Source organism: Drosophila elegans, unplaced genomic scaffold (assembly GCF_018152505.1).
Source record: "Drosophila elegans isolate 14027-0461.03 unplaced genomic scaffold, ASM1815250v1 contig_149, whole genome shotgun sequence".
Classification (NCBI taxonomy): Eukaryota; Metazoa; Arthropoda; class Insecta; order Diptera; family Drosophilidae; genus Drosophila; species Drosophila elegans.
The window spans coordinates 20777667-20890742 of NW_024545513.1; the positions used below are offsets into that span (position 1 = coordinate 20777667).

The 113076-nt window shown below is 35.8% G+C and overlaps 3 protein-coding genes and 1 long non-coding RNA gene across 7 annotated transcripts; 2 read left to right on the top strand and 2 right to left on the bottom strand.

The window, feature by feature from the left end:
* Positions 1-5009: 5009 nt before the first annotated feature.
* On the top strand, positions 5010-14999 carry LOC108147685 (putative uncharacterized protein DDB_G0288537). The gene is made up of 5 exons (XM_017274396.2): positions 5010-5157; positions 5398-5459; positions 5523-7525; positions 8068-9071; positions 9329-14999. Exons 3-5 carry the CDS (start codon positions 5574-5576, stop codon positions 10246-10248), a joined length of 3876 nt encoding a protein of 1291 aa, XP_017129885.1. The 5' UTR covers positions 5010-5157; positions 5398-5459; positions 5523-5573; the 3' UTR covers positions 10249-14999.
* Positions 15000-17327: 2328 nt separating this feature from the next.
* Positions 17328-42112, bottom strand: LOC108147670 (transcriptional regulator ovo). Of its 3 annotated transcripts, XM_017274360.2 has the most exons (5): positions 40859-42112; positions 22339-23790; positions 21032-22182; positions 19120-19800; positions 17328-18342 (listed from the first exon to the last, which is right to left on the bottom strand). In XM_017274360.2, exons 1-5 carry the CDS (start codon positions 41250-41252, stop codon positions 18157-18159), a joined length of 3864 nt encoding a protein of 1287 aa, XP_017129849.1. In that variant the 5' UTR covers positions 41253-42112; the 3' UTR covers positions 17328-18156. The 3 variants fall into 3 exon arrangements, with proteins under 3 accessions (XP_017129849.1, XP_017129848.1, XP_041564318.1); XM_017274359.2 differs by having other exon boundaries at positions 21032-23790; XM_041708384.1 differs by lacking the exons at positions 17328-18342; positions 19120-19800 and adding an exon at positions 20437-20977 and having other exon boundaries at positions 21032-23790.
* On the top strand, positions 23824-79234 carry LOC108147671. Of its 2 annotated transcripts, none has more exons than XR_001774531.2 (3): positions 23824-23943; positions 24509-24634; positions 78682-79234. It is a non-coding gene; the product is annotated as an uncharacterized LOC108147671 (long non-coding RNA). The 2 variants fall into 2 exon arrangements; XR_001774532.2 differs by lacking the exon at positions 23824-23943 and adding an exon at positions 23971-24429.
* A 23615-nt stretch (positions 79235-102849) lies between these two features.
* LOC108147641 lies at positions 102850-103853 on the bottom strand. The gene has a single exon (XM_017274296.2). It carries the CDS (start codon positions 103680-103682, stop codon positions 103092-103094), a length of 591 nt encoding a protein of 196 aa, XP_017129785.1. The 5' UTR covers positions 103683-103853; the 3' UTR covers positions 102850-103091.
* Positions 103854-113076: the final 9223 nt, after the last annotated feature.

The following is a 113076-nucleotide window of genomic DNA, read 5'->3' on the forward strand; positions in this document are numbered from 1 at the left end:
ATGTTATGTCCAATCGGTAACAACGGTTAACATTCTGTTAATTAATTATTTTTTTAATCACATATTATGTACATTAGAATAAGTTAATATCTGTAAAATGAGCTACTTAAAACCAATTTAATCGACCCACTTGCAAGTTAATATATTTTACGCTCATAATTTTACCAATTTTAGTCCGAAGTTAGTTAGTTCTCTGTTTATCTGCATATATTGTTTTGTATTAATTTATTTTAATAATAATATCAATATAATTTTGAATACTGTTTTCAAATTATTCAATGAAGTTTTTTTTACCAGAGCTTAGCTTAGCTTACCTTAGATCTTCAAAGCTAAGATTGGAAAAGTATATAAAGTATTCCTATATTTAAACTTATTTAGTTTCGTTTAGTTTAGTTTTATATTGACGTTATAAATCGTGCATCATGAAAAAAAAACCAAAATCTCCAAAGTTTTTAAAACCCGGAATATCAAATGTTAAATTTTCTCTCGCAAATGGGAGAGAGCTCTCTCCCGACTTTCTCTTGAACAGCTGGTCGAAGGGAAATTTTTGCCGGGGCGCACGTATTACAGTTTTTCAAAAAATTAAAAGCTGTCCGAAATAAAGTGAGAAATGCAAAAATTAAAATAACAAAAGTTATACCTTGTTTTGGATTGCAAATTATTAAGTTTTATTTTTTTGTCGGAAATTAATAAACAGAACATCAAGAACAAGTGACTATTTATGGAAACAATAAATATCATTAAATCAATTTTGTTCTCTGTTTCAACTTTTGAATCGAAAAATAATGTTATTTATTCGATGTAAATGTTCGGGTGCAATTAAACACAATTTTTAAAATATTTCGATTTAAATACAAATTGGTTTATTGCATTAAAAATTAAATTGAATCAATTAAATTTTCCTGGTTCTTAAATACTATAAGTTGGTTTAAGTAGCAAAAAACACATATTTTTGTGCTATCTGTATATTTTTATAACATTATATTTAAGCTGTATTCCAATTGTTTAAAGTTATTAACTTCACTGCAAGCGTTCAACTAATATGTACATTTTTGTAAAAATTCCTATATATCCAATGTGTGAGAGTGTCCACATCCGCCTTATGTTAAAGTTTTTTTTTTAACCAAGCTAAGTTATAAGTAAAGTTCACTAAGTAAACTCATTATCAAAAAATATTTTTGAAAGTACTAAATATATAAAGTATAAAGTTTAATTTATATATAATGCTTAATTTAAAGAGTTGGATATAGACAACCGTTGTGGACCAAACCTCTTGGTTCTAAATACTATAACTGTTACCAATTTTTGCTCGATTTTTCCGCACAGGTAAGTTAACTAAGCGATTCAAATTTAAACGGTCGAATTTCAAATTCAAATTCTATCCGAGGTCATTGAAAAGACTATCGATAAATCAAGTGATGGATAAACATCGATTATGACACACTGATTTTAGCGCACTTGCGTTTAAAATAATTGGAAAATTTATTCAGGTGAAAAACCGAATAATTAAAAAAACCTTGTTCAAAATAAGAATTTAAACGTCACCTTTAAACAAAAAATATCGAAAATATCATGCCGATAAATAAAAACTATCCAAAAAAGACCAACCATGTGTTGATTTGGTATTTTTAATGTATTCGATAACTTTAGAGGTATTTTGGTTTAATTTCTAATGGTATATTTCAACCGTTAGGCCTTGGTCACATTTCCAACCTTTAAGTTTAGTTTCGTAAAAAAAACCTCAAAACAAAACAAAAAGGCGATAAAACGCAATCAAAGCAACATTAAAAAACCGAACAGAAGGCAACCAGTGATATCTAAACCCAATTGTATTGCACACACACACGAAGAGAAACATAAATGTGATGTTTAGTGTGAGTAAAATCCAATGAAAAAGCCAAAGGAGTGTGCGTGTGCGCTTGTACGTGTGTGAGTGCGCGTGAAGTGCGAACAAAGTGTGAAGGGGAAAAGCGAAAAAGAGCGGTGCCAGTTAACAAATATAAACAATTAAAAGATTTATATATTATATGTAAATATGTAATATATATTTTTCAACTAGTTAATAATAGGAAAAGGCAAAACAAAAGAACTAGTTCTCTTCTATTTGATTGTGTGTGTGCGTTTGTGGGGGAGAGCGTTTCCAGCTGCCTTTGTGTGTGGATTTATTTTATATTATTTTATTGTTCGGATATTCTTTAACCCTTGTTAGCCCTTTTTTTGTGGAAGTGTGTGTGCGTGTGTTTTCAACCCCCAAAATATGTTACCCACCCACCGCCCACCACCCGGCAAAAAATCACTGAGCAATAAACCACCCACCGCCCCCCAAAAAAAAAAAAAAAAAAAGAAACGAAGTATTTCCCACTGAAAATTTTCTTCTTCCAAGGTGATGATGTCTTCTTCTTCCTCATATTCCTCTTATTTCCAGGAGCAGCGCACGAAAAAAGGGAGAAACAAGAGAGAGAAAGAGAGAGCAATTCAAAAACTGTCGAAATAAAACGGCTTCTCCGCCTCTCGCCCCATCCCTTTCATTTCCCCACCTCCCGCTGCGAGCGCCAACACACAGTGGGGCGTCTAAAATAATTTTCGAGACGAATTGGCCAGTTTTTAAATGTCTGCCATGATAAATTTTAGCAACAGAATATACTTCACAAAATGTAAAAGTAATTTTTTTTTTGTAAAGAAAATTCGAATTATTAATTACAAGAGGCATTCCAAATTTTGAAGCCGTTTTTGTCCCACTGTGCATCGCATGACGCTCAACCACTGAGGCGATTGCCTTCTCTGTCGCACACACGCAATGCGCCTTTGGTCCATCCTTCTCGCTCGCGCCGCCTGCCTTTCGTTGTGTTTCTTTTGTGCCTATTTCCGCTTGTTAGGTCAGCTCTCCCCTTCGCTCTCCTCCCAACCCCTTTTTGTGCTCCCTTTTTGGGCTCCAAGTTCTGGCAGTCCTTTAAGTATAGTGGCGAGCAAAATAATAGCAGATGTTCTGACTAAAACAAAATGTATTTTAAGAATATAGCATTTTGTACATTTTGTTTTTTAAGATTATAATATGTATAAATCATATGATAATTTTTTTAACTCAGTTAAATTCGTATGCAAACAACAAGTTTAAGTTGTAAAATCACGAGGTTTTGTATACTCAGGATAAATAAGAATAAAAATCACAATTTTTAGTTTGTTTGTCTGTAGATCAGATACTGATGTTCAAAAAATTGTACCTTATTAAAAATAATTTTGTTATTTTGACACTTTGAATATTTATTGTTCTTAAATTGCTTTAAAAAAAAAAGAAAACTTAGTAAACAATTTTGTTAAAAAATAAACATATTTTTTTGCGGTATAATAAATTATAATTTTTTCAAAAACCTGCTTACACTATTTTGTTGGTCACTATTGTATATATTTTGTTTTGTGTTTACATGAGAATAATGTTGTGTGCCAGTGGGTGTGTGTGTCTAAACAAGGGTAAAGCAAAGGCAAATAAAAGGCAAAAGGAAAGGAGAAGGACAAGAACTGAACTGGAAGGGGTCATCAAGAAAAGGGAAAAAAGTAAGGTTGTTTTTGTGTGACGACCCAACCAAAAACCAATTAACTTTTGAATATTGCGCAAAATTGCGCGCCTTACGCTTGTTAACCAACACTGACCGTCGAATGCAACCCTGCCTAAACTCACGCACACAGAAACGCTGAGACCCAGGGAGGCAAGAATCCCACACAAGCAAATGTTTTTTTGTTATTATTGAACAGCAAAGAACAGTGCAGAAAAAAACGAGCTTACGAATCTGAAAAGCAAAGCGAGTGTGTGGAAAACGGCAACAACAATAAGCGGAAGGGAAAGCAGTAAGAAAATTTATCGCGGGGGAGCAAAAATCGTCAAAGGAAGAAGCAGAGAAGGAAAGTAAGAAGCAGCGCAGCCGCTAATTGTCGCGTCTTTGGTTGTTGTTGCTGCCTTGCAAAAAACCGAAAATGAAATGGGAAAGAACAAGCAAATAAATAAAATACAGCAAAATTTATTTATTAACGAAAAAAAACAAAATATAGACTAAATAGTTACAACAAACTAAAGAAACGAAGAAGAAAACAGCGGTAGAGGAAAAGGCAAAAAGGAGAAAACCCGAAAAGGTCAAAAAATGTGAGCAAAAGAGAGCGAGAGAAAGAGAGGAAGAAACCTCCCCCCCCGAAAAAACCGAAAGAAAAATGGAGCAGAAGTGAAAAACCTGTGTGTGTGGGGGGGAAAAGCTAAAATTAATTTTTTGTTTTTATTTCCAAGGCGCGCGTATGTGTGTGTGTGGGTGGAAAATCCGATTTCGTAAAACGCATTTAATTGTTAATAACAAAACGTGGGTGTAATTTACATGATTTTTCTACATTATTCACAGTTAGTAAGCAAACTGCACAAAAAACGCAAAAGATGAAAGCAAATCAATAATAATAATAACAAAAAAGGAAAGGAAGAACGAGCAAACAAGAGAGGAGCAAAAGTCAATGTGTGCGTGTGAGAAAACAAAAAAAATAAATTGTTAATAAAAATGTGGAAATCAAGCAAGAAAACAACAACAAAAGCTAAAGCAACAACAAAAACAGCAAGGAGCAGTGCTGCTAGCAGCGACGTCGACGTCAGCGTCGCCGCATGGAAAGCCCAAAAAACCGCATGACAAGGAAATGGAAAATTTTTGTGCAGCCCCAAAAACCAAATGTGAACATAAAAGAAAGTCAAAAAACGAGGCGTTGAGCAAGAAAAAAACAAAACAAAACATAAAAAAAACGTTTGTGTGCGTGTGTTTTCCAATCTAAAAGAATAATAATAATAATAATAACAGCGAAGGAAGAAGCGGCATTAAAAAAAAATATATCAAACCAGGAAGCAAAAAAATAAAAGGAAGAAGCAGAATACAAGAAATAATAACTAAAGACGAAGCACAGCTAAACATTTTTTGGAAGAAGAGGCAATTATAAAAACATAAATAAATGTATTTAAAATTGCCGCAACGGGAAAGATAATATTTAAAAATATTTTTAACACAAGCAGCCGCAAAAAAATAAAAGAAAAGAAACGGCAAGCCGCCATAAAAATATTTAAAAAGGGATCAACGGATCTTGATTTTAAAGTAACACAAGAAGCAGCACCTTTGGCAGCTAAACACAAGATTAAATGTAAGTATACTTTAAAAATCTGCGAAATTTACTTTATTTTTTATACATTTGTCTTAAAAATTGTATTTTCCATATCATCTATAAGGAAAAAAAACTTATCTTTTAATAAGGTCCCATTAAAATGTAACATCTTAGAAGATTTATGTCATTAATTTTTGAAATACTTGTTCTATATAAATGACCTTTATTTAACCAATACCTGGAGAGTCGTAAAACTTATATATTTTTTCTATTTTCCAGATAACACAATATAATACATAGCCGAACGATCCGTGAACTCATTGTAAGCAGCTTTAAAGAAAGTGAGTTTGAGAACATGACTTGACCAAAAATAGGATATTTCTAACACTTTTTATGAATTGCAGATATAAAACCTGTAAAATATACATAATATAATATAATAGTATACCGCTGCCATGGCCAGCAGCGCGACAAACGTCGACGGCGGCAGCGGGACGTCGGCGGCGCTGCCATCGCTCTTCCCCGCCGTCGGCGCCGCTGCCGGCGTCAAGGATATGGACGGACTGATTGCCATTAACGATAGCGCCCTATCGCAACAGATCGAATTTATACTGCAGGATGCTCCCATGGAGCAGGACGACGATCCTCACCAGAATTCGCATTCGCATGTGCATCACCATCATCAGCACTCGCATCATCATCCCCACTCGCATTCGCATCAGCAGCAGCATCTTCATCAGCAACAGCAGCAGCAGCAGCAGCAGCAGCAGCAACAACACCATCATCCGCATCATCAACTGAAGCTGGAGAACAGCAGCAACAACCACCCACCGACAGCAGCAGCAGCAGTGGCAACAACTGCAACAGCCACTGTGGCAACAGCAGCAGCATCAACCAACAACAGCGCTTCCTTTAGCAACAACAACAGCAGCAGCAGCAGCAGCACCAACAGCAATAGCAATAACCTCGAAAACCAGCAACAGTTGCTGATCCAGCAGCAACAGCAGCAACACCATCTTTTAAATGGACGCCGCATTATTATCCAGGCTACGGGTAACTCATCCGTTTTGGCGGCCAGCGATATCAAAGAGGAGGACGACGAGGAGGAAGATCCCGAGTTAAATGATGAAAATCTACAGGATATCGAGGAGGAGGCCCAAGCAGCCGAGGCGGACGAGGAACCGGAGAGCACAACGCAGCATTTGTCCACACAGGTTAAGCTGGAACTGGAAGACGATGAGGAAATGCCCGACGAGGAGGAGGAAGAGGATGAGGATGATGACGATGAGCAGCATGCGCAACTGGAGTACCAAATAAGTGCGGCACCGCAATCGGGCGGAGCGACAAGCAGTGCCGGTGGCGGCGCAACAGCCGGTGGATCACAACAATTGGTTCAACTGCCCGCCGGTAGTATTGTGAGCACCACCACCCACCGATTGTCGGTGCCCGTGACCGAGGCGGCTCTTGTCCAACTGCAGCGACGACCTGTTTACATAAGCAACGCTGTGGGTGGCTTAACCGCCGGCACAACGTATGTGAGAATGCCAGCGGCGGCGGTCATCAGCCGAAGTCCCATGACGGTGCTGAATGTGGTGCAACAGGCCCTGCCGGCCACCCAGTTGATATTGCAAACGCAGCAACAACAAACGCCGGCGGCGGAGCAGCAATTGGCACTGGCATTGGAACAGCAAAGGCAGCAGCAAGAGCAGCAGGCCCAGCAGCAAAGGCAGCAGCAACAAGAACAGCAACGGCAACAGCAGCAGCAGCAACAACAGCAGGCGCAACAAGAACAGCAGAGACAGCAGCAGCAGCAGCAGGCACAGCAGCAGCAGCAACAACCACAGCAAACCCATTCAGTGAAGCATTCAGCATCCAGCTCTTCCGCCACTAGCAACAGCAATACAAACACAAACTCCACCAACAGCAGCAACAGCAACAACAACAACAACAACAATAACGCTCCGGCGTCTAACGTGACCACCAGTTACCAATGCGTAGAGTGTGTGGAAAAGTTCGATTCCAAGGAACTCTTCGACATCCATCGCAGTGGACATGCCAATAACATGAAATGCGCCATTTGCAACATGGTGCTAAAGTCTCTGAAGAACTACGAGAAGCACTGCCTGCGCTGCAAGCCGTACGAGTGTCAGATTTGCGGCAGAGTCGTCCGTTTCCGGCCAAACTTCATCAAGCACATGCGTGTGCATACGGGGCAGCAGTCGGAGCGACACAAGTACAAGTGCGAGGTGTGCCACAAGGAGTTCATGAGCTTCGAGTACTTCAAGGTCCACAAGAAGATCCACAACGAGAATGTGAATCTGACATGCGAGATATGCGGAAAGGTGTTCAGTGCTCTGGCATCGTTGCGAGGGCATTCGAAGCTGCATTCGGGCGTCAAGCTGCACAAGTAAGTGTTGTTAAATATATATCTATTTTACATGTTGTCAAAAATATTGGTGCGAAATTGTATGATTACCATTTGGCAAAGGGATTTTTTTTTTTGATTTCCACATTTCTTTCAATATTCAATTAAAATGGATTATTAGAAATTGCCGAATGTTTATTATTATAATTTAAAAAACAATATACTCATTGTTAAGCAATACTTTTCGGGTTTTGTTTTGATAAATTTAATAGAATTTTACTTTGTACTTTTTTACCTTTTAAGAAACTTGTAAGAATTTTACTATTAATTCTATATACATGTGCAAGACTTTTAAGCTTATTAGATTCCATGAAAAACATGTTGTTAAAACATATTTTGTTGCTTTTGAAAAATGGTTTCTAAAACAGAATAGGTATGTCCTTTTTTTAAGCGAAGCCAAACGTAATTTGTATGTTGTTAGCTTATTATTTAAAGAAATTAATTAATTTAAAACTTTTTATTATTTTTTACTAGAAAAACTACATAACAACCATACTAAATCTTATCATTTCATATCCTTTTAGATGTGACGTATGCGGCAAGGGCTTCGGGCAGAGATATAACCTTAAAATCCACGCCAGGACGCACACGGGTGACTTCCCCTTCGAGTGCAAGATCTGCAAGAAGAAGCTGCACACGCAGTCCTCACTGCAGACGCACATGCAGGTCCATCTGAGGGATCAACCGGCAGCCGCTGCAGCAGCTTCGACAGCCGGAGCAGCCTCCTCGAAGGCTAGCAATAGCAGCAATTCGAGCAACAGCAGCAACTCCAGCAGCAGCAATTCAAGCAGCAATAGCGGAACGGTGGCGACGTTGGCGTCTTCGGCGGTGGTGGCAACAACGATTGTCAAGCTGGAGCCACCGCAAGAGATGGAGAGACCCGGGACGAGCAGCAACCACCAGCTGCAGCAACTGCAGCAGCAACACCATCAGCACCAGCACCAAATGGAACTGGACGAACAGTCGGGACTGAGCGGAGATGACGAGGATGGCAGCGGCGGCGGTATGAACTCCTCCTCGCACATTGTTAATGCAACCACCAATCGCTTGACCACCGGCGAGGACTCATCGGAGTCCTCGAATGCCTCGCTACACCTGAACCAGCACTCCTCCACCTCATCCTCGCCAGCCTCGCAGCACCAAATGTCACAGCAGCAGGTGCAACAGCAATATCTCGTTTCGGCGCCCACGCGTACGATTGTCATTAAAAACTACATGCAGCAGGGATCCCATCAGCAGCAGCAGCAGCAGCAGCAGCAGCAACAGACCTCCGATCCAACGCCCGTGCTGCATGCCCAGGTCATCCAGAGCGGTGCAGGCACCAGCAACGGCAGCGGCAACAACTCCTCCACCACCAACAGCAGCAGCATAAGCAGCAACAACAACAACAGCAGCAGCAGCAGCAGCAACAACATCAGCGGCAATCTGAGCAATGGCTCGCAGTTGATACGAAAGACGCCCATCATTCATCATTCAACCAACAGCAGCGGTGGGTCAGCGCTGACCAGTGTGGTGCAGCAGACAGGTGGTGAGTGGTTTCGTGTTTTTTTTTTCAAGGGGTTCATTTTAAGTTGGGGAACCAGCTAGTCGTAAATTTATAAGTTAAAAGGGTTAATTTCTTATCAGGAGGTTGCTCTTGAGTATGTAACAGGTAGAAGGATGGTTAAATTATATATATTTTTAATCAGGTTAACTAGTTGAGTTCGTGTGAATGTCATATATAACAATTATATATATATATATATATAAATATATATTAATTAATGAATCTTATTCATCTTTCAGTTATTTCGCCCGCTCAGTCGCCATCGTCATCCTCGACCTCCTGCTCCTCATCGACGGTACTGGTGTCCAAGGCCACCGGTGTGCCCCTATCCATTGCTTCCTCGGCAGCGGCTGCTCTCGGAGGCTCCACGATTATACGCAGCACGAGGAACCACCAACAGCAGCAGCAGCAGCAGCAGCAACAGCAACAGCAAGCCCAACAACAACAACAGCAGCGGGTAACGCAGCGCAACAACCACCGAAATCACCACCGACGTCGTCATCTGGCGGACATGGATGACGATGAAGATGAGGACGATGATCAGCAACAGCAACAGCAGCAGCAGCAGCAGCAACAGCATACGCACCAAACCCAACATCAGCATCACCATCATCACAATCATCATCACAACCATCACAATCATCACTTCGATGACGATGATGACGATGAGAAATCATCACCGTCCCTGGCCACTGCGGCCATAATCAAAGTGGAACCGAATCTATATTCCTCGGGCTCCGGCGACAATTCCAACGATATGTTCATCAAGGAGGAGGTGATGTTTGAGGATTCGGCTGCCCTGCATTCACCACAGTCGCCGCCTAGCTCGAAATTCCGTATCTCGAACTTTGATAGTGATTTGGTTGATCATCATGTGGATCTGAATCATTCGCTGCCGCCGTATGGCAATCTATTTGAACCGCATTCGATACCAGATAGCATCCCAGTGCAGCTATATCCCGACGATGACGATGACTTCCGGCTGGACCATAGTTCGCTGGGTGGACTGCACAACACAACGTCATCGTCGACCACCGATGGGGACTTTATCAAGAAGGAATGGGTCTACGGCACCGGCACCAGTTCCTATGCCATGAACGGCAAGTTTGATGACGACAGCGATGCCCTGTGCGATGCGGCCAACTTCATTTACAATTGAGTGCAGGCATCCGCTGCCGTTGTGGTGGATCATCGTCATCGTCATTGTCATTTCAAACGAAAGAGGAATCCGCGTCGTCCTGTGAAGCAAGATCAGGAGCAGGAGCAAGAGGAGGAGCAAGAGGAGGAGGACGACGAGGATCAGCAGCAGCAAAAGGTGGAAAAGCGGAGCATGGATGAGGAACAGGAACAGGAACTGGATCATCAACGCAATGTCCTGCGCCGCGTCCACGATGCAGCCATGTGGAGCTGAGAATTCGGTTAACCCAGATTCATAGCTGTACCACATATATGTTTTATATATGTTCCAAACACCCCTTAGAACCCCCCTACATATACCATATAACCCGACACCACACCACACACAAAACACAACCAAGAGGGTGAATCGATTTGCGTAGGGTGCAAAAACCTATTCATGAACAATTCTAACTAATTTCGCTGTAAAAACTTTGGAGCTAATAACGTTTTTGAGCTTGAGTTGTTCGAAACCGAAAATGGTGCAAAAAGAAACAGGAAATATTTACTTTTTTGTGAAGGTATCAGTAAAATGTGTAATTTATGTTTTTAGCATATAAATTCAAACTATTTGGGCTTTAAAACCGTCGATTTTAAAGGAGTTTTAGTTTTGAGTGATTTATCAGCTGGTTTTAAAATATCTGGTATTATTCAAAAGAAAAATATGTACCTTTTTTTTTTCTAAACCCAGTTTAAAACTTTTTCACCAATTTGATTGTAAAAATTATAGAACTAAGATTACATTTTGACCCACCCAAAAGAAAGGAAAATTGGGTTTAATTTTGGTTAAGTAGAAATGTTCGATTAAGCTTAACAATAATATTAGAACTAAAGTTTCCAAGGCCAAATTATTTAGAATTATCCATACAAGACTCTTCTTAATTGTTTTTTTTTTTTATTTTGCAACGCTAACAGGTCGAGCCACCCTAATATATATATACTATAAATGTTACTAGTATATATAGTACACATACTTATCCTATATGTCCACCATATAGATAATTTGCTATCTCTGTTGCGCTCGTGATGATCTTACAACGTGATCTTAAGTCTAAATCAATGTGTAAAATGTATGTTTTGATTTAAACTCGCTTCCTTTCGAACTTTTTCTCCCAGTGTGTAATTTTTTCCGTTTCCGTTTGTTGTAGTTGTTTATCATGTCTCTCGCTCGCTCACTCTGTGTGTGTCTCTGTCCCTGTTGCTCTCGTGTTCCCACTCTCTCTCTTTCTCATTATCCCTCTCTGTCTCACCCAATCTGTTTATAAAAATTGTATACAATTTTCGCCCCACTTTTAGTGTAAAAAAGAAGAAAATCTCAAATGAACTTGTAACTTGATGTGAAACACGAATTGTTTATTATAAGTTTTTATTTTTACATATCATTGAAATTTGTATTTCATGCCACTTTTATATGAAAATCTCTGTTCTAACTTTCCGTCTGGCTCAGCACATTGTATTTGTCTATTGCGAACCCTAATTTTAGTTGTATAGTTTTGCATTTGATCTCTCGGCTTTAGTTTTTGCATTCAAAACGAAAGAAAATTAAGTTCCTGTGTAATTGCAAAGACAACTTGAGAAATTGTATTATATTTTAAAGGACTAGGCAATCGATGTGCTGTTTTTATATGGAAACCATATCTCTCTAACAGTCGAGGATCCTACAGTATTGGCTCCCAAAACTGAATCAAAAAAAAGAAAAGGAAATAAGTAAAAACTGCTTTAATTTAGCTTACTGCTTTTTTTATTTTTGATTAACACCTTGTTTTCACTTACCTTAAGCGCAGTATTTTGTTTCATTTAATTCGAGAATGCATATATATTTTTTGCTTAGTTAGTTTGTTAAGTGATAAGGATTTTTTTTAATATTTTTTAAAAGCAGTTCTAATGTGCAATCTCCCACCCCCCCATCACTGAAATTTGACCTCTCCCTCACCTTCGCTCGAACACCTTGTGGTTTCCTTAATTAGTGGCTAAGTACCCAAGATAAACACAAACACACGAATACAAAAAACACCCACACGATATATGATTATGATTTGCATTACTATATACATACTATAGATTATCTGTAGCTAATTGTAAGCCTGATTTTTGTGTAGTCTTAAAGCTGGACGAGCATGCTTTAGCTTTAGCTTTACCCTAACATACGAAACTGCATAAGCATACGAATATATAATATATATAGCCGCTGTACAATTACTTGACCTTTAGCATTAACACTTGAAAACTTTTAATTTGCATTTACACCAACGTTTGTTTGTGTATTCTTTTCGTTTTTCGAAAATTAAAATGTATCTAAAACATACATATATGCGTATATATATATATATATATATATATACATATATATATATAGCCATTAAATATATATATATCTGGAGGGGGAATCGGATACAATAAAGGAGAAAAAAGAATCCACGTAACAAAAACTTCTATCAAAAGCATTTAATGTTACCAACATAATGAATAAAAATCTATATAAATTAATTAATTAAATTATAAATGTATAACAAACAAGTTAGCCAACAATTGTAAAACGTAGCTGAAAGAGTTCACTTTTTTTTTCTGTGTATAGCATGGAAGGAAAAGCATATTTAACCGATTTTTCGTTCATTTTTTTAGGAGTTTTCGTTTTGCTTTTTTGTGCTTAATAATAATACTTGTTGTTGCTTGCCATTTTGTTTGTTACTAAAAAATATATAACAAGAGCCGTTAATCATATAAACACAAAACACTCACACATAGACACGTGGAAAAGCTCAAAGAAAAAAACGCGCAAAGAGAAAATGTTTTTGTTTTCCAAACGAAAAAAAACATTGATAACGGATTTGTCTTCCGCACGAGTTAAAAGTTCAATTTGAACGAGGTACAAATTTCCAGTTGATTAAATCGATAATCTGTTCAAGAAATCGATATATAGTAGATAAATTCGATAACCAGTTGATAAAAACTTTGGTCCACCCCGTTTCCACCCTCTTTTCGGGTAACCCCAGCAATTCAAACCAGTTTAAATTCCGATTTGAGCGGTGTACAAATTACGAGCTCTCTGAATCGATGACCCGTTGATAAATTCGATAGCCACCCTTTTCCACTCTTTTTCGGGAAATTTTAGGAAGCAATAAAAACGAGACAAAACAGGTGGGAAAAACCTCGCGGAAAACCTCTCGGAAAAACTCATCGTTCACTGCCCCACACGCCTTTTCTCACTCCCCTTTTCAGTACACTGAGAGCAAATAAGTGAAATTTGAAAAAAAAAACACCAAAATCATTTCAGTTACACCAAAAAAAAAAATCGAGGAGAAAAGCGAATTTTTGTACATTTGCAGAGAGAAAAAAAGGAAATATTGTAAGATTTAATACATCCAAAACCAAAATCCAACAAATACTATTTTATATACCAAACAACAAAAGGATAAAAAAAACGATGATTAACAAAAACCCAACAACTTTGCACCACAACAACAACAACCAACTAAATTTTTAAAAATTTAATCTCAACGACTGCGCACACAACAAACAAATTTTTTGTATTATATTGAAAAATAGAAAGAAAAAAACAAAAAAAAAAAAAACGTAACTTTAATTAAGGTCGAAAAGAACCGGGTGAAGCGAAAGATAGAAAGCAAAGTGAAATATTTTTTTAAGTGTAAACCAGGCCGGTCAAAAGGCTTGGACGCCAAATTTTCTGCAATAAAAAATATTTAATAAAGTAATATTGTAAACTTTATAGTGTACACATACAAAACAACTTGAATTAGGAACGAAAAATGGATATATACTTGTAAAGCCAAGAACAGTCCAATTAAAAACACATTCACACAAATTAAATGTGGTTTAGTTGTCGTCTTTTTTTTTAACATAAAAGTACCTAAAAATCAAATAATTGAGAAGAAAAAATTAATAAAAACTAATTTCTATGTGTCTCCCCTTGTGTGTAACTTTGCAAATTCTAAATTCTCAAAACCAAACTAAAAAAACAACATAATCATATTAACACAAGAAAAAAACAAACAAATTAAAATTAAAAAAAAAAATGTAACTAAGCAAAAGAATAATTATTTTTAAAGGGAAATCAATTTGTTATGCACAAAGTATATATGCAGAAAAGCCAACTTTTTAAGTTACGAATTTGTTAAAGGATCTAAAGATTAGAAGAAAACCCGACTTTTTAAAGCATTTTCGAGAAATATTGAGAAAAAAACCGAACAATTTCAATCTGAACAACAACATAAAGCCCACGAAAGTATATATATTATATATAAATAAAGGTAAATAAATATATTTAAATAAATTATCTATAAACAGAAACGGTAAAGTAAATTAAACAAATCGTATTTATACACTATGAATGTCTAGTCGTATTTTCAGTATTATGTAAACCGCTCCTCCCTTTTTCCTCCCCCCCAAAAAAAACACCGTAAAAATAAAAAAAAAACACTAGAAAGCTAAGCTAAATGAATGTGAAATGAAAAAAAAAAAACAAATTTTTGAAAATGCAAACTAAAATTAAAAATAAAAAAAATAAACCAGAAATTATGTGTGTAGCGTGTACAATAAAACAGAAATAACAAAATATGGTAAACAATTTTTAGAAGCATTTTTAACACATATGAAAAACCAAACTTAACGTTTACATAACGACGATGAAGTGCAAGCGCAAAAATTAAACGAAATGTGTCTGTTTTTAGTGTTAGACTTGATGTAAGCGAAACCACAATAAAAAAAAGAACATAACAAGAATTCATATATATATATATATATATATATACAGATATATATATATATATATAAACGAACAGAAGAGATTTTCAGAGGGAAAGTGTGTTTCAAAGTCCGTTCAACATTATGTTCTTCATTTGTTTTCGGTGCCCTGACATAAATCTCCCCGATTGATAGGTTTATTACGATTTTAATTGCCTAGAAAAAAGGTCCATAGCATCGGGTACGACCATATAAAATAAAAAAAAAACTATTGGATTAGGGTTCTATGTCAGGGCACTGGTCACGTGTATAAATCGCGTGTTGTATGTATCTAAAAATATCTATATTTTTTTATTACTCTTAGTTTTTGTGTATAAAAAATGCAAATGAAAAAAAAAAATAAGTATGTTTAAATGATTTAATCTTAGTGCATAATTTTATTAACCATTATAATTTCTCATTTTAAATAGTAAACATTTAATGGATCTTTATTTCTTAATTTAACACAAACAACAAATGAAAATATATATTTTGTCAGAGTAAATTTTGTGTTTTGATTTATTAACGTTTTACTTTTATTCCCGGACGGGTGGTTCATATCAGATATAAAGTATACATCTATCTGTATAGATATCTATATGCGTATAGTAATGTAAAGAGAGTTGTGGAAACGAAAATTAAAAAAATTTAAAATTGGCGCAATTTGCTCAACATATTAAAGGAAGATACAACTTACAAAAAAAATAAGCATCACATTTCAAAACCAGTTATTTTCCCTGTTTTCCCATTTTCTTTATTTAATAGTGGAAATTTTAAAGAATTTAGTTTAACTAATAAAAATGAAGTAGCCGAAGCAAAGCCATTAAAACTACTCGAAAAAATTAAATAAAGAACAACAAACACATATATTCAAATTCATGATAATAACAGAGAAAATTAAAAAAAATATACGCATAAAACCGAAAAGAAACAAAAAACAATCTAGTTTTTATTGTAATTCCGTGTCTATGTGTGTATTTCAGTAATTAATGTAAAGAAATATAAAAATAAAAACAAACAAAAAAAAATACAAAAATCTAACAATAAAATCGACAAGATCAACCGAAAAATGGAACAAAATCCAAACAAAAAAATTGTAAAAAACGAAATGAAAACCTCTGAAAAAAGAACACTGAACATAAAAGATGAAGGACAAAACATAAAGAAACTAGCGAAATAAATAAAATACAAAATATTTGAAAGTAAACTATAAAGTGCGTCACATTTCATTGAACTTTTGATATAATATTACTTGCTTTTTTAAAGTTATGTTGTCAATATATTTACTTTCCTTACACATTATTTATATAAATTTTTGTTTTTGATAAAGGAACATAATCTTATTTCTGCCTACAATTGTATTTAATCCTTGCCACCTTAAATCCTTTTATCATTTGTAATCCTTGCAAAAATAAATAATTATTCAGGTACTTACCACCTCTTTTCAATACAAAATGAAAGCTATTTTATATTATTTTGTCATATTTAATATTTATTAATTAATTCGCTTCTCATAATATTTATATATAGTATACATAAATGATAGTTTAAAAAAAAACTGTTTCATTAACAACTAAACAAATTTGCTTCCCGTTCAAATTTTGTTTTATATTAAATATATATATTTTTTATGAAATTTTGTTTTTTTTTTGTTTGTTTCATACAAAATTCGTTAAAGATAGTTGTTTCTAATAAAAAAAAATTTTGAATTTCTTTATGGAAGTCTTAGTTAGATTGTTTGTAATCAAAAGTTCCGTTTCCGTTTTTCTTTTCTCGAGTTCAAATTTTGCCTAAACTAACTAATTAAATTTAAGTAAAAATTGTATTGTGTTTTGTGTGTGTGTGCTGAACTGATATTTATATATGTGTGTAGATATGTGTGAGTGAAAGTTTTCTAGTTAAAACTAAGTGTTTTGAGGGAGGAGATTAAAACAAGTACTTTTCTTTGCCAAGTTTCGATTTGCTCCCTCGTTTTTCCACCTTATTTCATCTTATTCTTGAGGGGGCTGTGCAGCGGGCGGTGGGCGTGGCGCCACAGTGCACAGCCTCCAGATAAATCTTAAAGTACGATACTTAAATCCGATTTGTCATTTCATCCTTATTTTCCATTTAACCAACACCAAGCGATTGCACAAAAAACCCGTTGTTGCTTACAACAAATTAAAAGAAAAAAAAAGCGCTAAGCTAAAACAGAAATAATAATGCTGTTTAATGTTACGAAAGAAATCATGGTTTCTTCCAATCGTAATCAAATTCAAATTCAAACTCAAATTCGAATCCAGATTCATAATGTTTTTAACTTATACAAAAAACTAAGGCTCGTCAGATATGTATATGTATATTTATGTTTTTTTAGTGTTTGTTCATTTAAGATCAGTACAATTGGTGGTATTGCCTAAGAGCTAAGATTAATGCATGATATATATTCAAACAATGTTTGTTTCGCAATTCGAATTTTCCATAATGTGTTGGATATTGTTGGGCTTTGACTTCATTTATGAACAGCTTTAGTTTACTTTTTTTTTTATCGACCTTAGCCTAGTTTATTTGAATGTTCTGCCTCTTTGCAATGTGGTTTGTGATTAAGTAATAAATATTTATGCGTATGGTTGGTGGTGTGTAAATATGATATCCTTGCTTATTTTTTTCGCGTTCTTTTTCGTTTCTTGTTGAAGACAAATAAATGCAAACGTTTGCAGTTTGTTCGGTTGGTAGCTCCTAACATCTTACAGCTATATCTTTTATATATTTTCTTGTAATATATATACCTATATACGAGTGATAATCCATAATTTGTGTGTTGCTCAAAGCATATTCAAAACATTTCTTAATCCTAGCGATAACTTTTTGACTAAGAGGCGGTGTTCCAAAAAAAAAAAGTTTGTTATAAACGAAAATTCAAGATTAACTATAAACATAAGGGCTCAATTGTTCAAGTAAGATAGAAATTTGCACAGCAAAGTGAGTGGGGTAGCGTGATACTAAATCCTACAGTCTAAAACTAATCTTAGGGCTAGGCAAAAATATACATAATAAGCATAATCTCCAAAAATTCCGTATCCTCCGCAGGGGGGGCAGTTTTCAAAAAACTTCAAAGTCACAATATTGGTTGCTTAAGTTGTTCAAGTTCTTAAAATCTAAAATCCATCCACTAATTATGGACTGGCATGGGCAGCTGGCCGAGCAGATTGTTGGCGAACTGCGAGTTGGTGAACTTGAAGTGCCGCTTGTCGTAAAATTTCAGCAGCGCCGGCGAGAACGGATGGTTGTTCTTCAGGTGCAAATAGTGCACCTCCGGTTCGCAGGTGGTGTGACCGCACTCCTCGCACACGTACATCTGAAAAAAATAAAGGGTATTAGTAACATCTCTTAAAACTCGAATAAAAATTAATTATCTTTTTAGAAAGCTATGGTAATTGAAAATATATTACTCCTATCTGAAATAGATAAATATATTGAAACTGAGAAACGCATTTCTTGTTTTAACATTTTTTAAATTTCATTGAGTAATGTTATGTTATTAAAGAATCAAAACAAATTAAAATCTTGCTAGAAATTTTTAAAAATGTTTAATATCAAAACTGTTAACAGATTTATTTAAATAATAAAAGTAAATTTTTTTTTGTTCATTCAATGCAATAATAATTTTTAATTGTTGGCGGCAATCAAAAAAATTTTACTTCTAATTTTTGATGCACTTTTTATAAACAAAAACTGGATTTTTGATTATTAAAAAATGTCCCTTTTTTTAATTTAAAGTTAATTTACGTTACTTCAGCTACGTCAAGTTATGTATTATAGTCTTTAAAATCGTAAGACTTCTTTAGTTTAAAAAAGGGATTTAGAAAACTGAAAAGCGTCCAATTTTTTTTTAAGCTCAACTTCCATAACCTATATTTCCAAAAGTTTGTTGGCGCTCGATTTAAAGCTGTTGGAGTTAGTTTTATATATATCTGCTTTTCTGGATTGCAAAACGAATGTTTAAGTACTACCTACAAAGTAGTTATTTGTACAAAAAAAAAAAAATAATATATCCGCCTGAATTTGTTTTATGGAATTACCATTGAGCTGCTTAATTTTAATGTTATAGACCCTTTGCTCCCCGCTTTCTCACCTTGGCTCTGCGCTCCTTGTACGCGTACTGATGCTGGACGCTGTGGACCTTCTGGCAATGCGACTCCAGCGAACAGCGCTGCGTGAAGCTCTTCTCGCACAGGTTGCACTTGTACGGACGGACGCCGGTGTGGGTGCGCGTGTGCCGCTTGAGGTCGAAGGTGTCGTTGAATCCCTTGCCGCAGAAGGTGCACAGATATCGCTTGATATCCGAGTGGCACTTCATGTGCCGATTTAGCAGTCGCTGCAGCGAGAATGTCTTCATGCAAACGCGGCAGACAAACTTATTGCTGCCCGAGGACGAGTCCTCGTTCGCACCGCCGGATGAGCCCATGCAAAGGGCTTCGGCGGATCCGTGACTGCTGGCATTGCTACTTGCACTGCTGTTGCTGTGGTGCTGATGGAGTTGCTGCTGTTGCTGGAGGGATTGCTGCTGTTGTTGCACCGATTGTTGTTGCTGCTGCTGCTGCACCGATTGCTGCATACTCTGCTGCTGTTGCTGCGGTGAGCCTTGCTGCTGCTGCTGCTGTTGCGAATGGTGGCCATGCTTGCTGAGATCATCAATGCAATCGATGTTGCGTATTCGGTGATGGCCACCATGGGCATTCTCCACGGCCAGCGGGTTCTTAATGCCGTGTCCGCCGTTCACAAACTCCAGCTGCAGATCCGGCGGCAAGCCCAACTGTTGAAGAAATCGTAATGTATTTATTAAACTAAGGTTTGCATACTATTATTATTATTATTTTTTTGTTTTAAGGATTCAACAAAACTACGACAATCATAGACAATCACAAACATCAGGTTGAAGACACATAATCGGATTGGCTCCTGGGAAGATTCATTGGTAAATGTTTAGTGCAGGCCTTAAAATCCAACAAATGAACTCCAAAAACTCTTCAATGAACTGATAAAGTTATTCCAGTAACACTGGGTTGTAAACGAATTTTTAGGAAACTAAATTAAAACCCTGGTCCAAATTCACAAATAAACTTCAACTGGGTATTTTTTCTTATGTTTTTAAACTTAAATTTGATGATTAAAATTAGAAAAAAAAAGGTTTTTAAATAATAATTTTACCTTTACATTCTTCTTCACATAATTATCTGATAAATGTGTTTTCAAAACTCATTAAAAGTTTAATTTCATACAATTTAAAAAATCATTTACAAATGGAAATTTAAATAAGAATTATATTTTAAGAAATAATATTTCTGAATCATAGAAAAAAAACCTGCTCTAACTGATAATAATACAGGGTTTTCCATAAAAAAAACTTTGATTTTATACAAATATCAACTTTAAAAATCGAATACAAATAAATTTAACTGTGAAAAACATTTCCAAATCCCAGTTCATCAAAATGCATTTAAGAGTTACACTTTTGGAGACTCTCACCGTCCAATTACCAACTCCTCTTCCACACTTACGCGCCGCTGCAAGACTTTGCTCTCGTTCAAAACGGAAACGGTGGGCGATGGCGCCAGCAGTCCGGCTGCAGTGGCTGCCGCCGCCGAAGCCAAAGATCGCAAGGTGGTGCGGTGCACCGTTTTGGTGGCCGGCACTTCTGGCGAGGATTTCAGCGTGGATATAAGTGTTATCATGGTGGAGCCATATGCCACCGCCTTGGCACGACCACGCAGCTTCCTGCCCGCTGGAGCTGAAGCGGGCGGTGGCGGAACGGGAGTTCCAACTGCTGGTGCTGTCTCCGTTTCCACAGTAAATTCCTCCGTCGTTATCTCGGTTACCTCTCGCTTGGATTCGATAACGGGCTCTGGCTTGACACACACATCCAGCGACAACATCTCCACAAACTCCGTGTACCTAGTGGTCTTCATCAAAGTGATTTGCTTCTGCTGTGCCTGATTTTGCTGCTGTGATTGGATATTAGGCTGATGACCAAATGGATTACTTACGCTTTGGATAAGTGGCTTGGTGTCCAGCAAGGCGGCCGCTGCTGCGGCGGCTGCATTTGCATCCAATAGTGGACTGTTGCTGCTGCCGCCACTGCTGTTGCTGCTGTTGGTGCCGCCAGAGCTGCTGCTGCTGCTCATGGGTCGCTGCAGATGAGCAGCGGCGGCGGCGGCAGCAGCAGCTGCAGCAGCAGCCGCCGCAGCAGCTGCTGCCGTTGGCGAGGGCAGCGACATGTTGCTGTTGTCATGACTATGACCGTGGTGATGCGAATGATGCGTCTGTTGCTGCTGCTGTTGCTGTTGCTGCTGGTGGTGGAAGTGATGCTGATGCTGCTGCTGGTGATGTTGCTGCTGCTGCTGCTGGGCATACATATTGTGCTGCTGGTAGGCGGCATGTTGCTGCTGCTGTTGCTGGTGATGCGACTGTTGCTGCTGGCTGAGCAATTGCTGCTGCTGCTGCGACATCATGGCAGCCTGCTGCTGATAGCCACCGTGCTGCGGTTGCTGCTGCATCATCAGGCCACGCGTGGCATGCTGATACGACGGCGGTGGTTGCTGCTGCACATTATGTTGCTGCTGCACATTATGTTGCTGTTGCACATTGTGCTGCTGCTGCTGCTGCTGGACATTATGCTGCTGCTGCACATTGTGCTGCTGGTGATGTTGCTGCTGCTGCTGGTTGCTGCTATTCCGGGCCATATTGTGGGTTAACTGCGTCAACAGATTCTCGTGCAGGGCATCCAATTGCGCTGCGTTCCCATTGTGCTGCTCCACGGGCGTCACCGAATCCGGCGTTAGCGAGGGCGTGGACACCAGCTCAAAGTCCTGCCGCGGACTTGTGGACTCCTCGTCGTCCACACAGCTCCGCTGCAGGAATGAGCTCAGGTCCACAGCATCGGATAGTTGCTCGAGGAGATGATCGGTCTGCGAACTCAGCATCAGAGTGGCCGTAAACTGGAGCGGATCGACGGCTCCATTTGGACACTGACCCGAACTGGCCAAGTCCGACATGATAGCATCCTCATAGGCGCTGGCATTGAACTGACCGGAGCTGCCCATCGTTGCCTGGATTATGTTCTGCGCAAAGGTACCAATGTCGATCTTGGCCTCGTCGTACTCAATGTCCGGCTCATCCTTCAGTATTATGCCATAGGCTGAGGGATTGCCGCCGTAAAAGGGATGACCGATCATCGAGGATTGACCATTATTGTTGTTGTTGTTGTTGTTGTGGTGATGATGATGATGATTATGGAATTTGGAATTGGAGTCGTTATAGTTAGAAACACTGGCGAAGTTCAAAAGGTTATTACCGTCGACATTACTATTCGGAACACCAACACCGCCACAATTGATGTAGCCATTGCCGCCGCCGCCACCACCACCAGCACCACCGTTTGTTCCTGCTCCCCCACCTCCAGCTGATCCTGCAGTTCCACCGCCAGATCCCCCAGATCCGCCTGAGCCTGCCGACATTATGTAAGCCGCCGCCGCTGCGTTTTGCAGGAAATTTGCTGGATTAGCGTTGAAATGGGAGTGATTGCCGGGACTCTGGCCCGTATTACTGCTGGCAGTGCTCTGCTGGCCGCTCTTGAGGCTCTCGTAGAAGGGCGGGAGTGCGCCCGTGGGCGGTGAATTGGGTCCGTAGTTCCCTCGGCCGTCTCGACCACCGCCCATGCCACCGCCACCGCCGGCTCCGGATCCGGGTGAACCAGCACCGCTGCCCGCGTTCTGATTGCCACTGGAGCCACCACTGCCGCTGTTCTGGCTGCCAAAGCCGGAGGATTGAAAGCCCTGGCCGGCGGCACCGTTTGAACTGCTACTATTACGGCCGTGTCCGGCGGCAGCTGCCAAAATACCGGGCAGCGAACGCACTAATCTGGGGTTCAGCCTTTGTGATTGGGCCAGCAGCACACGGGCGGCCAAAATGGTGCTCCTGCGGCGTGCCTCGCGCACCTGACGCGCTCTTTCCAGCCTCCTGGCGTTCAGCTCCTCATCGGAATCGTAGGAGGGACTCCTTCGTTTCGGCACGTGATAATCAATGGGTTCCTGTTGCTCGGGACCAAGTTGATCGAGTGGTGGCAGAAGGAAACCTGTCCTGCTGGTGGGCAACTGAGATTGCGGAGCCCGTTGGATCACCGAGCAGCGAACGGCGGGCGCAGGGTCGCGAGGAGGTGGCGGACTGGGACGCTGATCCGCTGGAGGCGGTGTGCTGCGCAAGCGCAGGGATAAGGGCTTTACCGCCGGCAACGGGGGCTTCTCGTCCACAATTAGCTTACAACCGCCATCCGAGTCGGAATCCGAATCGGAGTCACTTTTTGGGGTAGCTGGCGAGGATTGGGCTAGGGATAGTGTTAAATCCTTTGGCTCCTGGGGATATTCCTTTCGTTGAGCCTGGGTTAAAACCACGCCGGTATTATAAAATCGGGAGCGTGGCGCCTCTACGCCCACATCCACTTCGTCTTCCTCCTCCTCCTCCTCTTCTACCGCCTCTTTGCTCTTCTGATCGTCGGTTTCCTCCGTTTCCTCTCTCACCTTCAATTTCTTCTGCCCTTCTTCCTCTTCCTCTTGCTGATTTTTTGGTATGCTAATTGGGGAATTTTCAATTGTGCAGTCTTTTGTGGCTAAAACGGAGGTGGCTAAATCGGCTTTGCTATTATTAACCAGAGAATCGCTTTTACCAGGCGTTATGGGGTTAACAATATTATTTTGTGCAGTGCTGGTGGTGGGTGTTAAACGCTGCAGCAATTCGGCGGCAAGGTTTTCTGCAATAAATAAAATAAAAAATTAATCAACAACAGGTCCATAAACATTTTTTATCAATGTAAAAGTAATGGAAAACTTTTCAAGACCGCGAAAAATATATAGAACTTTCGAGAAGAAACTGAGGAAACAACGGAAAATCACCGAAATTGAGAGTAAGGGTACAACTTTTTGTTCGATCTCTATGATCCGTTCGCTTTGGCAATCGCCATTTAACTGTAAAAAGGAACGGAATTTTCTACAAAACGCAATCTTCCTTTTGAACTTGTGTTCGTCTTGAGCTCAAGTGTATGTCCATGTACATATGTATGTGTGAGTGGCATTCAAATCTACATAAATATGTACATACAAATCTAACTGTTATTTAACAGAGTTGTCAAACGACTAACAAATTATAGGACTTTAACAAAGAAATATTGAAATTGTAATTTCTCAAGCACTTGCTAATCAAATGTTAAATTTGGAACTGAAACTCATCAAACCCCAATAAGAATTAATATAGACACCATCGAATAAAACGCAGTAAGAATTTTCTTAATTTTGAAAACTAAACCAAATTTGTTATTGCACAAAAAATGGAGTCAAAATAAAAATATTCAACAAAGTAAAAAACAAAAAGTGGTATTGGAGTTTCACAGCAGGTAGCTTTTTGAGCGTCATTCTTCCGTATTTTCTTTTCCCACTGAATTCTATTATTCCTTCTCGCTCTCCCATTTAAAGCTTGTGGCGAACTCGTGGACATATCAACAATTGCAAAATAAAACCATAATTAAAGGTGAAAAGAAGCCTTACATACATATGGACTTAACGAAATTAAAGGCCCATTGGAGATGGAATTAAAATGTGGTAAGCAATTAAAACTGTACGAGTGTATTTTTAGTAAATCTTCCCTCTCCACTGGTCTTACTTTTCTCCTTATTCTAATACAAGTTGATAGCGTTCGGATCTCTTAGTCTCGCTTTAAAGTTTGACGGCGTTTTTATTTTAAATAAATCAATTGAATTGGCTTTAAAATCAATTGCGATCGGTTAATTACGCCGATCCGCCAATTGCAAGTGCAAGTGCAAAGACAAAACGGGCAAAGACAAGGTTAGCCACTAAAAGCCGTCTTGGCTTTAAATCAAAACAAGTGCAGTAAAAAAAAGCAGCAAGAAAATCAACAACATTGCATAGTAACTTGTTATTGCTGTTGTTTCGATCAAGATCAAGGCTTTTTGTTAATGCAAATGTATTTGTGTGTGTTTGGTGGAGTGGGTGTTTGAGTGGTTATTTTTTTTCTTGGCCCTTTACGAGTGTGCAATTGCAAGAGTGTGTGTAATTACAAATGCCAATCACGCATTCGCTATCTCGCTCTGTTGGTCATGGCCAACATTTGCAGCCGCTGCGCAGTCGACTGCAGCGTCAGCGTTAGCGTCACATAAATTCTAACTGTCAAACGCGCACACACACAAATGCACTTTTAAGCCTTGCTTTTTTATTTTTAAAATTAAATTAATTTTTAAAATTAAATAGCTTAAAGATTTTATATGCTTTAGGGTTATTTAATAACATATTTCCCCACCCCTACTAAATGCCGGGCATGCCATTTATGTTTTTAATGGGTTAATAGACAGGCCACGCCTACATGCCCACACTCTACACGCCCACCTTTTACATCTTACATTAATTCTACATGTTACAAGCTTTATTTGATTTGGTGTGTGTGTGTTAGTTTGCACTGCCATAGTTGTAATTTATTTTATTGTGTTAAGGTCAAGGCGAATTGTAAAATGTTTATAATTACACGAGCACACACAGAAAACATGTTTGAGCTTGAGTTTTTCAAGTTGAAAATGAAACGCGAAAAAGGCGGCATGTATGTATTTGTTCAATTTTGTTGTATCATTTTTGTGTGTTGCTGCCATGAGGAAATGAATTTCAATTGAAGTTGTATTGTACAATAAAACACAAAGCACAAACATTGACCTCGAGCTAACAGCAATTAAAACAAAGTGAGAAAAAAAAATACGTTAAAACAATTAGAATTTTTTCTATCTAAACAAAGGGAGCAAATTGACGATTGCATAGAATAGATCTCGCTTTTGCTAACTTTTCAGAGTTCAATGTACGTTTTATCCTTTACCGTAAATTGATTTACATACTCGCGCCATCCCTTTCGCACCGTGTGTGTGCTTGAACTTTTCAATTTAAATTTATGCCCCACTGAAATCGGCGGCTTCCACCGATTTCGTCTAGCGCGAAATGCGTCGTAAAACCACAACAAAAATGACAAAAATAAAGAAATAAAAACTGATAAACAAAAACAAATACGCAAAACGCAGAAAAAGTGCGAGTTCAAATAAAAAGCGAAATAACTTTGCTTGTGTACTTGTACACTATAAAATTTTTAAATATTTAAGATTTTTTTTTAAATAAATTTGGGATGTTAAAATTAATAGCATACTCATTTTAATAATCACAAATATATATAATTCAAATATTGCTTATCGATTTTGTAAAAATTTTGAAATTGTTATTTTTAATAACCATTTTTAAAAAATACCAAATTAATTTGTACATGTTATTAAAGAACTATTCATTTCCTACATTAATTATTTTGAATTTTATTTCTTTTTGTGTACTATAGTATACATATGTATATATATGTATGTAAATTGTGCATGACAATGCCGACAAAGCAAAGTTTTTCGATCCGAACCGTTGAAGTTGTCGTCTAGAATTCGTAATACATTTTTTTATTTTTCGCGCCCTCTACGTACATATGGATTTTTGATTTTACGGGTTTGCCGCCTGCTAATTGGGTAGATGAACCCAGGTTTCTGTATATTTTGTTATTCTGCGGGTATTTCCAGGGGAAATTTTAATGAAGTAATCCCTTTCAGTTACTAAGTCAGAACATCAATTTCTGAATTTTGTCTGTACTTAAGCATTTATATTTATTCGGTATTTTCTGAGAAATTATTTACTTATTTATCTTGTTTTATTTTTTTAATTCTTTTGTGGGTGACACCTGCGTATCATGACAAATTACTTGTTATTCCCTTATAAAGGAATAACCCTTTTAACCATAGGCGTATAACTTGTCGTTTATGGAATATTTACAATATATATATATTTTATTAGTCTTACAACATTTATGTTTTTAGTTTTTTTTATGTTAGTACACAATACTTAAAACAAGAGAAATTATAAAATGAAGGGTTGCAGCTTTAGCTTCTAGCTTACTTATGTTTTTATATTTTTACTGAAAGAGAGGAAAAAAATATGAGAAAATGAGATGCCGATGTCAATCGAATTCCAAACGCATTCTCAGCTTATAGCATATTTAATTCCTGACATGCACGACAATTCGATGACGGCACACACCCACCCATCTGCCACCCCCTTTAAGCCAACCTTCCTTCTTGGTCTTGTGCGTCTTCATGTTTGTTTTATATTTTGTTTCTGCTTTTCGAATGGTTCTGTGCTTCTAATTGCAAATGCCAAACACGTTGACATAGGCGGCAACGTTTTCCAAGCAGCTCTGCCCATATATATATATATATAAATATATGTATACTTCTATAGCTGTATAAGCTATATAGCTGGCTGAACAATGAATAGTTCCAGACCCAACCCAATGCTTAGTGGCCCTCTTGGTTTCATGATGCTATTGATAATAACGCTGATCATGCTGCAGCATACATATATTGACCTCAATATTAATAACATGCACCAGGTGCTGTTGTCTTGATTAGCCATTGTTCAAACATTAAGTAATGATCGAATCTGCCGGATAATTGCAATTAAGAAGAGCTAACAAAACAACCTGCAACGAGCAAACAAATCTCTGATAAAAACCTGCCTAATTGGGTTTTTCAATCAAAGTTTTTGGTAGTTTTCAAAACGAACACATCAATTTGCTGTAAAAAACAAATTGTTGCCTAATCAACAATGTACTTTTGTACCACTTCTGTTAAAATGGTATGTGTCCTTTAAATAAATATGTATATACATGTTTGTAACTTAAAACATTTTTAGAACCGAAGCATTACAAATATGAAGGAATGGGGCAATGTCAGCCCTCCATTGACCCATGAACCCTTTGCCAATCTCCGGCTGGGTGACCCACTTTAAATACGCATCGATCCACCCCAGCAGCCACCCATCAAAACTTTTGCTTTCGCAAAGCTACAACAAACCGAAACGATTGCAAATGTCGAACTGAATTTAATAGAGCATGAAACCAAACCAGAAAACGTTGACAAATGCACAAACAAAAAAGAAAAGATGGCTTTAAATGAGATGGAAATAAATGCGAAAGTGGCGGAGTGTCATCGATTAGCCGACAAACAGCTAATCAATTCCCTTGGCTAACTGACAAGTGCGTGTTTTCTGTTCCTTTCAAATGTCCTGCAAAAAAAAAAGATAATAAAAATAGAATAGCAGATGCAGAACCCTTGTCAGAAGAAAGACGGCAGGAAGGAGCTTCCTGCGATCCTGCCAAATTGATGAATGCATCCGTTTGAAGGAAGGAAGTTCGAGCTTCTAACAGGTGCTTTTTGCTCAGATCCTTTCCCCGGTTCCGTTCCCTTTTCCCTTTTTTCGCTGACCAAATGACCTAATGTCTGCGCGCTTACCTTACAAATTATGTAGTGTAGTGTAAAAGCCTAAACAGCGAACCCTTTTCTTTTCCTGCCGATCCTTGCAGCATTTAGCAATTCTAATGCCACAAGGACCCAAGTGTTGTGCCAACCCATTTGCAACACGATCCGATCCGATCGGATATTGTTTTTTTTTTTTTTACTCTCCTTACTTTTTGTCTGTATCAAGATCAAGATCGGTTTTTTTTTTTTCTTTCGGCCATCAGACCCTCGGGACAGTCTATAAATTTATGGCTCCTTTTCTCGCTCCCCAAATGAATTTGTCTCTAACGCCCAATTTGGCTTTTGGCTTTTTAGCCTTTTGTATTTTTGTATTTTTGTTGTTGTTGTTTCTTAGGGGTTTTATTTTGGGTTTCTTCCGCTTCAGCTGCTGTTGATAGTTCGATTTCTAAGGGCTTCCAAGGTCTTTATTAGGCCCTTCCGTCTCGGGTTACCCACTCATTTCATTTCGTTGGCCGCAACTTAAAATGCATTAAGTGCCATGCAATTAAGTTTTATCGATCCTCGAAAATCTGCCCATCGCGATTGCCGCTTTGTTATATATTTATTTATAAACATGCCCTGTTGTTCGCTCCACATATGTATTAAGTATATGAATTATAAATTGCCGACGCGTTAACAAAATAATTTCGTTTAACTTAATTGCATTTTTTGCGCTTGCTTGGGTGATGGGTTCTTGATTTTTTTCGGGTTTTTTATTTCGTGCTTTACCAACATTTAAAAATAATACCAGTTTGGTGCCTAAGTCTTTTTTTTTTACCTCGGGCTTTTTACTTTCATTAAGGTGGTAACTAAGTTGTTATTATTTTTTGTTTGGCTTTAGGAATAATTCCTGAATTAATGTTGTTTTTTTGAAGTTTGGTGCTTAAGTCTTTTGTCTTGATAATGCAAATAACATTATTTTGTTCTAAAACTTAATACCAAAAAAAAAACAAATTATATAGTATATATATTAAAGTTTTCAAATAAATCAAAATTCCATTGATAAAAGATGGTTTTGTCAAATTAGTTTGAATTGCTTTATTTTCACATTCCTGTACATTTTCCCTCTGATTTCAAACATATATATGTTGCTGCTGCTGCTGCTACTTCGTTTTCAAGGTCGAAATTGCAACGAATTATGGCCGCTACTAAATGTTGGTTAAGCATTTAATGTTTTAGTATGTGAGATATCGCTGTTCGTCATCATCAACGTTGGCAACCATTCAGGGCCTCCGACTTGAAGCGTCTTAAATTGCAAACCACATGGATATGGTCCGAGTGTTTAGTGTCTGCGTGCGAACAGAGCAACATTTTTACACAGAACAAAAATATGCAAGAGAATGTCATTGATGTGTATTATTTTACTAGATGCAATTTCTCTAGTTTTATAATAAAGTGTGGTTTGTAAGATCAAAGATATTTTGAGTTTCATTATAAGTGATTTAATTTTGTAATGTTAAATCATTTCGAATCGAATTTAATCCAATTAATATTGTTGATATAACGTTTGACCCAGAATGGTTTAAATTATTTTTTTTGTGTGTAGCATACACAGTTACAAACAAGTTGTGCTGACATGTGCTACGTTTTGTGCAGCTGCTAATTACAGTTGCTTTTATTTATTCGCTGCCAGTGTGCATTTGTTGCTGTTGCTGTTGCTGTTCTAATGCAGCTTTTATGTGTTTTTCAATTTGTTGCTTGCTTTTTTGGTATTAATGTCAATGCTAACCTTGCTCTCTTTCATTTGACTCGTTTACATTGCAATTTGTGCTGTTATGTCGTCGCTTAGACTTGAACTAAATGTGACATTGACAAATGCCAAATATGCGGCTTAAACAGATGGTCAACATGTCATTGTCCTGGCCAAAAAGCGAAAAAGACAGGTACAAAACGCCCATTTGTCTAAAGGATATCAACAAGTAAGGTATATTTATCGAAAATATCTGAAACCAATAAATAATGAATCTAAATGCATCGCAAAATAAGTTTCTTCATAATATCAATAATAAAATCTGATAAAAACTGTAAGAACATTTCAAAGCCATTGATTTTCAAACGAAAATAAGTAACTATTTTCAAATAATTAGTATTTAATTGTTAAAGATATCGGTATCGAATTAAGTTAACATAGCAGAAACTTCATTTGAGCAAATTTATCCCAACTTTTCAAACAAATCGAGGACGCACTAAACAAAAGTGCAACAAACTGCTAAACAAAAGTAATGAAAAAGAAGGTAGACAAAATTAAACAAAAAAATGTTAGTTTGCACACGGCTAGTTATCTTCTTTTGTTTTTGTTGCTCGTATATTTGAATGGGGCAAAGTTTTAACGCAATTGCGTTAAATGATTTGTAAGCCAATGCGGCAAAAAAAACGAAAACGAAAAAAATGGAGGAGGCTGCACCCTGTTGTTTTTGTTGTCGCTGTAAAATGTTAATGAGGCAGGCACGAACTGTGAACGGAAAATCGCTTTTCGGTTCTATATATATATATATACATAATATGTTTATATATGTATGTGTATATTGTTAATAGATCTTGTGGTAGACAGAAGTCTCCTGAGTAATAAATGAGTCGCAGGGAAAATAAACAGATGCGGTCTATAAAATATTACTTAAAATGAAAGGGTTTTAATTTATGGTATTACGAAAAGAAACTAATAAATATATAATCTTAAGACACGACAATATAACCTATATAAAATCTTAAAATTTTTTTTAAGTATCCACATAAAATATCCAATAATATCTTATAATAAAAAAAAGGAAATTTTTTTACAATCTAAGTAGTAAATAATCTATTTTTTGTTTATGCCTTATAAATTATAGAATTCTGTATTAGGATATATAAACTAAACTATTCAACAAACCAAAGATATTAATATAATAGCAGAGCATAAGTCATATGTGGATCTATTGGCTGTAACAATTAGCACATGCACATGAACAGCCTTCAATGCGTTTTTTTTTTTGTTTTTTTTTCAGTTAGTCAGTCCATTTAGTCCGTCAGTTAGGCAGTCAGGCAGTCAGTCAGTCAGTCAAACTGTTGTTCAATACGCCCGACTGCAATTGTATGGTTTTACTAGCTATTTAGCATGCTTCTTTGTGCAACTGACACACAGGCACACAGACAAATGAGACACAAAATTTAGGTCAACGCATATAATATATTCATTCTAAAAACGCTTCTCAATTGGCAAGTGTTCGTGTGAGTTTTGTCTATATCAATATTTATATTTGTGTTGGTCAGTTCCACAACGGCAACAACAATTGCGAAAAACAATAGAAAAACAGCAAACATTTAGTTGACAAACTCATTTGCGGTGTATGGAGATAATAACCAGAAAAACAAAAAATTAGAAACAAAAAACGTAACGGAATTCATCAAATGCAATACAGAAAGACCAATAAAGTCGATGATATATGGTGCACTGGGAAATAAGTTAAGTAACTAGTTCTTTTAGCGGCTTATTTAGCCTTCGAAACAGGTGTTTTTAAATTAATTGCAGGCACTTGTTAATGAGACAAGTGATGAACCTTTTAAGAAACTAGTTTCGGGGATCAATTCACTTGTATATTAAGCTTAATTAAGCGATGCATTTTCTTATAAGCCTGTTTTTTTTTCAGGAGAACTTAAAGTTTATTTTTAATTTCTTGCTGGTTGACCTCATTATTTTTTTTTACTTAGTACAATTCATTTTGCATCTTATTACCCAGAAAAATGTTCAACATTTTAAATTTGTTTTAACTCTCCTGTTTTTTGTGTTTTTTTTTTTTTTTTGTTTTAAGTCACAATCTACCATTGTTCCTGGCACTTTAAGCCTTCAGTCTTTAAAAGGCTTCTGTGCATTTCCTTCTACACTTATTTTCCTTTTGTTTATTTCCCCCTCTGCTGGTTTTCTGTTTTTTGTTTTTTTTTTCAACCGCATCTGGTTGACCTTGCCATACCGTTATATAGGCCCCCGGTTACAACATAATATCATCATCTGTCAACGGCAACGACACGTTAAAATTTTAGCAAAGGCAACTAAACAAAAGCATGAACAAAAAAATCAATAATGATGATGAGCACTGACGACTTGCTTAACTCTTGCTCTCAATATCTCAATATTTATTGCTAAATGCGAACAGAGAGTGAAAAACCCGAGAGAAGCGCTCTTGGCTTGTTTTAACTGTAAACATTTAACAAAACTTTTTGTTTTTTCCAAGGAGTTGGGTGACCCACATTTGCATACAGAAAAAAACGAAGAAAACGAAAAAAAAAACGAAACCAAAACAAGATGAGGGGGAAAACAACAACGAGAGATTATGTTAAGCAAACACCCACTTACAACATCTTCTCCCCCATTTTATTATTATTTTTTTTGGTCTTATTCGGATTTTGTTACAAATATGAAATTATGCGTATAAATTTTATTTGGCTCTGAAAAATGAAATGAGCCAAAACCGCATCAAAAAAAAAAAAAAATGTGGTTGTTGTTGCTGTAAATGCCGCTCTGTTCATTATGACGTAACTGCTGCTGTGATTACGGACCCGGTGTTAATACAGTTAAAGCGGCCTAACCTTGAAAACCGGTAGATTTTTTTCTTTTTTTTTCGTTTATTTTTTTTTTTACTCAATTTCATATGTGTCCCATGGTGTGTGTGTGTGCATATCATTTATTACTTGGCTTTTATTTATAGTTTTTGTTGCTGCTGCTGCTGCTTACTGTTTGCTGCCTGTGATTATTATTATTATTCTACCACTTTTATTCGGTTTGTGTTTCTTGGTAATTTTCACTTGCAGTCCACTGCCAAACAAAAGACTTAGGCAACGAACTTGATATTGATATTGAAATATTTGACATTTGTCAATAAACACATGCGAGTGTGTGTGTGTAAGATGTCGAAAAATGTTCAATGGATTTTAGTGGCAATAAAAAAGTAAATAAAAGTACCATTTTGATATAGTACATTTTAATTTATTTATTTATTGTACAGTGCAGGCAAAATAGCTACTTCGACTTTCGACTTTTGAGTGTAAGCCATTGAATACTACATAAATTAAGGGGGAATGGAATATAAAAAACCCAAATCGATTATACTTTTTTGAATGTTCGAGAAACAATAAATATTTATTACAAATAAATAATGTAATTATGTAAAAAACACATTTCCTATATATATCACCACTATAAATTTTACTGAATTGTCATACCTATTCCTACAAACAGCAGGTACAATTTAATTTGTAGTGCTGCCCACTCCACATGCCCACAATGTGGGTGCGATAAAGATGCATTTGCAGAGAGTGGAAGAGAGAGAAAAGAGCGATCATCGCATATGGCATCTCGACAAAAAGTTGCATACGAATAAAAAAAAAAAAAAAAAAAAAAAAACAAACATCTGCATACAAGCAGACAGCCATGCATTATATATACACATACGTATGTAAAGATATATACAGATACATAAGTCTTTTCAGGTCAGGGTTGACTTGTGACTGACTAAATGAATGAATGAATGACTGCATGAAACTGCATTTAGCTGCGATTGTCTCTCTTTTTCCCGCACGACTAACTAAAGCATTGACAACTCGTACTATATAGTCTCCCCTCCCCCGACCGATATCTGCCCTCCCCCTGATCCGCGATCCGCGATATGCCATATGCGTTAAGCACATTGCATTGGAGGCTGAGGCTGCGGCTGCACCTCTGAACTGGTTTTTTCCCAGCTTTCGGCTTGACAAACGCAGCCATTGACAAACTGATCAAGCTCACACTCCGTTGCTTATATACCTTTATAATGCGGACGTACATATGTACATATATAGATCTTCTTTTTCTTTTTTTTTTTGGCAGATATGTGAAATTTCAACGCCCGTTCGATTTTGGTCGTTTAAAAGAAATTTCATCAGAGGCAAAAACCAAAAACCTTTGTCTCACTCGGAAATTGTGCAATTTACGCAGCTCATCTGCCGCAAGCCGAAAGTATCACAAAATAGCCCCCCCCATTATTCAATTATGCTTAAACCTATAGATTTGTGAAATTTCTCGGCCATTCCGTTTCGTTTTCTTTCTTTGTTGGTAGCTTTACCCGGAGAGATTAGCATAAAATTGAAATTTGTGTGTCGATTTTAATAGCCGCAAAGTTTGGTCACCGCATTTCGCATTTACGGGTTATAAGAAAATTAAGGTTATGCAAAAGGAGGATTTTACTAGATTTAAATCTGAATTGAATGTTGGCAGAACAATAGATAAAAAAAACTGTGAACATTGAATGTATTTTGAAATTTGATGGGCTTATCTCTTCTTATTTTAAAGATATTTATTTATATTTTTACCTTCACAAACTAATTTAAACATAATTTCCATTATGTTTACATTAAAACTTTATTCTTACATACATCTTACTTTTTTATGTTTAAATCCTATGAAAATAATTTGTAACTGCATTTTCCCTTCCAAATGTGTTTGGAATTTATTTTTTATAATGTTAAAATCAATTTAAATCAAGGCAAGACCCTAAGGCGGAAATTAATTTGCATACAATCAATAAATAAATCATGTTTCCTTCTATAAGTATCTGTTGTTTTCATTCAAACAACAAATCGCTTTAAGTTAACCATTAAATGCCCATTACTGCAAAATGTTAACTAGTTAAGTTTGATTTAATTTAAAGTTATGAAGTTAAGATAAATTCGCACACTTGAAAATGATTTGCCATTGGAATATATCTATACCTATCAAATTACACCCTCAACTCCTCTCATCAGTTCTTTTTTTCACATGTTTAATGTCAGTTAGAGCAAATAAAAACAGTTTCGCTGCCTCTCACGCCTTTTGTGGCTTTTGGCCGGGCCGAAACGTGTTTTTTTTTGCCGATCTTCTGCCAACAAAAACGCAAATATTTCACAAAAAAACAGTTAACTTTTTTGCTGTTTGTGCTGTTGTTAACTTTAAACGAGAATGAAAACGAGTTCTATATTAATTGTGGCCTGTGCTTTTGCTGCTTTGATTACAAATCTTATAAAAACGTGTTCAAAAAAATAATGAAAAAAATCGGCAAATACACAAAAATATATCAAACGAAACAAGTTTCCCCTTTTTTCGGATGCATAAAAGTTGATAATAATAATTTTCAAAAATTATAAGAAATTCGCAGCTAAAGCGATTTACAAGTTATTGACACTTGTGCGATTGCAGAAAAGAGAGGAGAAACAATCAGAAATTAACGAAAACCAGACACGAAAATTGCGAATATTTTTGGCAATTTATTTGTTTTGCCTGCGCCTCACTTGCCAACTGTTGAGCCGAATTATTTATGGATCTTGTGTGGGTTTAATCCAGATTTTGTTTAAAGAGGGAGAAAAGCATAGAAGCTAATAAATATAAATGGTATAAAATTATAATATTTTAAGTTTTTATGTAAATATCGTTGCCTTTAATTTAAGCATTTGAAATGTATATATTTTTTAATATTTCTAAAAAGAATAAATTATATAGAATTTGGATTACATAAGTACAAATAGAAAATTTCCTATATATATTTATAAATCGTTCTTATTGCTTATTCCTTCTTTCGGTTTTCTTCCCTTTTCTCTTTTCTGTTTTCATTGATCTTATCATTACCTATCCATATCAAAAGGTAATTCAATTAGAAATAGTTGCGACCCATGGAAAAATAATGCATTTTCATGCCAGAAGAACAAAGGGAGATGGGTATAGAGGGAGACAGAGACAAATACAAAGAAAATACACGCACCATCATCATCATCATCGCACTGATCATTGCTCATGATCACTTATATATATATATATATATCTTTCCGCTGCCTTTCCTTCTTTCTTCGTTCTTTTGTTCTTTTTCTACATCGCTCCTTCTTCTTATCCATCTTGTTCTTCTTCAACTGCATACCAAAAAAAGGCAAACGAAAAACACCCAGCAAAGGCGGACAAAAACTCGCTTCCTTTTTTTTCAAATGTATATTCTACGTTCTTTTTGATCTCTTCTTCTTTTGCTGGTGCCGCTGCTTCTTCTTCTTTTCGGTTGGCAGCACTTGAGACCTGTTTTTTTTTCGATTCTCTCTCTCCTTCTCTCTCTCTGATTCTCTCTGCCGTTTCCTTTGTGCTGTGTATTCTTGTTTGTTGATTCACTGCACAAATAAATCTCGGCTTTGAATGTTATCGAGGTTCGAGGTGTGCAGGATTCTCTGGTTGCCCTTTTTTTCTTTTTTTTTTTGCTTTTCTCTTCTTTCCGATTGTCAAATATCGTTTTTGGATGCGAGATTTACAAAAAAAAAATACCCTTGGCACAGGTAGAACCACAAACACACACCCATACATAGTGCATTGTTTTATCAGTCTTTCTACAGGTAAAACTAATGCCAAAAAAACTTATAAGGGAAAAGGGAAAAACGAAAAACAAACGAAGCGAAAAACAACGCAGTTTCATTGCCTATTGGAGAAATCAAGTTCGCTGCTTCAGTCTTTCGATTAAAAATGACTTAGACAGCGAACTTAAAGCTAACCAAAAATTTCGAGAATAAGTGCTAAAAAGAAATCTATGTTCCCCTTATTTATTATTTACCTAATTAAGACAAATTTAATGTGTTTAGGCATTGTTAGAAGCACTTGTATTCTAAATTATTATTTCTGGAGCATTCATTTACACAAGTCACTTCTTATTTATGCATGAAGATACTAGTTAAATTATTAGCCCTTGTATTCGTTAAATAATGGTATTTTCAAACTTTTTGAAAATAATTCAATTTATTTCGTTTCTTATTATTTTATAAGATAACCATAAATCCCCTTTAAATTAAGAATTTGCATGAAGACTTATTCCTACTTATTGTTTTGATAAAAGAGCTAAGCTTATCTTACTTCCAAATCCTCCTTTTCCCCTTCTTTTGTGGTAAATTATATCGTTTCTTGAAGGTATATTTTTATGTTTTTCCTTCAGGCGTTGGACATTTAGACTTTATGATATATATTTAACATCCAATAAGAAGGTAAACCAAGGCTTGATTAATCAATGCAGATAGGGGTCTCATCAGTCTATATTCCATTTACATATGTTCAATCAAGAGGAGATCCCCATCTCGGATCCAATTAGTTAGAGAACTGAATCCACTGGGCTCAAGCGCTTAATTGAAAAATACAATAGAATTGATTTGATTTCCAAAGAAAATCTCATAGCCTGAGCACTCGCACTCGCACTGGCACTATGAAGTAATGGGTTTTGGGTTTTGTTTTCTGTTAGCCCCCTCCCTCCCCTGTCTTTCTCTTTTTGCATTTACCATTTACCTCATTTGCCACTTGACTTTTGCTTTTGACTCGTCGTCTGCTTTGAGACGGTGAGTGTTGTTTGCCGAGGGTTCGCTGAACTTGTCTCTGGCCTCTGGAGAAGGGTCGCGAGGTCTTCAAGGGAACCTTTCGCTAACTTCCGCTCGAGGATTGCAACATCTGCGTGTAAGCTGCGTGTGCAATTGAACTTGCAGTTCTAATAACAGCTGCATAATTTGCATGGATCGCTCTTCTTTTCTTTTCTCTCCTTTTTTTTTTATTTTTTGGAAATTTCTTTATCGGTCGATCGGTCGATCAATGAATTTCCTTTCGGTTATTTATTGACTTTTACTAGCGGGGCCAGAGAAATTCGCGGCATAAAAGATCGCTAATTGAAGATACAGAAAAATGTAACAGGAAGTTATGCTCATAACTTCCAGCTGTGGAGGGCTAAAAAACTAGAAGGAATTCTTAGCCATATATGCATGAAGTTCAGTTCTTTGGTTTACTCGGACATCTCTCTCTCTCTCTCTCTCGTTTTTCTGCCTCGTTTTTTCTCCTTTAGCAATATTCATCCTCCAAGGCCCTTTAGCATTTCACAAGCTCTGTTCTTTTGCCATTTTGCCTCTTCTGGTGGGTTTCTTCTCCCGTCTTCATTTCGACTGGTTCTACAAGTTTTATTATGGCCAGTTGCCTTGACTTTGCTTAGGCCAAATGGCAGACGTCGTGCCTACAAAGCACCCCACCCAACATCCTCATCCTCATCCTCCTCCCTCCTCCTCCTCCTCCTCCTCCTCCTCCTCCTCCTCCTCCCTCCTCCTCCACCTCAACTGGACTTGGCTCTCATGATCATGATGATCTTAGTCATTGTGTGTAGTTGAAACTTAAGCGCAAGTCTAGGCTGCAAAAAAAAAGAGTTCTTTTTCTGCTCCACACTCTTTTCGCTTCTTTGGGGTTTGGCTTTAACTTTGGCTGGCAAAACTTGTACTTTTGCCTGGTCGAGAGAAGATTTTTTTTTTCAAACTGACTTTTAGTACCTTGTACTTTGCTAGTTATATAATTTTTTTCTTTCGTTGTCTACTGTGTGAGTGTGCGCTCAAGTGTGTGAAGTTCTTGGCCATGGGCACAGCCCGATAAAGGCAAGAAAACACGAACAGTAAGCGGTAATTGAACAAAAAGTAAACAGGCAGTGTGACCAGGCGGGTTTTCAAAATCAGAACAGTATGAAAAGGAGGATACGAGACTAAACTATAAAACCACAACTAATTAAAACATTAGGTAAAAAGATAAAAATAGAAATTTAAGAACATCAATTAATTAATAAATTTAAAAAATAAAAAACCTTGATTTCAGAGAGACCACAATTACATTTATAGCAAATTCAGACAAGATTATCAAAGAACCTTAAAGAGCTCCATACTTTTTAAAATTCCATAAAAAAAAAAACCACTAAAAATATTGATGAAGAAATCTATTAATGAAGATTGCTTCCCCTACACAGATTAGATCATAAACTTCCACATACATCTGACCAATTTAGCAATTTTTGCTTGGAGTATATAAAGTTGCGAAACGATTTCCCTTCAAATAGCTTCCATTACAGTATCCGCAGAAATCATAAAAATTATACAGCGGAAGCGTTCATAATACATTTTTAAGTGGATGGACAGGCGATAGAGAAGACGAAGGGAGCTTGGGCGGCGATAAACAGGAGGAACCGAGAACGCAACGTGTTATTTAATTTAATAAATGTATAAAACACTCTACTACGCTGCATGGAAATAATATATATAAGCTATAACCATGAAATATAATGCCCGAGTAAGGGGCAAAATTATGAGGCTGCGTGTGAGAGACGATTCTGTTGAAGTAAAGCCGAGCCATGGTTGAAAAAATATATAGATATTAATTAAGGCCAGACAAAGGGCAGTTAAAAAACTTAGAAACAAAAGACTTGAGTAAAAAACTTAAAAGAACGCAAAACGAAATTCACTTTCAAATAAAATCGAAAAGAACACAATTAATAATCCCGCCCGAAATCAAAGAAAGTTCTCGCCTAATCATTTATGAAAATTTAAAACCTTTAACCTAAGCTCACCGCCTAAATCGAAATGACTTAATAAGCATGCTGGGCGATTATATAACAGAAAAAGAACCGAAACACACACAAAAAAAAAAAGAAAACTGAAAACAGAAAACCGAACCAAGACCAGAACAGAACAGACTGGAATTCTGGTTGGGATTTTGGCCAACAAATAAATAATTCGAAATAAAAACGCTTACGAAATTCAATGAAAGTGATTGATGTCGAAGTAAACCCATAGCTCCGCTTGGAGAGTGGAAGTTAGACAGGGCAGAACAAATACAAAGATACACTGGGGACGAGTTCGTCATGGTGTGGGCGAAAAAAAAAAATAAAACAAACAACAAAAGCTGCCCAAAAGTGAAGCTTGAAATTTGAAAAGATTTCCAGGCAATAGATATGGCAGTTTGTATTGCTTGCCGATTTGCCATCGGGCAAAATACTGACTGACAGATTTGTAGCAATTATTTATCTAAGTAAATTAAAATTCTTTGCGTTGTTCTTTTGGATTTTTTTGTTGTTCAACGAATTCTTAAGCGAAACGTAGAACGCATTTATATAATGTAGAATTCTATCATGGACAATTTGTTGAAACAATCCAAATTTATTCAACTTCCTAGATTAAAATCATTTTAAACCGAAACTTTCAATATGAAGTGTAATCAAAGCTTGGGAATCATTGGGAAATCGATAATAATATCAATAAAATATTGCAATTGATAATCATTTCGGATTTACAAGACAAGATTGTAAAACTAGGAATGCTTGTCAGCCTATTTTAAAACCCTAGAAAGACCGAAAAGAACTGGCCCAAATGATGGATAAAACTATATAAATTAGACTTAGACCCTTAGACTTGTCAAGATTTTTATTTTACAGGACTATTTGGAATGAAGCTTAAAGTTATTTTTCTCTAAAGTTGCTATTATAAATTTGTTTTAAATATCTTGGAGGCTGACAAATTGAAACAAAATTAAGTAAATGGTAGAGTCTTGTGTCCTTAAAAATATTACTCTTGGCCTTTGATAAAGCTCGTATTTAAAGGGCGTTTTGGGTATGTTTTTATGTTTTTTTATTTACATGGAATCCAAACTTACCATTTTGAACTTGGCCCGTGGCGCGTTCGATTTCCGATTCCGCAGGATTTTGTGTTTGATTTGGGATTGAATTCTGATTTTGATTGAGATGTTCGAGACTGTGACGCGATTGTCCAAAATAGTGGCGACGGTGGTGGAATCGCTTGCGCGTGAGGCTCAGCGGCTGTTGATCTGCATCGGGCACCTGTCCGATCACCTGTTGCCCCTGACCTTGCGGTTCCGGTGGCGGCTGGGCGGTGGGCGTGGGCGAGGGGGCGCTGCCACTCCCACTCGGGCTGAGCGGTGGGACCAGACGCTCATCATCCTGATTTTTGTGCTGCAGCAAGTTTTGCGATTCGAGCAAACGTTGTTGCTGCTGATGCAGGCGATTTTTGATCAGGAATATCTTCGGCATGATGGATTAGCGATGATGTAGTATGCAATTTGCGATTTACGATTAACGATTAGCGATCAACGAAACGAAACGCGACGGCAACACGCGACGATTTCAAGGAGGCGGCGTTTTTTTTTTTAATGGGTGGACGAGGGACAGTCACAGTGGGTCCGAAATAAACAAAACACTAATCCAATTGTGTGTGTATGTTTGTTCGCCGCTCGTCCACTGTGTCAAAAAAAAAAAAAAATTGTTTAATTTCAGTTTTGATTTTGTCATGAGCCGAGCTCAAGTCAACTTTTGTTTGGCCCTCTTCATGTCTTTTGGAAGTTCTTCGTTTGTAAGTCAAAAAATAGTCAATTAGAAGCTTACAGATTTATTGGGTTGTTCTGTTTTTGGTTTTTGATTATTAGAGGGGAAATATTCTTTGATTTCCTCGAAACACTTGGAAAAAATGTACTTGAAAAAATTGAGTTTCTTTTTTGTTTTTCTTAGACAAAATACGTTTTCTCTTGGTTCAAAAATTCTTGTTAAAATAAACAGCGGTTTTCTCCAGTTTTAAAAAATTCAAGTTGAGAAAAATGTTATTTCTCCAGTTTTGAAAATTCATCTCTTAGGTTCTCAAACACTTTTTGGTTCTTGATTTTTATATTTCGACGCACTTGTAAAAAATATTACTTGAAAAAAATTTGTTTCTGTTTTGTTTTCATGTATTTATTTTTTGATTTTTTGATTTTATGATGCACAACACAGTGTTTTCGTATTTATGAATTGTGTATTTGATGTGAGTTTTGTAACTTTGGTTTTTTGGTTCGCCCAGGTGAGTTGAAGCGAAAACACGTGCAGTCACAACGCCGGTTCGCCACTTACTGTATTTACTGTATTCGAGGTAGTCGGTTAGGCCAAACCAAAGTCAACCGATCGATCTCGCCGCTACAACAAACTCAGTTAGACGGCGAATTTAAAACACCGTAAGACGAGAAAGAGAGAGAGAGGGAGAGCGAAACTTCGCTTTCGTACGTACGAGTGCGATCGTGTGAGTCAGAAATAACGAGATATGATATTCGCCGTCGTTACGAATCTGGCGTCGCTTTTTCGCTGCCCAGGTGAGAAAAGCGGCGAGGCGAGCGCACCAGCGCACCTGTGTGAGAGAGAGTGAGAGTGTTTTGTGTGCGTTGCCTCATTTCGCTCACATAACGTTTCTCATGCAGTTTCTCGCTCTCTCTCTGTCTCTCTTTCTCTCCTCAGAGTCAAGGTAATTTATAATGATGATCACGATCATGATCGAGATCGCTCGGTTCTTCGCCTTGGTCATTTGCCGGTTGAGATGGTTTTACTTCATTCCGGGAGCTGTACTTGTTGTACTTAGAGTTTGGGTTGGTTTAATATTTCGAAAAATTGGTCGGATTCCCAGATTTGTGATTGTTTAAACTCATGAAAAGGACACTAAAATCAGCTGAATATTTGAATTCAATCATTTTTATTTTGCTTTAAATATAGAACTTTTTGAAAATATAGTTTTTTTATTTATATTCATATTTTTAAAAAGATATTAAAACTTTCCATTAAAAACAGTAATTATTATAGATATTTACTTGAATATTTTTGGAGATATTGGATTATTAATTAATTTTTTAAAATAAAATTGGGAATAACAAATATGAAATTCAAAACAATGAATTTTAGAATAACACAGGTTTCGAAATCATACTAAGTTCTATTAAAAATTTTTAACAAGTTTGTGTCCTAAGTCTTTTGATTTTTTCGCTTTCAAATTGCGAAGAACAAAAAAAATGAAGAAGAGGAAAAGGAGGTAGGAAAAGATAAAGATTCCAATAGTTGTTTTCCGCGGCCCTTAAAAAATTTCATCATCGTTGTCCCTGTGTGAGTGTTTATCAAAGGAAAGAGAGCCGCGGTAAAAACAATAAGAAGAAATAAAGATCCGAACAAGAAGAAGCAGCAAGTAAAATGGAAAAAAGTACCCATATAAGCGAAATTAAACGGCAAAATAGTTGGCAACGCAGGCATTTCTCGCTCTCAGGTGTGCGACTCGCCCTCTCTCACCTGCTCTCTTGTAAGTGTGTGTGCGACTATGACGAAGATCGCTTAGAATGCGCTTAGAATGGCAAATAAGATTGAGAGAGAAGGAGAGAGAGAGATAGGGAGCCAATTAGAGAGGCAGGCCTGGCTCCATCTCTTTCCAACCCGCACAGGTGCGCTGCCAACGGATAACTAACGTTATTTCACACACACTTCCAGAGCAAGTGATGTAAGCGACGGCGAATTCAGAGCGTCGCACACCTGTATCACACACACACACTACAAATACATACGAATACGCTCTTCTGCGGCGACGTAACAAATTTACAGCTAACTTTGAGCTAGTGTGAGAGGTAAGAGAAAGAGAGAGCGACGTGCCGAAGGTAAAATCGAAGACGAACTCATAGCCGAAGCTGAAAACGAAGCCTCTTTTGCAGGTGAGAGAGATGCACCTAAAGAAAAAATTGCCGTCTTTTCAAATCAAAATATTAATAAAAAACGCAGCTCAAAATCAAAAAAAAATTTGAGATTTTTCCTTAAAAAGATAGTTATATATGTAGCTAAGTTTAGCATCAAATTTAAGTCTACTTTTCATTTCGTCAATTAGCTTACAAATCTAACAAGCCCATAATCAAATCCCATATGAATTTGAATCTTTAAGTTGATTATTATATCGTGCATATTTTCTTTATCTGTATCGATGTGTATCGTGAGAGAATTTGAGTTAGAGCGACTTGGAGAATCAGAGACCGAAGAGGCAGCTCAGAAAACCTGTTGGTAACTTTGGCTTTGACTGTGACTTTGCCGTTGAGGCAGCGGCAATGTTAATGTCGTGATGTTGGCGTTAGCAGAGGTTTTCCTCTGGTTCTTCTTCTTCTCGATCGGTGGAGCCTTCTGAAGAACATTTCACTGCTGTTGGTGTTGTTGTTGCTGCATTGTTCCTGCGCCAACTTCACTCTCACTCAAAAAGCCGCTTGCTGGCCAAAATGCAAGTGTTCTGGCCCAGAACTGAAATGCATACAGATTTTTTTGGCCCCTCGCAAATTTGATTAGAAGTATATATTGTTAATGAAAAGTTTGCTAAATAAATTTGAATTAAGCGGTGAAAAATGACGATTGTTTATTTTTCATTAAAAAAATATTGAAGAAAATTCCGTCCATAAAGTAGTTGTATTTACCATTTGACCAAACATTACTTACAATTTGCTTGCATTCATTGTTAGCTCCTAAAAAGTAAAACCCATATAACCTGTACATATTATTCCTTGATTTTTAATAACATATTCGATTTTTTCTTGTAGATATATAAACATGTTAGTAACTTAAGAACCATAAATATGAAAATAAATATAAGACTTTGAAATAGACTAGTGTTTGCTATATTAGCTAAGCTTACATTGAAAATGTTGTACAAAATCGTCCAAACTATATTTTATTTGAATTATTAACCGCGATCAGATCCCTTAAAACCTTAAAGAATAGATAGTCGATCAAGATCTCTAACCAAAAGCGAATCTCAAGTTCTTGATTGCAAACCCAATGAGAATCAAGCTGGTTTTAGTTGTTGGCCCAGACCTAGGCCACCAAAGGTATAGACCAAGACCAACACTACTTGCCAGATCCATATATATCTCTGCTATATGTATATATATAAAAGTGTTTGTGAAATTGCACATGGTCTTAGTGTGAGTGTGTTCACTGGGCTGTTAATGCCTTGACTTTGGCTTTGGCTTTGGCAGTTGGGTTCTTGGTTAGTTGGGTGGGGTTTGTTGGGTTGGCGGGGGGTGTTGGATGGGCGTAGAAGAGGGCCCACAGAGCCAGCAGAATTTTCTCGTTTTTACTGTCTGCATCACCTCCCCACCGACCTGCCCCTGTTCCCACCACCCCTTTTGCTTGGTAATTGCTGTGTTTAAGAATGTGTTCCTTTGGGCCTCAATGCGCTTGCATCGTTCGCTCTCCCTTGCTCTTTCTTAGCTTGTTGTTTTTGCCATTGTGTGGTGGTTTTGTACACGCAAACAAAAAATAAACACCATGTACATTTTTTCCAATAGGCTTTAATTTTGTAAAATTAATTACATTAATTAATTTATTTATGATGAAATGTAACTCAGCTTTTATAAGATCAAAACAAAATATACTTTAAATAAATATTTAAAAATACAATTGTACAACTTTATTTTTAGCACAAACTTGTAATCATTATTTTATTAAATATTTATTTTTGAATTTACATGTTTTACATAAATGCAATTTTTTTAAAATTATTTTTCTTTTGTTTATTTAGTCAACCAATTTTGCATTGTTATTGTAAAAAAAATAATTTAAACAAAATTGTACATTTTATTAAAATTCATCTTATGTAATGTTGATTAATATAATATTACAAATATGCCATCAATAATAAGATCATTAAAAAATGGTAAAGAATTTAATGTGTAAAACCAAGATTTAGATTTAAATAAATATTTCTTTACTTAGACCAGTTAATAGGCCTGAATGTAAATGTTTGTTTTCTGTGTTCCTATAATTTTTTGTTGTCCTTTTTTGTTTTTATCTTTATTTGCTCAATTGTCGTCATCGACGGCGACTCGCTAAAATAATGCTTCAAGTGAAGTAAGAAGCAGCCAGCCAGCCAGCCAGCCAGCCCATTGTGGTGGTAGAAGAGCAAAAGCAGCAAGAGCAGCAAAAGAACATGATCATCACGACGATGGTCATGATGAGCGTGGCAGAGCGGCTGGGAATACCTGTTTTACCTGTTTGTATACCTACTAACGTACTAACACTGTTATAGCGGATTCAACGCGCACCGCACACGCCTGACAACAACAACAACAACAACGACATTAATTGAAGACGCGACCAAAGCGAAGGAAGCACATGAAAAAGAGGAAGAAGCCGCTGGAGAAGAAGTTCTTGCAGTACCGATCCCAACGCCTAAAACCCCACACACATAGAAACTTGGACCCACAGCCTGTCGGCTCTTTCAATTTTTTAATTTCTTCGGTTCTTAGATACCTATTACTAAATAGTGTTCTTTTGATACAATTCAAGACAGTAATCAATAATATTATTTATTGCAAAATTACAGAAAATTGATTTTATAGATAGGATACTTGCACTTCCGGATCTACAATTTAACCTATCTCAAATAATCTAGACTGCACTTTGGAAGCCTATATCAATTTAAGCCTGATCTCAAAGGGAAACTCATTCAAGTTTGCAGGCTAATTCTTTAATAATTTGCATTCAAATGTTTTTGAACTGATTAATTCTGTGGTAAAGATGAGGTTTGGTGAACTCAAAACAATATTTTAAGCTTTGCGAAATTTCAAAGGGTATTAATAGTTCTTTAAGACCAAGGAAACGGTTTTCTTTTCGTTCCTTTTCGAATGCAGAAACCAAAGGCGAATCCAAGTTCTTCTACATGTTTTTTCTTTAAAATCTTATACATCTTCTTTCATCATTCTTTGCTCGCCAGCTTCTTTGGGTTCTTTTGCATCATAATGGTCATAATGATGATGATAATGATGATCTTGGGCCTGGACTTTGGTTACATCTTTTGCAGACTCCACTTCGTCCCTGCCACGCCCCCCTCACCAGTCTCACCGTCACGCGCCCCCTTTTAACCCGTTGTTTGTTTGCTGTGTGTTCCTTTTGTGCCGTTTTTCCAATGCCTGTTTTGTCCACGTTCCTTTCTGACGCCAGGAATTTTGCTCTTCTTGGCCTAACCAATGTCTATTTCTGGCCAAGAAGAGCGAGAAGACGCGAGCGAAATGGTAAGAAGGAGAAGAACTTGTGTTGGGGGTCACTGGGAGACGGCTAATTTATGTTGAAAATGCAAAAAATTGAAAATATGCAACGGCGATCGAAGTGAAGAGATGGAAAAGTAAAAAGAGGTAAAGAAAACGGAGCAAATAAGGGGGAGAAGGAGCAAAAGGAAGAGGAGCTGGATATGTTGGTGTGTTGCCAGGAAAAGATTTAGGCGCCCTGGAAGTATAGAAGAAGTTAGGGAACAACGAAAGGGCTTGCAAAAGAAATCTAACATCTACATCAAAAAAAAAAAAAAAATATAACAGAAACTAAACTATTGTTACATAATTTTAAAACTATTGGATAAAAACAAGTTCTCAACAAGATGATTACTAATTGAATACCTCGCAAGTATCAAAATAAAACTTATGTCGTTATCTCTTCGGTATAGAAATAAAAATAAAAAGTAGCTAATTAAATTTGTATTGAATTAATACTTAATCCTTAATAATGTCTGTAGTTTATTTTCAAAACAATTCACTAAAAATTAACTTTCAGTTTTTATTTTGTTTGTAGAAAAGTTTCTCAGATATGTAAAAGGGAGACTTATAAAAATATATATGAACTGCATAACAAACTTGTCATTTAATAATTAATATATATCCACATAACAATATAACAAACTAATTGTCGAAATGAAAGGAATTCAACCAACACTAAAAACGATGGTGTTAAAAATGTTCCTAGCTAACTGACCAATTTCCAAGTTCAACTTGATCATGTTCGCCAGTTTCCTTGCCCACTTTATAGCACAAGTTGAAGCCAACACGTAAAACGTAATACAAAATAAACTTTAGCTTACAAATTATCATTGTCATCAGTGGGGCTGTCGACACCCTTCTGTTTCTGCTGCTGCCTCTTCTTTATGGTATGTGATATATATAAAAATAAATGTATAACCATGCGCACATGAACAGAAACAAAAAAAAAAAAAACTTAATTAAAATTGTATGCAAGGTCGAAATTAGTTGCCAGCGTGGCCCTCAAGCCAGCGGCACAAAAAAAAAAAGATTACTTTATTCATAATTCATTTAAGAGAGCGCACGCATTTGCGCAGGGCGCCCCACCCCCAGAAAGATTCGCCCCCCACTGAAGCGTCATGCGCACGTTTTTTGACTAATTTTCAAAAACGCAAACAAAACGAAAAAAAAAAACAACTGAAAAACATCAAGGAAACCTGATTGCAATAATAATGAGATTGTTTCAGAATGAGCTAAAATTTATGTGCGTACATGCTGTCTATAAAATTAACAAATATACTCTTAAATTTATATTGATACTTATCTTGAATCTGTATTTTGTATACCTTATTAAAGATCGATTTTTTGCTGAAACGAATTAAAATCTTTTTTTTTGGTGCATATACCTTTTATTTATAGCGTTCTTAACCACTTCAAACTTTAATTTACTTTGATTTTAAATAAATGACCGTGATTAAATGAGGTTATCAATTGTACTGCTATTTATAATTGCTCATTGAATGTAGTAGTGCTTTCTAAAAACAATTACTTGGCACACAAAGGTTTTGTTGATTTTTAAACAAAAGACTTAGGACACAAACTAATTAATTCGATTGCTTAAGTTTTAGTCGGAAATATTTTCTGGTGCGAGTACAGTTTAAGAAATGTATTTTAATAATGAATAGACATGACAGCAAACTGAATATAAAATTTATATCAAAAAGGGATATATAGATCACAAATTTAAAAATAATTTTTTTTAAGCAAAAGACAAAAGAAAAAGAACTAAAAATTATAGGTCAAGAAATTAAAAAAGGTAATATTTTAATCAATATGTAAGAATACATTTATCATATCTTCTTATATTGCCACTTGTTTTCTGTGAAAGGATTTGGCTGAGTTTTTTTTCCGCTTCTTGCCACCACCCACAAAACAAAAACCACTAGCACAATAGTTAAGTTGTCAACAGATTTTCTCAATTTTTCGCATGTGACGCATAGATGGGCGTACTTTGGGTTTCCGTAGGCGTGGAATTTTCAAACCCTGTGGCTTAGCTGGGATTAGCTTGCCCTTTTTTTGTTTTTGATCCGCTCGGCGGGGTATCCTCAGCGTTATACAATAATACTCATGATGATGATGGTGAAGACAAACAGACAACAACGCAACAAGTGCAAGTGACAACAACAAAAGTAACGACTGCAATTGTCGGCTTTTTCTCAGCCCAAAACAAAAATCGGAGAATCGGAAAAAAAGATACCCAGACACAAAAACGAGAAATAACAAAAGCAGCGCAGCAGCAGCAACAACAATGGTAACAAGTGCTCGCAAATTGTTGCCTGCACAACAGACACCAACAACCAACAACCAACAACTACCACAATGGATTAACCATTAAACTTAAAATTCAAATTCAAGTTCATGATGAATGTATCACGTGCAAAGAGCCGGAGCCCAAGTTTTGTTGGCTGGAGTCTGGCATTTTTTTGTTTTTTATTTTTTCGGTCTTTTGACTCCAACGTTTGGCGGTTGATTGTTGTTGTTGTTTTTGTTGTTTTTTTTTCTTCTCCGATGTCTGTACTTCATTTTTTTTTTATGTGTTGCGCAGTCGAACACGATAAGTACAACAACAGCAAACAGCAGCAGCAACGAGAACAAGCTGGCTGTCTGCTTTTTACCTTGTGGTAATAAGTGGCTCGATTTTTTTTTTTTTTTGGTCACAACCAAAGTGCCATACAATTTTTGGGTATTTGGCTTTTTGCAACAACTTGCGGTTATAAATCAACATATTTTATGTTAAAGATTAATTTATATTAAAACTTCTAAAACAATGAAAACAAAAAAAAAGGTAAAACGTTTTTTAGAAGACTGAATAATAATCCCAGCCTAATCCCCATCTCTACCTAATCCCTATTAAAATACTTTATTTTGTCTGTTTTAATAAGACTTTATTAAAAAAGGAAAAAAAATTAAAAATTACAATATTTTTTTTCTTATTTTTATTTTCATTGCTAAAATTTGTCTCAAGGTCGTTAGAATCTAAAACGGATGAACGCTGCATAAAAAACAAATGTGTCAAAGTGAAAAAAAATGTCTTAATTTAGCTTATTGGAAAAAACGTAACTTTGTTTTGCTGTATTTTTTTTATGGATATAATATATTTTTAAATAATTATAATATTTAGTGGGAATTTTCGTAGCACATTAGAAGGGTTGGTATGGCTGAGCTTTTTGCACCTTTTGATTTTTCCGATTTGCGAGTCGGAATGGGCGGGTTTTTGGGTGTCTGCACGTACTCACACAGATACGCACGCACGCTGGCAAAGGAGCTTAGACTTAGACACACATAAGGTACATACTATTGCAAACACACATACATCAAGAAGCAACTTGACTTGCCAGCGTTGTTTATTTTTACCTTTATAATATTTTTTGTATCAATTTTTTTTTTTTTTTTTTTTTGGCCTTTTACCGCAGTTGAACATTTTTTGCTCGTTGTTGTTTTTGTCATTACCGTAGCTCGTCTGTTTTTCTTTTTCTTTTACTTTTTCTTTGGAACATTGTCTGATGAAGTTGTTGTTTTTCGCCGCTTTACATCATACTTCTACTGACTTTGGACAACAAACATTTCCCATTCTCTTTGTTAACCTTTTATTTTTTATGTAATTTTCGTCGACGCTGTTGGTTGCTGTTGTTCATTGGCAGCAATTATGCAATGATCAGGTAGCACTTCCAGAATATTTACCATGAGCACCACCCTTTTCTTTTTTTTTTCTTTTCTGACTTTCAAGGTGATTCGAAATTAGGTTTGACTTTGAGAGCATTACAAGAGCGATTCGGTTCGTTTTGTTTGATACCAATCGAAATCCATGTGAAACGATAGCAATTTGGATAATTGAATTTGCCACTGAACGTGAGCTGAGTCTTCCATTATCTTGTTGTGTTTGATTTGGCTTAGCTTAATTGTGCCATGCGACCGTTAATTTAACTAATCGCAAATTTCCTGCCTGCTTCCTGTTGCCTGGTGGTAAATGGGTAGCAGAATTGCAAATGGGTTCGACTAGAGTGATACTCATTTATAATATAATTTTAATAGGAAAACATATTTAATATAAAGTTTGACATCATCGTATAAATATAATATATATAAATATTTCAAATAAAACTATAGAAAATTCGTCAGATTAGCAGTCCCATTTGTTCATCTCATTTTTGAATCTTAAAATAAAGAATAGAATTCCTGGTTAGTAATGCAACTTTAGATAGAATAAGAAACTGAAAGAGCAGATCCACAATTCACCTTTGAGGGCAAACAAAGAGCAGAGTTAAGCTAAGCCCATCTCCAAAACCCCAACTTTCCGCACCCGCCTCATCCAGTATTATGACACACCCTAACACCTCGAGTCAACATCGATGTCATGCGACATTTAATAGGGCTAATACGCCATAATCATGCTGTTGTAATAAGAGAGACCTCAACACGCCGCACCGCAGGGAACTTGATTGATAAAAAGCCAAACGAAAACCTAAAACCGAAGCCCCAAAGAAATGGAGATAGGTAAACCATTCTACAACATATGCGTATATGTATGTATATATATATATATATATATATATATATATATATATATAAGTTGGCAGTGACTATTGGGCAAACAGAATAGCAAGAAAAGTCAACTGCATTTTAGCATATCAATGCCGGCTATCGATGATAAATGCGTTCGTCTTTAGCGTTGCATTGAAAACCAACTCTTGGGCTTTTGGACCTTTGGCCACTAAGCTCACGCAATACAAACAAACAAACGAATCGGACTGAAAACCAAATGAATGTTAATGCTAATTTACTGGACAAGCTCCACTCACTCTTTGACTGAGTGAAAGAAGGGTTCGAAATCAATGAATGGGCTGCTGGCCAAAAGGAATAAATAGAAATGTCCAAACGCCCCTTTAAGTTTTTTTTTTTTTTTTTTGCTTTTTGTAGGAGGTGCGTTGGAAGTTCAAAATGTGGATTGGTTTGATTCTTAGTTGTTAGAGTTAGATGTTCTTTTATGGCGATTGGTCGAATGAATGAGAAAGCTTCAAGCTCCATGTATAAGAGCATTTTTTTACTTCGTAGTATGAACAAAACATAAGTAAAAATAAAAAAAATCTTGAAGAAAACAATTATTTATCATTTTATTTTCTTCCTTTTTCTCTTTTTTATTAAAAATAAGTTTAATTATAAAAAATCGATGTTCTTTTGTAAATCAATAGTATTTCCAAAAAAAAAAAAAACGATGGCGATAAAAGTACCGTTTCCAAATTGAAGCAGAAGCCGTCATCGTTGATACATAAACTACCAAACGTCGCATCTAAAATGTATAAATGCACTCACAAAACAAATACCGCCTTGATGATAATAAAAGCAATGATAATGATGTCGCTGAGAATGTCTGTCAGTCAGCTGCCAGCCCATAAATTTATGCTAAAATTTAAATTTTCTTTCAAGTAGTTGACCGACCGGCGAAGAGAGAAAGGTCACCACGAATGGTGTCGCGGTGACAAAATGCCACATAAATATTACACGAAGCCCCACTCTGATAAGCGAATGTCACTCTTATTAAAAATAAAAGAAGGCAAATGCCCAACAAAGCGAACCGATACCCCAAAATGGAAATGAGTATGAACAAAGCGCACTAAAAGCGTATTGGGAATGAAAGAAAGAACTTCCGAAAATGCGGTGGAGTCATAAAATTGGACGTCGGTGGGAAGGGATTTTCTTTGTGCATTTTCACCTGCTTTGATAAGTTTTTGTTCTGAAATGAAAATGGTTAAAATAAAAGCTAAGTCTTAATCGAAACTTAGTAATGAAAAACTCATGTTAAAAAAATATATATAATATTTTTAAAGAAAAATAAATAATAAGTATTGAAAATGAAAGTGAAACCAAAAATACAGGCTTTAATTGTTCAGAATAATAATAATTTATCCTTAAAAAACAAATTAAGAATCAATTTTAAGAAACTATTTTGTTTAATTATAACATAACATGAACTTTGTTAACCCTAATGTAGCTTAAAATGTGGAAGCTTTTTCCTCGACCAAAAACTTTGAGATCCAAAGATAATGTAATCCCTGCATTATCCAATTGTACAAACCATTGACTCCAAAAAGCGATCTTGAGGTTCCGCAGAACGGTCAGCTAATCGGATTTCCCAATGTAATTTCTGCTTGGTGTGATTGTTGTTCGGTTGGTTCGCTGGCTGGCTTCCTCTTCGGTTAAGCTTACACTTTGTCGCTATTTTGTAGTTCTTAACGCCTTCGGGCAACAGTAGCGCAAATAGCAACAATAATAATAGCATTAACATCGGCATTAGCATTGGGCCCGCGCTTGTCATGGGCAGAAAATCTCACAAGGCAGAAGTACACATGAAAAAAATATATTTTAAAAAGCGGAATATCGAGAAATGCTTTTTTAGCTTCAACAGTTCATTATTATCAATACTATAACTTAAATTTTCAACTGAAGTTCTTTGTGATATGAATAGGAATATTAAAAATAGTTTTTTCAAGTGCAGAGACTGACTCGGAGGGACAAGTGTAATGGACACGCTCGGTTCCCATCCACATCACGATGAACTTGAAGTTTCGCACTCGCTTGATTGAGTTGTTCTTCTTCTTGCACTCTGGTCAGCTGGCATGTCTCAGCAGATCGGCCTAGCTGTACTTTATATATAACGATTCGACCATGGGAACTGGCAGCTTCTTCATCATCATCCTCATCATCCGCGCCATTGCCGGCAAATGTGACAGACAGCATCCATTACCCTAACGATAATTGGCCAGGGTATATGATCTCAAACACAATACCGTTTAAAACTTGTTTATATCATAGTTCTAGAATAATAAGTTTAAGTTTATTTAAATAATTTTAACTAACTTCCACATCATACATCATTAACTGTTTGGCAATTAGTATATTTGCGGCTTGTAATGTTATTGTTATTATGTTTTCAAGGGACTTAGCAACAAGTTGATTCTAAAAAGAAAGGTACATAAATATTTAATGCATTTTTGCCCTGCACTTTTTTCATCCACATAGAAGGATAACAATGTTCAAAACATATGAATTGAATTACTTCCGTTACTTTGCACGTTTGATATGCAAAAAATTATAGGATGTTTTACTTGTCTTTACAGTTTTCCTACTTCATTTTTGCCCTGCACTGTGACAGTGACGTAATCCCAGCAGCAAACACAAAAAAAAGAGCAAGTACAGTACTGAGCCCTGGGGGGTTCTTGTTTTTTTTTTTCTTTGTTAAGTTTCTTATTCGACTACTACTTGTTCTTTTTTCACAGAGCTATTCTGAGCTTTGTATTTGTTTTGTGTGTGTGTTTGTGTGTATGTTTTGTTAACCCGGAGACTCGGACAAATGACTTCCGTTCTGGCTGGCTACGCTCTCATCATAAACTAAAGGGTCCGAAGAGTCACACTGCGTATGCGCATTAAAAATAAATGTATACCGATCTTGTATATAAATTGATATCTGCTTTGGGTGAGCTCGCATTCCCATCATCTTTCGATGCTGCACCTGTTCTGACACCTTTTCTCGTCTTGCAGTAAAGATAAACCCTAGAATGATTTTCTAAGTACAAGCTGAACACAAGATTTTATTTCTTAGCTTTCAGGTTTTGTTATTTTTTTTATGATACTAGCGGGTTCCTGATGTCACTTTGATTGGTTCTTAAAAATCTTCCTTTTTTTATATTTTTTTTAGTTATATCTTTTATTGATTTATGTAGATTCGGCCTTGGGATGTGTGTGAAAAGTTTTAACTTCGAACTTCTTTTTGTATTCCCAAGCTGTCGTCGCGTCTCATTAGACTGTGATTTAAGCTCCACTCGGCACTTTAAACTATAAAACTGAAATATAATAATGGAGCGGCTTAAAGACGTTTCGTTCGTTTGATTTACATTCAAAAGTTTTCACTTCCTCGGGTTAAAAACCCAAATGAATGGACTGAGCTTATGTGATTGATTTCCGCCAATTGACGACAAAATGGAAAACATGTGTAAGAAAATCAGAAAATGATTTTAAAAGCATTTTTGATCGATTTGTACAACCAAAGAGGTTGTTATCCTAAATAGAGTAGAAGCTTAAATGCCTAAATAATTTTGATTTGTTAAAAAAACTTGAATTATAACTGTATTATGCCTTTAAGATGGTTAAGTTAGAGCTTTTGTATATTTTTTTTATCAAACTTCTTATAAAGTTATTAAATTTGTAGTGCCAAAAAAAAAATATAATTTTTTTTTTTAAATGCGATACAAATGCAACTTGATTTATTAATAAGTTATGTTAATTAGTTAGTTTTTATGAAATCAGAGCTGATGGAAAATATGAAAAGGAAAGGGTAGACTTTACGGTTCTCAGTTTGATAAACAAACCAAGATTAGTTGTAGTGGTCATTAAACAGAGAGAGAAGTCTGATGGAAGGCAATAATGTCCCGAAGAAATTAAGCTTATCTTACGAATTAGTTGCATTTTTAAACAAGCGGAAGATTGAGGACTGATTTTGTACTGTGTTTTCTTCCACGCTCGCATTGGTATTCTGTGGGTGGGGATGGGGGTGGTGGTTGAAAAATCCCTAGGGTTTTCCCCTAAAAAAAAAATACGATGCAAAAGTGTGGTCCGTGTGTCCGAGTTTCTGATAAGACTGTGGATGGTCAATGCATCGCTGGCTGTTCGTTGCCCGGTATGGTTGGCTTATTGCTGTTCTGATTGTTGTATAATTCTCTTTATACAGTCAAGCGGCCTGTCCATCAAACGGCACCGTCACCGGCAATTAGATGAATTGCTACCATTGCAGAAAGTGGTCAAACTCAGAGTCTCAGAGTCTCTCAGCCTAAGACTCAAACTGAAACGCGAGTGTGGAATCAGTATTATTGCTTTGGCTTACATAAAAGGCCATAAATTAGTCACTTAACCGCTCCAACTGATGCGGCTGCTGCTCCTGTTTGATATAAGTATGGCCAGAAATGGCATATGGCCGAATGCCAATACAGTTCTTCTATTCTGGCCAACTATTCTGGCCAATCTAGCAATTCTTTAACAATTCAACAATCTATCACTGCCACTCAAAATGCTTTCTATCCTTTTTGTTGCCTCTAATGATCTCTCTAGCGCGTTTGCTCTAATTGACTGACAGTCGCGGCCGCACAGGGGGCACGAGAGAGATGGCAATAAAGTGTTAAGAAGAGATAGCTGGCTGGTGGGAGGCAAAATGAGAGGGAAGCGATCTTTGGATCGTTTGCAATTTCTGCAACAATTAGTCCAAAGTCGTTTTTGGCTTCGCCAGCAATTAGTTCGGCCCGCCTCCTCCCACTCTCCATGAAAAACTTAGCGATGAGTGCGTGAGTTAATCGATTAATCGAAGACTCAATAATGAATATGAATATACAAAATAAACAAATAGCAGTTTAAGTTTTAGAGTTGCACTTTTTTTCTAACCAGGTTTTTAAAAATTGTTGAATTTCTCAACAATTATTTAAAATTTTTTAACAATCTTGCAATATTTCTTAACAATTTAAAAAAATTTCTTTGGAATTTTACGAAGTTTTTTCAAAAGTTTTACAAAAATTATATAAATTAAAATTATAATATATAAACAATTCTATATTGCCCAACAATTTCTTTTCTTTTTACAGCTTACTATTATACATTGATTAGAAATTTTATTATATAAAATTTTATTATGTTTAAATCTTTAAACCAATTTAAAACCATTTAAAAGAAAAATTCGATAGGTTATATATTGATTTTGATTGATATATTGTATTGATTTTTTTTGCCAAGATAGTTTAAATAGGGTTTAAAAATTACAGAAATAGAAAAAAAGTCCTTAAAATAATATGAATAAAATCAAGAAAAATTGCAAAATTTTAAGCTAAATAGAACTGTTAAAAAACACTGTTGATGAAAAGCCTTAGCAACAACAGTGATTACGATGTCATAAGATTAACTTAAATTTAAAACCTTCTAAGAGAGAGTGTGTCATCTCTACACCTCTTCACCCTCTTGTTTTCCTTTTTCCATACGGTATTATACCATCTGAGTGGATGATTTACTTTCTTGATTTATTTATAGATGATAGCTTCAACCACGTTAGACTGATCTATTTATAGCGTTGCTCTTTAACGAGAAAAATAGAAAGAGAGAACTGTGATTTGTGGTGAGGATTTGTATAAATTCCTCTACGTATTTATAAATATACCCATACAATTTCGAACATTTTATTTTCGCGCAAATTATTGTTATTTGATGTCTGCATTCATTCACTAAAATCGCTTAAGAGCCCCGCAACAAATGATTAGTTTGAAAGATTTCTTGGCGGTTGTTTTTGGATCGATCGATTTTGAGCAGCTTAAATGACTTGGGGATCGACCAGAGCAGGCAGTTCAAGTTATATTGATGAGCTACAACTTAAAAATTTTGCTGCTTTGTCCAAAACCGTAATATAAAATGCTTGCCATCAAAATATTTATGCATTAAACATGATGTATCCCGATAATCGTTCAACGTGTGTGAAAATGATTTAGACTTTTATTTGGTTTTGTTTTATGACATCTCAAGTTGTCTGTGAAACAAGTTTTAGAAATGATTATCAAACAAGTGAATGACATCAGGAATTTTTAAACATCTAATCAAAAATTGTATCGTTTGAATTGAGTTCATTATGTTTGTGACGGCATTTGATGTATATTTCGGTTAACATTATATTTAAATAATTTATTCTAAATCTACGATATTTCTTTATACAGTTTTATACAAATAAAATTGACAGATAAAATCAAAGAGATAAATAAAAAGTTTTGTTCCTCACAAATTATTATAAGTCCTTACAATTATGAAGATAAAAAAATGTTTTAAACCTATTTATATTTTGATATATTGAATTAAATTAAATAGTTGGAAAGAAATTGTATGTCCTAAGTGAAGGATTTGTGGTCTTTATTATGAATACAATTTTATATGCAACTTTAAACTGTCGATTAAGTGTTCAAAAACGCAATTTTTATTTTGAGCAATCTTGCTAAATTAAAAATGATAGCCCATTTTTTCGGTCTGTCTAACCGAAGCTTTTTGCACAGATTATTTGTATTTATTTTCTTTTTTCTTGGTCTGCCTGCAGATTTTTGCAGTTCATTGGACTGAGTCAACATCCAAGTCGCCAGTGTCTGCTGACTAAGTGAATGAGTCGCCGTTGTTGTTATTATTATTATTATTATTTTTTTTGTTGTTTCTGCGACCTCAGCAGCGGCGCATCAGCAGCGAGAAGAAAGAAATGTGGCCCAACAGAGCAAAAAAAATTAAAATAAAGCACAGGAAAAAAGACAAGACGAAAAACTTTACTTATAAGAGATAAATTAGCGCGATTTCCGAGATGCTTGGCTTGGCTCACACGCAACAAGCACAACAACAAGTCGAAAGTCATAATGACTAATGATTTAAATGTGGCCAGAAATTGTTTAACTCACTGATTAAAAACAAGAAAATAGTTGGCATCTATATATCTCCTGCTATGTGTGCGTATCAATTTAAGACAAACATTTATTTTTAATTCCATTTTGATTGCGAAATTCCGCCTCAATTATAGCGTTAATCAAAATGTGAAGCATATTTTATGGCAAGCGTTAAACAGTTAACTAGCCAAAGTATGCAAATCATTTGATTGCAACTTAAATCGTTTGTTAATTAAATATTTGCCACTTCCTAGACGCAGGCTGGGCTGTTCTCGTCGATTTGATCGATTGTGATTAATTTCAACATTAATTGGTTAACATAGATGGGAAAAAATGAGAAGGGGTACAGATTTAATTGAAAAGGTGAAATATAAATGGTGAGATGATTGTGAGCCTTGGAAACTAAACTTAAAAAAACACTTTATTTCAAATTTGTTTAAGATTACTGTCTGCAGGATATATATTGGACTTTATTATTTATAATATGGTCGGATAATTAGAAAAATTCGTTTACTGAAAATATCGTACAACAAATAAAATATGAATTATCAAACTTGCAATTGATACTCTCAGGTCAAAAAAAAGTAACATTTTTAGCATTAAACTTATTTAGAAAAAATTGTAACTCTTAGCTTTATCTTACTGTTACTATTAAGACTAAGTGTAGACTAACTTTATAAACAGCTTACTTATGGTTTTCACTTACAAACTGTCAATCCGAAGACTGCGATTTGAAATCAAATTTGATTTGCGGTAGCCCTAATTGAGAATGAAACCTTCCTGTGGCCGTTTCCGATGGCAATTTAAATACCGCCAAACTCTTTAGTATCTCGGGCGGCAATTAGCATCCGAAAGATTGCTCTGCGCTGATCTCGTTAGATGATATTCAATTTTAAGTTCAGTTTCGGTTCAGTTTCGGTTTCGTGCGGGACGTGAGGCACGCACAAAACGGCAACTCCAAGACAAATTGTAGGCTCAACTACATTTATTTTCCTCATTTTTAGTGTGTTGTTTTTTTTGTTTGTCCGTTTGTTTGTAGTTGGAGCAGCTTAGAAAATAACGAAGCAAACGATTGTCTGTTGCCCGGCCTTTTTGGCCTTGGCCTTGACGTCGGTTATTGGCAGCCATAAACTAAAATTAAGCGAAACGTTTTGAACAAAAAATGCCACACATAAAAAAAAAAAAAAAAACACATCTCTGCAAATTGCGTAAAGAGTTTTTTAATTGCCCCCCACTGAAAAGCGTAGATCTCCAAATTAAACAAAGCCCAAAAATTCAGGCGGGCAAAACGAACAAAAAATATATTAAGTGTGAGAGCCTCTTGTGCATATATGAATATAGATTTATAGACAGTCAAAATATATTTTCCCCGGATGTACCTGTTGCTGCAGGAAATTCACACGTGAAATGTTTAATTAATGAATAAGAAAATGAACAAAAATCAAAAATCGAAATGTCAAGACAAAATTCAAAGGAAATAATTTCGGGGGCCAAGATACTTATCTAACGGTATCTTGTTGTTCGTATTTATTCTTCTTCTTTATTTGATTGAATTGGTTTTCCAACTGTTTTTGGCCAAGTTACTTTAAGCTGATTTTATTTGATGTGATGATGTTTGTATTTACCAAAAAAAGAAGTGCAAAAAAACGGTATAGTTAAGTTACTTAACGGTTGACAACGACAATGTCAAGGCAATTAAAACAATTCGATTGGCCAAACTTACGAAATTCCACAATTCATCAGCAAATAAAGTTGTGGGGGCAATGAACAAAGATGTCAGCAATTGATGATTTAACATCGACACATGATGAAAGTAATATCTTTAAAAGAAAATTAGAAATCAAAGTAGTTCCTAAAGCCAAAATCTGATTGGCAAAACCACATCGAGAATAAACATTAATTAGCAGCATTAAAATCAACTTCCCTTCCTTTTTCAGTGATTTCTGTGATCTGTGCGATCTATCCGGAGCCAAAGTAACCGCAAGAAATGATTATGATTTGTGCGACTTGAAACAGAAAACTTTGCCAGATGGTCGTCGGTTTAATTAGATGGTGTAGGAATAAGCTTAGGTACATATAGGTCTTTCCATATATACTGTGTGTTATATTAACTACCGCACAACATGCGAAATTCTCACGCAACAGAGCAAGACGCAAAAAAAAGAGGGAAATAGACAAATAATAAACGAGTTAAAGGAGCGCAAAGAAGCAGAAATTCTGGCCAGTAAATTTCAATGTCACTTACACTTGATTTATAAACCAACAGCAAATTGGTTGAAGTCGGCGCAACAAAAAGGGGAATATCCAAAACTGTAAATAAAATAAAGAAAAGAGAAGTTAATCTAATTACTTCCTTATTGATTTCAAGTGCATTTGAGCGTGCTGGAAATTATTAACTTGCATCTCGACTTTTTCTCTTCTTTAAAAACAAAAAAAGTATAATAAAAATATATATATATATATATAAAAGTTGTGATGTATAATCATCAGGCGTTAAATTAAAAATAAAAAAATTACGGCATCTAGTTCATTTATTTCAAACATTTGATTATATTTCTAAAATCTTAAACTTTATTTATATTTAAAATAACACAACGAAGATTTTGTAAACTCAAATTTTTATTAAGTAAATGGCTTATAAAAAAATAAAAAAAGTATCTGAAAAACTTCCTCAAATTCCCAGCTATATGATCCTTTAATGGGGTAAAAAGTGTTATTCTTTGTTTGTTTATTCACTGGTAACAATGTAAACAGCTACTAAAAAAAAGTTGAGCGTTGTAACATTTTAATGGAGCAGCATTTTGTGGCCAAAAATGGACAGCATTTGTTGTTTTTGGTGCCTGAGGCCAATGAAAAGCACTTGTTGCCAACTTGTGGCTCCTCTGATTCCGATTCAGATTTAGATGCCTCTTCGCCACAATGAGCTTTCATTGTAATAACAAAAAAGTAAAGCAAGAAAAAAATATCGAAACAATGGGCAAAGATTCTCGATGTGTTGTTGCTGTTGTTGTTGCCCCTGACTTTGTGGCATAATAATGATGTTGCTGTTGCAACAAAAAAAGCAACAACAGAGCGATTCACACGAACTTCTTCAACACTTGAGGCAGCAGCAACAACAATCATGGCAAGCAAAGTGTTTGCCTTTGTTGTGTTACTCTTGCAAAAGAGTTTTTAAATTTTGCTCAAGAGTTAGTGACACTTCCCCGATTTAATAGTACTATATATATATATATATTTTTGTTTTTGTTTAATAGCCATCGATATGATATTTAATTGCGATTATATTATATAGCTGAAAAAGCAAATTAAAGTGAAAATTAGATTTTTGCTAGTTTAAATGAGTGTTATATAGTGTTATATACTATAATATTTAAGTTTATAAAGTTTAAGCTACATAAACTTATAAATTGACTTAACAATCTTCTTTTAAAACTGCTAGGATATAGAAAAGTCGACTTGCCAAACTTTGTTGGTTTTTATTTTTGTTGCAAATCACACAATAAACATGAGACAACAACAAATAGTAATGCAGTAGCGTTGTTAGCTGCAAAAATCTATTTCCATTTCAATACTCAACAAAAAATGTATTTTGTTTTTATGTTTTTTATAGCAATATTGTTGTTGTTTTTTCTTTCTGTTGTTCATTGTTTGTTCTTGTCACGCTGCTCTGCACAAAAAAGGAGGAAAGAGAGGGGTGGGGCTTAGGGGGCGTGGCTTGGGGTGTTTGTTAGAATTCGCAATCATAGAATTGTGCTAAGTACACAAACACACAATGAATTTGAATTTGTTCTGGTCAGTTGATATGTAATTTGGTATTTAAATTCTTTTGTGCGTTTCTAAAAAAACCTGCCACTTCATGTCCTACTCTTTTTTTCTCACATACCTTGCTTAACAATTTTCAACACTGCCTTAAATTATTATTATTATTATTTTAACATGCGTCTTCCAAACTATGATATATGTATAATAAACCAAGTAAACTAAACTTATAATAGACATTGTTTTATACTTTTGTTTTTAAAATCAAAATACACACTTTTTTTAAAGAACTTCATTTACTATATTATTTACAAGCTAATTGTGTACATTTTAATTTATTAAACTTAACTTAGTTTTTTTAATTAGATAGGGCTTGTTTTTTTACCCTGAAACTTGATCTCATAATAACATACGTAAAATTGAGTAATGAGAATTTTCAAGTTCGTTGCCTAAGTCTTTCGTTTTCCTGTCGGAAAAAAAAACAAAAGCCAAGCCAACAACAAACAATTCGGTTCACTTCAGTTCATTTCATTTCGTTCGACTACAGTTAGCCAAGTCAAGTTCGCCCCTTTTGCCCGGTTTCTGACCAAGTACAAGTTCTAATGAAATTTGTCAATAAAAATTCGCAGAATTCCAACAAGCGAAGCAAAAAAAGAAATAAAATAAAAAAACAACGAAAGCCAGGGATCATAAAAATAAAACGGATCAACATGCAAATACTTTTGTTGTTTTTTCGTGCGAGTATGAATCAAATTTACTTTTTTACCGTTTTAAGCGAAAGGAGAAGATCGAAAATATATATAAGGTGGATGGATATATACATATACGTTCAAATATTTAAAGTCAACAAAATAAGCAAAAAATGTTGTTTATGGCAAGACACGAAGCTTGCGACACTGAGAAAATATAAAATTTGTTAAGTATATATTTATTGGGAAAAGCAATATATTTAAAAGTTTTTAAAATCAAATTTGGTTTGTGCAGTTTTAATTTTATATTGAAACTATTATCTGCCATTATAGTTCTTTCAATATTAAGAATTCTGCTCCAGATAAACGTTTAACTAGATTTATTATTATAATACAAAAACGAGTATTACTTTGTTTTGTTTTTCGATTTTTTGATGTGTTGTATAATAATATTTTCAGTGTAGAATTGATGTATATGTGAGTACAAATGTACATAAGTGGAACAGTCGGCAGTCCAGTGGAGTGGAGCTTCAGTTAAGTCATTGTCATTCTCAAAGAATTTTCTGATTTTTTCGGGATATACACAACCACCTCAGATATACAGATCTTGATAGGTATATGGTAAAAACTGGTCGGACATGCCCCACAATGTGTGGGCGTGCTATATTTCTGGACTTGATGTTGGTCAGCCCCAGGACAAGGTCGTCAGAGAAATTTGGGTAACAAAGAGTCTTTGGCAAATTCATTAGCAATGGAGTTCGAGAATGATCGAATCAGCGTGCTGACTTAAATTGTAAATTCTGTTAAGAACATAATAATATTGGAAATGTTTAGTAGCAAATATTTTTTAGTTATTAGTATAGTTATTGGAATCTTATGTATATATATTTACAAAGCAAATTATTTGGCTTTTAAAAACTATTCATTCCTAGTTCGAACAATGCTTGAGTTAATAAAAATATTCTTCGAAATGAAACAAATTGCTGGGTAATCTTGCGACATTCATCATTAAATTCTTGAGTGATTACGATGCTGAAAATTGAACTTACGACGAGACGAGACTGATGTATAAAAGCCCAGCCTATATAGCGAGTGCCTTAAATTAGATATGCGCTTAATGCGATGAAAACATTAAAAATGCATCGCAGCCGAGTTGGCTGACGAGTCAGCTCCCACGACATTGGCTTGGCAAAATATATATACTATATAGTATAAATAGAGTGTGTTTATGTGGGGAGAGAATACCCCTCTCAGAAGGTGCCACAGCACCGTCAACAGCCAAACCACCACAAAAAACAATTGCTCACCCACCGACGCCACCGCAATGAACTCATGGAATAATTATCCTATGAATGAGCAGTTTGCATGATCATTGCCAAAGCTTCCGCTTTTGTTTTTCTTCATTTTTTTCTCTTTTGTTGTTGCTGGCTTTTTTTTATATTTTTTTTATTTAACTTTTGTTGTTGCCGTAGTTCTTTGCAATTACCGCATGAAAATGTTGCATTTAAGAGGCATTTTTGAGGCATTTTCCTATGTCATAGACACGATCACCGCGATCGCGCGAGAGTTACTCACAGAATATTCCAACTAATTCAGTGACTTTTTCCCATCAGTATGTATGTGTGTATATGTGGTAAGCATATATACCTATATTGTGAGGTGAATTTGCCTTTTATGAATTCCGCTCATGGTAAAAGAAGTACGACTAAGTGATGCGCATATAAATGTCGAGCACACTCGTCTCTGATCCACTCTCAAAGTCTGGTGTTCTGGTGGTGTTCGGGTAACGAGTGGTACATTCCTCGTTCTGCAATAAAACTATGCAAAATTATGTGTAGCATTCGTTGCTAGAACTCTCCCATGATGTTAGGCCCCCGAAACTTGCACAAATTTTAAAAGCCAAAGACCTGCGGCAGTGCCCAGTCAGACGGCCACAAAATGATGAAATATCCCCAGACATTCCTAAATATATTTATACAGGCGTGTATATATAGCCAATTATTATGCCCAGATGCAATATGTTGCATAGAAAGCAGCTGAAAAAAGTCAACGATAAATGAACCCTAGCTAATAATAAATGCCAAGCATAATCGAAAATGTTTGTCTTTCATTTTTTCGGTCCAGTGGAAAACATTGAATTTAATTTATTCTTTCTAGGGCTAGTTACAAAAAATATAAAATAGATTAAATTTATTAAATTCCTATTTAATATACTTTTATTAATTTTGTATTTTTAATATAATTTTCTTATTTCATAACTATTTAATTAAATATAGAGGTAGAAAAATGGTAAAACCAGAAATTAACATATTATATTTAATTTCCATGAAGCAAGAAACAATCACTTTTTAAACTTAATCCTCTCCAGTTTATTTTGCGTATTGACTGCCATATATCAGACCCAAATTTTAATTGACTTCCTATGGTTTTTGTATTATTTGGATTTTTTGCTTGCATGCTTTTAATTTGTGGCTTACTTTTCGGGGTTTTTGGTTTCCAGTGATTCAGTGGCAGCATCCCGCCACCCCACCCATTCTTCCTCTTAAAAAGGAGGATCAGGCTGGATGTGGGTCTGTGTCTGAAATTTTGGGACCGTTGTCAGATTCGACTCGCAATATGCATAAATTTTCGAAAAAGAATTGCTCCGATGCGCGAAGCGAGTGAACAAAGAAAAACGTTTGTCATATGATTAATGAGCAACACCCCCTCTCTTTGTTTTTTAAGCCTTTAAAATACTGCCCATAATATTCCAGCCAGATGTTGTGGCATTGGAAAAGTGAAATAATTATAAAATATTTTGTTGGCTTTAAAGGCCTCGTGATGCAACAAAAAAAATGTATACCTTTGAAAAGTACTTTGATTATAAGTGATAATTATTATTAGAGCTACCTCATCCAACTATTAAATCATAATTAAATGGATTGGTTACACAACTTATGATCCTTGAACGTTTGGCAAGTGTGACAAGGATTTAAAGTATTTCGCTCGCAAGCAAACCACAAAAGAGGGCGGCACCAGAATGGGCGTGTCCACCTTGTCTGTTCAATTGAACGTAATTAATTTGAGAAAGGGGGGAAAAATCACAATGCCTTAAAACAAAATGTGAACAATTTGAAGCACAGTTGTGAAAAAGTGACCGAAATTCAGCAAATGGTATCGGTTCTTTTTACACTCTGAAATAAACAGCCAGAAAATATTTTTGTTTTAAAATGAGAAATTTTGTTAAATTGTCATCAAATATTTGTACCTTTCAATATTTTAATCCTGAGTATGAACAAAGGCTTCGCATCAGTATTAATATCATGGACAAAAATGTTTTTTCTTTCGTTAGGTTTAGTTTTGTTTATTTTTTTTCGGTTTCTTTTTTAGTTAGTTTTTTTTTCAATTTATTATTTATAATTAATTTTCTATCTTTGCAGGTTTGTTAAGTTGTGCAAGCTTTTTGGTCATTTTAAAATGCAATTAAATAACTTAAAATTTCCAACGATTAAATTACTTATTTTTTTTCCTGTGCACTGTTAATATTTTTGGAGTGGCTTTTGTCGCATGGGCGTTGTCACAATTTGTCGAAAGTCGGTTCAACGAATCTCTTGGCCGGGCGCTTTGGCCTGACCTTGAAATGATTTTTTTCCCTCTCGCTTGCTCACTTCCCTGCCTCCCGTCTTGTTCTCTCCCCATCGCAGTGGCAGCTGTTCCTGACTTTCATTTGTCAGACCGTTTTCAATTTGTATTTGCCGCAATTTACTTTATTTGGCTTACGTGTGGTTTTTTAACAATAAAAACAACAACAAATGCCAAAAACCAAAGGCGCTGCAGTTTGGCATCGTCTTCGTCATCGTCATCAACGTCATCCATTTGATCCTCATCCTCGCCTCCAACCCCGATCCTCAAATCCAATCCGAACTTATCATCCTCAAGCTGGTTGGCAATGTGGGATCGTTCAGCATAAAGTTCTTGGGAGCGTCTAATACCCTTTCTTATAAATGTTTAAATACATTTATAGATCTCATATATGTACACTTAAATTATATACTAAATAAAATAGTAAATTTTTTACTTATAAGAAAAATAAAAGTATTACTTATAAACAAAGTAAAATTATTAATTATAAATATAACTTTGTACAAAAAAATACGTTTGTTTTTTGTAAAAGCCTTTGAAAATATTATTTCCATCCATTATTTTCGAATAATAATAAATAAATTAAATACATTTTAGGTAGATTTGTTAGAATAGAAATAACTTAACAGTTAAAAAACAGTTCTAATTTTTGTTTTAAACAACAATATTTTACAATTATATTCTTAAAATATTGTTCAAATAATTACGCAAACTGAAATTACAAAATTAGTATATAGACGTTTATTTGTTTTTGGCTTAAAGTTTTTAAATGACAGTTGTTGGGGCTTACTCATCTTTTTTTTTTTTTTGAAGGATATTAAACCGTCGATTTCCAAATTCCCAACATCAGCCCCATGAAAGTATCCTCTTTACTACCAGCTCACAAAGTGCCCGAAAAAATTCGCAAAAAAGGAAGAAAAATGGCCAAAATGTTCTGCGTTTTAATTTGAAAGCCGCGCACACACAAAAATTGTAACAATCAGCGCCGCACGAAAAAAAGCCCGAATAAAATAAAGTGCAGAAAAAAGCAGAGCAAAGTGCAGAAATAATGCCGAAAGAGGAGGAAAATGCGCGGACAACAATTTGTGGCGAGCGCACAGCTGCCTGCCTCCTCCAGTGGCTCTCGTGTTGCACCTTGCAACTGCAGCAAACCACTGCGGTGGTGCAGTGGTGCGGCAACGCGGTGATGCAGGCGAACAACGCCCCACAAACAATCACTTACAAGCTGCTAAATTGCATAATCACCCAAAAAGGAATCAACGGCAGTAAGGAGTTGAGAACGTAGTGCACTGCGGGAAAATCGTCCTGACATAAATATTTAATAGTTTATTTAACAAATTGATACACATAAATGTTAAACAATTTTCATCCATTGCCATCGTTGATTGAACATACATTATTTTTATTAATCATAACATAAATATTTGATTTAAGAAAAAAATTGTTTATTTAAAGAACACTTGGAATTAAATAGCTAATAAACTATAAAAATCATTCGTACTCAAATAAAGGAAAACGTCTTAAAATTGTTTTATAATTTTAACCACGATTACAAAATTTTATATTTTTACAATTTGTTAAGATTTTATATATTTAAACAAAGTAAAATTGTAACTTATAAAAAAAGTAGTATTTTAACTTATAACAAGGTAAAATTGTTAAATATAATTATCAAACTAAATAAGAAATCACATACAAAATGAAGTTAGTCAAAATTTGTTATCGAACATATTTATAATTGCAAAGAAAGTAATAGCTGAAAACAAAAAATTAAATAGTTTAAACTGGAGGAGTTCCAGTAGATTTATTTGAAACCCTACATTTCTAATTTGCTTATAAATGTAGAACCCTAAAAAATATAATTTAATTGTATAAATTAGTTTTGGGCTAGCAAATTCGCTCAACTAATCCACATTTTGATAATATTTTTGCGAGTGCAAAAGAGGAGTCCCCCATTGGCTTGGGCTTGCTGCATTTGCCGGAATAATTGTTGCCATTATTTGCTCAAGGAATGACACACACAATGAAGCAGGCGCAGATGCAGATGCAGGAGCAGCTGCTCCGATTGCCCACAGATAAGATATCATAAAGCACCGTACCCCCCAACCCCCTTTTGATAGCCTCCCCTTTTGGAGCCAGAATTTGCACTGATTATCTCAGAGGCGCACTTGAGCGCAATTTGCAAAGCAAACAAAGGCCAAAAGGAGTCAGAATCTCTTAGCTTGTTTTTTTATATATTTTTTTTTATTTTGCTTGCTGCATGCTGCCACAAATGAAATGCAATCAAAATGCCGCCGCATCTCACTGCCTCCCTCCCTCTCTTTTTTCTTATCTTTAGCCTTCTCTTTCGCTCGCCGATCAGTGCTTTTGTTTTGCGGCTGCTCTTTAATTTATTTACACTGACCAAAATGCCACACCCCATTAATATTAGCTGCGGCCGTAAGTGCATCTGTGCACCCTGGAATTTGGGAGAATATATGTTAGGTTGACTAATAATAAAATATTTGTAAAACTTCAATTTGAAATGTAAACTAAGAACTAATAAGAACTTTATAAATATAATAAATAAATTTTAATTAAATTTTTGAATCAGCTTCGGTTTTCAGAACTCCACGATTAAGTAAGTTGTAAAAGCAACCAGCTGCTATTTATGTTCTTTAGACTTTTTAAACTTTGATGGATTTATATATTTGACATATTAATATTTTAAAATATTTTTTTGTAAAAGGATTTTTAGGTTCAATTTTATTTATGACACAAAGAAAAAATAAAAGGATATCAAACCCGTTGAGTTGTCTTCGCCCGCTTGCAGCTGTTGCACATCCACATTAGGGCGAAAGCCTTTTATTAAATTTATGTTTGATCAACTTGCAGAGTAAAATCATTTTGCGAGATTTTTTCGTTGTTTTTATATTCGTTTTTTTTTTTTTTTTTTTCTTTGATCCCATTTGTGGTTGGCTATATTCTGGCCAAATGGCATGAAAGCGAAAATTTGATTGCAGACTTGGAAACAGATTGCAGGCACTAAAAGGCAGCTGGATGAGATTGTTGGGAGGGGAACTGCAGATGGGGCTTCCAGTAGTGTGGCCATATTGACGACACTCTAACGGTGTCGAGAGCAGCCAAAGTCTAACTATAAAATCATTTAAAATGCATAAAAACTAATTTCGCTGATTAATAGCCGTCTTGTGTGCTCATGCTGCTGTCGCTCATGGCTTTTGGTGGAACTAGGCGACCGACGCTGGACGATCTACGGTAGCCAGCTCCTGATCCGATTCCCCCCACCAAAGCTATTGATTTTATTTTCTCCTATTTAATATCCTCAGTCTGGTGGCAGTCCATAAATTGCCCGAACATCTTGGCTCTGGGGCTATGTTCAATATTTTATGAGCTTTGTAACAAAGCAGTTTTGGGGTTTGTCGGGGCGTTTTTACTCTTAATGGTTAATCGGTTCAGAATTTGCTATTGATATTTCATCAGTTGCCATTGTGTAAATTAATCATTCTCAATAGTTATGAGTTTGTGATTAACTTTTTATATGATCCACTTAATAATGTTTTTTGGAAGAATCACATATAAAATAATATATATATATATATATATATATATATATATATATATATATATATATATATATATTATATATATCTGTCTGGAACTAAAGAATATTTTGTATATTTTTTGTAAAATATTTGTTTAAAATTGTTATTTGCTGATAAACCAATATTAATATATTTCTATATAAACTATTCCTCTTTCTTTGTTTCGTTTCATAGATTTATTTATTCATATTTGCTCTAAAATTTGGAAAATGTTATAGGGTATCTACAGTCAGTCAAATGAATTGTTTGCTTTTTGCGCTATCTCAGGTTGCGGTATCATCAGATCCTCCAGATCTGGTTGCCTATCTCATATGTAATGCAAATCGAGTTTGAAAATCAATATAAATACGGATGGGGGACACTCCACTTTGTTGTCGCTACTGGCGCAAACGTTTGATTTTCCATTAAAAAAGAAATACCAAATGGAGCGGGAAAGGGGATGGATCGCGGTTGAATTTTTCAGTAGTCAACTTGATTTTAAAAAATATCAAACTCTGTTAAACGATGATGAGACAAATACGCTATTTTGATGTCTTCAACTTGTTGATAACACCTCTCAAAAAATGTCGGCGCTTTGTCCATCATATTAACCTATCACGAAAAACAAAGAAAAGCTACCAACTACCTAACGGCTGTTCCTTTGTCCGTCTGTATTAATTTCCCATTTTAATTTTTCTTAAGGCCTAATGAGTTTGAAGTGTTTTTTTCGGAAGGGGGACATTTTTGGACAAGCGAAACGTTTAAATACTTAAATAATGGATAAATTTAATATTTGAAAATCAGCAGCTTCGGCTACAATAAATACACTTAGAAGCCATAGAAATTTAATTCACTTTGCTATTATTAAGATGCCAAAGTTGAGGCTGCATAGCAATTAACACCATTAGTTTTTGGTCGTCCAACAATTAATTGTTGGTAGAGTTTTTTATTTAAACCAAAAACACTTATGTGTATAGGATGAAACTTCATTAAATAATTCCAAAATAAATACATTAAGAAACAGCTTAAATAAAAGAAAAAAAACAACAAAACATTTGCCAAATACAAATATTTTTAAGCTATATATATTTTTTTATATAGTTCTCCAAAGTGTGAGTAATCTTGTATTATCTTGATTTGCATTAGCATAATACTAGGTCTCTATTGCCTTTTTTTGTAATTAAAGTATTATTCACACCGTGTGTTCGCACAATCTAACGGTGTTTTGCTAAAATAATAATAATGGAAAAAAAACAAACCAACCAAAAAGGAAAAACAAAACCCAGAACAACAATACCAAAAAAAAGTTGTCGTTCGTTGCTTCCGCTGAGTTTGTCCAATTGGAAGAAGAAGAAGCGACGGCTCCTCTTCAATGAGTCAACATTAGCCGAAAAAAAAACTGGAAAAATAAGAGAAACAAAAAACTCTATTTACCCTTCCCTATTAGTATGTAGTTCTTCCCCATTCTAGAATTCCCAAAGTACTTCCACTTTTCTAGAAACACTTGCACAAAAATATCGAGCTTGGAAAAACTTTCCAAGCTTTAAATAAGTCTAATCTAATTAAATGACAATATATAACAATATTTTTTTAGAAGTCTGAAAAAGTCTATATTGTTGTGCGAACTAAATAAAAATGGTAGTTTTTTAAGTAGGCAACTTATTTTAAAATCGATAAAACACCCAAACAGCTTACGGGGTTTAAATATCGCTATTAAAAATAAATTAAATTTGATTGGCGTAGAAACAAATTTCGAAAAAGTGACACAACATTTTTTTAAAATATGGAATTTAAATTTAATTTTTAAGTATATATCTCTAATATTTTTTTATGTATCGCTATAGAAAACTATTTCTCCTATTCCGTCTGATGGCCACTCAGCGTTGCTCATTCGCTCCGTCAACCTGTCCACGGTTGACAATTCTTTTAGTCTTTGACCTTTCGGGGGGCATAATTGTGTGCCCCCTCTCGCTCTCACTCTCTCTCTGTCTCTCCATCCAGCCCTCTCTTTTCCTCTCGCACGTTGAGTGCCTGGGACAATTAACATGAACTTTTAGCTTTGCTTAATTACTCGACGTTGACGTTGTCGTTGTTCTAAAAGTGACGCAAAAAAAAAGGAAAGAAAAAATATACAAACCAACCAAAGAGCCGAAAAAATTCCAACAAAAAACTTGAGGTTAATTACATTTTGAAGAGCACAACAAAAACAAATTGAAATGTGGCCTGTCTGTTTATTTTTTATATTTTGTTTTTGGTTAATAGCACAGACATAAGACGAGTAAGGCGAAAAACAACAATGCAAGAAGTAAGAAATCAGTGTGACAATTATGTAAATGGACGCACTTGGAGCTGTGTGAACTTCTTTTAGTGTTTATATGCTCTTTTTTTTCTGTTGCTTAAAGCTTTGGTTAAGTGAATTTGTTGTTGTTTTTGTTGAAGGTCACATGAAAAAACACGTAGATGGAGAAGTTACCGTTAAGTGTTTCGGGTCGAATGCATCAAGTTTGTGTCGTAAGTCATTCGTTTGCCAGCAGAGGGCGATTAGCAGTGGTTGACAGAAAACAAGGGTTTTTTTTCAATTTGTTTTTATGTTTTATATTAATGTGTATGTAAATGATGTAGTTAGTACATTCATTTTGATATTTTCTAATTAACTTTATATCAAAGTATAAATTTAAATGTTTCCTAAATTAATGACTAATTTATTTTAGAATTTTTGTTGTTGTTTACTTATACAATTTTAATGAGATCAATTGAATTTGACAAGATATAACCTTTTAGCCATCTTTATAACTAACAATTAAAGCGGTTAGCTGTTTCTTTCTTAATAAAGGCAGAATTCAGCCTACTCCCCCTGCCTTCAATCACGCATTGAACTGACCCTCAGCCAAATAGCAAGGCACTCAACCCTGGGGTATGCAAACTATATTTATAAATATATATTATTTAAAGTAACAACTAAAAAAAGTAAACTAAAGTTGGGAAGCAGTTAAGCGTAAGCCCATACATATTGTGTTTATATTTATATGTGGCCTGAGAAGCACTACAATTTCGCATAAAATTATTCAGCTGAGGAGGATGAGGAAGAAAAAGATCAGCGATCCAACGACTTCAATATAAAGTTAATGCGCTCATAGGAACGTCACACAAAAAGTTTAGATATATAAAAAAAACTTTGTGGGAATAACAGCAAACGTCGTAAGCTACAAGAACTTGAAAGGCGGAAGAACGACGGAAGCAGGCGACAAAAAAAGAATAAATATCTATACACTAGGACAAAATATGGACACAAATAAAGTTTCCTATAGTTAATTTATTTTTATTATTATTTAAATAAAAATAATAAACAATGTATGAAAACATTGATTTGTAGTTATAGTTTAATTTAATAATAAAAACCACATTTATTAATGTTTTAACATATAAAACTATAAAACAGGAGCTTTATAAAAGGTGCTTAAATCCATGTCCCCTATTATTTTTCCGAGTGCATTGGTAAGCCCCGAACAACAGTAGTCAGTAATAAAGATGAACAAAACAAGCTGCTCAGGAATTATGAACTCCACCGTCTTGGGCGGGCCAATTCAGAAGCAATAAAAACTTCTCAATCGAACTTCTGAACTTTCGACAAGTTTTGGTCTTCTGTTTTTGTTGTATTGTTTGAGCTTTGTCAAATTTTTTCATTGACCAAAAACTACAAATTATGTGCATGCCAAGGAGGCTTAAAGTCCCATCTTTATCGGGGCAACAAATCAGCAACTAAACGATCGTACCGGATAAGAAAGAGATCGCATCGGGGAACCCACACACACCTGAAAGTTCTCGTCGGATGCGTAGGATAAAAACCGATCGGAATAGAAATGCTTTTTTGTCATCGTTTTGTTGTCTTGGCTTGAATGAAGGATTTTCGGGACCAGGCCAGAGAACATTATTGGTCTTAAACAGATCAGCATAATTTGTTGTCGGTTTGTTGTCTGGGTTTATACGTGGGGGCACCTTCCTGTGGGCAGTAAAAACATATTTAAACTTTTCACTGAGTTCTCCAAAAGTTGGATTCCCTAGAGAATTTACAAGAAGTTCCATAAAGACGACATTCACTATGTTTAATTTTGAATTTATTAGAAATTGTTGTATATTGTGGATCATATAAAATTATTGCTATACATTCATTCAAAACGAGATAAATTTATAGAATTGTAAAGTATTTAGTTCAGCATTCATCTACTGTTCATATGCATAACAACAAGTGGGCAAGTTGAACAAATCAGGCTAACATCTGTGGCCAATTCAAGCCCCAAAAAGTATTGCAAATAACATCGCCACCACCCAAACCAAAGGCCATAAAGCGATTCAACAGGAAAATAGTTCACATAATTTAATTTTATGGATCAAGTTAGCAGACGTGCGGAGAGATCGTGTCTGGGGATTTCAGCAAAGGATGTTTAGCATTGGTAAATGTGCGTTTATAAATTTAAAAACCTATAATAAAGTCATTTGCTGTGGTCGGCCACTTGGCCAGCAGCAATGCGGTCGAAAAAAAATGGCAAGGCGAGTGAGTCTTTTGGCCAAGATCGTTACGCATGCGTCGAAAGCGAGGTGGTAGAAGGAAGCACCACGAGCAGAACAGACAGCAAAGTGAGCAAAACAGACACGGACACAGAAAACAGAAAACAGTCGCCAGTCGACAGGCGACAAGTGCCGGGCAACAACAAATGGCCGAGGAAAATAGTTCCCGAAGAGAAGTCTAGTCACGAGTCGACTAGTTTGGTTTTCTTTAAATAAAGATTGGTATTTTAAATAAAAATACATTCAAAATTTTCAGATGTGGAATTATTATTATAGTTTTATTAATTTATATGTGTTTAATGGTTCCATTGTAGTTAAACAAAGCTGGAAAGACTTAAGTTCCTTTAAAAAATAATATAATAATATTTGATGAATGACAACATTTTATAACCCATTTTATAAAAATTATTCTTGTAGTTATTGGTAAAATCTGTTCATTAAAACGTACACTTTGAAATTTAAAGCTTTTAAGGATTTTGAAATATATTTCAGACTGCTAAAATTTTTTTTATTTCGCATTCATTTTTAATCCTTACGTATGTTCATGGTAAAATGTGTGCGAAAAATACACTTTGTTTTTCGCGGTATCTACATCTTCGGCTAGCCCCATCTGCACTCCACTCCTTGAAATCTTTTGCTACACACCCTGCAGATATAGACAACGACTGCAACAACATGTCACACTGATTATTGTGTTCAATTTTAATTTGTGCAACATTTTGTGTTGTTTGCAGCACGATGCCATAGCCATTGCCATTGCCATTGCCAATGCGATGTGGTGGCTGTTGTTGCACTCGTTTCATTTGATGGCCCCAAATGTTTTGTGCCCGCAGCTGACGATTGCCAGAGGAAATCGGATTGGAGGGGAGCTAAAACTATAGTTTGAGCTTGCAGCCTGGTGCTGGATCGATGCAATCTCGGACTTGGCTGCTGTGCTCCTCCAGCCAGTTATCAACTTTCTTTTAACCGTTTGAACAATGTCAAGAACTTTGCCACTTGTTTTTATGTTTTTTTTTTGTTTCTTTTTTTGCGCCTTTTGTTTGCCAGCTCAATTGCCGATTCGCAATTGATTATTTCAAGTTTTTAATCCCATGCGACACCCACCGATAAACGGGTAAATGAATCGATCAAAACGAAACGAAATGCAAATGACAAAAGGCCCGCGTACTTAGACATTGTTTTGTGGTGTTTCTGTTTTTTGTTCGGCTCTTATGTGTGTTTTGTTTCATTTGATCTGCCTTTGTTGTCCGGCTGCCATTGATATATTTTCTCACAATTAAGCGGACAAACAAGCGTGCAGGCGAACCAGCCATCAGCAATCAGCATCAACAGACAGTGGAACAAACGGACTTCTGGACCGTGGACAGTGGTAACTATAGAGAAAAACCAAAGGCAAAATATATCGGAAAAAAGAAATATGATTGAACCGCTATTAAGACAAGACATAAGATTCAAGACATTTTTTTGAAAAAAATTGGCAAACTGGAAGATACCATAAAAGCTAAGGCACATCCTAAATATAAGTTGAAAATATATAATATTTAAAAATTTATTTATTTATTTTATGTTTTTATAATGATAAATGGTAAATAATGTTAAACTTAAATTTAAACGGGAAATGGAAAACGCACTCTCAAGTTAAGGGTATATCATTTTCTTTAAAGTTAATTATCCTCCTCTTGTGGTCCATGCTCAAGTCCATAAAGTAAGGCAGAAAATTGTTGTACACACGGGCGTATTAAATACATATCGCATTTGGCGCCTTAGATCCCCCATCGTTGCTGTTTTTATTGTTTTTATTGCTGGTGGTGCAGCTGCTGCTGCCCAAGAAACTTGGAGAGCCACCAAAATGGCAATCGGCAGTCAAGTCAAGTTAAGTCTAGCCCCAAGTTAAGTTGGATAAAAGTCGTGATGCGGGGGGGCGAAGCGAGAAGAAAGGCCAAAGTGATTTTTAATTGTCAGCCTCAAGTGCTGTTCGAATGTGTGAACTTAATAAATCTTTGTGGATACGACTATTTGGCTTTGATTTCTCTGTACACAGAAAAAAAATTATAAATCTTAAATCTTAATCATTGTTAAAATATTCTTTGCTTTATAAATTTACTTTTACTTTATAATCACAATTCAATTAACTGCCACACATTAAGATATTTTATATTCTTTAATGAAAAATCATATAATATAATTGTACAAATATAAACAATAAATGGAACTTTATCTTAGAATTAAAAATATATAAATACATATTTTTTCTGGTGTAGCAATTGACAATTGCTGGAGTTATTTTCTTAATGCCTTAATTGAAACGCGACAACAAAACCGAATAATGATTATGCATATCAATTATGCTCTCCACGATGTGGGGGCGTTGCTTGTGTGATGGATTGCGGATTGTGGTGCGATGGTGGATCAGTGGATCGCCCTTGGCTATCAATTGGTTGAACAGGTGCTCGAGCTCCACTCGACTCCCGCTGAGATCTCAATTCAATTCAACTTGCGGCTTGATTGAAATGGTTTCTTCTCGTCCGGACTGGATTGCAAGTGGTTTTTGGTTTTTGGACAACAGTTGATTGACGGACTTGGCAATTAGCCATGGAATTGGTGTGTGATAGGTTTTATATTGAGCAGCAAAACAGAGTGATTTTATATGCGGAAGATCAAAACTAATTGCAGAGTTAAATATCCGATAAATGGCGTTGCTAAAAAAGTGACACTACCTTCTGGCTAAATTATTCCTACTTTAATTTTGATTATTTCCGTAAGACAATTTTGACTGCATTTCTTACCATATTAGAATACCCTGTATTTTTTTATCCAATAGTTTTAACCCAAGTTGGGCTGTGATAAAGATATGGTTTGCGGCTTTTAAGCTACAAATCATTTTAATTGTTTTTCTAACACATCAAAAATTACAACAACCAATTACTTATCTACCATAGTTAGAATTTCATTCGATTATTATTATTTTATAGAATTAAAAATTTTTTTGTTATATCAAACGTTCTCTAAATGTACCCAGCCCCACAGACGACCATTAAATTCTTCAGCTTAAAAATCTTTAGCAAAGAACCCCTAAATCTTGCTAAGAATCAGCAGATGCCTGTTGAAAATTTGCTAGCGATTTATTCAATTGCTGTCTGCGGTAATTCCACACCGCATTCTGGCGACAAAGTTGCCGCTAAAAATGTGCAAAGTTGGCAAATTATAATTTGTGCATCGAACAGTTGGCCGTTAGCATCAACAGTTGGCCAATTGGAGCAGCAACGGGTCGGGCATATAAACAATGGTTAATTGTGGCTGACTCGGACATAAATTGCTGAATTATTGGGCAGTGGCTTCAGTGGCTTATCGATCGCCGCCTCTGCCCGTCAGCCGATATCAAGCCAATATGTTCTGGAATTTACTGCGTGCAAATGGAGTTTTCGACTCTACTGGATCGCTCTTGCCTTTTTTTGGCTTCTTTTTTTCTTATTCTTTTGAAATGCATTGGGAGGTTGTGCTTCTTGATTTCTTCAACTTTGTGCGTCTGGCTAATAGAATCATTTGGCAAAGTTGCCAGCCCGGTTGTGCAACATTTTGACTAATTAACTGCAAAGTTTTATTGCAGCCAGCAGAGAGAAGATGAGAACTCTGCAGATGGAAGTTGCTCGGTTCGCATGTGTTTGCACAGGAAAAAAAACCATTTAATATATATTATTTATTCGTATCCTATAAAGTATTTAAGTTTGTTCATAACACAAATCTAACAAAAATTAAATATCTTTAAAAAAATTTACTTATAATAACAATAATAAGAAACATATTAGCTCTACGGCTATATATAATATAAACACAATTATTTTTTAGAGGCCATGCCACCTAAGATAAATTTATTATATATAAAATAAAGCTTCTGTTTCAATCCCATCTTTATCTTTCACTTACAGTCATCACGTTCTGATATTGCGACCAATGGAAACTTAAGGAAATTTAATTGGATGAAATTCTTAAAATCTGACAGCATTTTTTGCGCGTGTTTTAACTTGTGGCCCGGCCAGCATTTCCTGTCCATAATGTGGAGGCTTCTCGATGGGTTTCCCCCTGTTTTCCACTCCTCGGAAAACTTTCTGCGCGGGGCGACGACAATCATAATCGGCATTGACAAACGCACATTGCGTATACTTATCGAGTGTAGCGCGCATATGCATTTCCACGAGTATATTCAACTGGTATTACATGGTCTTCGGACGTATGTGGTGGACTGGGGGAGATGGCTTTCAAAACATTCCCAAAGGTGTCAAGATTATGTGCATAAATAATGAGATTTTCAGACAGCACTGAGTGGGCTAATTAATTGAGTTGGCCAAAGGTTAACGCTGGACAAATACAAACACTACTTCGAAATGGGGGAATACTTCTGGATAATTTCAGATTTACCTAAATTAAAGAAACAGCTCATGTATGCAAATTGCATATTCCATTTGCTCATCAATTTTCAAACATTGTAGTCTCCTCTTTACTTGCAGTCAAAAGATGGAGTGGCTTCAGTTCCTGGTTCCAGTTTTGAGATCCACTTCAAGTGCTACTTTTAGCTTACATGCTCGTGTCCGTAATGAAAAATAGCAATTTTTCAGCTACTTCAAGGTGTAGCGAATGAGCTGGAATGAAATGTTTATCAATTAGCGTGCAAAAATGGTAAATATTTGGAATGATTAGAAGAGCTCCAGTTTGGTCGATCGGTTTGATCGTTACAAAGCGGCAACTAAAACTAGTTAAAGTGTCTTGGCCAGAAGAGTTCCTGTTTTCACAACTAGCACAGAGTAAATATATAAATTTATGTTTATAATTTGGGGTCTGGCTAGGGCTTTTTAATCAAACATTAGATAAATCAAAAAGTTAATATTTCCTAAGGATTACTAATTGGACTAAAAAGATAGCCATGAAACGTTTTCATGTTCCTTTTATGGATGTTACTCCCAACTTCCATTAATCCAAAACAGTTTTCTTCACTTATCTGATGTGTTAAAAGATTTCTTAATTTAAGCTACAACTTTTTTTCATCAAGTGTTCTATTTTTGAACCTCTCCTTTTTCGTCGACTTTTGCTGTTGCCAATTTTGTAGTGCAAATTTTAACATAAAATTGATAGCACGAACATGAACAAGCGACGAGAAAAATCTCCAGCAGCCAGAGCAACAATGAGCTCAGCAACAATTGCAATTGTCAGCGTCATGTTATCAGACAGCGGAAAATCGGAAAAAAGGGGGAAAACACTGGTGAGGAATTGTGAAAAATAGGGGGAAATATGGGGAGACACCACACCACAGCAAGTTGGGCGATAAAGCCAAAGTGTTTACGAGCTGTTTAGTGTTTGGATGGAAACTCCGGGAAAAACTCTGTCCTGTCTCCCCGCTTTGCCTGCACGCCCCCCCTTCCATTTTCCCCCTTTTATTTCTTCTCGATCTGGAAAAACTTGTAACCTTGCAGCCTTGTCATTGTCATCATGCAGACAGCAAAAGAGCTGGGAGCTGGAACCCTGGCCACTGCCAATGCCAAGATCCCAAGCCATGGGGTTGGCAGGCGGATCGTGCAAATCTTGTTAGCATTTTTCAGCCATTTCCTCTTTACACACAAACCCCCCAGAAGAGTGGGGGTAAAGTATATATGCTTAGAGGAACGGCAAATAAAAATAGAAGGGGGATGCTGGATTTATAATATTTGCACTACGTAGATACCTATTAATTTAGAAAAGAATTTAGTTTCCTTTATAAATTCAACATAGTTTGTTTATTTAAAAAATATTTAAAGGTCTACATATTGTACATATGTCTTGAAATCATATCTAAAACTTTGTAAAATACATATCTCTAAGAATTTAATTAGATATTTTTTAAATATAAAAATTTAAGTTTGAGTTCTTTATATGAAATTTAGATATTTTGAAGGGGCTTGTAATTAAAAAATTACTTTTTTGGACTCTAATATATTTGTACAATGATATACATTTTTTTTTGTATTATGTCTTATGTTTTATACATTTATTTTTAAAAATCCTTTAATTGCTATTCCCACGATAACTATATGCCCTACGCTATTGCCGCTGCGGGGTACAAAAAGATATGTTTAAAAGAAAAACAAAAAATTATGTTCGATATCAATTTCGCGTGGACACATGCCAAGAGACACGCAACGCCACCAAACACGCGCACCATATTTTCTAACCCGCCACAATCCCCTTTTCTCTGATCGGTTGTAATTGAAAATCTTTAGAGAGAGACGACCAAAAACCCGATGCAGTTTGCCTCTACTGCCCTCCATTGCAAAATGGAGATGCGAACCAGGATGGCGAATGGCGGATGGCGGATGGGTAGGAAGTAATTACGTCTGGCAGCGGATGGAATAGTTTTGACACACGGTGGAAAATAAAGCCACTAAATATGTTAATTATGAATATTAGTCTCGGCTGCCAAATTATAAAATAATGCGTCATACACTTTGTGATTCGATAAAAATATATTCTTGGAAAATATATAGTTTTGTTATACAACAAGAATGGTTTGTATGTTGTTAATCATATTTGTAAATCATTTAAAGGTTCCCCAAACAGTAAATTTGTACTATTAATAAGTATCAATTTGTAAACCTATTAATCGTATTGTAAAAGGATATGTTGTATTCATGGAAAAGTATGCAACAATTATAAGGAAGTGTTTCCGATATATTCTTGATCGGGATCAATAGCCGAGATCTCGTTAAATATAAAAGCTAGATTTCTTGGACTTAAATTATTATTTTCTCTGGGCATGTTTATAATTTTTAAATCGGTTTGCTGAGTAAAAGGTATCTTATGGCCGACGATGGCACTCGACTATAGCGTTTCGTCTTGTTTATTTTATGACTATGCTTTGAATAATTGATTAATTAAATTCTTTATTTTTATCTGTATATTGTACATACAATACATACATTTTTTTCTCTGCATAGAATGGGCGATTTAAGATCTCGAAAGTCGAGCAGGTAGCAGAAATTAAAATTAGCCCCCCCCCCGTTTGTGTGTAAATATATGCAAGATTTGTGCGTGTTATAGGCTGGAAAAACAGTTCTTCTCGCCCCCTTCGTAAAAATAACAAGAATCCGAACAAAAATAAACGAAAAGCTCAGCCCATCGTGGTTTCTATTCGACTTGCCCGAGGGTGTGGGCGTGGATCGGTCGGCGAGTGGGCTAAGCTCCGCAGATTGTTGGCTTATATCTGTCGAACAGTTGTTGCCTTCTTGTAAATGACCGTTTAATGGAATTGTCATAAAATTCGATTACTAAAACCGATGCGTAGTCTCTATTTTGCGGCTCTGGAGTAGCGAAATGATTTGCTGTGTGGGCCGTTCGTTGGTTTTATCTGATGGCTTTTCAGTTTGAAGAATTCGGATCACCTGGAGCGGGAAAAAAAGTTTTCCCATTAATAAATCTAGTTGAATGCGGACTTAACTATGGGTTTTATTAGCATATTTATGCACTATTAGTCATTTATTTTTTTTTAATTAAATCTTTTTAGTTTTATTTTACTGCAGTATTTTTAATAATTTGTTCTTTACTACGTTCAGAATAACTTTCATTTGTTTTTCAGGAGCACAAAAGGAATCGAAAGCTTTTTGTTCACTAAAATGTATCAAAATCCTTGATATGTTTTCGTTTTAGACAGCTTGAATAATTTAACACCATTTGTTGTTCTTCTGTTAAATAATGCACGATTGGGTGTGTTCCGTTAAGAACTGTTTCTTATAATCATCCAAACACTTCACCCACTTTTTAAGTACAATTTAGCTGCACCTCCTACTCTTTTATGTATAATCTAGCCTGGACATTATGACCAAACGATTTTACATAATTTCTATATGGCAAAAAGTCAGAAAATGTGGACCACTCGTGCCACGCCCCTTTTAGAGGAGGCTGGCTCCAAAGGAATAATCAAGAGCGTTCCAATTTGAAAAACACATGACTTGCGGAGGAGCACAGACCAAAAAGAAAAACATATGAGGCGGTGTAAGCAGTTTTCCTAATAAAGTGCTTGAAAACTAAGCGATGAGATGAGTATGAATTTGATGATGTCCAGGTTGAGCGTGCGTGCAGCACATGCATAAAACATTATTCCATAATGCCATGGATCCCGAGTCCAGACTTGAGACGACTCCAAAACAACAGAATCTAGAATCCAAATTCAGACTTTAGACTATAAACTTCAGACTTCGGACTCCAGAATCGAGTATCAAGAATCATCCGCACCATGATGAGAGTGCGGCAAGCCGGGCATTTTTGCTTTTATCTCGGGCTCTGATATCTGTGGCTAATGCATAAAATCTTATAATTTGCGCACGTGTTAATCAGACATTATGATGCACACACAACACACGGCGCACAGCACAGCTGCAGCACTCAAACTGTTTGAAACTGTGGCTAACTACACTGCGAGAAAGCAGAGATATAAAATCAAACTGCGGGACATTAGATAATAGGGATCCAGAATGTGAATAAAGATAAATAAATACATTTTACAAAAATTAATTAAAATTCATTAAAAAAAAATATTTTATTTTATGTAAATTTTTACATTTTTGTATGACCATTTTGTTTAATTATAATTTCATTAAATACTAAAAATCTACATAAAGTAATACAAATATTCTGATACTTACTTTTTAAGAACTTGTAGACTTCTTTATTGATTTAGCCATTTTTTTTACTTGCCGTTTTTAATTATTGCATACTAGTGTAACTATTTTTAATTTATTCCCACAAATGGAACATATATTTTGAATGCTGAAAAATAAAGTTTCTTTTACTATACATTGATTTTTCCAGTGCACGCCCAGCTTGGAAGAGAATCCGCGGGGCAAGGCGTCTGTAGGCCATGACCAAGTCGGCAAACTAACAATTTTAGGCTAATGATGTGCTCATATTTAAGTTAGTTGAAACGCTTTTAGTGCAATGCATAACTCAAGTTGAGCCGGGGACTTTGGGAGTCTCTACCGCCAGGTGCCAATCTATATATATACCATAGAGATAAAGACTGAGGCAGGGAAATGCAGAATCAGAGAATCGGAGAGGAGGAGAATGGGGAACCATTGGAGACATTGAGACTGCGAGAATCGGGACCGCATGCTGTTGCATTTAATGATTGCACGCCTTGACTTTGGCAATAAAACAAATTTGTGGCCATAATTTTCGAAATTCAAATAACAAATGCTGTGGCGGCCGCTGCCGGACTTGGCTTGCTTTTTCGTTGGTTCGGCCAGGATGGTAAACCAAGACCAAGACTAAGACCAATACCAATACTCTTTTGCCAACTTGTTTGCATTGAAAATTTATTGTTACGCAGAGCCACGAGCGGAACTTCTGGCGATGGGGATATAAAGGGGGGGGGGATCGAATCGCTGCTTCGAATGCTTGTCCAACGATTTATGGCATTGCTGCAATTGTTGCCAACTGTAAATGCTGCGGCAAACAAGTCAATTGAATTTATTTCGTTTATAAATTGCCAGCAGCAGCTGGCCGCGGGGCGGGGCCACTCTCAAGTGTCAATTGGCCAGCGGGAAGGCAAAAAGTTTTCCCAATCCGAATACGTATACGAATACGAAGCCGACGCCAAAGCCGAATCCGAATCCGAATCCGAATCCCATCCAAATCCCAATGCCAAAGCCAAAGCCAATCCCAATACCAATGCCATCCAACCAAGAGACTACCGATTGGAGACAAATCACTGCCCGATTTGACAACGCAGCAACGTTCACTCGAGATAAACAGCGATTCTCTAGAGATGAGATCCTGCTGCCCGGCATTATGCAAGAGAATAATCGCAACTGGCAAATCCATAAAGAGTGAAACGTTTTAATGGGATCTACGGCGATAGCAGTTGAGCAATTTGGCACGCGACCATGCTGCATTCCATATAAAGCGGTTGTCTGTCGTGTCAATAGTAGTAAATATTAATGCAACTGAGTAAAAAGTCTAATTATTATCAATTACACTTCTTAAAGCCTGAACAAAATAAAAATAGCACCAGTACAGCTGTCTTTTAATTTTGAACATGTCTTATATAAATTAGAAGTATTTATAGATTTATAAAATGTATAATAACCAAATATTTATTTTTAGCTTGATGCGTATTTACTTTAAATATGAATTAATATGTTTTGTACTATTATTTCATTATAGAAAACTTTAATCTTCAGTTCTGTGATATTATGGTAGTATATTTTCTCTTCAAACATGTAAGTAATAATATTTTTTGGGTGTTCTTATGATAAAGAATTTTAAATTGATTCAGGAGCTATTCGACATTTATATACAAAATGAAGCATAATTGGTTTGCAGGAATTAAACCCGAAAGAAGGCCTCAATCACTATACTTTATAATGTATCAGCATTTAAGCCACCGCACGCACTCGATAAAATCACCAGACTGCTTTGCCAAAATAGAATAATTGCTCTATCACGATCCACCAAAATCTCGTGTCACCGCAAACACGCTGCCATCTCGGGGAATGCCGAAGATTGCTGGTGAATTCTATGCGCGGCTTTTGAATGGTCGATGGGGTTGCGGCTCGGAAACTCGGTCCGAAACTCGCAGGATGGCGATGATGTTGCCAGTGCTGCTGCAGCTGCACTTCTGTGATTTACAATTTTTTCCGTTTGCCTATTTTCTGTCCCGCCAGCCAACTGTCTCTTTGGTTATTTGCTTTTCCATCTTCTTTTTTTTTTTTTTTTTGTGTTGTCTTTTTCTCTATGTTAAGAAGCAGCAAATTTGCATACGATCTACGAACTTCCTTTCACAACGAACATCTCTTGGGCTTATATAGTATAAAAAGTCAAAAATCTTTAAATACTTTCGAAATGCGAGAAGTGTACAACGAAAATATCAATATAAATATAAAGTGATTTATTGGCAGAGAGGGAAGAAGAACAAGATGATGAAGAAAAGGCCGTTTCCTTGCTGGTCAAACAAAAGACTTAGGCAACGAACTTGCTTTCACAACTTCCAAGCTAGCGCCTTTTAACAAATTATTGATTTACTGTCGTCAACACGCATATACACATACGCAAAACACACACACACACAAACACACACACAACAAACGGCGTTTGACAAAGAATGGAAGATCATAAAATATATTTTTATATAGAGTTATAAATATCAGTATATTACCCGGACCGATTGATGGCTCAGTAAAATATTTTTAAGTGCCTCACAATTAGTCAGGTTCATTTGTCATAAACTATGAAAACATCCCAAAGCCATAAGAAATCATGATTTTTTATTTGCTTGTTTTGAACGCAAGAGTTAATAAAATTCTCAACACACTCATGGATTATGTGGGGTCGATTTTCAACACTAATCCAAAAGTAGACCATAAAATGTATTGCTTAAAGCTTTTGATTGGTTAGCCAAATTAACTTTTTTGTAATGGTGGGTGGTCTTGTGGGTAACTAATTATAAGCATGATCAACCATATACTTTCAAAAACTCCGATGTTTGACATAAACAAAAAAAAATTAAAGTAACGATCAAAAATTGAAAAGTAATTATGAAAAACTGAACAAAATATAGTTAAATTAATCAATAGGTAATGTTTTAGTTTTAAATTGTAGTAGAATTGAATATGCAAATAAAAGTTATTTCTGAGAATGCTTAGTGATTAGTGCAATTTTCGAAACACAACTTGACTTTTTGGAATTCGATTTGAATTATTTGATTTTTAATTTTCTGCATTGAATCTGAGTTTTTTATTTATACTTCAATTTTCCCTTACTTATCTTCTGTTATGTATTTTTTTTATACTTCCAGGTTCATTGACCTTTTAACTCTCACCCCACCCACTAAAAGCGACAAATAAATAATAGATAAAACAAGTCCGTTCTGGGCGATTGAAGATCGATCTGGGAATGTGCTGCTAGTTATGTAATGGCCACGGAGTTCTTGCAACCGGCAGTCTGGGAGCTGTAAAGCACACTTTAAGCAGCTTTATGATGTGTTAAAACTGTTGCAACAACAACCGCAGCCATGACAAGCATCGGCAGCAAAAAGATAAAAAAGGATGACGATGACTGGCCAACGTCATCGTCATTGTCGTTGTCGTTGTCATTGTCGTCATCGTGGAAATGCTGGACACTTGGACGGACGGATTCGCTTTGGCTGGAATCATGTGCTCAAGTTCTCGGTGAGTTATGCACAGGAAAAAAATCTATACTTATTTGACGATTGTCAAAAATCAGGTGCTTCAAGATAGTCAAACATTTTTTGATTAACACTTTACTTATAATTTCGGGTTTCTTTTTTTTTAGTAGATAACTAAAGTTACTTAACTCACAAAAAGTAAAAATTAATCATATACATTTCAGATTTCTTAACGTTTGAATTTTAATATGTTTGAGCATATTTATATATTTTGAAACAAACAAATCTGAAACATTTTTATTATTTTCTTCTTTCTTTATTTATATTTCAATAAGTTTTAAAAAATCCTTAAGAGATTTCTATGGATGTTGAAATTTTTTAAATTTGACATTCGTGTTTTTTATTTATTTTTATTGTTATTTATATTTGGTATTTTATAGAATTTTATCTTTCTGTGCAATTTTAAATCGAGATCAGGCCACAGCTATAGCTTCTTCACTTTGGTCTTCATCTTTCGCCGATAATTGATCATCATCAGTCGGTTTTAATTGATCGCTTTTGCCTTACCCTGCCGCTCCTTGCATTGCATTGTATTACATTTAGTTGGATCTGCGATCGGTGGATCGCTGCATCGATTGTAATCAATCACTTTCGTGGAATTGTGCCTGCTGAATGAACTATGCTACAGCCGTCGTTCCGTCGGTGGCCGGTGGCCCAATAATCCAGCCCATAAGCTGCAGCCCCAGTTCAGTTCTCTTTAGAACGAAGGCGTTGTCAACGGGCCTCCACTTTACTTTGGCTGTGGCTTTGACTTTGGCATTTTCCTTCCAATCATCAGCCGCAATTGCGTACGTGAGCTGCACTCCAACCGGCGATCCATGCGATCTCATCCGCGGTCCGCGATCCGTGATCCAAGATCCAAGATCCCAGTTGCAGTTGCAAGTTGCCTTGCCACATGCTGCGTCAATAAGTCACTCGTTGGCATTTGTGAAATGCATTAGATCAGAGCACATATCGAAAAAGCGATCGATGAACCGATCGTGAAGCAGGGAAGCAGCACAAATTCCTATGCAAATTGTTTTGGGTTCTTTTTTTTTTTATTATACCCTTGCAGAGGGTATTATAATTTCAGTCAGAAGTTTGCAACGCAGTGAAGGAGACATCTCCGACCCTATAAAGTATATATATTCTTGATCAGCATCACTAGGCGAGTCGATCTAGCCATGTCCGTCTGTCCGTCCGTCTGTCCGTCTGTCCGTCTGTCCGTCTGTCCGTCCGTTTATATGCAAACTAGTCTCTCAGTTTTAAAGCTATCTGCATGAAACTTTCCCAAAAGTTGTCTTTCTATTGCAGGTAGTATATAAGTCGGAACGAGCCGGATCGGACGACTATAGCATATAGCTCCCATAGGAACAATCGGAAAAATAAAGGGAAAAAAATTATAACTTTGCTGTTTTTTAATTTTTTGTTTAGTTCTTCGACATTTAGTAATGGTTAAATATTTCCGATTTACGGTTTAAATTTCATCAAAATCGGACGACTATAGCATATAGCTCCCATAGGAACAATCGGAAAAATAAATGAAAAAAAATTATAACTTTTCTGTTTTTTAATGTTTTGTTTAGTTCTTCGACATTTAGTAATGGTTAAATATTTCCGATTTACGGTTTAAATTTCATCAAAATCGGACGACTATAGCATATAGCTCCCATAGGAACAATCGGAGAAATAAATGAAAAAAAATTATAACTTTTCTGTTTTTTAATTTTTTGTTTAGTTCTTCGACATATGGCAATGTTTAATTATTTCAGAATTATGGTTTAAATTTTATCAAAATCGGACGTCTATATCATATAGCTCCCATAGAACTAATAAAAATATATAAAATAACTATCTAATAATTGAGCTGCAAATCATCATAGCTTCACTGTTTTTCAGTATGTACTGAAGTAAATCATAATTTAAATGTTTTCAAAAGTATTTAATTCATGCAATAGCTGCAAGGGTATATGAACTTCGGCTTGCCGAAGTTTGCTTTCTTTCTTGTTTTTTATTGATCTTTAGCGCTTTGTTGTCGATGATCTTCCAAGGCCAAAAATAAGATTATTGGCAGGTCAAGGTCTGTGGCTTGTTTTTGGATTTTGATTTTCAGAAGGAATATATTTTTTAACTTAAATATTTGCTATTAAATGCTACGAAAAGGAATAAGACCTTTTAATGGATCGCTAAATTTAAAGCCATAAGAAACATAAATACATTAACAAATATAAACTTTAAAATGCTAATTTGATTTAACTAAATTTCGTGCTAATAAAAAACATTTCAGTAAACATACAGTAAGTAGTTAACAGGTATAAGTAAGTATACTTTAAGAAGGGAGAGTAAACCGAATACATATTGATTTTTTAAAACGAAATAATATTTTCGAATTCTTATTTTGTATATTTTAGTTAATTGCTTGGTTTATTATTATTAAACACCCGCAGCTGCAAATAAAAAAAATAAACATTCTATCTTTATGAGCTAGGAGTGTTAATAGTTGTGAATTCACCTTAAACTTGTTATCACTGTAATTAGCAGAGATATTTCCCAGAGAATTTTTTGCCTTCGATTTGGATTTGGACTTGGATTGGATTCCGCCATTAGAGCGGCTGTCAATTAGACCGAGATGTCTGTGATGTCAGCCAGATGTTTTGGCCCAAACGGAATGCACTCGATCTTTGTGGATATCCAGCTCTCTGCCTTCGGCTGTCCGATGTCTAATTAGCATTCGGCTTAGTGGCCCCAAGGCCAGCCGGCCAAGAGTCCCTCCCACTTTTTTTGTCCCAACTGAAAACTGCAAGCCGAAATGGAAAAATAAAAGAAAATCCAACATATGAACACCAAATCGAACCAAATCGAACCGAATCGAACAGGAACCGGAGCAATAAACAAAGACATCAATGGCCAGGGGCTAAAGCTGCTCGATTCTTCAGCGATCGGCTCTTCTTCTTCCTCGTCTTCGGAATTAGATGCAGTCCCATAAATAATAATTCGACGGCAAATGCAAAGTGGAAAAGCAAATACTGGCCATGGCGACAAATGCTCAGCAGCAAAACAGTGGGCGAACGAAAGAGAGGGGGCTACAAGAAGGAAAGAGAACGGGCAACGGGAGAGAAAGAGAGGGGGCTACGGGGAAGAAAAGGAGGAGTAGAGCCACTGCTTGGCACACGTTTGCCCAGAGACCCAGAGCAATCAATAACCAAAAGCGTAGACTCGGGGGATGTACGCGGGGATCTAGCTTAGATCGCAATGAATTCGCACTGCGAAGAGATCAGAGAGAAGAAGGGGGCGAGTCTTTTGCAGAAGAGAGCTGAAGAATGGACAGAAGAAGGGGGCTTCGGAACCTGTTCACCCAACGGGCCGCACATTAGGAGGTAGTTGAGAAGTAAGGCAGATTCTTCTCTGTCTTTTTTTTCAGCTCGTATCCTTTGGGTTCGGAAGCTGCAGATTATGTATTCCCACACAGGAGATGCAACTTGAAGAATATCCTGTAAAAATAAGTATGTTTCCGAGAATATCCTTTAGTTTATTTACTAAGAAAATAATTATTAATACGACTAGTGTTCGTTCTCTTAATTTTGTTTCAAATAACTTCTAAAATAAATAATAGATAATTCGATTTTTTTTTTGCTTGTGCAAACAATCGGTTTACAAGATTTATATTTGATCCAATACTCTCATTGCATTAGGTTAAGCATCTAATTTCTTATATGTTCTAAAGATAGATATTTAGTAAATCCATATCATCAAATGGTGCACATATCTTCTATGCACACATATTCAATCTTAATTCGATCGCATCATGTGCAACAGCTATAATTTCGACCAAAAACAAAGTTGTTATGCTCGTACCATTAACTTCTTTATACCCATATAATTCTGCAAATGTTTTGTTAGTCAACCCCTCGGCGCCATAAACTCTTATCAAACTGCCCATCGATCCCTGTTCGGCCCCCATTGAGTATACCCCATTATTGCCCAGTTATTTCGATCTTGCTGATTATAAAAATAGCAAACGAGTCACGGCCAGATCGACAGGCAGCGCCAGTTCAAGGAGACACCACAACAAACACACTTACTATACACACAGAAGACAGAGGACAGAGGACTGAAGACCGGAGACCGGAGGCCGGAGAATTGACCAATCGAGAATCGAGCAGGAGCACCAAGAACGAACCAAGGTATATATAGTATCGTATCGTATCGTATCGCCTTTCAATGTTCTTTTGAGTCGCGGATTCCTGTTTGCTATGCCCATCTCTTTTGCACTCGGGTTTTTATTTTCGGCATTAGAAGAGCCTCACATCCTCAGAAGAATCTGCTGGCCAAGAAGGAGAAAAATTATTATAATAAAAATAATAGCAAACCGGAATTTCCTGATCCTGTTTGTCTGCCTATCAACCTACCTACCAACCAACCAACCAGCCAGTCGACAAACTAAGTAAACTACCAACTGTGATTCCTTTTTGCATGTAAACTTCGCTTGCCGCAGATGTTTTTCCTTAATAGTAGTTCGTCCCGCGATTCGGTTGAATTTTCAATGTAAGGCATTGGGTTTGCCTTTGCCTCGGGATGAGATTTGGGGATTTCAGGAGGGGGGTTAATTGGCACTCAGAATTACCCTTTGCCATCGTTTCGCTTTCATTTGTTTTTGTTCAGGACTTTTGCTGTCATACAATACAATTAACAATGTACTAAATTTATTTATAATTAATTTTAATTTGATATTAAATATTTACAAACCATATAGATAACTGCCGAAATGGTTGCTTTATCTAAACTAAAAGTACAAGTGAAACTAATGTGCAATAATGATGCTATAATGATTAAGGAAAGTACAGACTTAAACTTTTTCTCTTAATGTTTAGTACTTTTTTGTAAAACTTCGCAGATTAGTATTCTTAATATATTTTAATATTTTTATTTATTAACATCGTTATTTTCATATTAACATCGTTATGTTTATAATAATGTCTCATCCATATATATTTAATGTTAAGATTAAATCACAGATTGGTAATTTTAAAATATATTATTAAAGGTACACATATAATAATAGCTTATTCTATTCTCATGTTGCTTTGTTTAAAATAATGTATATTTTCTTCAATCAAGTGTTTATTTAATCATGCAACCATCGATATTTAATGTTAAGATTAACTCAAGAAGTGTTACGTTTTTTTGTAATAGATTAAAGATTGGTATTTTTAATATATTTTATTAAGAGTATACATATAATAATAGCTTATTCTCATATTCACATCGTTATGCTTATAATAATGTACGTTTTGTTCAATCAATTGTTTATTCAATCATGCATCCATCCATCGCTATTAAATGCGATGGTAACAGCTGTTCGTTTTTGCATTTTGATTACTTTTTGCATTCTACTTCTAACTAGCTTTGAGCTTGGAAAGCCGCCTATCATGGATGGGATCCCATTTGGCTATTGCATCTGCCACCCGATCAGCTGCATCTTTGGTCGCAGCTTAAGCTTTGGATCCCCCTCCTTGGGAAAGAACTGGCCAGGAAGAAGTCAGACGGCTTTAAACTTGGCAGCAATATTTATGAGTGGCTCCACGGCGTCGGCAATTAATACGATTATCGGGCAGATTAATTGGCAATGCGAGTGCAATTAATGCCCGGTCGAAGTTGCACTTGTCTGGTAGTCGGAAAATACGTCCAGAAGGTTATATTTTAGATGACAAAAACATCTGGAAAATGTCACGATGTTTGTTTGCTCTCTTTTTCAGACGTTGTCGGTTTGTGTGGTAAATTATCATTTTTATTTCATACTAAACTTGTCTTTTCTTGCAAAATTTTTAGCATTTGGGCACTAACAATTAAAAAAATAAAAACATGCAAAGATGATTTCCTTATTATTTGCAGGAAAAGTTCATTAAATATTAAGCAATAAAATATTATTACTTGATTGTTTTCATTTTTAAGTTAATGGCGTGTAAAATAATGATAAATACCAAAAAGAGAGTACACAAATATTATCAATATTTTCATAACTGTTCTGGCCGTTCTGGCCTGGCCGAAAACAGAACAAATATTGTAATTTTCACAATATGTGAAATCGGGTTTTCGTACCCTTTTTTTTCTTTTTATCTTTTTGTGGCGCGCTTGTTTGCCTCCAGCCGTCAAGTGCAATATGATGATAAGGCCGGAGAATCCGGAGACAGGCAAACAAAGATCCAGACAGATTTTATGGCCAAAATAAATGACGAACAGCGAAAACGGCAAACGGCAACGAAAGGAACAGGCTAATAAAAAGCCATTAAAGCCAAGTTCAGGCAGGTCATGTGAGTCAGTTCGTATGTTTTGTTTGGGCCATTTGGGAATTCTCGGATTCCCGATTTTTGGGTGGGTCCCTGAGTGTGCCTTCTCACTCCCGTTTCCATAAATCAGTAAAATTAGAAAAACCGAAAATAAATTGCAAAAAGGAAAAACAATCAAAAACACATAAGAGACTAATGAGGGAAAATATATTTTAAGATGTGTGATCAGGGGAGGAGTTGGGTGTGGCCCTTTTGGGGGGGTTGAGGGGCATACCAACCTCCTCCAAGCTCCTCTCATTCTTACCACCTTCCATTAACCTTTTTTTGCATTTCGCTTCGTCTGCCGTTTTTGGAGGTGTTCTTAGCCCCCTTCCACCCAACGTGTTTCTCTTCTTGGGAAGCAACTGTATTTGAAAAGGAAAAGGGAGAAACCAGTTTCAGTTTTATTATCTTTCGTTACTAACCTAACTTCCATTTTCCTTTTGGGAATTTCGCCTTTTGCTTTAAGATGATTTTGTATTGTACAAAAGGGAACGAACAAACACTATTCGATGTTTAAAACTTAAAACAAGCTTTTTAGAACAACATTCTTAGATAAATTAAAGCCAATTTAGCCCCAGACCTTAAATTTAACTGACTTTTTAATTTAAATTGCTTTCAAAATATTTTTTTTTGTGAGTTTGTGTTTTGATCATGATGACATCATGGAATGCAAATTCTAGCAAAGACAATGCGCAGATCAACAAAAAGCCAGACGAAGAACAATGAAATAACAATAAAAGACATTGGACAAAAGTCTGGAAAATCGTATCTCTTTTGCCATGGGGAAAAATTCCTCAGATCTTCGACAAGTCCGAGAATGAAACTCATAATATTTGCATAACAAATTGGGTCAAATGAGCGAGCAACGCACACGTAATGCTAAACAAATCAAAACACAAATCAATATATATTGAATTCGATATGTACATACACGCCAATATATAGATTTATATGCAGATGGACGACTCCTCTCTCCATGTGTATGCTAATCAAATGAGCGTGTCCATATGGAAATGAATGAACGACCACAAAAAACAAACTGTAAACGTTGTACAATAATCTAAAGTCGCGGTAATTCATTGGGGCTTTTGGGGGTACTATATATACATATACATATAAATATTTCTATATGTATTGAATGTATGTATGTATGTATATAGCGAGAGAGACAATGCACAATTGCCCATTAGCATAATGATGCCATAAAGTGCGATCGATTGGATGGGTTTTGGGCTGTATGTGACCAAAAGAATGCGGCGAATGCCAAACGGAATGTGAACAGGCCAAAAGCAGTGCTTATCAACAGCCCCATAGACACCTCATCAAGGTGTAGTCTCCCCTTATGTATAAAATTCTTTCTTATATGTTCAGGTATATGGGTATATGTTTATATGTTTATTCCTCGACGCATCGTTTCGTTTTATGACAATTAACACCGCTCAAGAAGGCAAACAAACAGCGACATCGTCTGGTTGTCTCTGCTTTATGGCCAGGTTAACCGTGGTGCGGGCAGGGGGGCTATGTTTGTGCAAATATGGCGTAATAAAGTGCAGTGTATGCATCCAAGAGAATACTTCCTAGTAATAGCAGACGACGGCAATTAGGGTACGTTCTGTCACAGTACTGTTAAATTGGTTGTATTATATGGTTCTCTGACTTTTTATCCATCCTCAATTATATTTTATAAGAGTTTGGTATTTGAATGCCCAATTAAGTAGCTTGTATATCTGGTTAACTCTAATCTATAACATTTTTATTGTCTGTTCCTTAAATGTTTGAGTTTTAAACATATAGTAATATAAATACTAATGATAATTATATGAAACATTATTATAATTTTTGCTATTGAAATAATTAAACTGGTAATAAAGTATTTAAAAATAAATATTAAAAAATTGTTTAATATTTCATTTAAATACCTTCCGATTTGATTTTAATATCTGAAATTTTAATTTAAATTGAAACCATTTTTAACTCAAATAAAATGCATTTAAATCATATAGGCACTTTATAAATCTATTATTTTCGACATTAATTTAAATTTGTAATATTAAATATGCATTGTATTTAATATTATGATTTCATATTTAATTTTGTTATTTAATATGCTATTTTAAATTAAATAGTCAGGTATATATGTCTATTATTACTATTCCATATTTTATCAGGGCCGCATTTAAAGATCAACAGTACCACAGTTACAGTGCTTCTGGTTGCTTTAACCTTTTTGGTATCTTTCAATCGACTGTCTGTCAATCAATTTCCCAGCTTCAATCTGTTAACATATCGCAGATGCGCTATCCGTGAGATGCTAATGTGCCTGTGTGCGTGTCTGTTATCGCTGGCAACAAAGTGGCTGGCAACATGTTGCATATGGCATATGGCCTATTACATGCGTTGCATGTTGCCGGGTGTCATCTATAAGAAAGGAACGATCAGGAATAAAATATGGAGTATAGCGCGTGTCTTGGCTGGCCGGTTCGACTTGACTCAATTCGTCATTTAAATGATAGACCCCCCCTCCCTCCCGGTTCCGATCCCCCTGCCACGCCCCTGAGGCAATGGCAGCACTTAGCGCAACATCAACTAAAATTGCAGTAGCTGCAAAAAAAAAATAAAATTAGAAAAAGCAACTGATGGTGGCAGAAGCAGAAGTAGAAGCAGACGAAACCGGAGCTACAATCCACTCCACTACCGGGGAACGTGCCAGACCAAATTAATTGCTTCGTTAGATCGAAGAGGATCGGATCGCTTGTGGAAACGGGGGGTCCAGATCGGGGGATGCTTGTGCCACAGAAGAACCGCTTTGGCCAATTTTTTTGTAGCTTTCCCACTTCCGCTGGCGGAAAAAGGGGGTAACACGAGCCACTGCCACGGCCACTGCCCCGGCCACTGCCACGGCCCAACAACGATTGACAAATTTTCAAATGCCATTAAGCAGGCGTTGCATGCAACCAGCCCCAAACCCCAAACGCCAGAGGAAGATAGCTAATGGATGACAAAACAGGTGGCCAGCATCAGCAGCAACCACGAATCGTCCAGATTAGTTGTTGAAGTTGTCCCGGCACTGGGCAAAATATATCGCAAACCTAGAAAATATTTTTTAAACTTTGTAGCAAATATCACAATATAATAAAAAATACAAAAAAATGTATCACTCTTCTTAGCTACAAAGTAATAGACAAAATGTAGAAAAATATTTTGAAAGTAATATCACGTTATACTACTGATTTTTTATGAAATCTTAAAACGAATGTATTAATTGTTATTCAACTTATTTACTTAGTACTCTCTAAAATATTGCAAAACAAGAAAGGAAGTCAACTTCGGCAAACCGAAGCTTATATACCCTTGCAGCTATTTCATAAATTAAATATTTTTAAAAAAAACTTTATTTCGATTTTTATGCGTACATGTTTTAAAAGAATTTAGCTGGGTTGATTTTTTTTATTTTTCCGATTGCCTCAATTAGAGCTATATGGTATAGTCGTCCAGGTTAATAAAAATAAAAAAGTAATTCTAAAATATGAAAACATGACTAAATCTAGAAGAATATTGAAAACTGCTAAGTATTATATTTTTACACTTTTTTACAACTATAGCTATATAGTCGTCCGGTTTTATTTAATTTAAACCGTAATTTTAAAACATTAAATCACTACTATATTTTGAAAAATGTGAAAAATTAATGTGAAAAAATTAAAAAAAGTTATAATTTTTTGTATACATTTTTACGATTGGTCTTATAGAAGCTATTAATTTCTTTGTAACCATTACGTAAATACTAAATAATTTATTAAGGTATTTTAATGCTTAAATCGGAAATATTGATTTAAGAGCTTACACTAGAATTTGTTGTATTTTTTGAACGGTGTACAGCTTTTGCTGTTACAAAACGCCCCGCTGGCGTTTGCAATTACCGTGTGGATGCCACCACACAGCCATTAAATCACATTGCTGAAATATTTCATCTGTTTGCAAATTTTCGACAATCAACTTAATCGGAAATGCTCCGTTTTTTATAACTTTATCATCGCCCTGGATTGTGGACTCTGGACAGGGTCCAGATTTAGACCGATGTTGTTGGATGTTGCAGGCCGCAGGTGGCATGCCCCACCGCTGTTGCGGTGATAAGAATCTTGTTGCGGCAATCTCTCCTGAGCATCTATGAATGTCTTTTCCCGCCCGGGATCCACGCTTTCCTTCCATACTACACTTTTCTACCCCACCCCACCCAGCTCGAGTCCATGTTTGCTGCCATTTGTTGCTTAATTAATGCTGCAGGTGACGCTGCTAACGAGATGGAAGCCACGCCCAAATATAGAGATACATATGTAAGCTCATATTCGAGGCAGGGAAATTCAAATAAATCATTTTCATGCACCATTTTCTGAATCCGCCGTTAATAGCGGCAAGAAAATAATTGCAGAATATTAAATTTCAACTAGTTGTGGCAAGATATATTCCGAAAAATATACACATGTTTTTTAACAAAAAAAAAAATTTGATTTAATATTAAAACATAAAACAAAAAAACATTTAAATCCTTTTTAGAAGATGTTTAAATCATGTTAATATTAAGTTACCTAAATGTAGAAGTATTATACTTGTAGCGTCAGTATATTAAAATGAAAAGAAATAAAAAATGTGAGTCTAAAGTAATTATTTTGTTATAAATATATATCATATTAAGCTGAGTTACAACATTTACAAAATTAATTATTTTGGCAAATTAAGGTATGCTAGAAGTTTTTATATTTATCATTATTAAAGAATTCACTTTTAGTGAAAGGCTTACTATCGAAATAATCCAAAACTTGGCAATCACACTCGCCACTCCCCAAAACCGAAGGGCTCAGATAAAACGTATATTTATTGGTGGGGTGGCGAAGAGAAATACCAGAGTCCAATCACCTTCACGCACTTTGCATAAAGCGATAGCCGCGGACAAAGGGGCCCAAAAATAGATTGCAAAAATGGGAAGACAAAAAAATATATTTACGCATATTGAAATCAGCAAAGAAATGATAATCCAATTTTCTATGAGGTATATCAGGCTCAGAAAAAAAAAACAAAGCCACGACCCTTTTGGTATGATATAATCCCGAAAAACTAAAAATCCACAAAACAAAGCGTCTACGAATGTGTCAATATAGCTACAAAAATAAACAGCAATTGAGGAGAGGCATCGAAATAGAAAAGGGGCGGTGCAATACCGATTACGATGGGCTGTGGTCATAGGACAGACGATACAGGTTGTTGTTAATCGTATCGAATCGATTTGATTGTAGTTTGTAGTTTGTCTTTTCTGTGTATTCCCGTCTGGCGATGGTGACAAATGTCAACGAACAGCGAAACGAACCGAACAAAAGGTTCGATCAAGATTTCAAATTGTCTATTGTTGCCACAAATCGTTGGGGTGACAATGGGCCAAAAGTAGCCCCCAAGTAGCCAAAAAAAAAAAAAAAATCGAAAAGTTGCTGCTGAGGAAGATGCTCGCCGAACGGTACTTTCCAAAAGTCCGTCCCGAACTCCACTTTTTGGTGGCCATTCTCTTACTCTCGCTTGGTGTTCCATTTATAGTCAAAGTTCATGTGTCAGGGCGTCGGATAACGAAATCGATTGGCGGTTAAACACCTTCATCTATAGACAGAAATTTCCTTCTTTAATAAATCTGTCTTTAATATTTTTAATATATTTTGGTATTTAAGGTTTACCAGAATTATAAAATGTATCATTATTAGAACCTAAAAGCCGGACTGGATAGTAATTTATTGTTAAATATTTTGACAACTTGACAACTATTTAAAATATTTCAATATTTAGGCCTTTCAGAATTAGAATATGTATCATTATAAGAACCTTAAAGACAAACTGAATGGTAATCAATTGTTAAATATTTTTACAATTTGATATTTCAGTTTCTGTCATTTTATATTAAAAATAAAAACCATCTGGCCATTTTGTATTTTTTTTTTTATTTTACATATTTCTTCAAATCGAGGGCTGACTGTAAATTTGCTTATCTCAATATAAGAGCTCCTAAGGCTCTTTGACAAACTTTATTTATGTTTTTCTCCACGCTCGACCGTTAAGTTAACTGCACATTTGCTTTGTTTGACTTATTGTTTTAACGCCGTGATCTCTGATCTCGCGACCCTATGACATGATTTGTTTTTCTTCGTCACCATCAAAGAGAATGTTTTAATTATTTCACAGCCAAGAAATCCCGGGACAAATCGACTGATTAATGTCCCTCTTTGAATGCCTTCTCTAAATTTAGGTATCTCCACTTGTCTTCGTTGCCGATTTGCCACGCCCATCGATCTCCTTCTGTTTGTGGTAAAAAGTGTAAAAGTAGTCGGTTTCGTCGGTGTCGAAAACGTCCAAATGAATTACTAATAATCCATTAAATAGCCGGACTGCATAATGGCTGTCACTAAGTAGGCGTGTCCTAATCGCCGCAAAAGAATTCTACTGTATTTGCCGCCGGCGACAACAGCTGAGATCGGGGAAACCAATCAATTAATTAAAGGTTGGAATACTAATTAGGGAGTTAAAAAAAAAATTAATGCACGAGATATTTTCGTTTTAGGATAACATTAACACTGACAAACCTAGTTTTTAAAATAACTCTAACATTTACAAACTGTCACTTAAATGTAATTAATAATTAAGTATTAGAATATATTTAAATTTCTTTAGCTAAAGTAAAGACCAAATTATAATTTGCTAATTGTTTATTAAATTAAAATTCATGAATAATTATTTCAGTAAGATATTTTAATTAAATTCCATTTTTGATTTAAATAAAAATGAAGTGGGGAAATCTAAATATGGCATAAAATAAATTTCGCTCACGGAAAGCATTAGGGAAATCAAAAACCAATAATGAGCCACAGCCGCATTCCGAAACATGGCAAAACTCATTTGAGGGGAATCGGAATCTACTCGGTAGCCAGTCACAATGTTTCCAAAGCCCCCGGAGATGTCCGTCTTTGGTGACTTCTGTTCGAGCTCCCTGCCTGATTTGTTCTGAAAAACTCCGTCTATGGGAGATTTTTTCCATCATCTCCAATGTCCAGCCTCCTGTCGCCCCTCACAGGTGTGCTGCTAAAATAGTTGACTAATTAATTTATAATGCAATTCCACTGCGATCGAAGTGTGCAAGGTGGGCAAAGGTGGTTGATGGGGGGTAAAGCTGGAGGAGGATGATCGCTACCATTTGCAACATGGAAACCGTTTTAATACACACCACAACCAGCACCATTGAGCCACTTGAACCACCAGCAGCCGCCGCCTAATCATTGTTTATGACATGGTTAGCCACTGACCAACCATTTGTTTTCACAGAAAAAAAAAACAAGAAATTCTTATTAGCATATTAAAATATTTGCAAAGATACCATATGACATTAATTTTAGATCAAATTATTTAGATTTAGACTGGCAGATCGGAAGATTCTTGACACTGCTTAATTTGTAAAAATCAATTTAAAAAAGACAATACAAATTTTTACTACTTTTGAGATAATTTAAAATTTTTTTAAAGATCAAAATAAGGAATTTAAAAGCATAAGAGTTTTTTTTAAATTTATTATTTAAGTTAAATATTGTTATATGAAGAAAGCAAGTCGTAGACTACTGAACAAATATAACATATATGGAAATTGTTTCCCGTGTGGAGGATAAAGTCAGGTCTTCACAGTCTTTCTCCGCAGAATCTCAGGTTGTGTGGCTCTCCCCATTTCCCCCAGTCTTTCCCCCCTTGCAAGGGAAATTTATGCAAATGGCCGTACAGATCTTTCCAAAGCTTTTGCGCAATTATCCCCCAGAAAAAGAAAATGCGAGGAGTCGGGGAAAGACCTCACCTGCTGCAGCATTTGGTATTTGATTGAACTCAAGTGTGCCAGATGCGTAATGAGTTGATGGGGCAAGGGATCCAATGTGCGAAAGGGGATGTGTTGAGGAGAGGGGCGGGGAAAAGCCACGGTTGCGGGGGGTTGAGGAGGGAGGGGGCCCAACACGTGACAACTGCGGTGCGGTCAATCGAAACTGAAAATCAATTGGAAATTCCTATTAATACCAGAAGAAAATTCAAAACAACCGAAACCACGGCAAGTAGAAGAAAAACCACTTGCATGTGGGTGAAACAATTCTTGTTTGTTTTTCTGGCACAGTGGTTCTCGGATTATTTATATAATTTGTGTCAACATGTAAAAAAAATAAAATATAGTTTAAGATAATATATTTAATAAATAACTGTAATAACTAAGTTGTCCTCTATTAGAAAATGAATTAATGAATTATTAAGGCACAATAGCGAAACTTGTTCTTTCCTATTTTGTATGACCAACAATTCAAGAAATTATTTCTATATTTTTAATGTATATTTTTTATAACGAGAAAATATTTACACAACAATACATTTACAAACTATAATTAACCATGGAAAATTAACGTTAAACGTGAGATTTTGTTACTATAAATAATGGTCAATTGTAGCACTGTGCGGACAACGGCATTTGTGCAAGAAAACAACTGTTGCTGAAACCTCCGATTCTCCTTAACCCGGGCCAATGCCCAAAATGCAAATCGCCGCCGAGCGATCGAACTGGAGTACTCGCATATATCTGATGCTGATGCCGATGTTCTGCATTCAGATCGCCGCGTTGACAATTTGGTCGTTGGTCGCGCCAAGGCTTTTCCTTGCATTCGGGGGAAACCGCTAGACGCGACTACAAACGACCGGATGAATGGGTACCAGATATCCAAGACTCAAGACCGAAGACCGAAGACCCAGTACCCAAGACCCAAGACCAGACAGAGATTTCGATGTGAGAATAATCGCGGAACGGCAATCGCGAATTAGGTTTTGCAATGTGGATGGAAATTTGGCGAGTACGCACGCCAGGCAGCCGCAGGTGACCGCTCCTCGGATCACGAGCTGCAACGTGATGTGGGCAAATCCGCAGGGAGATCGCAGATGCGAAGCTAAATATATACCCAGCAGGGTTTCAAATACAAATAACACATGGTGTATTTAAAACTAAATTTACACGTAGTTTTTTCAAACATAATATTGGTTTCTGCAGATATTTTAAAGAATATAACTCACATAATCTGAAAAGTAATCTAATGGAGGCAATAATAATTGATGTTTAACTCAAACATAGAATATCATTTCTTTTATCATAATAAACTAAATTTGAATTTTCATCGAAGCAATAAACTAAGCTGAGTTAACCCATAAACAATGTAAATTAAAATCCTTTCATAAATCTATAAAAATTTAACAACTTAAACGTTTTTGTTTTGGTTTTTAAAAACTTTTAAAGCATTTTAAATATTAAATTCAATTTTAATTTGTATTAAAGCAACTAAACTTTGCTGATTATGTCCAAAATATATTTGTAATGTGAATTAATTAAGAAAACCAATCAGCAATCAACAATGACTTAACAACTTGGCAAGAGCTTTTTCTTGAAAAAAAAAAAACCTGATAGGCCGAAGAAGTTCAGAATGGTTACGGCTGATCCATGGGAACCCAGAAGCCCTCCGCTCTCCAATGAAAACAAACAATGCGTTAATATAGTTTAATTTGTTTTGCCATAAAATAAATACTCAACAAGGACCCCGCGGGGCGGAGTAGATGGCCAGGAGCAAGGCCAGCGATAAGGCTTTCAATCCACATATATTTACCTTACTCTTCTGTTTTTTTTTTTTATTTTTTTTTTTCGTTTTTAGCATTATGTTTTTAATGTGATCCCCTTTGGCTTAACCGATCAATCTTTATGGCAGCTTGCATAAAAATTTACGACTCATCATTGCCGGGAGAAGAGGAGCAGCAACAGCAACGGCAACAGCAGCGACCAGAAATATACAGAAATATGCCGATGGCCCCGACTATCGTTGAAGGTATAGTGGATGACGCCACGTCGGGTGCGGAGGACATCGTTCAGATACTTGTCGACCATATTGTTCTCCGCAAGGCACGACAGCATCAAATCATCCGGCAGCTGGATATGAAATGGAAAGCAGTACATGTGGGCGAAATCCAGTCTGATCGTTTCATTTCTTTTATTGTCCAGGCAAAAGAACGTGGCCATATCCGACAACTGAAAGCGTGCACAGTTCTGTAGCGCCGAATCCTTCAACACCACCATTATATGATCCATTGTATTGGGCATAAACAGGGAAAACGGCTCGCCGGCCTTCACGAAAGTGTCGCGAAACTTGGTGAAGGCCAGCAGTGGATAGGTGCCGCCACACTTTCGCTCTAAGATCATTTCATCCTCCAGCAAGTATTTGCATCTATCTGGGAGTCTGTTATCTTTGAGATAGACAAGAGAAAGGGCACCGCCAAAGTGGAGCAGCAACAGCCACAGATGTATCTGAATCCTGGCCAGCTCCATCCACTCACTAACCACGAATTTTATCACGATCCCAAGATTTTGTTGCAACCCGAGTACTCGGTCTTCCTATGCCTTCGATCCAATCTGCCAGTGTCGATCTCTGTGCGTCAGTGTGTCTAGCATTCGATTCATTTCTAAATGCGGCAAATATCAAAATAATTACAGGCCCACAGACAGCTGGCTAGCAGTTTGCTGAGGTCGCATGACTCACTTTCTGGAGTCGTGACTTTGTACTTTGGGGGGACTCGGAGCCATAAAAACGTAGGTTCTATTGGATTACAAAAAAATATAGAATATTATTAACAACATAGAGCTTTTCTTAAGGGAATTCTATGTCTTTAATGCAAACAGTTAAAAAATAATGTATAAAAATACATGTAAAAAAAAAAATGTAAAACAAAAAATAAATTGTATTATTATTTAAACTTTTGAAATAAATTACTTGGAAAATTATTATTATTATTTTCTCTAAGCCATTTTGATTGGGTTTAACTTTAAAAACGCCGCTTAAAGAACACCTTTATTGGCGTTATTCATTCCGCACTGCCGCTGATTTACTGCCGATTTAATTGATTCAATTACGGGGCGGCATTATTTCAATTAGGCAAATCGCAGAGAGGTGATCGGAGATCGGGGAAACTTGACATGACACGTTGAAGTCGATCCGAGTTTAGCTGAGTCGAGTCGAGTGGAGACGAGACGAGCTATCATCGATAATTATGATGAGTGCGATCCGAACCGATCCGATCGATCGATCGATCGGTTCTGATTTGCCTGCATTGCTTTGGGTGATTAATGCAACGGCAGTCTGCAGACGGCCAACTGTTTGGCTTCCTTCAATTGCCGATTGAGTGATTGACTGATTGACTGATTGACTTTTCCGGAAGAAAACACTCGGCAGATTGTGATTGCATAATCCGTTTGAATGCAACAGCAATGGTTTTTATTTAATTGATTTTTAGTCAGATTGAAAAATAATTAATTGATAAGACTTCGTTGAAAGGGCCTAAATCTCAAAGGTTTAATCTTAAGACCTGAAAACTTAATTTATTTCCTGACTTTTAATACATAAATCATAGACAAGATTCCTCCTTTTTTAAGTATTGTATTTTGATCTCCAGACTAAAATCTCAAGCTTTAAGCCCCTCTCCAAAATCCTGGCTTTTATAATCGCTGAACAAAGTTGTTGAATTCTTTATCCAAGCATTGGTTTCTGTTTTCCAAGGCAGACCCTCTTTTGGTGATCACTTCTTGATTTATCTGGCAAATCAATTTGATTCTCGCCCCACCATCTCACCCGTTGAGTTTTGTGTGCGCCCTTGAAGAATCCATTTAATTATTAGATTTCAGTCCCTCTGTGGAGAGTCTCTTAATTTAATATTGTATTTAAAACGCAGCTTTAACGGCATTCTGTCTGCCCGACTCGTTCGGTTTTGTGTACACTTTTTCGGTTTTGTTTATTTCTGGAGATTTCTGTCCGCTTGTGATGGAAATATGAATTTATTGATTTTGTCATTAATGGGGTTTCCTTTCAGCCCAGCAGGTGGCAATTGTCATGCTGCCAGTGTTGTCAACATACGCTCCGCTGATTTATGGTTCGGTGGGTTCTTCTTCTCGCCGCCGGCTTTTTCGAATTCTATATAGACGTATAGTACATATGATCGGAAGTTGGCACACCATTTGCGGCAAGTGCTGTCGTTCTCCATATTAATCGATGGGGCAACAAAGCCTGATACTTCCGCCGCCCCCTCACTTATTTTGGAATTGTGTCACGGAGAATCGGAGAATCGGAGAATTGGAGAATCCAAAATGTAGAATCGGAAGCAAAAAGGTTCGTTCAGTATGCGGACACTGTGCCAGATTTTTGGACAAAAGGGTATCAAGGGTTAGGATCACGGCGATATTCCTAGAAACAACTTCGATTTATAAAAGTTATGGGAGTGACTTTTTAAATGGAAATAAATATGACCAATGTCCAAGCCAATCTTTCATATCCTCAAGTTGAAAGCTTAAGATTATCATAATCCGATACAAAGATCGTGACAAAATCGATTCAGAAATAGACCCAAGACAGACATGATCTCAGCCCTAGCTAAATTATATGAAGAGGCAGTAATAAATGTCTTGTATTTCCAGGGTATTGCGATAGTCGCTTTTAAGTACCAATATTTTTGCACATTTTTCGTTTTCCACCTGTTCATTAATTTTTTTTATTTTTGCAGTTTTCTTCGATAGTTATATTCAATTTGGGATTCCATCAGTTTATGGTTTATTGCACTTGATATTGTCCATTATTTAAGTTTATTTCTGTGGCCATATATATTGATATATGTATATGTATATATTTCATGACGAAGGCGACCTTCCAATTGCCAATGGATTGGAGTTCGTTGGCCACTTGGCTGTCGGCGATTTTCGTGTTAATTTTTTTGTAAGCTTTTTGGATTGTTTCGTTTTTCATTTGGTTTTTTTTTTAAATTTGTTTTGGATTTTTTCTTGTGTGTTGATTGGTGGCTTGGGGAACCGTTAAACTTTTGCCCCTTGCCTTGACACCTGACACTTGACACATGACACCTGACACAGGCGACGACAGCGGTGCGGCTACACTAGAAAAAATTGCCCTGGGCGCCTCGAAATTGGGCATTGGATATTGGGAATGGGGGATTCTTGCTTCATTAATCGCTCGCAATTAAGCGCCACTTTATTTCCAACTTCACACTTTGTTCGAGGCTGCCTTTCTGTGTATGTTTTTTGTTTTTATTTTATTTACTTTCGCAGCTCCCCCTTTCTTTATTTTTTTTTTTTTTTGTTATTTTTTTGAGTCTTTGAGGTTTCGGTTTCGAATGCATTCAATCAGCGCAATTGATTGATGTCTCGCTGGCTTGTGTTGTTCGCTTGGCACGTGTTGTCTTTTTTTTTGTCAGGGTTTCACATTCCAAACCGCTAACGGACATGGAAAACCTATTCAGAGGCATCTTCGAGTTGGCCAAGATTAATTGGCGCTGGCCCTCATCGCTGGAGCGATGCAAAGAAGCTGCAAAGAAAAGACCTAAAAAAATTGGTTCAATTCGAGTGAATTAAAACTAATATTAATCAAATATGAAAACGGTGTACATTAGTCAATGGAGTTTCGGATTTTAAGACCATTTAACTAAAGGTTATTTAAAGAAAGCTTTTAAAACCACCTGTGACATAGTTAATTTGCATAAAATAAAATGTTAATCTTTAGTTGTGAGAAAAATTGTGTTCAATTCTGGAGAATTTAAAATGTGATTAATCAAATGTGAGGCTGGATTACATTAGTCAATAAGGTTTTATATTTAAAGTGCCTTTAATAACTTTTAGCTTAAAGTTATTTGAGGAAAGTTAGTTTGTTTGCATACATAAATGCAATTCTTTAGTTGTAAGAGTTTCAGATATTATTTTTCGACGATAGTAATTTAATTTAAATTGTGGAAAGATTAAATTTATAAAATTTTAAAGACTTCTTTTATGCCAACATAAACAGTAATCAGTCTGAATAGATTTTCATCAATACAAACAAGTTCAAAAAATCTAAAAAAAAATATCTTTTTATAAGAAGATTTTTTCAGCCTTGTTAAACTCGAAATTCCTCGCATTACCACCTTTTAATAAATCATAATAATGATTTATTCCGGGAAAAGTAGCATTAAAAGTAAAACCCACTCAGCTTGGCAGATTTTAATTGAAAGAATCATATCCAATTGCCGGAAGAGGGATCCGATCTTTTACCACAGATGACTGACTTAACAGCAATCACCTATGGATGGTGCTATATGTGGCGATATATAGTATGTATGTATGTTTATCTTTCTGTATGTATGTTTGTGTGTGTGTGTGTGTGTGTGTGTATCTGAGCAAGGCTCCCCTTAATCTGGTTCTGCGCACTGAGCGCATTAATTATGCGTTCCAAAGCGGTGTCTGGAATATACTATATACCACTCTACGTACATAGATATGTTCTTTTTTGGTTGCTTGCTCATCTCCTTCGGTATGAAATTCTTGGCACGAGTTGGTTAATTAATTTAATTAATGTTTTACCAAAGAGACGCCGGCGCTGGCGAAGCGTCGACTTTGACGCCGCCCCCTTAGCATTTCCCTACTCCATTCCTCGAATTTTCTACACCACTCTTCGCTGTTGTTTCTAACGGTAGCACGAATATTAAAACCGAAAAAAATCAACTTTAATGCCACACACACAGAGCGAAAGAGAGGACACTAAAAAGGCATGCACTGAAAAGATATATTGGTAACTTTTAGCAACTGCTACATAAGCTTATAAATTGCCAAAACAGACAAGTACAAAAAGTAGTTTAAAAACTGTTTACTTTTTATTCCATTACGTTTTTGGAAATCCCAATAAATATTTAAACTTATTCAAGCCTGTACTTAATTGGTTATTTTATATTCTTAAATATATGCATTAAAAAAATGTACCTTTCAAGTATTTCATACATTTTTCTCCTTGCTTTTAATTTCTTGTATTAAAGGTTTTACACATTACTAAAGTGCAATTTTAAACTAAATATTAATCTTTGTAAAATTATTTATTGTCTGTGTACAGTGGTCAAAAGAGATGCATTAATTTAAGAGATGTAGATATATTCTTTTTTATGACCATTCCCTTTGTTTGCTTCCACGCCACTTTGATGCTTCACAAAAAAAAATTGGGTTTTCATCAAAAATTATTTAAATTTCATTTCGTTTTCAATAATTCCAGCTCTCTTCGGTTTTTATTTTCAATTAAAGCCAGGTTTAATATCAACGATGGCCATAAAGTTCCTTATCATTTAGCTGCTGCCGCGTACAGCATTTTCTAATGAAAATTTATGGAACCCACCTTTACCGATCTCGGGTTTGTTGATTTTGGATTTTTGATTTTCAGTCAACTTTGGATTTTTGGAAAACCTTCTCGTGCTCGTCGATGACATTTTAAACTTGTTCAGTGATGCTTATCGACACTAAGGGGGAAGAAAGTTTTGTCTGTCACGAAGTTCCCACTCGTAAAAATTGCAATTTGTTGAATCTACGCTTCTGAAATGAGTTGGAGGAAATTCTTTAGTTTGGGAAAAAAAATTGTAGTTCAGAGAAGGAAGAAAAAAATGTCGTAAGCTCTGACAAAGGTGTTTAATGGCGTAAGCTAAAATAAAAAAGTAATAAAAAATTTAAATACAATATAAAAATGCTTACTTAATATATATAATCTTTTTGTAATTTTAATTAAATAAAAATGTAATTCCTTTAATAACCTAAGTAAATGGTAAATGAATTTCGAATATTGAAAACCCAATGGTTGAGTGCACAGAAAAAGAAAACTACTATATGTTGCCTTCCGCCATATAAATTTTATTAAATTTGATAGCCACTTTATCTAGTCTCCAGCATATTATTCCTTATCTGTCAGGACAGGGAAATTTCTCTGGATTTTCTTGGCTTTGCGTGGACCTTCCACTGTTGTTCTTGAAGTTGTTGCTACTCCTGCTCCTGCTTCTTGTTCTTCCTCTTCTTCATCGGCGACTGCACTTTTATTGATTTATGCGAATGCGGCGACCATCAAAGCGAAATTCAAGGCATGACTGCAACTACAACCGACGACCACAGCTACGATTACAATTTAGACAGCGACCGTGGGTTGTGCAACTCAAATGTGGAAGTGAAAATACCAAACAGGCAGTGCTCAATAGAAGTGGCAGTGAAAAAAAGGAAGTATCTACTACTTGGATGTTCGAAAACAATATTTAAAACGACTTTTGACTTTATTGTTTATCAATAAATTTATTTTTATTACGTATGCAAATATTATAATATAATAATTGCGAATAAAACTAAAAACTTATGGCCTCTTTACGCAGTTTTTTCTCATTTAAGATTCTGTCTGATTTTGGCTTAAAAGGTGTTATATCCTGTTTAATTTTTTAATTATACATACAACTAATCAGATTAGACATTTCAAAATTTCACATTTTACATCAGAATGTGTCTCTTACACATTAGATGTAAATATGATATTGGTATAACTACTATCTTGACCACAACTGTAAATGCGAATAGTGGCCTGAGTTCTTCGCCAATTGTAGATTATCAATTTTCTTTAATTTTGAAATTATAGCATACAAATGCCTTTTGGGCAGGCACACACTACTAACACTACACTACTAACGGTTGCAAACACAAGACGACCATGGCGTATACGTATTATGCGACGACGACTACAACATTCAGCAAGTTGGATACTTTGGATACAACAAAAATAAAGAAGTGGCAGTGGAAAAATAGTCAGATTCAGAAGCAGTATTAACGCAAATTCACCGCTACAGAGCATTGACACTAAGCATAACATCATTATCATTATCAGGAGTGGAATAGGTGTGGGTTTTCGAAGGGGGCTTACTATATAGACGGATGGATGCCAGCAGTCATCGCACGTCGCACATGAGCCGAGCCACTATTGACAGCCGCGTTTAACAAGAGCTTTGCCAGAATTTATCTTTCAAGCATCATAAATCATACAGCACCAACGAAAAATAACTGAGCGAAGCAGGTGGAAAAGTCACAAAATATAAGACTTAAACATACCCTTAAATCAGCACACTATTAGTGGAATTTGGACTGTTTCAAAATACCATTTCCTTTTCTTACATTTTAAACAGGATATGTTATATTATAAGTTGAAAATCAAATAGCTTCAAACTTATGTCATGTAATAAAAATTTATATAAGAAAAAAATATTAATTTAATTTCTAAGCAACTTTAGCTTGATCATTAAACTTTGTCTGGTCTTTCTAATAGCGATTATATTTGCGATTAAATTAATTAAGAGTCTTACAATAAAGGAGTTTTAAGCAAATGTATGCCTAATTTATGCAAATATGATGATATCCATTTGCCCAATATACCCTTGCTTTACAGGGCAAAAGCCAAGCTTAAATTATATAATATTCTTCTAACTAGCTATTACTGCAAGGGCAGAGCACTTGCCATGCTCATTGCTTCCCAACAAACTCTTACATATATATATATATACAATCTTATATAGGAATAATTACTCCATAGAACGGTGTGCTCTTCCTCATCGTAATCATCATCAGCTACTGCTACTTCGTCTTGATCATCTTTTGCGTTTTTTGACTGATTAAGAAAATGAAAATGCAGCCAAGCGTCGGAAAATGTGGCTGATAAAAACAAAAAGCTCATATACAAAGAGTAACTACAACAGCCAACCTTTTTTTTTGTGTGTGCAGTCAATGAAAACTAAATGAATTTATCATGTGCGATTGTTTTCATAGCTTTATTAGACAACATTATTTAGAATATGGTGGGATATATGTATTTCAACCACTTTTTTGTAAGTAAAACGTTAGGAAAGTTCAGCATAAATTTGATCCCACTTTAGTTAAATTCTTAGCTGATTTAATATCAACTATGTATGTAATTCCTGTCTAATCGTTTCGAGCATCTTTAGTATCCACAGACCAATTTTGTTGCCGATGTTGCGGTCACATTTGTCCATTACTCATTCATTGTGTATTGTTTTATTGCCTCATAATTTGATGCAACAAAAGGCAGACAAAGTGAAATACCCCACCCAACGAAAAACGCCATCTCATATATAGCATTTGTGTATATATATATACGACTGTCGTCTAATCATAATTCAAAGGCTTATCGCAGTGCTGGGCATCTCCAGTTTCGTTTCGTTCCGTTTCGTTTCGATTCGTTTCGTTGGGATTGGGATTGAGATGACTATGATGATGATTATGATGATGATGATGATGATCATGATGCTCCTGCTGCGGGGAGTTACCTCATCTTCATCTTCATCGCGTTCAAGATCATGGGGCCTTATAGTTGCAGTTGTTGCAGTTGTTGTTGCTGTTGGCTGTCGTCGACCGTAAACTTGCGACAAAATGTCGCGTGCTCTAAACTGCAGTTATGTAACTTTACTATGCCTGACAACTTGCTGGCAACTCGCTCATAAAATCTTGAGCTTTATCGCAATAAAGGAGTAAAGGCCCCACCCCAGTAAGAGAACCCCATCTCCCATCACCGTTTGCCCCCCTTTGGAATACCTCGATCCCACATTCTCGAGGCTCTGTTCGATCGTTAATTCTTGATTGACAAATTATTGGCCAAATTGTTTGCTTTTTGCTCTGCTTCCGCCTTTAGTGAGGCTGATGTGAAGGAGCTACACTGAGGGAAAAGAGTTACAAAAAAAAAAAGAAAAGATCAGTATATATTATAAATAAGTTGATATTTATTCTGATTGCTATATACATATTTCGGTTACGGTTCCGGTTAGGCAAAAACATACTGAACATACAAAAAATCCTTTTTTCCCCCAAATTTGGCGAAGTGTTTAGTAGGAAAGCTGGAAGCAATTAAAAACCATGTTCCCCGTGAAGTGTGCTGCACACAACAAAATGATTGAAAAGCGACGACACCTGATAATAATCGTTGCCACATGCTAAATTCAAATTCAGGCCAGTGGCGGAGCGATAGCAGATTGCAAAGGGGGATCGAGCTGCCTGACAGGCTGGCGTGGGTGTTAAATTACAGGGGCCAGGGGCAAAACTGCAGCAATCTTCGCCTGACAGACGGGATTCAAATTCAGGTCTCAGTCCCAATCCCAGTCCCAGCTACAATCACTTCAGATGGATGGCTTCGCCTGGCTCGCGTCAATGTCATCCGCATTACGCCCGCGGTTGTTAGAAAATAAATACGAAGAAAAAAAATACCAAAAACACCCATGTATCCCACATGGACTAAAAACAACCCAGAGCGAGGGTTTATTAGGCTGTGCAATTCGTTTGGTGTAGGCCATTTGTTTAGATTGCTGTTCCATGTTGTTGCTCAAGTTGCTCCTGACCAAACAACAAAACAAAAAAACAGTTGGTTGGCACCAAAAATACCCTCTTAAATTTATATATAATTTTTTTTTACCTCTAGTTGAAATTTACCAATCATATTTAAATACTTTAAAATACTTTAAAATATGTTTAAACTCTGAAAAAAAAATCTATGATATGTTTTCTATTTTAAAAGCTAAATATTCAAATGCTTTTCCAGCAAACAAGAAACCAATTTAAATTTATATAAGCAAACATTTGTGTGTAAAACAATTTATTCATTTAATTACTTATCCAAAACGTGATTGTAAATAAATCAAAGTATAGGCGCAATAATTTTATAAAATATATTTAATAACATAGTTAATATATAAACAAAATGAATTTTTTTTGTTAACAATGCCAAATTGTTGGCCATACCCCCGATCATACCCTCGCGAGGGTATCCAGAAATGTTAATAATTGTTATTTGCCGCACTTGTGGGCTGTTGTGGGCGTGGCAGTGGCAGCTTTTCCGGTTGCCTTG

Bases quoted from the DNA above. Each gene is read 5' to 3' on its own strand.
- LOC108147670 (XM_017274359.2), bottom strand. From the start codon at position 41,252: ATGCCGAAGATATTCCTGATCAAAAATCGCCTGCATCAGCAGCAACAA. The intron at 19,801-21,031 runs GTAAGTAATCCA...TTTCTTCAACAG, and splicing joins CCAAGCCACTTATCCAAAGC to TTGGGCTTGCCGCCGGATCT. The intron at 18,343-19,119 runs GTGAGAAAGCGG...TATTTTTTTCAG, and splicing joins ACAAGGAGCGCAGAGCCAAG to ATGTACGTGTGCGAGGAGTG.
- LOC108147685 (XM_017274396.2), top strand. From the start codon at position 5,574: ATGGCCAGCAGCGCGACAAACGTCGACGGCGGCAGCGGGACGTCGGCG. The intron at 7,526-8,067 runs GTAAGTGTTGTT...ATATCCTTTTAG, and splicing joins TCGGGCGTCAAGCTGCACAA to ATGTGACGTATGCGGCAAGG. The intron at 9,072-9,328 runs GTGAGTGGTTTC...TTCATCTTTCAG, and splicing joins TGTGGTGCAGCAGACAGGTG to TTATTTCGCCCGCTCAGTCG.
- LOC108147641 (XM_017274296.2), bottom strand. From the start codon at position 103,682: ATGGAGCTGGCCAGGATTCAGATACATCTGTGGCTGTTGCTGCTCCAC.